The 124,883-nt window shown below is 30.6% G+C and overlaps 8 protein-coding genes, 3 long non-coding RNA genes and 4 pseudogenes across 28 annotated transcripts; 6 read left to right on the top strand and 9 right to left on the bottom strand.

Annotated features, from left to right (window-relative positions):
• Window positions 1–3,604: 3,604 nt before the first annotated feature.
• LOC114424295 lies at window positions 3,605–5,005 on the bottom strand. Of its 2 annotated transcripts, none has more exons than XR_003668966.1 (3): window positions 4,877–5,002; window positions 4,067–4,211; window positions 3,605–3,839 (listed from the first exon to the last, which is right to left on the bottom strand). It is a non-coding gene; the product is annotated as an uncharacterized LOC114424295 (long non-coding RNA). The 2 variants fall into 2 exon arrangements; XR_003668967.1 differs by having other exon boundaries at window positions 3,607–3,839; window positions 4,067–4,208; window positions 4,877–5,005.
• Window positions 5,006–9,758: 4,753 nt separating this feature from the next.
• On the bottom strand, window positions 9,759–13,679 carry LOC114424465 (cysteine-rich and transmembrane domain-containing protein B-like). Of its 3 annotated transcripts, none has more exons than XM_028391320.1 (3): window positions 10,462–10,598; window positions 10,089–10,233; window positions 9,759–9,999 (listed from the first exon to the last, which is right to left on the bottom strand). In XM_028391320.1, the coding sequence occupies exons 1-3, from the start codon at window positions 10,493–10,495 to the stop codon at window positions 9,954–9,956; spliced, it is 225 nt and encodes a 74-aa protein (XP_028247121.1). In that variant the 5' UTR covers window positions 10,496–10,598; the 3' UTR covers window positions 9,759–9,953. The 3 variants fall into 3 exon arrangements, with proteins under 3 accessions (XP_028247121.1, XP_028247120.1, XP_028247122.1); XM_028391319.1 differs by lacking the exon at window positions 10,462–10,598 and adding an exon at window positions 13,604–13,679 and having other exon boundaries at window positions 9,919–9,999; XM_028391321.1 differs by lacking the exon at window positions 10,462–10,598 and adding an exon at window positions 13,604–13,655 and having other exon boundaries at window positions 9,919–9,999; window positions 10,089–10,230.
• Window positions 13,680–15,472: 1,793 nt separating this feature from the next.
• On the bottom strand, window positions 15,473–16,960 carry LOC114423860. The gene is made up of 3 exons (XR_003668943.1): window positions 16,803–16,960; window positions 15,999–16,143; window positions 15,473–15,767 (listed from the first exon to the last, which is right to left on the bottom strand). It is a non-coding gene; the product is annotated as an uncharacterized LOC114423860 (long non-coding RNA).
• A 6,034-nt stretch (window positions 16,961–22,994) lies between these two features.
• On the bottom strand, window positions 22,995–28,650 carry LOC114424322 (kinesin-like protein KIN-1). 2 transcript variants are annotated; one of them, XM_028391163.1, is made up of 16 exons: window positions 28,575–28,650; window positions 27,908–28,067; window positions 27,691–27,793; window positions 27,281–27,327; window positions 26,950–26,979; window positions 26,740–26,862; window positions 26,623–26,648; window positions 26,385–26,466; window positions 25,376–25,417; window positions 25,258–25,291; window positions 24,940–25,018; window positions 24,649–24,868; window positions 24,423–24,514; window positions 24,153–24,273; window positions 23,904–24,080; window positions 22,995–23,511 (listed from the first exon to the last, which is right to left on the bottom strand). In XM_028391163.1, the coding sequence occupies exons 2-16, from the start codon at window positions 28,019–28,021 to the stop codon at window positions 23,347–23,349; spliced, it is 1,455 nt and encodes a 484-aa protein (XP_028246964.1). In that variant the 5' UTR covers window positions 28,022–28,067; window positions 28,575–28,650; the 3' UTR covers window positions 22,995–23,346. The 2 variants fall into 2 exon arrangements, with proteins under 2 accessions (XP_028246964.1, XP_028246965.1); XM_028391164.1 differs by having other exon boundaries at window positions 28,580–28,629.
• Window positions 28,651–39,047: 10,397 nt separating this feature from the next.
• On the top strand, window positions 39,048–40,867 carry LOC114422108 (probable BOI-related E3 ubiquitin-protein ligase 3). Its single transcript, XM_028388312.1, has 3 exons — window positions 39,048–39,343; window positions 39,440–39,818; window positions 40,059–40,867. The coding sequence occupies exons 1-3, from the start codon at window positions 39,288–39,290 to the stop codon at window positions 40,662–40,664; spliced, it is 1,041 nt and encodes a 346-aa protein (XP_028244113.1). The 5' UTR covers window positions 39,048–39,287; the 3' UTR covers window positions 40,665–40,867.
• A 21,911-nt stretch (window positions 40,868–62,778) lies between these two features.
• On the bottom strand, window positions 62,779–69,023 carry LOC114422106. Of its 10 annotated transcripts, XR_003668623.1 has the most exons (6): window positions 68,906–69,007; window positions 68,726–68,807; window positions 68,467–68,530; window positions 67,255–67,317; window positions 67,010–67,181; window positions 65,822–66,144 (listed from the first exon to the last, which is right to left on the bottom strand). It is a non-coding gene; the product is annotated as an uncharacterized LOC114422106 (long non-coding RNA). The 10 variants fall into 10 exon arrangements; XR_003668621.1 differs by lacking the exons at window positions 67,255–67,317; window positions 68,726–68,807 and adding an exon at window positions 62,779–62,960 and having other exon boundaries at window positions 65,903–66,144; window positions 68,467–68,588; window positions 68,906–68,986; XR_003668622.1 differs by lacking the exons at window positions 67,255–67,317; window positions 68,726–68,807 and adding an exon at window positions 64,474–64,858 and having other exon boundaries at window positions 65,903–66,144; window positions 68,467–68,588; window positions 68,906–68,986.
• A 46-nt stretch (window positions 69,024–69,069) lies between these two features.
• Window positions 69,070–74,765, top strand: LOC114422105 (UDP-glycosyltransferase TURAN-like). Of its 5 annotated transcripts, none has more exons than XR_003668614.1 (17): window positions 69,070–69,212; window positions 69,325–69,437; window positions 70,278–70,311; window positions 70,448–70,503; window positions 70,587–70,727; window positions 71,173–71,321; window positions 71,434–71,523; window positions 71,620–71,692; window positions 71,778–71,841; window positions 71,930–72,044; window positions 72,345–72,511; window positions 72,589–72,699; window positions 72,780–72,841; window positions 73,523–73,575; window positions 73,659–73,751; window positions 73,864–73,992; window positions 74,387–74,765. XR_003668614.1 is itself a non-coding variant. In XM_028388308.1 (17 exons), exons 1-17 carry the CDS (start codon window positions 69,206–69,208, stop codon window positions 74,402–74,404), a joined length of 1,458 nt encoding a protein of 485 aa, XP_028244109.1. In that variant the 5' UTR covers window positions 69,070–69,205; the 3' UTR covers window positions 74,405–74,765. The 5 variants fall into 5 exon arrangements, 4 of the variants coding, with proteins under 4 accessions (XP_028244109.1, XP_028244112.1, XP_028244110.1 ...); XM_028388308.1 differs by having other exon boundaries at window positions 73,676–73,751; XM_028388311.1 differs by lacking the exons at window positions 70,448–70,503; window positions 70,587–70,727 and adding an exon at window positions 70,030–70,159 and having other exon boundaries at window positions 69,187–69,212; window positions 73,676–73,751; window positions 74,387–74,712.
• A 53-nt stretch (window positions 74,766–74,818) lies between these two features.
• LOC114423929 lies at window positions 74,819–77,327 on the bottom strand (annotated as a pseudogene).
• On the bottom strand, window positions 77,291–81,444 carry LOC114422104 (elongation factor 2-like). The gene is made up of 4 exons (XM_028388307.1): window positions 81,325–81,444; window positions 80,375–80,412; window positions 80,198–80,285; window positions 77,291–79,887 (listed from the first exon to the last, which is right to left on the bottom strand). The coding sequence occupies exons 2-4, from the start codon at window positions 80,375–80,377 to the stop codon at window positions 77,447–77,449; spliced, it is 2,532 nt and encodes an 843-aa protein (XP_028244108.1). The 5' UTR covers window positions 80,378–80,412; window positions 81,325–81,444; the 3' UTR covers window positions 77,291–77,446.
• Window positions 81,445–85,438: 3,994 nt separating this feature from the next.
• On the top strand, window positions 85,439–88,390 carry LOC114423264 (annotated as a pseudogene).
• Window positions 88,391–91,046: 2,656 nt separating this feature from the next.
• On the top strand, window positions 91,047–93,226 carry LOC114422103 (nitrile-specifier protein 5). Its single transcript, XM_028388306.1, has 2 exons — window positions 91,047–91,285; window positions 91,934–93,226. Exons 1-2 carry the CDS (start codon window positions 91,256–91,258, stop codon window positions 92,888–92,890), a joined length of 987 nt encoding a protein of 328 aa, XP_028244107.1. The 5' UTR covers window positions 91,047–91,255; the 3' UTR covers window positions 92,891–93,226.
• Window positions 93,227–93,836: 610 nt separating this feature from the next.
• On the top strand, window positions 93,837–98,174 carry LOC114424438 (annotated as a pseudogene).
• Window positions 98,175–99,530: 1,356 nt separating this feature from the next.
• LOC114423928 lies at window positions 99,531–101,022 on the top strand (annotated as a pseudogene).
• Window positions 101,023–106,713: 5,691 nt separating this feature from the next.
• On the bottom strand, window positions 106,714–109,555 carry LOC114424421 (transcription factor JUNGBRUNNEN 1-like). Its single transcript, XM_028391264.1, has 3 exons — window positions 109,236–109,555; window positions 107,882–108,201; window positions 106,714–107,388 (listed from the first exon to the last, which is right to left on the bottom strand). Exons 1-3 carry the CDS (start codon window positions 109,447–109,449, stop codon window positions 106,981–106,983), a joined length of 942 nt encoding a protein of 313 aa, XP_028247065.1. The 5' UTR covers window positions 109,450–109,555; the 3' UTR covers window positions 106,714–106,980.
• An 11,310-nt stretch (window positions 109,556–120,865) lies between these two features.
• Window positions 120,866–124,519, bottom strand: LOC114423069 (scopoletin 8-hydroxylase-like). The gene is made up of 3 exons (XM_028389682.1): window positions 123,938–124,519; window positions 122,617–122,959; window positions 120,866–121,295 (listed from the first exon to the last, which is right to left on the bottom strand). Exons 1-3 carry the CDS (start codon window positions 124,438–124,440, stop codon window positions 121,041–121,043), a joined length of 1,101 nt encoding a protein of 366 aa, XP_028245483.1. The 5' UTR covers window positions 124,441–124,519; the 3' UTR covers window positions 120,866–121,040.
• Between the last annotated feature and the right edge of the window lie 364 nt (window positions 124,520–124,883).

Below are 124,883 nucleotides of genomic sequence, written 5' to 3'. Positions count from 1 at the left end.
ATGAGTTTACTATTTCTATTTCTCCTAGTGTTCAACCCTTATTGCAGGAATTTAAAAATGTCTTTCCTAAGGAGATTCCTCATGGACTGCCACCTTCAAGAGGCATAGAACATCAAGTTGATCTCCTCCTCGGAGCTTCATTGCCTAACAGGCCAACTTACAAAAGCAATCCCCAAGAGACTCAACGTAAGGATGCACATGCCAAAGTTCAGTATGTGAAAAGATTGTATGACCAAGTGAAGGTGCAAATTGCAAAGAAGAATGAAAGCTATGCCAAGCAAGTCAACAAGAAAAGGAAGGAAGTGGTACTTGAATCCGGTGATGATCCTAGACATTTGAGGACAAATGTTTTCCAAGAAGGAGGGAATGATGAGAATCATGAAACTAGCCAAATACAGGCTAAAGGCCCAAGTGGAGAAGAACGAAGGCCCAAGTGGAGAAGGACAAAGCCCCCGAGTGGAGAAGGATGAAGGCCCAGAGGCAGAGACACTATCAAGACTATTAATTGTTGCTGAAGGCCCAAGTTAAATATATTTTTTAGTTATAATTTTTATTTATTGTAATTTTGGCCCAAACTATTTAGAAGGCCCATGTCTATTTTTATCTTTTAGTTCAGATACACTATAAGTATTGGTTTTTGTTTTGAATAAAAAAAACTTTTGGCATTTTGATAAAATTGGGTGAGAGTTTCTCTCTGGGTTCCTTGTTGAACCAATATCAGACTTATCAAGGTAATCATTGTGGCGTCTACCCAGACTTATCTTCCTTCACCGGAAGTGGCGTCTACCCAGACTTATCTTCCTTCATTGGAAGTGGCGTCTACCCTGACTTATCTTCCTTCACTGAAAGTGGCGTCATCCAAACCTTCGTAGCCTGTATCAAATGATCCGCCCCGTAAGATTCACATCATCTGGTATCAGAGCTTCGGCTCTTGATACAGGTTCTATCTTATCCTATTATTTTTTTCATGATTCTCATCAATACGTTAAAAAGGTAAAGTTATTTATCAATAAGATCATACTAACACTACTATATCAACCGTTAGAATGTCAACGCAATAATTTTATGATAACTTTTTTCTTACTAATACAAAATGACTAAATATACATTAATAAAAAAGTAAAATTCAAAGTATATATAACGAAAAAAGAACAGCATCCGCCAAAGGATAAAATACACGGTGTCCAAGAGGACATAAATTCTTGTTCTTCCACAAACTACTACAATGAATACACTAGAAAGCTGGCAATGTGAAATGATCGACAAACACAAATCCATGCTATGATTAAATCAGAAGCAACAATCCAGGACACTCGTTAAGCACACGTGTAAAGTACAGCTGATATAAGTGACTATGCGCTATGCCGCAATGTGCAGGCTAAATCGTAGATGCATGCTAAGCCGTCAGATGCGCGCTAAGCCTGACTTCCAAGTTGGCTCCTTGCGCTGAGACGTTGTTGACGCGCTTAGCGAGTTTCTCGAGTTCTTCAACTATCTTCCCGGCCTCCTACAGTGTAATTCTACAAAAAGTACACTCTAAAATATTATAAATTAGATAACTTTAACATCTATTGAACAAAAACTCAAAAGAAACTAAATTTCTAATGTTTTAACACAAAAGAAGCAATAAAAAAGAAAAAAATTAAATAATTGTTATATGATTTAAATATTTAAATTACGTAAACATATCAATTATCGAGAGACTTTTCTAATAAACTGCAGTCTTATCCAAAAGTTGACCAAAATGTCAAAGGTCAAGATAGTTACAACATGCACTACGAGTGTTGAGCTAATCCATCTCCTATGCACCTATTCATTTCCTTGGAACTTTTACGAATTAAAAAACGTATATTCAGCCAATTATTTTAATTTGGACTCCAGCTATGATGGATGTCGATCTCCCAACTAACGAGTTTGCAGCGTGTCTGATTGCTGTTGTTATAAAGAAATTTTGTATATGTGAAAAGCAAACATATTTTTTTTCCGTTAAATAAAGTGGTTTTATCAACACTTTGAATTATACATTCAATTTGCTTGACTTTCTAAGACGATTATTTGTATAATCGTCTTAACATACCAAATAAAAGAACGTCATTTTAAGACGGTTATTTAAATAACTGTCTTAGATTTTGAATACTTTTTAAGACAGTAATAGAATAATTGTCGTAAAAAGTTAGTTTATAACGACGATTTTCCACAACCGACTAATATTTTTTGATATTTTACGATACTCATTTAACCGTTGTAAAAATAATCTTATGCTACAGTATATAAGTAGTTAGAGATATCATTCATCTTATAAACTGAATTTTGTAAGATTAAATTAAATCTAAACTTATATTTTACGGTCTCATACCCTAATTAATTAAATAAAGTGAGATTTTGGGTATAAATGAACTTACCATTCCTTCCAGAAACCATCACCCCTGCTAGTGGGATAACCCACACTGCTGGATATGTAGTCACTGGTGGAAAATAAAATCCAATTAAATTATATATATATATATAAGAGTATTTTCCTATATAAATTAATAATTCTAGTTTTGAATATAAAACATGGACTTTTAATTAAGCATATATATATATATATATATAACGTTTTCCTTAAGGAGGGAGGCCAATTTTGATGAAAGTATAATAATGATAATTTAATCATTCATTATAAAAAAAATTAAATATATAAAAGACTTAGCATGAGATTGTTGTTGGTGATTCATGGTTAGAACTTAGATGAGGAGGTTGCTCTTCATATTTTTTGTACGCAGAGAAAAGAGAGGTTGGGATTAGCTAATTGTGGGAAGGGGAGGAAGATTATGTGTGTATAAATAGATTTGTCAAGGGGCTAGATGATTAAATAAAGTGTGTAAGTTTTTATAAATTTTTTATATTATTTTTTATTTTCACAGAAAAAAAGATTTTTGGGACATCTGTGATGACCTTATGGAATAAAGAAAAGCGCATTTTAGGAGAGAGAGACAAACAGAATAAGGACTTAAGAAGGTGCAAGGAACAATATTTGACCAATCATTGACAATTGTTTCTTTTCAATTTTGTTTAATTTCATCCCTTTAACATGCATGTTCATTTTCTTTCAATTCCGTTTCTTTTTTGACACATTCTTTCAATTCCGTTAACATGCATGTTTCCCATTTTTCTTTCCAATTGCTTAAGTTTTGTCTCTCAATAGCATTTTTTTTTTCAATTGTATTTGTTGCCATCACGTTAATTAATTTCCTTTCGTGACCCTTTTTATTCCTTTAATAATAGAAAAGCACCATCAAGCAAAACTAAATGAAATGAAGAAATATAATTAAGTTGGTTAATCGTTATACGTGAGTTATTATTATTATTATTATTATTTTATTTGGAATGGATATAAAACCCGAATGATATATATATATATATATATATATATATATATATATATATATATATATATATATACACGTGCATAACTTCAACTATTGAATTTACTGTTTTCATAATATATTAAAACGCAGTCTTGTGAAAGATTTGGCAAAAAATGTCAGGGGTTAAAGGTAACGAATGTTGAACTAATCCATCTACTGTACCTAACTTACCGATTCATTTCCTTGGAATTGGAACTGATAACTGATCAAATTCTTAACTGAAAATTGCAATAATGGTCCATGCATGCTATTAGTTCCCTTCCACAAAGTACAAAAAGATCAACAAGATACAAAATTAATCTGGTAAAGAAAATAACAAAAGACAGAGAGAACAAGCTCAAATCCATAAAGTGAAGGGATGTTCAAGAGGAGGAGAAACAACAATCCAGACATTCCATGGCACTGCAACCACAGCGGAGTGCCGTACAACTGCAAGAAAAAGAAAATACATGCTTTTGAGAAATCAAAACATGATGAGATGATGTAAAGTGCTCTTGATTAATGAATTATTTTTTTTTGATCGGTAGGAATAAAAATATTATTAAAATTTATAACAATTGATGCATGCATTCTTCAGTCAATTAAATTAGATCTTTTCACAAAAAATTGACTTAATTATTTAGACGAAGTAAGATTTTGGATATAAATTAACTGACCATCCGCTCCAGAAGCCACCACCCCTGGTAGTGGTTTTGACAGGAACATTTTGTTGGGAAGGAAGATCATCCTTAGTGGGATAACCTACAGGTGGTGGTGGAGCTGCTAGGTTGCTCTGAGCCCCTGCTGGATATGCAGTCACTGCTGGAAAATACAACACCACTTAGATATAATTTTAAGACAAAAAATATGTACAATATTTTCTTATGCTCCTTTTCAATTATAAATTATATTTTTTATCCATAAATATTATTGGTTATGGGAAAAAGAAAAAAAGAAAAAGTCACGAGAGTTTAATTTTTTCTGTTAACAAAAATTAAATATTCTAATGACTAATATTTATCAATTTAAAAAATAATGATCATTAACTTTTTGTTAGTAGGAATTTAAACTCATAATTTCTCTTTTCTTTTTCTTCCTTCACTACTAATAAAATCTTTAATCATAAACTATTATGTATAATAAGTTTCTTAATTTTAATAATAATCATCCTTTAAGTTCCGTCAAAACAGATTTTTAACTGATGAGTTGCATAAAATCTTTTATACTGTGTATATCCATTGAATTCTAATTTAAGTGATAAATATATATCTTTCTATAGAAATTTATAATTCTAGCTTTGAATATAAAACATGGATTTGTAATTAAACACCCAAATATGATCAACCCATCCATTAATTCTATGATATAAAACATGCATATTTGGTATGAAACTGAGAAAGAATTTTTCCAAATGATGGAGATCAATTATGATGAAGGAATATTGATAATTATCCAGTATAAAATATATATATACACGAGAGACTTGCCAGGAGATTGTTGTTGGTGATTCATCGTTAGAACTTAGATGATTTTTTTTTTTTGTAGGTAGAGAAAAGAGAGTGTGGGATTAGCTGATTGTGGGAAGCATCGGAAGATGGCGTCTATATAAATAGATTTTTTGGGATAAGTGAATAAAAATCTATATTGAGAAGGAACAACCCTCAACGGCAACAAGTGGACCGGCCAATGCCAAGTTGCTCTAGATCAAGTTAGTCATTACGGCCAATGCCAACCATGCATAGTTGCATACGGTTAAAATTCCAAAAAATTATAAAATCTATATTGAGTTCTGTTATTAAATGTGATAAGTGAATAAAAAAAAGAATAAGATTATATGGAAATAAATAGGAGAAAGATTAATATGTAATTGAATTGAATAACATTGTGGATGAAAAAACATAACACAGAAGAAAGATTCACAATCTTACACAGTTATATGTCTTCATCATACATTCCTTTTTTCTTGATATTCTTTTATTCTCTCACTTTCTTGTTAATCTCACCATCCTACTTTTTATTATTCTAAAACAAATGTAAAAAAACATATTATACTTTTTTAAAAAAAAAAGAATAACGAGCAAAACAAAACTATAAGAGCGCAAAAAGGACAATTGAAAAATCGCGTTACAGTCCTGGTCATATTGGCATAAATAATTATAATCTTATACTCCCTTTTTTTTATCTTCATATTATTTTAATCAGTCACTTTCTTTTTAAACACGTCATACTACTTTTTATTTCTAAAATAAATATAAAAAATATAATGAATAATGCAATAAAAAATAAAATAAAAAGCGGAAAAAGAGACTTACAAAAGAACAAAGATGTACAAAAAAATTAATAGGTGAATGAATGGAGTCCAAAATTTACAGTGTGAAAAGACAGAGACTAGGTTGCATGTTTTTGTCTAATATAATAGCTTCACGTGACACCCCCGAATACACATTAGAAACGTCCCTGCTAATCGCAATCAACAAGTGGACATGCAGAATCAAATGAGAACGATCGCGAGCACATGCAATCCATTAGCAGAAAGAGACGGAGCAAAAGACTAGCTAGAGAAGGAGCAAGGATTTAATATTTGATTTAAGCGGCAAATGTCTACTTTTAAAATAATTTTTAAGAATAAATAATTATTTTAAAGGTTAATCCCTCAACTTTTTCACATTCAAATTTTTAGCCTTAATTTTTTTAAAAAATAAATCTTGGTTCCTTCGTTAATTTTCTCTCAGTATTTTTAGTCCCTTAATTATTTTTTTCATTTCTAATCCCTTATTTTTTTTTATATATTTTAAATTAATTTTGAACAATAAAAATAAATAAAAGATTAAAAAGAAAACTCTAGAAAGCTGGCAATGTGAAATGACAAACACAAATCCGTGCTATGATTCAATCAGAAGCAACAATCCAGGACACAGCAGCAACATAAAGCAGCACAACTGCAAGAAAAGAGAAAAAGAAAAATGGTCAAAATAAAAAAATATGTGTTTATGAAAAGTTAGAACTAAATAAAATTAAGGTGTAGTGGTCATGATTTTGGCAATCAATACTCACCATTCCTCTCAAAATCCATCACCCCTGGTTTTGGTTTCCTCTGGAAGTCTTTGTGTTGGGTGTACCCTACAGCTGCAGGACCATCCTTGGAAGGATAACCCATGGGTGGTGTTGCAGATGGTGCTAGATATGATACTTCTTCATCGTAATATTATGTCTTTACATTTAGAAAGATATCCACAATTCATATGGAAATTAACAAATAATTTAATAGTCATTTATGATGGTATAAAATACCTTTACATGTCATATTTAATCTTAAATGATTGTTGGTATAACTTTTAAAATAATTATTATAAATAAATTTATCTTATAAAATAAATTTTGTAATTGAATGATACTATAAAATATGTTAATGTATAAATATCTTTACACTTTTTTTTTTCTTTTTTACATTTCTCAAATAACTGGTTACCAAGTGATGAAAGAAGATAGCCTACCACTGTAGTGAAGAAAAAGACACATATGGATCCTGAATGTAGCGTGCTGACAGAGAAAACTGACTCTTTATTTTAAATTTGATTTTTTTATTTAAACTTATTTATTTTATAATTAATATATAGCAGTATAATTAAAACAAAAAAGTCACAAGTGACATTGAAAATTGTTACATGACTTAATGTCTTTCAAATAATATGACTTCAATTTAATAAAACATTTCAAAACAATCATATTATAATAATTTGTTTTTTATTTTTATTCTTTTACTAATAAACAACCCATATCAGTCTCTGTCCATATATTTTTTTATAAATAGTCAAACCCTTCCCGAACGTGTTATTCGGCAATAAATTGTTTCAACATGAAAAATATATATAAATTCGGTCATTGGATTTACAAAAAGTATTAATTCAAATGTTAAATTTGTGAGATTATTTTATTATTAAGTTATAATATTTAAGGATTAATTTGATGATAAATTATATCTTTTGAGAATTGATTTAATATTAAGTTATAAAATTTAGGAATCAAATTATCATTGTAAGACTAATTTATTATATTTTTTACATATTCATAAATTAAATTTAAATTTTTTAATTTATTGTGCAAAACTAATTTTTTTAGAGTCTCACACTTTAAGAAACAAATTTGATTATTTTTTTTGTTCTAAATTCAAAACATCAATTACTGAATTTGCTGTTTTAAATAAAATAAAAACGTGAGTCTGGGAGACTTTTATAATAAAGTGCAGTCTTATGCAAAAGTTGGCCAAAATGTCAAAGGTCAAGATAGTTACAACATGCACTACGAGTGTTGAGCTAATCCATCTACTATGCACCTATTCATTTCCTTGGAACTTTTATGAATTAATAACGTACATTCAACCAGTTTTTTTAATTTGGACTCTAGGTATGGTGGATGTCTCCCAACTAACGACTTCGCAGCGTGTCTGATTGCGGTTGATATAAAGAAACTTTACATATGTGAAAAGCAAACATAGAGTGTGTTTGGGAAACAGAGATAATTTTTCTCAAAACAATATCACCATAATTTTTCTAAAGTAATTATATGTTGTTTTACATCCATCATGATATAATAATTGATTTTAGTTTATCTCACCACCACTCTAAATATTTAATAATTTTTTTCGTTAAATAAAGTAGTTTTATTCATGTGAACATAATAAAATTTTAAACTACTGTATGAATCCTTTGAATTATACATTCAATCGGTTAATAACACATATCAAATTGTTGATTGAAAATATTAAACTATTTTTTTTTAAGGAATTAAACTTTTATGGGGGCGTGACGTGTTTCTTTTTTCTTTTTCTTTTTTATAAATTATGAGCAAGAGCATTATGGCTTCTAATTAGTGATGTTTTAGGTAATTCTAATTAGTGATTGCAATAATGGTTTATGTGATTAATTACCCTTTCCAAAGTACAAAAAATCAACAAGATACAAATTCCGTCACATAAGTAAATTTTTGCTGTCCTAGAGGACACAAATATCCTTATTACAGTAGACAACTACAAAATTAATTAGGTAAGGAGAAAAAAAGGAAATTGCTTGGAATACCCAGCAATTTTCTAAAATGCTGAAAATACTCTTATGATATTTTCAGTTATAAATAGCAGCAGGATTATTTCATTTTTATAGTGTCATTTTTTTTTGTAAAATTTCTGTCATTTAGTGTAATTTGCTTTTGTTAAGGGCAATTTGGGAACATATTTGATTTTTGGTGGTATACATACATTTGTTAAGAGTATACGGTAATTTTTGGGTCAGTTTTCATCGTCAAAGAAGGAAAGGTAAAAAAAAATGATATACACCTACGGATCAGCAATCTGGATTGGCATGATTATACGGATTGCTAATCCATATTTGGCCTACGGATTGTCAATTTGTACGTGACCCATAAGATTTATTTTTATTTTTCAAAAATATAATTTACAATTTAATTTAAAATTAATTTTCCAATAAGGGAACGAACTTATGTCACTTACTTTATTAATAAAATACTTAAATCAACTAAGCTAATAAACACATTATGTTATAAACAAATAATATCATTATATATAACACTAAAATTTTTAATTTATATTTAACATATATGTAAATTTACATAATAAATTTTGTAATAATTATTTTTTATATAATAATTAACTTGTTTTCATATATAAATTATAAATAAAAATGATAGGTTTAATAAGTACTTACAGATGTAAAAAATATCAAATTTATTTAACTATCAATTATTATAAAAAACATCTAAATATAATATTCAATTAAATATCATATTTATTTAATTTTTAGTCATTATAATAAACATCTAAATACATCATTCAATTAAATAATAATTTATTAAATTGAATCTTCCTATCATCAATAAATAAAATAAAAACATAATTAACGTTAATAACTTAACACTCAACTTATTGATTAAGACACCCAAACCAATTTTTTTAATTTTTTAACCTAGAAAGTAAATGCCTCTATTTGAATTAAATGGCTTTATTTTTAATAGAACTACCAAAATTATAAATTAAAAAACTAGAAAAATCAAATTTGTATATTAGTCTTAAATATAACATTTTACATAACTAATATGTATAGAACGAGTTGGATACTAAAATCCTCATACAACCAAATTAATTTAATGATCAATTCCTCTCTCTTTCATAAGTATTTATAATAGTTACTTGTTTTATTTTTTTGAGGCAAGTTCCTTGTTGAATTGGTATTTAATTATCATTCATATATGTAGCAAAGGTGTCTGAAATTGAAACACCAAGTTAGTTAAGCTACTAGAATGTTCTCAAACTCAACAATTAATGATAACTTTTGTCTTATTAATAAAAAAAATCTTATTATAATAACTAAATACATCATAAAAAAATTCAAAGTACAAGGAAAAAGAACAACATCAACCAAATGGATAAAATACAAGCTGTCCAAGAGGACAAAGATCTTTATTCTTCTAAACTACAAAGAATACAAATAGGAAACTAGCAATGTGAAAAGAAAAAAAACATGGTGACAAACACAAATATGTGCTATAATTCAATCAGAAGCAACAATCCAGGACCCAGCAGCAACATAAAGCAGCACAACTACAAGAAAAGAAGGTAATTAAAACAAATATTTGGTGCATGTTTATGAAAATAGAAGGTGCAGTGATTTTTGCTATGTATGAACTTACCATCCTTTCCAAAATCCATCACCCCTGCTTGTGGTTTCCTCTGGAACTCTTTGTTGGGGGTACCCTACAGCTGTAGGATCATCTTTGGAAGGATAACCCATAGGTGGTGGGGCACTAACATATGGAGCTGGAGGATATGATACTGCTGCATCAAAATATCATGTCATTAATCCCACATTTAGAAAGATATTCACAATTCTCAAGGAAAGTAACAAATTAATTTTAGCTTTAGCTTTATGTAAAAGAAAGTACATATTATTGAGTATTGAGCATGCAAATACGGTGTCAATTGATTTGGATCAAATGAAAATTCACATATGAAACCATATTATGCTGTGCCATTTTGCTGAATGATATTATAATCAAAACTCACCAGGGGCTTCTTGCTGATTGTTGAAGCGACTCATGTTGATGATGATCAAGTTATTACTCTTTTCTTGTGCAAACAAAGGGTTTAATTAACAATAAGAGGATGTGAAATTGGAAACTATGGAAGCGAATATGCATTAGAACCTCTGTTGCCAGGTGGATGTACAATTGGCTTGGCACGTATCACATTTCTTATTCTTCGAAATTAATTCACAATTTTTTATTCTAAATGGTTTTCATGTACAATCGGTCTTTGTTGTCTGCGTTGGCGTTGGTCTTTTCTTCATGCACTTCATTTACATTCTTTATATGATTTTGCACTAGATAAACCTATGTGAAACTTATTTTCTTTCTAATTTTCTCCCTATCATTTCCTTGAAGTTTAGTTTATTGTGCCTTTTCCTCCATTCTGAAATAAGTATGATTTATCTTGAAAAAGAAAAGAAAAAGTATGATTTTAATAGTACAACATTTGTTCTGGATCCGTCTCAAAAGATTTGGTCACATAATTAAGGCTAAAATTCACTTTCAGCCCTTTATTTTATTTTTATTTGTTCAATTTAATCTGCATCAATCTCCTAAATTTTTTCTTCAATCCTTTATGTTTTGAAAATGATTCAAATTTATTCTTACCATTATAGTACTAACAAAAAACGTTAATAGACCATTTTGAACATTTGTAAAAACTTCAAATATAATGTCTCTTATTTGAATTATTGGTTTTAGAGTAGCCTCTTAAATTTTTAAAGTTTCACTTTATCATTTTTCAGCACAACCAGAGATATTTTAATAGAATAAATAAGGGAAGATTGACACTAGGCGTGGCAATCACCCTTGGGATTACAATATTTTGTTAGATCAAAATAGTTAATTCATCAGTTTTTTTTTACTAATCGTGTTAATTTTGATTGAGTTGACAAATATTTATAAGACGTGACATCTTTCAGTTTATCACATGTTATCAAATTGATTATTTCTATTTTTTTAAAATTAAATTTCAATATCTTTATTTTAAAAATTAAATAGGTAAAAAAATAATTGTATATCATAATATAAATTACTTATCCTAAGTCTAAAATATAGTTTATATATTAACAAAATTGATTTATTATAAAATAATTTATGTATTAAAAATATTTATTTATTATAAATTTTAGTTATATAAAAATATATGTTCATACTAAAATACTAGTAAAAAACCCAGAAGGGGATTTATACTTTTTTTTTAATCAGCGATAATGATTTCATTAAAAAGCACCAGTAGTGCTGTAAAATAAAAATACAGTAACAAGTTCAACACTGCACCATCTAAGAAAATACAAATCAAGGGTGTTTATGGAGGCCCTTAAGCCATGAACATGCCAAAAACAGTATATTATGCCACAACTTCTCATTATCCAGAGAATGTCCTTAAAACAATTGCATTTCTATGTAACCATAAATTCCAAAATAATGGAACACCAACCCACCATCCATGAGAGTGTAGGCAAAAGTGCTTAATAGGTGTATGAGGAAGTGCCGAACTTAGCCCAATCAAATAATACCATCTTTTCCAAATATTTTGTGAGGTTGTGAAATTGAACAAGAAGTGTGATGTGTCTTCCAGCATGTCATTACAAAATACACAAAGTAACTCTTGAGCTTGAATGTTGATATGCCTTCTAAGTAAGTTCATTTTTGCTGGGATCCTATTAAAAAATATTCTCCACAATTAAAATACACCTTGAGTGGAATTTTAATCCCTCCCTCTCAATTTTTTGAAGACCTCTACCTCGGAACAACCAATCATCCTCATGTTATAGAGTGCTTTATACGTGGATTACTTTACAGAAAAATAAATAAATGACGGGTAAGTAATAAATTAACTATTTTTATATAACATAGATCATAATTTAATTCAATTGAAATAATTTAATTTTAGTATCTATTCCAAACACATCTTAAGTTTTAATATAACTATTTTAAAAAAATAATTTAAATCCATATTATCAAAACTGTTTAAGATGCGACATCAAATTAAGTCCACTATTAGAATTTTTGGGTAGATCAATGTATCTTTTTTTTCATACACAAACTTGAGAATCAAACCCCTAGTATACGTTAAAAAGGTAAAGTTATTTATCAATAAGATCATACTAACACTACTATATCAACCGTTAGAATGTCAACGCAATAATTTTATGATAACTTTTTTCTTACTAATACAAAATGACTAAATATACATAATACAAAGGTAAAATTCAAAGTATAACGAAAAAAGAACAGCATCGGCCAAAGGATATAAAATACACGCTGTCCAAGAGGACATAAATTCTTGTTCTTCCACAAACTACTACAAAGAATACACTAGAAAGCTGGCAATGTGAAATGATCGACAAACACAAATCCGTGCTATGATTCAATCAGAAGCAACAATCCAGGACACAGCAGCAACATAAAGCAGCACAACTGCAAGAAAAGAGAAAAAGAAAAATGGTCAAAATAAAATAAAATAATAAAATATGTGTTTATGAAAAGTTAGAACTAAATAAAATTAAGGTGTAGTGATTTTGGCAATCAATACTCACCATCCCTCCCAAAATCCATCACCCCTGGTTTTGGTTTCCTCTGGAAGTCTTTGTTGGGTGTACCCTACAGCTGCAGGACCATCCTTGGAAGGATAACCCATAGGTGGTGTGGCAGAAGCTGCTGGATATGATACTGCTTCATCGTAATATTATGTCTTTACATTTAGAAAGATATCCACAATTCATATGAAAATTAACAAATAATTTAATAGTTATTTATGATGATATAAAATACCTTTACATGTTATATTTAATCTTAAATTATTGTTCGTATGACTTTTAAAATAATTATTATAAAAATTAATAAATTTATTATAACAAATAAATTGTAATTGAATGATACTATAAAACATGTTAGTGTATAATTTTTTTTTCTCATTAATAAATTATCTAGAGCTTAAGCTTTATGTTAAATCTAACTAGGACATTAATTTAAGGAAGACAAAGTAGACATTACTGAATATTGAGCATGTAAAGATGGCCGATCGATTTGGATAAAGTGAAAATATAACACAGGAAACCATGCATGTTTTATTGTTCCAAAATAGGAACGTTTTGAATGATATAATAAAGACTCACCAGGGGCTTCTTGCTCAATATTGGAGTGACTGCTCATTATGATGATGATGAAGTTTTTCTTATACAACCAAAGGGTTTAAGTTTAACGGTAAGAGGATATGAAATTGGAAACTGTGGAAGCAAATATGCATGTGTAGTATATATAGGTTCATTTGGTTCAATTCCTTAATGTAATCGAAATCCGAATGGCTTCTGCGACAACTACAAACGTGAGTTAAGAAAACAAAGTCTTTTTCATTTGGTCTTTCTAGGCCGCGTCGTCGTTGTTCTTTTCACTTTTGATGCCCTTAACTAATTCGCCATCTTTATATGGTTTTGTACCACATACTACCTCCCTAGATGCCATTTTATAGACATTATTTAATTATTTCACCTTTTTATAGGATTTAATTTTTTAGACGAGAATTTAATTACTTTATAGGAGTAGTTAATAAACAATAAAGGCTACTAATTTCATAATACTTTTCACAATGCAAATTTATAATAATTTTAATATCACTAATTAAATTCACCAATTTTTTTAATTCTTGTAAATTAATTAAAACAATCTTATAGAAAGAAGAAGGTAATAAATATATAGTTGAAGAATTTAAGTAGAATACATGGGTTAAAAGTTTTTTTATGTTGTTATTTAATTATTATAGTCATATATTATAAATTTACAATCTTTTATATTAATTAATTTCATACTTATATTTAAATAATTTCTTTTTGAAGACCGACTTTATTACGCAAGTGTTTATCATGCATACATGATGTATCTCCCTCTTTGATCTTCTTTTCATTGGTAACACTTATCGAAACATGGGAGTGATGTTCAATTGCAATTACTGGAAAATTTAAATTGATTTTTTCTTGAATTTTCACTTTTTTTTTCTTTTTTACATTTCTCAAAGAACTGGTTACCAAGTGATGAAAGAAGATAGCCTACCACTGTAGTGAAGAAAAAGACACATATGGATCCTGAATGTAGTGCAAACAGAGAAAACTGACTCTTTATTTTAAATTTGATTTTTTATTTAAACTTATTTATTTTATAATTAATATATAGCAGTATAATTAAAACAAAAAAGTCACGTGACATTGAAAATTGTTACATGCATATGACTTGATGTCTTTCAAATAATATGACTTCAATTTAATAAAACATTTCAAAATTAAACAATCATATTATAATAATTTGTTTTTTATTTTTATATTATTTTTTTACTAATAAACTACCCATATCAGTCTCTTTCCATATTTTTTTTTATAAATAGTCAAACCCTTCCCGAAAGTGTTATTCGGCAATAAATTATTTCCTCAAACATGAAAAATATAAATTCAGTCATTAAATTTACAAAAAGTATAACAAATTAGTTCTAATGTTAAATTTGTGAGATTATTTTATCATTAAATTATAATGTTCAACGATCAATTTAACGATAAATTATATTTTTTGAGGACTGATTTAACATTAAGTTACAAAGTTTAGGAATCAAATTGTTAGTAAATTATTCGTAAAATTAATTTGTTATACGTTTTATATATTTATGGATTAAATTTAAATTTTTAATTTGTCGCGCAAAATTAATTTTTTAGAGTTTCACTAAGAAACAAATTTGACTATTTTTTTGTTCGAAATTCAAAACATCAATTACTGAATTTGCTGTTTTAAATAAAATAAAAAAATGTGAGTCTGGGAGACTTTTCTAATAAACTGCAGTCTTATTATCCAAAAGTTGGCCAAAATGTCAAAGGTCAAGATAGTTACAACATGCACTACGAGTGTTGAGCTAACGAGTTTGCAGCGTGTCTGATTGCGGTTGTTATAAAGAAATTTTGCATATGTGAAAAGCAAACATAATTTTTTCCGTGGTTTTATTCATGTGAACACAATAAAACTTGGGAGGCGTTATGGTTTCTAATTGCAATAATGGTCCTTGTGATTAGTTACCTTCCACAAAGTACAAAAAGATCAACAAGATACAAAATTCCGTCACATAAATACATTTTGCTGTCCCTTAGGACACAAATATCCTTATTAGCGTAGACAAATACAAAATTAATCTGCTAAAGAAAATAACAAAAGACAGAGAGAACAAGCTCAAATCCATAAAGTACTGCAGGGATGTTCAATCAGAGACAACAATCCAGGGCACAGCAACAGCACAATCCCGCACAACTGCAAGAAAAACAAAGTACATGCTTTTCAGAAATCAAAACATGATGAGATTATGTAAAGTGCTATTGATTAATGAATTAAAATAACATTTTTTTTTATCGGTAAGAATCAAAGATATTATTAAAATTTATAACAATTCATGTATTCTTGGGTCAATTAAATTAGATCTTTTTACAAAAAAATGCCTTAATTATTTAGACGAAGTAAGATTTTGGATATAAATTAACTGACCATCCCTTCCAGAAGCCATCACCCCTGGTAGTGGTTTTGACAGGAACATTTTGTTGGGAAGGAAGATCATCCTTAGTGGGATAACCTACAGGTGGTGGTGGAGCTGCTAGGTTGCTCTGAGCCCCTGCTGGATATGCAGTCACTGCTGGAAAATACAACACCACTTAGATATAATTTATGTACAATATTTTCTTATGCTCCTTTTCATTTGTAAATTATATTTTTTATCCATAAATATTATTCGTTATGGGAGAAAGAAAAAAAGAAAAAGTCACGAGAGTTTAATTTTTTCTGTTAACAAAAATTAAATATTCTAATAAGTAATATTTATCAATTAAAAAAATGATCATCATTAACTTTTTTGTTAGTAGGAATTTAAACTTATAATTTCTCTTTCCTTTTTCTTCCTTCACTACTAATAAAATCTTTAATCATAAACTATTGTGCATAATAAATTTCTTAACTTTAATAATAATCATCCTTTAAGTTCCGTCAAAACTGATTTTTAACTGATGAATTGCATAAAATCTTTTATACTGTGTATATCCATTGAATTCTAATTTAAGTGATAAATATATATCTTCCTATAGAAATTTATAATTCTAGCTTTGAATATAAAACATGGATTTGTAATTAAACACCCAAATATGATCAACCCATCCATTAATTCTATGATATAAAACATGCATATTTGGTATGAAACTGAGAAAGAATTTTTCCAAATGATGGAGATCAATTATGATGAAGGAATATTGATAATTATCCAGTATAAAAAATATATATATATATACACGAGAGACTTACCAGGAGATTGTTGTTGGTGATTCATGGTTAGAACTTAGATGATTTTTTTTTTTTTGTAGGTAGAGAAAAGAGAGTGTGGGATTAGCTGATTGTGGTAAGCATCGGAAGATGATGTGTATATAAATAGATTTTTAGGACAGCTGCCATGACCTTATGGAATAAAATAAAGAAAAACGCGTTTTAGGTGTGACTAAGAAAGAAAGAGACGGAGCAAAAGACTAGAGAAGGTGCAAGGATTTAATATTTGATTTAAGTGGCAAATGTCTACTTTTAAAATAATTTTTAAGAATAAATAATTATTTTAAAGGTTAATCCCTTAACTTTTTCACATTCATATTTTTAGCCTTAAATTTTTTTAAAATAAATCTTGGTTCCTCCGTTAATTTTCTATCAGTATTTTTAGTTCCTTAATTTTTTTTTCATTTCTAATCCCTTGTTTTTTATATTTTGAATTAATTTTGAACAATAAAAATAAATGAAGGACTAAAAATAAGTAAAAAAAATTGAGGAACAAAAATGCTCACCAAAAATTAATGAAAGACTAAAAGTTGTCAAATAAATTTTGAAAGATTAAAAATTAGAATACGAAGAAGTTTAGGAACTAAATTCTTAATTAACTTTACATTGTTATTCAACCACAAATTGTATATTTCTTTTGTCTCTAATTATAAGATCTTTTTTAAAAATTTGTTTGTCATTTTTTATAAGATCATTTTTTCATTTTAAGATGCGTTAACTATTTTTTCCTACATACTTTTACTTAATTATTATTTTTCCAAAAATTATTAAGAAATAATTAAGTATATAAAGAAATAAGAAAATGATAGTATAAATAATTGACAGATTTAATGTGGTTCACTATCAACTATTTTTCTTAAGGAAAGTGAATTAGTTGAAAGTGTTACATAATTAGGAACAAAGAATAGAATATACGATAAATTTATTAACTTTTAAATTCTCTTTGTTTCATAACAATTGATATTTAATGTTTTTTCACACAAGAAAAGTAAGTATTTCAAAAAATAATATTTATTAGGAGACAGTTTTACTAAAATTTCATTTTTTTTTCTTTCTTAATTTTAATATATGTATTATTAAGTCTTTCAAAATAACAATATTTATCCTAGAACAAAATATTTAAATATCTCATTAAAAAGTGACTCCGTCAATCTAATTTTTTTTTCAAAGGTTAAAATTACTTTCATTTTGACAAGACTAACCCAATCCAATGGTAAGTGAAAACCAAAACAAATTTTAAGAAAAAAAATTATTACTTTTAATAAAAACTATAATTTGGGCTTCTTGTGCTAACATATAAATGTGGTTTTTTTACAATGTATGAGATCTTTATTGTTTTTATAGAAACTACAAACAATTAAAAAATTGTGGGCCTAAACTTGAGTTTCAACTATTTTACACATGGGACGGAGAGACTAATAACTAGTTTAAAGGTCATAGTGGTAGTCATTTTTTATTGTTTGAGAATGTAAAACTTTTTATATTGACAATATATTATCATTAAACTTTTTAAATAGTATAAAAAAATTACACTACTCCCATCTAATTAAAGATTATTTTATACGACAAGTGTTAGATTTTATAACAATTATATTAAAAATCATATTTAATATAATTTGTGATTAGTTGAAAGTATACAAAATTTTACACTTAAATTTAGTAATTATGAAAATTAAAATCATAAAAAATTAATGTAAAAATAATTTTTATTTCTATTTTTATACAATCACAAAAGGAAGGTTGACCTTACGTTTTATATAAACCTTTTTTTTAATCAAAATGAATTACTTTGTAAAACTAATTATCAAAGTAGATGTTTTTTAAAAATTATTATCTGTTATGGGTGATTTTTGTCATATAGGATGCAGAAAGTATCACCTTAAGTGACACCTTATATTTTTTGTTAATCATATAGCAAGAGGTGTCATTAACTTCATCTCTGTCAAGTATTTAGTATATGTCAAACCAATACTAAATACATATTTAATGACTAGATTTTATGTCATATTTTGACTCAATTTAACATCGACCAATGTTAAATACTTGATCATGATGGAGCATGTTAGAGTAACGTGACAAACAAAACAAAAATATATAATACGTCACTCAAAAACATATCCTACATCCTACATAACAAAAATCATTTATGACAAGTAAATAATTTTATAAAACACCCACTTTCATAATTAATTTTATAAAATAATTCATTTTTGGTAAAAAGTGCCCTTATATATCTATTCCAATTTCCGCCTCTAATCAACTTTTTTTTATAAAAAAAACTAATAAAAAATATGATCCCATATATGATAGAGTAAAAAAAAAAACGTGAACTTGGGTGGGGCCTAAAATGCGGAGCAGCCTTGGAACGACGCCGTATTTGCTTCACAACCCACAACTGTTCCGTCTGCGCATATGACAAGTGCCAATTTGGCAATTATGTCTTAGGAAATGAAAACAATTAAAATGAAAACTATGATAGTATGATTCACCCACAAAAGAAAAATAAAGTGAAATGAAAAATAAAAAAACAGTTAATATCGTAATAAAAATCAAAGTATTAAACAGATCATTCATACTTTCTTTTTTTAGTTATTAATAATTAATTTAATGAAAACATAATAAATTCTTCTGTTAACAAAACCAGTCTTGTAAAACATGCATCTTTTGAAATATATCTTATATTTTAGTTATTAATAGTTATAACACATTTTTGAAAGAGACTTATGGATAAGGTCTATCCAAATCTTCTTGTTAATTAGGTAGTGTCTTAGGAAAATTGTTAACGGGGACCCCACGTGTTGATAAGTTAATAGAGTAGTAATATTTTTTTATTTCTTAAATATATACACTAAAAGCTTTAACTTTTAAAAACAAGTTATTATCGTTGGGTTAGTGACAAGTTACTTAAATTATTCCAGTAAAAAAATGTAACGTAAATAATTCATGTGAAACCATAAATTAAAACTTGTTTAACCAATATATTGTTGTTTTAAATGAAACTGAACTCAGATTCTTTAATAAAATAAAAAATAATAATTAGCACTAGCTTATCGATATTAATACCATTATAATAAAAAGAAGATGCCTTCGTTTTATTTCTTTTTTCTTTCTGTGGTAATATAACACTTGATAATGTGCGTAAAATATTTTTTGTGTGTAGTTGACGCACGTCATTTTAAATTGTGTTGAACTTTGAATACAATAAGTTCAAAGAGAACCTTCCTTACCCGAGAAGACATTTCTTCCTTCAAAAGGAAGCATCCACCCTTTTGACTTTGTGTGACGTGCCTAGTATTGAAAAAGGAAAATCCTATTTGTAAGCAGCTTTTGTCATAAGCGCACGACAAGTGATTTTTTGAATTTTCCTATTACATATTTTTTAATTGATATTTATTTTAAAAAATTAATGATATGACCGGGCAGAATAATGATAGGATCTTGCTACTAATATTTTTATAAGATTTAGGTCTCTTTGGATACGCAGTTTGGTAAAGATTTTATTAAAGAGTAATTAAATATAACCAATAAGATTTAGGTCTTTTAGTTATTGATTAAATTAGTTTTTTAGTCCTCTAATTTATTATTTAAGTTTAATTTAATTTTTTAATTTAAATCTTAAAAAAAAATCATATTTTATAAAGTTGTTTTAAAATCGTCATTAAGTAAATGTTAAATGATTACAAAATGCATATTTTTTTTTTAAAAAATGTTTTTTAAAATTAGAGGACCAATTGAACCTTAAAAAAAATTAGAGAATCAAATTGATTCAGTTTTAAAAATTAGATAATCTAATTAAACAAAAAAAATTAAAGGACCAAATTGAATTTAAAAAATAAATTAATATTTACCTTAGATATAAAACAATTATATAAGTATTTATGTATAAGTTGTTTTTATAATAAAAAAGGATAGAGTTAAATTATTTTTATATAAGCAATAATACGTTTCATAAGCTATCCTTAAAGAGTTTATTAAAATCAGTTGAAAACAGTTTACCAAATATCATAAGTTCTTTCAAACATGTCCACAAATGCTTATTTCATAAGGTAAGTTGTTTACAAGTTTTTTTAAAATATATACACAAGTGTTTGCGTCATAAGAAAAATTAAAAAAATAGTTAGGTAAAAAATTGTCTCTTATAATTTTGTCCAAACTATGATTTATAGATATTTTAACAAAAAATCAAAGAAACAAACCAAAACCATTAATGGTCAAATGTAATGTTACATTTCAAAGACCAATGGCTGACAAATCAAGTTGCTATGCTGATAAGCCTAGTGGCTGTGGCCCAGATACGCTATTACTAGGGGAGGCTACAATTATTCTGCATGCTATGTATCAAATATATTCAATCTATACTTTGTAAATTAATTGAATCAAACCCTTTTTCTTTTCTTTTTGGTCTAACTTTTTTTTTCTTTTCTTGAAGTGACTTTTTGGTCCAATTTAAACCAAAACATTTCACTAGTTCCTTTTGCTCTATACAGGAAATTCCAATGTTTACCATTTTTTATAATTATAAAGTGGGTCAAATTGTGAGTGCTTAAATAATGTTAAAATGCATTTTTGTTAAGTACTGAAAATAATTGTGAAGGGAATCTAAATAATTGTGACTTCTGAACCTAAGGATTTGTTGTCAAATTAACTGTAAAAAATAATCTAGATAAAATAATTAAATACTGTTCAATTTCATAAACCTAGAGCTTGGTGTTGGTTTTATTGACGCAAATAGTGATCGAAAAACACTAAAGAGATAATTATATATTATATACAATATATTTTGAGTACTGAAAGATCGAGTTTTTTTTTAAGGTTATGATTGCATTATAATTATGTCTATGTCCTTTTATAGTTGATCTCAAGCCCGAATTAAGGAAGAGAGTTGTGTTAAGCCTTCAACAGTCAATGCAAAACTCGTTATACTTATCATGGATTATTCATCACAAATTTCATTGTTATATATAATTGAATTACTTACCTTTTAATAAAAAAAGAATTTCTTGGTTGTATATGCTAATGCTAGGTTGTTATTTGGAAGTAACGCATTGTATCATCTGGATATAGTGTCAAATGAGCAAGAATCGCTACATCGACGTCCAAGGCAGTGTTAAATGAGCAAGGGTCCTCATTTTTTTTGGACAAATATGGGTAAAGAATCTAGTTCAAAAGTGTTCGATCATATCTGCTATGTGGAATATTGGTACTTTTGACAAGTAAGTCTATAGAGGTGGTGGATACCGTGATTTGGAGAAGGATTAACATTATGTGCGTACAAAGGGTTAAATGGATTGGAGAAAAAAGCCAAGGAGATGGATACTACAGGTTTTAAGCTTTGGTACACGAAAAAAGTCAGAGGAAAGAATGGAGAAGGTGTTATGATGGACAAGGTTTGGAAAGAAAGTGTGGTGGATGAAAAAAAATTGGAGACAAAATCTTAGCCTTAAAATTAATGGTGGCACAAGAGACTTTCAATGTCACCAACTTATAAAAGTGGAAGCTCAAGATCGCAGACTGATTTCTTTTTGGTGAGAAGTGCTGACAAAAGGGTCTGTAAGGATTACAAGGTGACCCCAAGATAGAGTCTAACTACACAACATAAGGTTTTGATTCTTGATGTTTAGTTCAAAAAGCATATGCGGAAAAGCAGACAAGTTACAAATCCAAGGATGAATTGAATGGGCATAACCTTTCTATGGCCAATGTTTTGTGTAATTTTGTCAAAATATCGTAATCGAACACATGGCGTAAAATGTGTCATCTTTCTATAGTCCAATTTTTATTTCTAGATATTCAAGAAGCCACATTAATAACAGATGAAGTCAATATTGACTAATTTCAACATGGCCATGCATTTCAGTATCTTCCTCTATTAAAGGGATCCAAAGATATCACTCTTGTTATGTAAAAGGGATGAATCCCTTCTAGATTGCTCACATTCCTTTCCATGACTCGTATGCCAAATCACCAACTTTTATGATCACCTTATTACAGGTGATGTTTAAATGGTATTAAAGCATACAACTTATGTAAAAACTGTAGTGACTTCAGATCAAAAGACTACATACACCATGGTCACTTTGAAAAGCGCTTGTGACATAGTATTTTATGTAGCATTCTTGTGTTCCAGCCACAGCATCAATCCATTTTCAGCAATTTAAGTATTGAACCATAAAAGAAAAATGACTATGTGGGCTCAATTGGGCTCAGCATTTCATGTCATACAATGTGGTTGTAGCCTAGCTATTATTCTTGCACCCTTCAGAAGATAGTCATCTATGCTAAATTATTATTCATACAACACAATTGTCGGGTTACAAGCAGAGGCTAACAAACTGTTATTTTCTTTCTTTTGATTGTGATCAGTGGCCTGAAGTTCAGTAATATATATCTTGTCCGAATATACTATGCTATTAGTCAATCAGCATGAGGCATGTTTATTATGTCTATCCATTGTAACCACAAATGTACCATTACTATTTTGATAAGAGTTTAAGGGCCGGCAAGGCAGGACATATGAATGAATAGTTTACTGCCATCCTCTTGGAGAAGTGTAACCCAGCCAGCGAAAGAAGAAAGTAGGGATACCCGAAATCATATATTGAAAAATCGAACTATTATCTGCTCCCTTGTTGAAAACAGACTCCGTGGAGGCATCAACTTTGGCCCTGAGAATGCTATTCTCCCTTTTGAGCTGTAAAATTACATGTGCAACAAAATATATATTTTATATAATTCATACAACATTTGTTTAGACTTTTTAACAACAAATTTCCTTTTTCCTATCTCTATTAGTATTTACCACATTAATCATGTTTCTCACATCTTTCTCTTATCAAGTTATCATAATCAGATAAATTATCATTTTTTAAAAGTAAATAATTATATGTTTATAAAATTAAACAAAAGATTAAGTAATTAAGTTGATAATTTCTCTATTCTTTTTTTTTTTTGTCATTTCATTCTTTAACCAACACATAGGGATAATCTTGCAAACAAAAAGGCCCTGAAAGTTTGAAAGTGACTGACTGAGACAGTATTATCTACAGTGAGAGAAAGATTGTAGCACATTTTTCTCATTCTTACCTCATCAACAGTAGCCGTGAGCTTCTCCACGGATGTTTGTAATGAGGATATTATCTGCAAGGTAAGGTCTTCTATGTCTGACTCTTCTTCCACTGATGGAGGTTCAAAGAGAATGCCCTCTTGTATTAATAATTCCTCTAGTAACTTGACATCTTCAACGTTCAATTTTTCCCTCAACTGTATTAACACAAGTCTTATTAGTTATTACGAATTCTAATTTACAAAAGGATTCTATAACAATATTCTCACCTTGTTTAAAATTCTAGCACTTGACTCGTCGCCAGATGGAGAAGGAGAAGCAGCACTGGAACTTGTGTCGCATTTTTCTTCACTGTAATTGATACGAGGAGACTCCTTTATATGTTTCGCCCTGCAAACAGCTTTCAACATAATATTCCACAAAGAAGCAAGGATTGCCAGTAGAAGTGTAAAACAAATAAAAAATCTCAATTGCAATTTGCAAATGAAGCTCGATACGATAGAATATGAGGCCGAGGTAATTTTTCATGGATAACATACCTTGCACCGAAACGAAGTGTGGACAGACTCTCGGATGCATTAAAAGCGCTGGGGGAGCAACAACAGAGTAGTGCAGTTCTAGCATTTCCTCCCTGCGAATAAGAAATACCATGCATGCATGTTCAATAGAAAGTGAGGCTAAAGCAAAAGTTGAGAGAATTTTTATTTATTTTAATGGCGATGATTTTAATGATTATATATATAAAGGGGGGAGGGGGGGACTAACAAGTGCATCCTGAAGAATTCGAGTGAGCTTGGAATCACGATAAGGGATATGGCTTGCTTTTCCTTGCAAACCACACGTAAGAGAATTGATTACATTCCCAAGTGCAGATAAGGATTTGTTTATGGTCTTAGCTTCTTCTAGAACTCTTCCCCCAGCACCTGTTTTCTCCACTTTCTCTGACCCAGCCAAGTCCACTAGAATTAGTTTCCCGGACCTCGTCCTGGTCATAGTCTCAAAGTGTTTAACAATGATTCATAAGCAGTACCACAGAGATTTAGGGAGATGCAAGACCTTTTATCTCTGGAAAAAAATTCTTGCTGAATTGTGAATATATAAATGCAGTGACTTCTGCTGCTGGCCACGTTCATTTCTACATGTTTTGTTTAGGAAGGTTGTAGAGGGCAAGTGACCTTCCTACCACTACTTTTCCTCCCTCAAGAAAACAGGGAATTTACTCTAATCTATTACTACATCCTGTCCAAAGTTTTGATGTCTAAGGCTAATATACGGCTATTAAAAAATATTTAATATTATCCATAAGCTATAAAAACATAAAATAAAAACACTGAATTTGATATCATTATAAGATTAAGAGTCAAAGCAGGATACGGGTCTCACCAACTGCCCGATTAGCTATTCCCCTCTACATATTTGAGAACAGAATCAGAAGCCAAAATTTATTGTAAAATAAAACCAAACAATGCTATTCAGCTTGCTTCTTTCTTACAGATAGGCTTTGCAATGCTTCAGCGGGGTCCAGTACAGTGATCTGAAGGAAAAACAGGGGTCCTGTTAGTACTATATGACGTTAATTGAATAAGAATCTCCAACTAGTGTTTTTTTTCTTCTTTTCAGTAAAACAAATATCTTCTAGCATATAAGGAAAGGGAAACTTTTAAAGTTGCATATAAAAATACAAATGATTCATTATACTCTACTTGCTGAATCAGCTCAAGGAGTGCCTCATCCAATGCTCTTATGTTGTTACCTAAAGAAGTTAGGCCTTAGATAATTTGACTTAAAACACACGTGCATGTATGTACATGAGCTTACTGTTGGATTGGCCAAAAGTTATAACTAAAGGAAACAGTGCAACTTTATTTTATTAATGTTTTCCAGGATAACCTCAAGCTTAAAGGGCTATACCAATTACAACTTACAAGCATCATCAATCAAAATGTGAAGTACACAAAATAAGGATACAACCTACTTCCTTGAAGTTTTTCAAATCGGCATCGAGCAAGGGGTTACTTTTTTCACTAGGGTCATGGGTGAAAACTGAAGACATTCAGCCCAAAACCCAAATAAAGGCAACAATACCCCCCTCCTCCCTCTTCCCGCTAGGGTTCAAAAGTAGAAGTAAACTCATGATTCTTTGATACCACTTGTTAAATCAACTTTTATCATTAGACCAAAATTTATAATTAATAGTAAAGCTACAATTTTATTTCCTCAAAACTTCTTATAATCACGTTAAGTTTAAGAGATTACAATCATCATAAGCATAGGCCAGACTATTAAGTTTATGAATCCTAAGAAAAATGCTAACAGGTAAAGCCAACTCCTACGTTTTTGAATGTCAGTCATTGTCAGTACATAAGTCGGATTCAAGTTTCAAAATTGAAATTTTACATCTTAGTACTTGTACATAAGACCATATGCCTAATTGTGAACAACAAAGTAACTTCAGAATGAAAAAGAATAATCGGATTGCATTGAGATAATATGCAGCTAACCTCTGTAACACCAGGTAGAATTATTCCTCGTGATTTAATCTCCTTAATTTGTATATTATCTTTTGATAAATCAAATAGGTCCCTATATAAGAAGATAGAGTTATTTTGAAGATTCATCAAAATTCAAATTCACATCAAAATTAGCTTCTCGAACGAAGAAATTTGTCAATCAGAAACCAATGGAATATGCTCTAAGTACCTATATAGGGACAAACATACTTGCTTTTTCTATGCATACCTTACTTTTTCCATGTAGATTTCAACCTGGAAAAATCATAAACAGAATCAGAAAAATAATTTACTCTAACCTGATGATTTTGCCAGTCATGTGTGGTTTTAATTAGTTACTCTGTACCATTGACAATTTAATTGAATATGTCTTTTCTTTATCCAAAGAATTTATGGAATCAAAAAGTCCTTCTACAACTCTTGGAAGTAGCCCCTTGTTCTGTTCTTCACATTCAAGTATTCCAGGACCCTGCTTCGGAGAAGTAGTTATTTATGTTTCTGTATATCAAGTTTTAAAAGATCATTTTAGAATACTTTTAATATGATAATTTCCAACCTCCATACTATATGTCTTTCCAGCTCCAGTCTGCAATTGATTGTAGAAAAACGAAACATGTAATCAATTAGGATCCAAAGAAATGTAAGTTTAACAGCATTGTAGATGTTGCAAATTCTCTTAGCTAAATATTTAGAAGGGAGATGTCTAGTTCTTTAATCATGCGCTCTTCCCTTAATTACTTCCAGATTAGCTAGTATTGAAGTCAAAACGGATACACCGTGAAATAACAATTCAAAAGGTATGTATGTATGTATGTGTGTATGTGTGTAAGTTCAACTAAAAGAAGCAAAAAACTTATATCAAACGGGGACACGTTATGATATCTTACTTGGCCATAAGTGATTACTGTCCCATTGAATGCATCAACAACAACATCTGTTTCATTCATGGGAATACATATAAAATGTAAAGCGTGATCTCAATAAAAAAACAAATCTATAGTTAAGGCAAGTATCATTTTCCCCATTTTCAAAGTTAAGAAACATTCCAAATTTTTTTCTCAAAAAAAGAAACATTCCAGATTTTTTTTTTCAATGCAATGCAATTAGTGAAAGCTTCCTTAATTTGGAAAAGGCATGTACTAGCATTAAACAAACTATAAGGATAAAAAAATTCAAATAACCGAAGTAGATGCACTACTTCGTAAGGAAGAAAAAGCCATTCAAATTAAGGAAGATTCCAATAATTGATTGTATTGCATTAACATATAAATCTGTAGTGAGAATTCAGTAGTTGTACCTCTTACTATGGGAAGAGCTAGGAATTGATAGACATCAGCTTGCTCAGATTTTTCATAGAACACTCTATCAAAGCTAAACACAAATTCTTCATCCTTCTCATCCTGACCGAAATTAATTCAAAATTATGATTCAATTAAGTGGTGAAGTTCACAGCTCTTAAGTATATAATGAACAAAAACAGAAACTAATAGATGCTTAATCTGACACATGAAAACCTTGCAAATGAAAGTTTCGGTGTCTATGTTCCGAATGCAGCCAGAGTCATTGCCATTTTGCTTCTCTTTTGAGTTCGAAGGTCTAAAGCGCGCGCACACGGTAATGCTCGACATGATATTTCACTGCAAACAGTACTTCGCTGCAATTTTTTATTTAAACCTGCCGATAGAAGAGATGTAAATTTATACAGGAAATGCGAAAGCAGAAAAAGATTTAATTAGAAGCTAGCTGAAAATTTAAAACAGATCTACATTGTTTTCCTGATAACATCGCTCTAATGTTCAACAATATCTTGAAGCTTCCTAGTTCCTAAATAGAAGTTTCAGATCGAATCAGAAATAAATTTGAAAGTACATCTACAAATTCACTTGTTCGGAAGTTGAATTATCGCGGTTAAGCTTAAGCACGAGGCAATCTTCGCTCAAACCATTAACGATAATATCGAAGATTCCTAGTTCCTAGGTAGAATTTTCAGATCGAATCAGAAATAAATTTGAAAATACGTTAACGAGTTCACTTGTTATGAAGTTGAATTGTCGTGATTAAGCATGATGCAATCTTCTCTCAAACTCAAACGCAATGCGTTAATGATAATCTCGCAGTGTAGTTAGAAGCATTTTTCTTCTTACATTTTTTTTCTCGGAAGGGAGAAGGAGAGAGAACCACCTTACCGAAAGAGCTTGCTCGTGGCGAAATGAAGTTCGCGTGATCCTTGTTGGCGGGTAACAAAATAAGGCAAAATATATTTATATCTGTTCGTTCCTTTTGGTGGGTTGAGACTTGAAATTTGAAAGAGAAACAAAAGAATTGATGGAAGTTAAATGGGCCTGTGTTAGAAGCCCAATTATTGGAGTTATCACACTACAGCGAAACCTATCTTGTGGACCAAAAACTACATCACCCTCTCTGTCTATGTTTAATTATTTAGTTTAGAAAATAAAAATTTTGAATTAATAATCTTTGTATTGGTTAATTTATCTAAGTTCTAGGCTGCAAAGTTGAACCCTCTTTTCTTAGGAGTCGCGCAAAGTCCATTCTCATTTCAATTGGTTTTGTCAATGAAAATTATTTTGTGCATGTATATAATATCTACTAAAGATATTAGTTACCTAAGCTAATATTGATTTATTTGCTTATTCCATATTTTGTATGACAATGTAACTTTTGTTAAAGGATCATTGTCTCCTGTTGTACCACAATAGAGGAAATTCTGCACACCCAAAATCCATTCATGTCAAAGGCCTTATCGCCAACACATTTAAGTTTTCAACTTAATACAATTTTATTCAGTTAAAAGATCTCAATATATAATATATCTTATTAAAAATTGAAATATGTAATAGATATTTCGGTCATGACAAATAGTAAATGTGTATCCCATTATATGTGTACCTCAATATATAATAAATATTTCTATAAAATTTGATTTAATATATAAAACATTTTTGTGTGTCAAAACTATATGTCAAACTATTTTAAAAAAATAAAAATGTATAACAGAAATAAGATTCTATTACACGATGCATAATGGACTTTCAATTTCATTTTAAAATTTTGTTTGGAACAATATGTACAACAAATTACAAAAGTGAGATTTTATTATACACTGTCTAATAGAATTATACTTTTGTTATATACAATGTCTCCCAATATAATAAAATCATAATTTTGTTGTGTATTGTAAAAAAAAAAAAAATTTAAACTTTGAATGATGAGAGGGATTAATAGTAAATTACATTAATGCGAATAACAACTCCCAAAACGAAGCCTTCACCTACTTTTTAGTGAAGTTTTTTTTTTCTGGTCTAGTATATCATTATTTCTTAAAATCCAACCCAACATTTTTTTAGCTTTGGGGTGATGGAATTTTTAATCACAAAGGTGGAGTCCAAGAATGATATAGCCGAACCCTTGGAATCTTTTTTGGCATGCAAACCTATTGATTATAAATAATGATTTTAGGAGTTATAAAATTAGCTTCTCGACTAAATAAAAGAAAATATATTGTCATTTGTAATTTTTTTACTATATTTTCTTTTTCTCAACCAAACATTCTATTAATAATATTCTCTGATTCAACCTTAAATAAGGTGTTTTTTTATATATATATATAAAAAAAGAATACATAGCAAATGAAGTGAAAAATATAAGAAAAAAACTGCTAATGTGCATCTACACAAATACAGGATTTGATCAACATTTAGCCTCTTGTAGTGCTTATGCCACAAGATAGTGTATTTGTTTTATGATAAGACTTAAATATAGTATTAAACGTATTTTTATTCTATTTTTTCATTGAAATTGAATTCTAACCAATCTTCACTAACCTTTAGTGTCGGCTTTTGTTTTATAAATTACTAAAATAACTCCATTTTTTCATCAAAATAATAATATAAAAAACATTTATAACACTTCACCTAAATTTGTATTCCACTTATTATAGTTATTTCATCAATTTGCACTCGAACTTGACAAATCCAAATTTAACTCCTTTTTATCCAAGCTCTGATACACTTACCTACCCTACTAACAACAATATGTTGGTTGAAACTTCTATTTCTTCTCACATGGTTGCACTATTGATCCTCTTTACCTATCCAGATAATTTTTTAGTAGCAGTACTATATATAACTTACAAGACTTTTTGCAATGATCAATGTTATTGAAGGGTGGGTTTTCCCAATGGAACCCAAAAAAATATTAGACAATAAATATTGTAGGGAAACTTCACTATCGCAAAAGGGTCAAGAAATTAGTATAGACAACTCCTCTTTCCTCTAATTGCAACTGCAAACTCATAATCCTCACCAGCAAATGTGGTTCCTCTAGAATAAGCATATTTTCTTGAATACAATGTGTGAGAGCTGAAACAATAAATGTGAAATGACCTGTCGTATTGTGGGGGAAGGAGAATCACATTAATGCACATGGAATTATGAAATCTGACAAAAAAAACAGAAAAAATTAGGCCTTGTATTGGGAAATGTATTCTTCAGTTTGAGGTCAGGGATTTGGCCAAGTATTCACGTATAAGTATTCATTCCCATTGACCACGTCTAAGCTTCACTTGCCAAAATCTTTCACTTTCACTTTCATTGACACATCCCCGTTATTCAATTTTGGTAGTTTTTCATTTCACGGGAATTGAATTCTGATAGTGAAGTTACATGCTGCTCTGAATAAGGAAGTGCTAGAGATAGAAGTGGAAGATCATAAGAGTTAAATTATAAAATGTTTACATGTTTGGTTTGGTTTAATTTTTAAAATAAAAAAATTAATATTCCTTGGGTTAAGTTTTTACTCGAATTACTATTATCTAGATCTTACTAGAAATTAATAATGTATTTAGATACACAGCACAAGAATAAATTCTACTGGACTCCATAAAATTATGATAACATCATAAAAAAAACTATTTATTATTATGTCTTTACTATAAAAATAATTGATTTTTTTTTGCCATTAAGCTAATATAAATATTCTATATAAAACAAACATATATGATGTAAGTGACTAATTAAGTATGTGTTTGGATAGGGATATAATCGATTTTGAGACCAAAATTTGTGATGTGATCGTGAATTTTGAAAAACAAGTATGTATTGTTGTTATTTAAGCATAAGAATAGTCACAATTTTTTTCATCCTGTTGTCACTCTAAACATGTAGTAAATGAAAGTTTATAAAAAATATATTTATATTACAAGTAAAGATAGGAAAACAATCAAGTGGTACTTCAACTTTGCTTAAAAGGGGGTCCACACAAAGATCGACCCTACGGATGAGTGCATGCAATTTCTCTGAAATTCACTCCTTCCAACCTAACGGTCAAATTTTTTTATTGGCCATAGATAGATGTAAAGCTACCCTCTTTCAAGAATCCGGAGCACAAGTAAGGTATGTTTCCAATACAAGATATAATGATAGCTCAACACACACACAGACCCATTTCAGAAAGAAAAAAAAAAAACTATGCCTACAGTTTGATATAAAATACAAATTTAATAATTATGTATTAACAGTATAAAGTTACATAACAGTTCGATCATAATTCGTATTAACATAATTTTTAAAATAATTATTATAATAATTATAAAATTTATTATTATAAATAATGAGGTATGATTAAATGATGGTATAATTTTTTTTATATATCAGTGTATAATATTTTTTCTAAAAATAATACTAATAATTAAAGAAAACTTTGTAAAACCAAAACAATAAAACAAAAGAAAAAGAGAAGCGTTCTTTCACCTCCACTTTGTCATGCAGAAGATCCTCCCTCATTAATTATCAACCTTTGTTTTTTTTCTACCTCTCTCTCACACACACTCTGACTGACAGAGAGAAAGTGAGAGATAGAGGCTTGACATGTTCAAAGATTAGTTTTTATATGCTTGTGTTGTGGAGGTGATAAATGAGATTCCCAAATAAAGAAAACAAAGGCCATGGAGAAAGTATAGGAGATTCTCTCAATGCAAGAGTTAGAAACGGGGTGGAGATCACATGTAGAATATCAAAAACTTTAGGTTGAATGGAGAAAAAGAGAAAAATAAAAAGGATCACATATTAAAGAAACTATTTTCACAAGTCAAGATGCAAAAGATTTTCCCTTGAAAGAAGGGCAAGCACAAACACACATAATATATCCCTTATTATTATTATCCATCATCCTCCACTAAAGTAATTACTAGTACTAATCAAAATGTAGTTGTTTTGTGACCCCTCTTTCTTTTTCTCCCCCAACTTTTTTATTACATTTTTTTTCTCTTTGGTGTTTTCTCTCTCCCTTTTCATATTCATTTCGTTGGTAGTTAAAATAAAGTAGGGTCAATAAGGTTGGGAGTATCTATGTGCAATAATGGAGCTACAATATTGAAAGAGAAATGTGAAGAGAGTTGACAAGGTGGAATCAATCTAGCAGCTACTTCTCATCTACTCATCTTCCCAATGGATTCTTTATCTGTCTAATTCGTCTCACTTTTTCAAGAAACTTGACAAGGTTGGCAGTTAGTTATTGTTTAAACCTCAAATTCTTTGGTTAATTAATTGGGTTAAGTTGAATGTTCTCTTACTTTCCGTCTTATTAATGCCGAGGGCCATACCATACTTCAAGGATAAAATAAATAAAGGTTATAAATTTTTATATCATGAAAAAAGATGGCCCTCCATATGCAATAATAATTTCTTTTTCTGCCAAGATCCTGATGTAATAATTCATGTTACTTCATGATCAAGTCCCATTCGTTTCCATTATTCATAATAATATAACCAAGTTAATGTCCCTAGCTTTTTTATATGCACATTTTCTAATCCAACATTAAGCTATCGGGAATATCGAGGACTAGAAAAAAGAAAGGCCAATTTGCCATATATGAACAATGGCATTGTTTCTCTGTCTGTACGGCATGCCTGCTTTATGCAGCTTACTTTTACTTTAAAATAAGGTTAAGGTTTCAATATATATATATTTTTTATTTTTAGAAATTTTACTAGTAAGAATATTTAAATGCATTTTTATTATACACTAATAATAATATGATATTTGTGTAAACATGTCACACTGGAGATTATTTTTAAGTAATGTATGACATTTCATGATTACATGATTAGATGCATGTTTTGTCATTTTTATTTGATAATAGACATCACTTTAAAATTTTAATATATAAACTAAAAAATTATTGGAAGGAAATGATATTAATTATATCATATTTTTAGAAATTAAAATCACATATTTTATCCTAAACTTAATTATCTTTTTATTTAATACAATCATACCCTTGTGAGTCCATGTTAATCATATTTAATTATGTCATATTATTATAAGGCTAAACTCCACAATTCCTCCGCAACGTTCTAACTAAAATTTGCATTTAAAAATTAAATCAACAACTTGGGGAATCCTTGGTTGGCACTGCCATTAATTTCATTTGCCTTTGTAGTTTTAATTTTTTTTTCCATGGATTGATCAGTTAATATTGACCTGGGAATAAAATTCTGGCCATGCTTCCTCGTTGGCACTTGCAGAAGAGATTCAAGTATTTGTTATTTCTTTTTTGTCTCCTAAAAGCAAGCTAGCATGTCCAAGATTTGGATATGTAAACAAATATAAAATGTTTAAAGTAAAAAACATGCTAAAAAAAAGAAGAAGAAAATCTACAATAACATTGTATGCTTTTATTTTGTTTGAGATCATTATGTAGGAAATTGAATATCGTTGCAGCTCCTCCTTGCCCCTTATGTCACTCATAATAAGAAATAATAATCATAATAAAAGCATATATGCAGATAAACTATTTTAGACAAACAACATCTCTATGTCTCGTTGTAATGATATTGCCCAAGTAATGAGAAAAAATGTTTTATATTTTTATTGATTAATAATTATAAAAATATCATTATTTTTATTTTAATAATTTGTATAATAAATTGTGAAATATTAAAATATTATTTTTATTATTCATATGAAACCTTTTGAAATAAGACAACATCAAAATCATATAAAATTTTATAATCGTTAATAAAAATAAAAACATATTTTCAGTTTTTGAGATATTATACGTATTTATTTTATTCAATACTTTATTTTTTTGTGATAACAATGATTTATTATTTAATATTGAGAACATATAAATAAACACGAAATATTTTCTTTAAAGAAATCACATATGTATAGACTTTAAAGTCAAATTTGTGTTAGAATCATAAGTATATTTAAGTTTTATATTGAGATTCTATCACAAGAAAATAATAAATATTATAAATTTATTTATGATCTCAACAATAAATATTTTTTGCTTTTACGTGGGAAGACAAAAAAAATCATATTGATCGACACAGAGAAATAAGTAATCAATTTATATTAGATACATTAATTTCAAATTTTCATCTGAAGTGATACATTGAACTTTTTCTTGGGAGGGGGAATCAAGATATATACGGTAGAGTTTTTATTAATGCATTTATTGTGTATTTGTGTGTCGCATGTGTGAATATGTTAATTAATTACATGAAGTTAAAGGTATTCAATGTTCTAGAAATATAAAATGTATTTAGCATTAAAAAATTAAGAATATTATTAAGCTAATTGATTACTTACAAGTATTCAAATTTTCTTTTCAAGCATCAAAACGCCCCATGCATATATGTTGGTATCTTTTCATGTCGAAGGTAAATCATGAACTTTGACATGATTTTATGCGCACTTGAAAAAGAAAATGGCAGCTTACTCAAACAGTAATGAGATAGATAACTTCCTAAAAATATTGTATACCTTAAATAAAATAGACAAGCATACTTTATATAACATTTCATTAACACTGTATTCAAACTTCAAAGTATATACCGTCTATCCTTCATTTGTTGCCACTAATTCTTCAACAGAAAGATTAATTTTTAGAAGAATGTTCTTCCTTTCCTTTCGGGTTAAACCTTAGCGGCTAAGTTTGTCCAAATTGTGAACTCAACCACTGCATGTGTGTGTCAATTCTAGCTCACCTTACTTTTAAGTTGTTTCCTTAGGGTTTTGGCAAGTCTTGTTGATAAGTAATAAGTAATGAAGAGAATGAACAGCTAAATTGTAACATGTGTAAAGTTTTGAATAAATTCTGACATGAAATTTTATTGAAAAGGAAGGACACATGTCACACGATTTGTATCACATGAGAGTCAAGAAAAACACATGGTTGAGGAGGAAGAACATATTGTTAAAGGATTTCGCATATTAGGGATATGATGAAGGTAATCTTCTCTTTGCTGTCTCTTCCTCTCTGAAATTCTGATTTTATTTTCCTCTTTCCTCTAAAATACTTTTCTGATTTGTTTAAACTTCAGTTGATCATCGTGAGTTATACTGTCATTATTCTGTAAAGATTGTTTGTCAATTCTTTTCTTTAACAGATTCTGCTTTGCTGTTTTTGAATATTATTAATTCAGTTTTATAATCGGAAAACTATATTGTTACGTTTCACAAATAATTATAAGTTCACAATTTTAATTTATCAATTATCATAAATTTTGGATCTTCAAAATGTAATTAATAAGCAATACATATTTTACTATTTATTCTAAATATTAATACCTTAAATAGAGACATAGGTACTGAACATGACTATATATGATAATAGGCAACTTTCATGGAAAAGTGACAACGTAATACACGCAACCACGCATGGAAACTAGCTAAACAATAATGGACTCAACACATTCATGTCTATCCACAACTTCGAAATTCTTGCCATGAATAGGTGGATATGGACAAAGTGTTGGATTCAGAGAAATGCATTATATGAAAGCATGGCAATCTCGAAATAATTAGACCTTACTAGAAGTTAGATTTTGAAGGAAATTTCAATGGAAGAAAGCCTACGCATAAAAAAAAAAAAAAAAAGATAAAGTCACGACCACATGACAAATTTGATATCCTCACAAAAGTTCAACATTAATTACTAGGAATTAATGCATACCCCCTTTTCCCCTTTTCATATTCGAAAAAGATGTGTATTCTCACTTTGATTTTAGAATTTTGTCACATATTTGAAGCCCATCAAAATATATTGTTTATATTCAATGCATTGTTTCTATTTTTAATAAAAAAATACTTTGAAATTTTTTTCCCATTTAAAATTAAGACGTAACGCAAATTTGAACCAAAAAAAATTAAGGAGAAAGAATTAATATAAGAAAAAAATGTCTAAATGTTTATAATTTGTTTGAATGGAATTCTTTTGACAAATTTTACGTTTCTAGAGTCCAAATGCAAGGTTGGTCATAAACAAACAAACAAACAAAAAAGAGTCCAGATACAAGGTTAGGGGAAATATAAGTTCTAGATTCAAATGAAAATGTCTTTGGAGTTATTTTTCTGTTTCTTTTTAATTGTTTATTTCAGGAAGAAAAAAAATGGTTTTCTTATTTATATTAAAAATTGAATATTATCAGATGCATCACCATCATAGTTATACCCTTATTTTTATTCATTTTATGCACACATCGAAGAAGAGACGGAATTAATGATAGAAGAAATATATATAAATGATAAGTAAATTATTAATAAAAGAGACAATAAATAAAGCCGTAATTTTTTTTTCCAATTCACCCAAAAAAAAAAACTTCACAACTATACCATTATTTTTATTTGTTTATGCATATGTCAAAGAAGAGAGAGAAGCCGCGTGTTAGAAGAAATATTAGAGTAATAAATGAGAGATAAATTCATTAATAAGAGAGACACTAGATAAAGCTAAAGATAAATACTACTCCGTATTACGTTAAGAAGTTAGAAAAAAAAAATACTTTTATCATCGTCATAATTATACCCTTATTTTAATTTGTTCTATGCAAGAAGAAAGAGAAAAACAATAGAAGAAACATACTAGTGTTAAATTTTTCCGAATGATAAAAAAATTATATTAGAGTAATAAATGAGAGATAAATTAATTAATAAGATAGACAAAACTACAATGGAAGTATATTAGAGTAATTTTATTTTATATTCTATTTATACTTTTTTTTACAGAAAACTTATTTACACTTCTAAGTACTACAATATGTTATAAGTAATTACTTTTTTTTTTACAAAAATAAATAATTACTTTTAAACATCGATAGTTAGGTAAATCTAACAGTATTTATATAATATTTGAGCCGAAAGAATTCATTATCTTTGAGAATTGGATTAATTGTTTTCTATATTCAAACAGTATTTAATATTTGAGCCTGAACAATTCATTATCTTTGAGAAATACTCTAGATATTAATATCGTCTAAGTTCCTTGCCAATTAAAACACTCTTTCAATGATTTATATAGCTGTATTAAAACTGAGTAGAAATACTCTGTCATAAAAAACTCAAAATTCAACTTATAAAGTACTCTTAAACTCAAATACGTATATGAAAAAAAAAATCATCAATTGCGAATAAAAATAAACAAATTCTATCCACTCTCTATCTTATTTGATGATATTACTAGTATTTTAAAATAACATTTATTTAATTGAGATTTGTTCAATAATATTTTTTATTCTTGATAGTACTAGATTCTAATGAAGGATAATATTTGGAAAAAGATAATTAATAAAATTAAATAATATTAGCCAATGTTCTTAATTAATACATAAATGAATTAATTTTAGTTATTTTGAGTTAACCCTCTTAAGTTGCTTCACATCAGCAACTTAAATTCATTCATTTAATAACAGTGCAAGTTTTTTCCGAAGTTGATTTTCTCATTTCACGCTTCATTAGTGATAATCAATGAAATGGGAGCTAGTAATAATGGAGTATAATAATAAACAAGGCAGGGTGGAATCAAGAGCGTTGAAACATGTAACTTTTGAGGGCTGCGATTTTCCAAATGACATAAGAAGAAGGGGTGTGATTGTGGACCATAACGCACCCCAGAAAAAGGGGACACGTGCTGCAGAACATCGCAAGCAACAACGTTTCCCATGACTCAACAAACCAACCAACACAAACAAAACAAGAACCAATTTTTTTGAAAGAAAAATAAATAAAAAAAAACAAAGGAAACTGCCAAAAAGCCCTTCTTCTTCTCCTTAATCCACCGTACTCTCTCTTCCACGCTGGCATCTCGCACGTGCCCCCTTCTGTTGTTCCCCCACAACCCTGCCACACACGTGTCCATCCCCACTCCCCGGGCCCCACCACCTTCACGTTCTTCTTCCTTCCCCCAACACATCACAGAATAACAAAAATTAAAACAAAAAATATTCAAAATTAATAGTTACCTACGTGGCACCGTCTAGTCGGCAGGTATTACCTGGCACCGTTACTTTTCTGATTCATTTAATTTAATTTTTACTATTGGTTAAAGTAAGATATAAATTAAATTAAATGATAATAAAAGTTTTACGAAAATGCCCTTGGAAAATCTCTATCTGGTCTAGTTGCTCGGGATTATTATTTATATAGACAAAAAGATCTCCTCTCACTGGAGCAATTGAACAAACAAACACTATCTTTACTCTTTTCTCTCTTTTTTTTTTTAAAAAAAAATTAATTAATTATTGGGCTAACGTCTGGTCACATTTAATAATAATAATAATATAATTTAATTTTAATAATAAAAATAATATAATAAATCTAGTAATTAATAATGTGTGTGGAGGGAAACCCCCGAATAAACCCCACCATCCAGCCTTGCCACACCTATTTGCATGCCATTCTCACTTTCGTTTCCTTACACACTTGTTGTATTTTTCCTCCTCCCTTCTTTCTTTCCTCACCCATTGCTCTCTCTTCTCTCGTCCAAAAAAAAAAACACAAACCATTCTTATTAAGAATCACGCAAGAATCGCACAACAGAAAGTTAAACAACAACAACAACAACATCATATATATCTCAGATATATCATCATGGCCGTTGAGGCGCGCCATCTCAATCTCTTTCCCTCTCAATTCATACCCAACCGGTATATATCATTCCCCCTTCTTCTTCTCATCTTTCTTAATATTTCTTTTTTTGTTATTCACTCTTTTGTGGAATTTCTTAAATGATTATTATTCAGGGAAGTGATGAATTCTGTTGAGGCGAATATGAACATGTACAACAACACCACTCCGATGGGTGGTTACTCTTCGTTTCTGCCGTTATCTGGCGCCGTCACGGAGACGGTGCTTCCGTCCTCGGTTTTCAACAACCATTCTCTCGGTAACGCCGTGAAATCCGAAAGCGGCGTTACCTATAACAATAACAACAACCACCACCACCACCACATTAACAACGTTGTTATGACTCCCACGTCGAGAAAGCGTTCCCGAGATAACAGCAACAATTACGGTTACAACAACAACATCAACAACGATTCATTCTCGTTTCTCGGCCAAGACGTTTCTCTCCAGATCCAACAGCAGCAACTCGACATCGAGCACTTAATCATGCAACGCGTAAGTCTCGTTCATTCATTTGTAGTTTCATACATGTTTTTAAATATCGGTGGTGTTGTGGTTTGTCACATTTGTTGATATCACGAACAAATGCGTCCGTAGTCTCAATTGCGGTCGCCGAGAGTTAAAAAATCTTGATTTTGCGACCGTTTTTTGAAACCTTGCATGTAATTTTATTTCATTGTGACTTGGTTTTTTTCATCTTCTGATTCTGATTATTTTTTTCTTTATTTTGTTCAGATGGAGAAGGTGAGAATGGAGATTGATGAAAAGAGGAAGAGGCAAGCGAGGAGGTTCATCGAGGCTATTGAAGTTGGAGTGATGAAGAAGCTGAAGGCGAAGGAAGAGGAAATAGAGAAAATCGGAAAACTGAATTGGGCGTTGGAAGAGAAAGTGAAGCATCTTTGCATGGAGAATCAGGTGTGGCGCAACTTAGCGGAAGCGAACGAAGCCACGGCAAATGCTCTACGCTGCAATTTGGAGCAAGTTTTGGCGCAGTGTGGTGGAATCGCGGCGGAGGAAGACCGCGGCGGCGCAACCGTGTGCGGCGGCGCGGAGATGGACGACGCGGAGTCCTGCTGCGGGAGCACAGAGGAGGACTGCGAAGGAAAGAAAGTGGGGTGGCGCACGTTAGCGGGGTGCGCAGGGGTGAAGGATAAGGACGAGGGGGGTGAGAGTAGTAATGGTAATGGGAGAATGTGCAGGAATTGTGGGAAGGAAGAGTCGTGCGTGCTGATTTTGCCGTGCCGGCATCTGTGTTTGTGTACTGCGTGTGGGTCTTCACTCCACATTTGTCCTATATGTAAATCCTTCAAGACTGCTAGTGTCCATGTTAACATGTCCTAATTTTTGGATAAAATAGGACTATCTAGGACCCTAATCAAAAAATCATCTCTCATCTCAACACAATCTCCAAAAGAAAAATATATCAATTTTTTATAAATTGGCAGATGATAAAAAAAAAAAAAAAAGTTCACTTTGATCCTTCTGAATTCTCTATTCTTCTCTCCACTTTATGTTTTGTTTACTTGATTTAGTTGTTTTGTGCATTGGATGTTGTTACGACCTCAAATCTGAAAAGCATGTCAGGGTCTTGAGAGATTGTCCGATTAAGGTACACTTTATGTTCGGTTCATCATTATGGACTTGTTCTTACTTGAAGGCGTTTTGATGGGTTGTTTAAAATGACTCGTTTAATGCCAATTGCATTTCATCAAATTTGCATGTTGAGCTATTAATTAATTATTAATTAGTTAATCAAACATTAGGTTGATTGGATTGAAATTGATTTCAATTTTCTGAAGAGTTTCACTATTGTAGATGAAAAAAAGCACGTTTAAGAGGAGAGATTTTACTTATAAAAAAAAAAGAATAAATAACAGAAACTTATCACTAGTGCTGTTGAATTAAAATTTCGGTTTTCTAATGTGAATTTTGAGTTTTTAACAAAGTAAAATATAGTGGGACCCGCGGTGGATCTACTAGATAATTTCCCGAATGGAGAAACTGGGAAAGAGGAAGGGGCGCGTGGGGACAGAAAGGGACAGGTCTGCGGCAAAAGCTGACACGTAGGACGCTCGTAAATGTCGCTGTTGTTTGAAGAGTGCCTGCAACGGCCATTTTCTAATTAAGAGCTCAGGCATTGGACCAAAGGCCAATACACATCGCACAACCCGACACGATAACCGGTGGTTCCCAACACCCCGCCAAAAATGTTATTTTTATTTTTTAGATTATAAATAATTAAACTTTTCCTTTTTTTTACTACAAAATAATATTTTTCTATAAATAAAGTAAAAACAGTGCAAAAAGTCTTGGTGAAGTTGTCATAATGGCGTGGAGAAGACGACGTTGTTTTGTTTTTATATGTTTGGAAATCACTTGAAAATCATAACTAAAAGTTATGAAATTAGCTTTTGAAACATACACAGATCATAGAAGTGTATGTTCGAAAATCACTTGAAAATACTTGAGACAAAGTACTTTAAAAAAAAAATCTGAATCCTTAATTTTATTTTCATATTATTTTTATATGTTTGCCTTGTATCATACATCATAATAATTTTAACTATTAATCAAAAGTACACTCAATCATTTCACATATACAATTAGCAAATCAAATTTTGTGAGCATGCTTATAAAATTTAATCATAGTATGTTGGACGTTGTTGGTTTATAGAGATAATCCAAAAAAGGTAAGTGTTAATTTCGGGGACGGTGCAGGAGAATGAAGGTTTTGTGGAGTGAAAAAGAAAGGTGGTGATTGAATGTGGCGTGTCATACGGTTCTTACTGTGCGACACTGCTGGCTTCAATCTCTCTCGTCACTTTTAAATAGGGACTAGAGCTACCAGTGCCTATACCTACCCCAATTATATTCTCTCCCTTTATGTTAATACCACTCCGATTTTGTAGCACAAAAGATTTTCTTACGGCTTTGTTTAGTAAAAAGAAGAAATAGTAAAAATTGTTTAGTAAAAAAAACTGACGTGGGAAAGAGAAAGAGAAAGAGGAAGATTTGAGAATTTCACTCGTTTGTTTTGGTGAAGCGAGCAGAGGGGAAAAAAAGGAAAACAAAATTGCGGGGCTTACACTTAAAAAAAAATATTATTTTTCTTTCACAATCAATAATTGATTAGTTTCTAAAATTAGAAGGTGCTATTATATTGATTTATAAATTAAAAAAACTAATATTTTCAATTTACAATTACAAAAGTCTTAAATTCAAATAAATATACTGAAAATATAAAATAATTTTTTATTATTATTTAATTATAAATAATTAATATAACTTAATTTAGTTTATTATTTTTGCTCAACAAAATAGTTAATATTATAAATTTGTTATTTTTTTTATTAACTATTATATTCAAATAAATATAATAATTTATTATTAAATATACTAATGTAAAATTATTGAAAAAATAGATGATATCCCTGACAACATAAAACAATATTATCTAACTCACATGTTCTCGCACATGATAGATTTATTAACTTTTATAATAATTATTTAAAATTTATATTAATAGTAATTTTTTAATGATTGAGAAATAAATTATTTTATAAAGTAAATGAACAGTAAAATAAATTTTTTTATACCATGAGTATGTTTGGTTTTTCCGTGACTGACCTCAAACTTACATTTGCATAATTTTAGAGGAAAATCTGACGGACCACCATAAATACAACAACAAAAAAAACAAAAAAAAAAAACAAGGGTTAAGATGCTTTGGGTTACCTTCATTTGCAAACGAAAACGGTAACTCAAACAGACCTTAAGGGTGCATTAGTTTATAAAAATTATGTTTCATAAAAATTTATTTAGTTAATAAGTTTTTTTTTAGTATTTTTTTAAGAATGTTACTTGTTTTTATCTTATAACTTTTTATATTTTTTTCAGTTTTATTTTTAATATATTTATTTTTTTCCTTATTATCTTTTTAAATTAATTACAATTTTATTATTTTTCTATTATTTTATATTTTTTTAACTATTTTAATAACTAATTTTATCATACACTTATAATTTAATAAATTAATTTTTTTTTTCAACTATCAACTTTTAGCTTCAAACTTTCAGCTAGATTTTTTATAACTTTTAATTAATTTTAATATTTTTCAAGTACTTCAATGGTTAATTTTATCAAACACTTTTTTAATTTAATAAACTATTTTTTTATCTTCCATCTACCAAATTTTAACTTATAACTTCTACCTAATTTTTCAGTATTTAACTAACTTTTTCAAATAATTTTATCGATCATAACAAAAAAAAATATAATAAAAAAAGAAAGAAATGAATAATAAGATGATATGAGACTGGTTTTTATACTCTATTTTAATTTAAAACTTTTATTTTATTTTATTTTTTCAGTTTTTTCCACTTGACTCTAAGTTAATATATAACTTTTTTTATATTTTGATTATTTTTATTCTCCTCTTTAATGTTATCTAGATGTAAAATACGTATATAGTAGTAACACATAAAATAATTAAAATAAATCTCTAATTTTAGTAATTTAAAATTTTGCAAAGATTATTTTCCGAGGTGGGTACGGTCGTCCTTTGACTAATTATTATTGTGGGTGCAGGAAATAGGATCCGTTGCAGTTAAGATTTGACGGAACGCGGTTAAAAATGGCAAGCCCTGGTTGCACTGCTATCTGCTGCTATTATTACAACTACTGTTTCTGTTTCTGAATGGATTGCTACTACTAGTACTCTATTTTCATTCCCTCGAAAAGGCCAAAAGATAAATATACAATCAAACGTGGCTCGGACCGCATGTCACCTGCACGTGACTCCTCAATTTCTTTTAGTTTTCTTTTGTGGCTAATTCCACTCAATCATGCGTGTATGCCTTTTATTATCAGAATTTGAAAGTTTTCTCTTTTTTAAAAATGAAACATGTTGCTATCTTGCTCATTGCTATAGATAATTGTTGATAATTAAAGTAAAATCTTTTTTTATGATACATAGATTCGCATGAAGTAGTCTACTCAGAAGTGTAGTAACTAATTTATTTTTGTCGAAAATCTTGAATTTATATAATGTAAAAATTATTCTCTCAAGATTTATTTTCTGAGTACCAATATAAATTATTATTATTTATGTCAATCATTTTGTATAAAATTAAAATAGTTATAGCATAAAGATAAATTCTATATTCTCTTACATACGTTGTTTGAAAAAAAAAGTTTATTAATTATAAAATAAACTATATACTAATGTTTTTTATGTTTTTAAGATAATAATATTATGCTTGATAAAACTAATTACTACAAAATTACTTAGAAGTAAAAAATTAGCTGAAAGATAAAAACTTTTAAATTAATTTATTAAATTATAAGTTTGATAAAATTAACTATTGAAATAGATGAAAAATATAAAATAATATAAATGAAATATTTTTAAAAAGATAATAAAAAAATTGAATAAATATTTTAAGAATAAAAGAAAATAAAATATAAAAAATTAGAAGTTAAATATTCAGTTAACAAGATCTAGTAAATATCCTAAAAAAACAAGAAAATAAAATCTTGGAAATATATCGACCATTTGTACGTCGGAAATCGAGTAGCTAAATATTATCTGCATTCAAACAACATATCTAACTCAGATAACTCAGATGAAACATATATTACGTAAGTTGTTACTTTTCCTACAGGTTGTCCCACTAGTTTATTTTAGATCACGGAGTATTAGTTACTTTGTAGTAATATATTTATTTGTTAATATCTTTATTTATCATAAATAATTACTAGTATAATTTATAATTTTCTTTAAAGATGTGCATTAACTTAAAAATAATATTCACAAAAAAACTTAAAAATAAATAATATGAGGGGGATTGGAAAGCATTTGTTTAGCATTATTACTTCTGCTGTCCCATATTGTATTACTTTGGATGATTTGGTTTTGTTTTACAATATTTATCATTTTAAAATATCAATTATTTTTTATAGTATCTATATTTAATAGTACCTCACATAAGTACTTTTTTTTAATTAGGCACCTAACATAAACACTTAAATTTATAATTTAAGTATTTAGTAATACAATATGCTGTTCGATTACATTAGCTAAAAAAAGCATTGAAAAATATTTAGTAATGGGAATGCAAGCTGGGATACTTCACCACTTACATCAACTCGTGTTCTATTACATTAGCTATATAGCATACAATCCAAGCGGTGAGTTCAATTAATTTTATATATTATCACAAAATTGTTGCTAGATGGATAATGTTGTTCATTGAATGTGTAAATGGTAATGGGAACCGATCTTCCATTATGAAAAACGACAAATAATTTTCCAATTGATTTTTATATTATGAAGAACAATTCAAGCATTTGTTGCATGATAAATACGATATGTAGTATATAGATAAAATAGATAAGAATAAGAGGTGATCAAAAGAGGCAAGAGTCGTGCGGGGTTTAAGAATCAAGAATAAGTCAATGGTAGCAATGAGTCACTATTGACAAAAGAATTTCAATTTGACCAATGAGAAAGCCATATATGACTAACTGTATTTACAAAACATGAATGGCATTTGTATATCACCAACATGGACACATGGTTAAGAACTTTTGGTGTTTTTATTCTTTTAAGATGTGCTGAAAACAAATTAAGCATGTCTTAACCAATCACATTAAGATGCGCTGAAAACAAAGCATGTCTTAACTAATCACATTTGTCAAAAACACAACTAGGCTACTGGCTAGCTTTGTTTTACTGTTTTTTTAGTTATACATTAACGAGCAAATGGTCAACAAAGAAGAAGAAAAATGGACGGAAACAACTACTCTTTTTTTTTTTTTTTTATGAATTCTTCACAAGAAAAAGGGAATCATTCATGATTGTAAATACATGCGATGCAATAAATTACCCTTGCACTTAACCTCTAAATTCTATTGCATGCTAAAAGTAAATATTTTCATATTATTTAATAATATTTCTTAACAATTAATTGACCAAATTTGGCCCATGAATTTTGCCTAACCTTCTCGGTGTCAGTGCATGAACGGATAATATGCATTTTGGTGAATGGCAAAACATCGCATGAATAAGCTAACAATGAAATTCATCAACTTACATCACGATAAACACTAAATCAGCAACCTCATATTTGTCATTATTTGTAAATATTTTTGACTTCCAATCAATGTATATATTTACAAATCAAGTTTCAGACTGTACGATTATACATCATTAACAATATGTATTTCAAAAAAATTATAAGAAATATTTGGAATAATGATATTTGCAAGATTTCAAGGCAGCACGAAGAGTGCAAGTTAAATAATGTATTTTATAAGTTTGACTCTTGAATTAATTTTAATAATAATAATAATAATAAAGTTTATCAAATCTTGTACTTAAAAAAATGCAACAAATAAAAAAAAGATAACATTGCAAATTAGATTAAAAAAAAAAAGGAATCTCACTTGTACTCTTCGTATAATTAGCAGAAATTCATTGCAAATTATTAATTACTCTATTTTTTAATTTAGGAGTGAGACCAACCAAAATTTATAATTTTAAATAAATTTTAGCTTACAATAGAGAGTGTTAAAAAAATATTACTAAGCATTCCTCTAAACTATATTTACTATGCTTATTTATTTTTAATCATTCAAAAAAATATTATCTATAAATCTTGTAAATGTATATATCCTACAAGCTCTTAGACTATAATTTGATATACGTAAGTTAAATGAAACGATAGTTTAGGGATATTATTTTCCTTCAAATTTTGAAGTTAGTTAAAGCTTGAAAAGCGTTGTAGAAAGAATTTATTGATTTATATTTGAAGAGGCAAGAAAAAGAATACTTAAATTGATTGTCTAAACAATAAAACTTTTTTAATAGTGTAGATCATGATTCTTGTGAAACTATGTGAGTGAAAACTTTAATCTTGTGTTTGAACTAGAAATTTTAAATTTTAAGGAATTTAAGATGTTTAAAATTTAAATTGTTTTAATTTTAATTTCCTTCATTTTAAATATTTTATTTGGATAAATCAATTCAGATTTCTTCAATTTTAAATTCTTTGTTTGGATAGGGCAATTCAATTTCCTCTATATGTAAAATTTTAATTTTATATTTTAAATAGATGAAATTTTAATACTAAACTTTATAGAAAACAAACACAATCAAATTTTGAAATATTAATTAAAAAATATTTTTCAATTTTTAATAATTTAAAAATATAAAATATTGATAATTTTAACAAATATTGTTTTATTTGACCACAGCCAGTGATGTCTTTAAACCGACATCAACCAAGTTTATTTTTCGATCGATATTAAATATGGTTTTTTTTTGTCAAAGTATGTTGAAAATATTTGTCAACTGATATTAGTCGAGACTATTTTTCGGCTAACATTGGTTGAGTCTATTTTTCAATCAATGTTGGATAGGTTTTTTTTTATCAACAATAGCTAGGGTTTTTTTGGCCGACACCGGCTAGGGTCTTTTCGAACGACATTGACCAAGACTATTTTTAGCCAACGTCAACCTAAAAAATACTAACAGGCGTTGAAAAAAATCTATCAAATATCGGCTAAAAAATAGCTTAGTCGATGCCGACCAATAGAAACTACCCGATGTCGGCTGAAAAATATCATTGGTCAATGTTGATTGAGAAATCCCTATTCGAAGTTGGCTAAAAAATAGTCCTGACCAATGTTGAAAAAAAAACCTACCTAACATCGACTATAAAATAGCCTTGGCTGATGTTGGTTAAAAAATAGCTCTGATCGATGTCGACCGAAAAAATTCTAGTGGATGTCGACTGTAAGAACCTAGTCAATGTCGACTAAAAATAGTCATACCCTATGTCAGTAAAAAATACTTAGCCGGTGTTAGCAGAAAAAACCCTAGCCAACATCAACCAAAAAACCTAGCTAACGTGGTTAAGAAATAGCTCTGACCGTTGTCTGTTAGAAAACCCTAGTCGATGTTGGAAAAAAAATCCTAACTGATGTTGACTAAGAAAATCTAGTTGACATAAGTCAAAACACCCTAGCTAACATCGGCTGAAAAATAACCCTAGCCGATATTGGCTAAAAAATAGCTTGGCTGATGTTGGCTGGAAAAACCTGGTTAACATCGGCTGAAAAATCCTAGCAGGTGTTTACTCAAAAGTTAGTCATGACCGATGTCAGTAGAAAAAATCTAGCCAATGTCGGCCAAACAAATCATTGGTCAACATCAATTGAAAAAACTTGGATGACAACCGCCAAAAAAATTCTTGGCCGACGTTAGCAAAAAATTCCTATGACTAACGTGAGATACAAAATAACCCTAACCAACATCATCTTAAAACAATCTTAGCCGACATCGACAAAAGATAACTTTGGTTAACATCATACAAAAAAATTCTGACCGAAAAAATCTCAGCCAACGTCAGCGAAAAACAACTTATGTCGATGTTGGCCGTAAAAACTTTGGTCACCTGTAGTTGTGAGTGTTGAGTGAGAAAGAGTCAAAAGCAAGAACATGAGTTAAAGTGAACATCTCTAAAAAAAGAATTTCAAATAATATATTTTTTGAGAGAATTTGAAATTTCATTGTTTTAGTCCATCAAAATGATTCATAAAAATACTAAAAATTAAATATCCTTTCAAATATTTTATCTAGACAAACTATTTTATTATGAATCATTTTAAATTATTTGAAAAAATAAATTTCCCTGCTGAATTAATCCATCCAAACACAATATAATACTTATCAAGGACAAAAAATAATTTTGTGTTGTGAGATGTACCAGTATAACATCCAATATTTGTCATGAAATTTAACTTAAAATTACAATATATTTATCTAGTATTTTAGTTTGTGCATCACAAGGGATCAATATTTATTTTACATAATTAAAATTCATAATAAATACATTTTTTAAGCATGATAAATACATATTTTAAATATAAATTATATTATAGTTAAAATTTACAATAAATATATTCATCTCTTTCGTTCATTGGTTTTTGATAATGGTGTGCACTAGCATATATAGCACTACTTAGTAAATTCTAAACATTGGTTTTTGATTATAATAACATCCTTTCATTGTCTTTGTTATTACTTTTTTTAAATTGCAAGGGTAAACAACTTCATTTTTCTAGCATATAGCATTTTTGTGTGTGTATAATAACAAAAATGAAAATTAAACCTAAATTTTCATGAAATTATCTCAATTTTCATCACTAGACTGGCGTTAATGAGTTCTAACACATAGCACTGGTGTGTCTTTAATAGAATAACGTGATTCAGTGTTATATGTCCATCCTATAATTTCTATTGCATTGATTTAACAAAAAAAAATATAGAAATCTAAATGTCATTGTGTTGAAAATGACACGAAAACATTTTTAGATATTATATATGTGTTTTGTGAATTTTGAAGGTGCCGAAATTAATTATCCATTGGGTTAATAAAATATATTAACATGCTATTAAGAGGTGATGTAATAACCATTGTTTTTTTTTATTGTTCGCGAGAATCGTATCATAATAAGAATAACTTTACATTTATTATTATTTTTAATCATATATGCTATATAATGTCAGAATAAACACACTAGTAGCACCCCATCCAAAAGTTATATATTTAGCTGTATTGCACGAATATTTTATTTAAATAAATTTAATTAATTAAGGACGAAGTATTTGTAGGACCTAAGTTTCAATGAACGGGTAATATGCATTTTGGTGACTGGGAAAACATCGCATGAATCAGCAATTAATGGAATTCATCAACTTACATCATGATAAAGACTATATCAACAACCTCATATCTGTCATTATGTGAGTTTCTGAATTCCAATCAATGCATGTTTTCACAAATTAAGTTTCAGACGCTATGATCCTTACATCATTCGCTATTTTTCAACATGTTTATAAAAATATTTAGAATAACGCTATTTGCAACATGATTTTATATAAAAAAACATACATACTCTTGTCTTGACAAATAGTTTATAGAGTGCACTAATAGTCTAATATGCCTATAAAAAAATAATAGAGTAAATTCATATAACACGTCGATCGAGTAGGTGAAAATATATTATCCTTTTTTTGACAAGGAAGATATATTATCCTGTAAAGTGTAGATTATTGTCCCCTTTAAAGTGTGGCTTTAAACTTTCATCTATACATATACATTGTAAATTTAAATATTTAGTTTTAAAAATAAAAATACTTTTAAAATTTACCTTTTTTTATGAAATCACGTAGCATGTTCATTAAACATTTAATATATTTTTATTTTTCATTCTTCACTAACATCACTACATAAATTTAGTTAATCCTAGTTTAAATTTGAATTAAAATTAAATTTTAAATCATAATGCACTATATTAAAAGTTAATAAATATATTTTTTCAAGACACCCAAATTTAGTCTATTAAATTTCAAATACAATCAATAAGATTTAATAATCTTAATTTTACCTTAAAAAATCTTAATTTAAATTTTAAAATGTCAATTTATCATATCATATTAAACTAATAAACAGAAAGTTGATGTCTCTTAGTTCTAATAATTTATTTTCATAATTTATTTATCAATTTCTGTACTTTTATAACTTTATTTTATTTTCATAAAAAATAGATTATTTATTTAACAACGAAGACATCTCTTATTATAATTTTTATGCAAATTTTTAATCATTATTTAATAATAATAAAAATTTAACACACATTTTTAGATTTTACTTATATCAAAAACTCATAATTTACAGAAAACTTATTAATGATCAATAAACAAGTTTTTATTATGCAATTTAACAATGAAGATATCTTTTGTTATAATTTTATTATGCAATTTTTTAATCATTATTTAATAACAAAATTTTTTTTAACACACATTTTTGGATTTTACTTAAATTAAAAACCATAATTTTCAGAAAACTTATTGATGATCAATAAACAAGTTTCTGGAAGTATATTAGTGTACGCGCGTGCGCATATAATATCTTGAACATCAAATCAGATACTACACCAATACAATTATGATTTAATTGGTGAGACTAATTTTTAAATTAGAACCATTACTAATGAACAATCTAATTTGTTTAACTCAAGAGTTGGATCTGATTTATAAAACATTGTGTAAGAACAACAATAAAGAAATCACTAAACAAAGAAATGGGACAAATTCCAAAAGTAGAGCTGGTGTAATCACATTGGAATCAGCTTCAATTATCTATGGTCACATTCATCCAATAGAAAAGTACAGCTAGTAAATAGAAAAATAAAAAAGGTCAAGAGGCCTATAATAATGGCCTCCATTTGAAAAGCTAGCTTGCTTAGCTAGCACTAACAGTATTACTAGTGAGTAGTACCTTTGTTCCTTGTTGGTTGTGCAATGCAAGAGGCAAAGCTTCAAAATTTCAAATCAATTGAGGAGTCACCACCACCCAATTCAATTCATTTCACTGCTTACATGGGCCAAAAGAAATTTAGTGTATGTTTTGTTTGTAATTAAAATTATTGTCACGTGAGTTTTAATATAAATTTAATGGATAAAAATAATAAAAATTATGGTTCATTAATAAAATTATTTTTGTGTCAAGACTATTTTTTGAATTGCTCTATGTAGAGAGAAAAAGAAAAGCTAAAAAATGATGTTTGTTGATTTGATGCAGTTGGGGGACACCCCTTGGGGAGGGCCCCACGTAGTAGGGCAGGAACAAACGCCAAAGGCAGCTAGCATTTAGTGAGGAGTCCCTTACAAGGACAACACTAAAATAATGGGCAGATTTCATTTTTGTAGGGTGGGATCTTTGTGGGCCCCCACTCGATTAGGACCATCTGTCCCTTTGTTACCGGCAGCTTCCCAAAACACGTGAATCTGATTCCCACTCATCCCCCCTTAAATTCTAATCTTAAGATTGATCACCTTTTAAGTGATCAATTAAATAAACCATTTGAGCAAAGTTTTATACCGCGGTATCGGTAGCAACTGACTTGGGTTTAGTAGAAAAGACTAGTCTTGGATAATATAACAAATTAAAGTTTGAATTCTTGTTAAAAGAGATGTTCACGTTTAATATTAGATTATATGTTGAATAAGATTGTTTTAAAAGAAGATAATTGTGAAGACTAAAAAAAAAGTTGGGCTGATTATTGATATTTCTTCATGTTCCTTGATATTGCGAATAAATATGATCACAATTATGATTGTGTTACCGTTGTAAACACTCCTTATAACCTTGGTGTTGCCTCAAAATTGTGGTTATGAATATTTTTTCAAAACTTGCAGTTGAACTTCATCAACAACTTTAATTTCAATTTATCTACTAGTTTGATAATTTAATTTCAATTTTGATTTGGTATGGAAGTTGTTCTTGCCATCGTTTAACTGTTTGTTATCAAGTAATCAAAAGAATAATATGAATGGTTTTTCAATATTTTTTTAATGATGTAATAATATATGATTAAATGATATTATAAAATAACTTTACTGTTTGACCAAAATAAGCTCCTAGTAGTTACTAGAATGAACCAATTGCTTTAATGAGATTTGATTCTACTAAATTATAATGAAATTTGGTTGGAATAAAGTGAATATAATTATTAATATGAGAACTTATGCAATCTTAGTTATTTTTTAAAAAAATTGTTTTATTAACTATTATCATTGTAATGCATTCTGTTGTTGCACATGAATATGAGCATTTTATATCCTTCACAAATGGACACGTTTATTTAAAAAATACTAACATTGATGGACAAATTGTTTAATTATCACAGTTACCTAGTGGAGTAGGACTTATCACCGGAATAATTATAAAAAAAGGAGAGAAAATAAAATAAAGAAGGGTAAATAGTCACTTTTATTCTTAAATGTGTAATTCGTTGATAAATATGTTCTCGAAAGATAAAAATACAAAATTTAGTACCCGAAAGTGTATAAAGTTCGACAAATATATTATGCTGTTAACTTCCGTCCGTTACCATTAATAAAATAGCTTAGGTGACACAAAGGGACAAATTTGTTACTAAAATGATTGTCAACGTGATCATCTCTAATTGTGAGCATAGGGACATATTTGTCATATAATATTTTTTTTTACTTTTAGTTTTCCCTATGCGTTGATGCGTCTCTTAAAGATGAAAATACAAAATTTAGTTCTGAAAAATATAAAAGGTGATACAAATATATTCAAACGTTAATAGTAGATTGCGCCTAATTATTATAATTTAAAAAAATTTATAATAATTGTGACAATTCTTTTTTTAACAAACTCGTAAATTTAACTGAGTCTAAAAGAAGAAAAAAATACTCATTTTATAAACTATAAATAACTTTTTTAGACTATCATGCTTGATGAAAGGTTCAAGAAAAAATGCTTGTTGTAAAGCATTATAATTAAATTAGACCCATGAATAATTTTTAGGGAAAATTGTAATTGTAATGACACTCTTAATTTGTCAAAAATACTCACCTCCTTTGGAATTATTTTTTTTAAGGTTATGATTTTTTAAATGATTAGTCAATAAAAAATAATTGTGTATGATTTTAAAAAAATAATTTTAAAATCAACAAACTTTTATTATTATAATTTGTAATTTGATGTCATTGTATATATTAATAGACATTCATATTTTATTATGAAAAATTTATAAAAAAAATAATTAAATAAATAGTGTTAGATTAAATAAAAATAATGATTTTCTTATTGTTTTACAATAAGTTTTTTCCAGTATTGATAGCATTTATTCAAGAATTAACAACAAAAGAATTGATTTTTTTTAGTTGAAGAAAAGTAAGAAGAATTTGTCAAAGTAATAAAAATTCACTTCCATTGGTAATATTTTATGTATATCTCAACTGTTGATGAAGTTTTAAATTATATAATGGAAACCGACACTTACCAATGTGATATAGTTCTTCCAAAATTTTGTTGCAATCATTATAATTTTTTCAAAACTATAATAAGTAGTCATAATATATTATTAACGTCCTGATATATTTGTCGCATTTTATACACTTCGGGGACAAAATTTTTGTATTTTCATCCTTTAAGGACGCATCTGTCAGCATAGTAGGAATAAGGAAAGTAAAAAAAATATTATATGATAAATATGTCTCTACGCTGACAATTAGAGATAATTACGTTGACAATCATTCCAGTGACAAATTCGTCCCTCTGTACCATGTAAACTATTTTATTAACGGTGACGGACAAAAGTTAACGTCCAGATATATTTGTCGCACTTTTTACACTTTCAGAAACTAAATTTTGTATTTTTATTTTAGAGGGACACATTTGTTAGTGAATTATACATTCACAGACAAAAATAATTATTTACCCGATAAAAAATTAGAAAGAATGCTTCTACCTAGGATTCTAGGCAAAAGTAGTGAGAACATTTTACCTAATCAAGAAATGATTAACTTTGGATATGCTTTTATATATTAATTAATATTTTTTTATCTTAAAAAACATCTATTGTAATGCAGACTTCAGAGTTCAGACACTAGTGAACGTGATCTGTGGTACGAAAATATCGTTCTTATTTCTTCTATGCTTCCTTGGCCTGCATTTGATTGCAATTTAAATCATTGAATAATTTTAGCATTTATTAAAATTATTATTTTTCAATTTATATTATATAATTCATTGACAACCCATATCATCGTTGAGAATGACATTTGTTCTTCTCTCTTTGAAATTGTCTGTGCCACCCACCTATGTATGGATCATACTCCGCTCCATGAAATTGACTATTTTTTGCTTTTTTCAATTATGGATTGTGGAGGTATTCAATTGGGTCACCTCTCAACCCTATGCTTAGACAACTATTTTTTTGACTAATTATTTATTTATTTTGCAATGGATATGGTGACACCCAAAAATGTATGATCTATAAAATTTTCTATTTCCCATCAATTTGCCGTGTTGAATTTGATTGCCCATTAGGAATCTTGTTATGTTAGATATCATATTCTTGGTGGTGATTGTTTCCATCCCCCCTCACATATTTTTATTGTACTTTGAAATCGAGAGGTCATTGTCTTACTATGTCATATGCTTGTCTTCTAATTGCTTACAAAGTGAGTACTAAAATATAACAGTAATAAAAGAATTGCTTTTGGAGCTATTTGTTATTATTGATTTTATTTTAGGGAAAGATTGTAACCAAGGTCACCGGCATCTTGCAACCATGAATATTGGCCTACAAGCTACAATGTACACAGGAGATCCAAATGGTTGAGTCACTAACACAGTCAACGATGATCACCACATCATTTTTTGTTTATTTTATTGACTCTTTTATGTTTAAAGGGGGGTAATGAGTTCAAATTCCATTTTATGATCATATTATTCCTATTAAGATTCATCCACTTTTAAATTCCATTCTTGAATTGTTTTTCAACCATAGACACCACATTAGGCGTCTACTTAAAGCAGTTTTGAGCCATCATATACGGACCGCAAAATTGGTTTCAATGAACTTTTATTTTGATATCATTTTAAAACAGTTTATAGGAGTTACTTATTTGAGAAAATTATAAATGATTTGACTTGAGCATGATGGAAACATTTGGCTCAAGTTTAAAATTATAATAATGAACAGTTTTAGTTGATTGGGAGAATTAAAATGTAACTTGCAATTGAGAAGGACGTTGTTTTTAATCAATTATAAACCTACCAAAAAAATCAATTATAGGCATAATCCTTTTTTAGTGCATCCACATTGATGAATGTGTGTAGGACTCTTTGCATATTATCACAAGGTTTTAATTTGATGGTGATGGTGATGGAGTAATGTAGGAATATATGATTAATTTAAAATACCAATTTATATATAATTGACCTCTTTGTCGATTAAAGAAATGGGTAACCCTGTTTAAAATGATGTCTTTGAAGATAATTGTGATCTGTCAAACTAGCTAGGGGATTTTCAATTTCATGTATTTTTGAGTTTGTCAAACGGCATATCTCATAAAGGGTGTTCTGGTTGAGTGGTGCAATGCACATTGGAAATTTGGAATACCCCCTACTACTTTTTTTCCCAAGCTTTGAAAATGCCTTTACGCAAATCATCAAACATTCAACCAATCAAAGACACACCCCCTTATCAATGTGACTGAGTAATAATATTATTGCCCAAGGGAAAAAGGCAAACCAACAAACACTAAACCACAGTGCCCCATGTCTCCCTTTTGAGACAAAGACGTGTGAATAAACTAACCCACTTTCATTGCTTTGGTCCCTCTTCTTGTGCATAGAATCACACATCCATTTTATGTGGGGTCAAAACCTTTTTTTTCTTCTTTCTTCCCACCTTCTCCATCTCCTCCTCCTCCCAATGATACTCATTTTGATGTAAATTACTCATTAAAACATGTCTTTATCTATCCACTCACAGGAATAGTTAATTATGGATTGGAAAAATCAAGGGCAGGTTCCAATTAATCCATGGGTCACGTACACCCTACGCACCTGTTCTCCAATTAGGACAATGATACTTAACCCAATGGATATAAAAATATTAATATAAATTCTCAAGGGGCTAAGGAGATATAGGCAAGCCTTGTAAGTATCTAGACCCAGGCCATGTTGCTTTCTTTAATTATCTTGCTCAAGAATGTGTATGTAGACGTGTTAGACTTGGTGCAAAAGGGTTAGAAATGTGTGTCACATAAGTTGTCCATATCGGTGATATACATATTCCAAATTTTCAGTTGGGGGTTGGGTGGGCCTGCTCCAAGTATTGGGATAGTACAAAGCATAGAATATGGATCTAAATAAAGAAAGCATGAGGGGGTTCCATGATGCCGAACCTAACTTTCTTCCCTTGTGAAAGGGGGCACTCATGTACTACTTCATCATCATAGAATTGATTTTGTTGCTTCCTTTTGTTCTATCCTAACACATGTTTTCTTCTTTTAAAGAAGAGGGCCCCACTACTAATACTACTACTCTCCCATATCACAAGTCACTTAAAAGAAGAAAAAGATAAAATAAAATGATAACACCTAGGGTAAGATAGAATAAAATTGAAATGAAGCTGGCTCCCAAAGAGGCATGCCCAATTCTCTCTTCATACATGACAATTGTGAATCTCAAAGTCTAAAGGTGCCAGTGAAAGGCATTTAGAAATCCAAAGAATGAAATTCTTGGTTTTCATTTTTCAATCACCAATGACATGTTGCTATTGAGGTCTGCCTAACTTTTAAAAATAATATTTATTTCTGAAATTAATGTGGATGGTCATACTCAACAGCCATTATCTAAGGTTAATTCTCTTTCCTTTTAAGCCAATGTGAGAAAGGTTTCTGTTTCCCTTTTTATTCCTTTTCTTTATAAAATGTTAAGAAAATTAATCCCCTCTCTCTCTCTCTCTCTCTCTCTCTCTCTCTCTATATATATATATATATATATATATATTAGTACCTTTTATCTTTCTTGCATTATTTGATTCTCATTTCACTTTGTAAAGGATAATGGGGTGATATGTATATAATTTTAAAAAAGAACATGTGGGTCAAGATAGGCAATTAAGAATCCATAAAAGAAAGGGGCATAAACCATTCACCTAGAAATCAATAATCATATTTCACATAATGAAAAATTTCTTTACTAGGGAATTTGAATGACCTGCCATGAGGCTACTTTACAAGGATGGATTTGGTGCGATAGGTGGAGTGAGGCTAAAGATAAGGACATTATTTATTGCATTTTTGAATGAAGGAAGCCCGGCCTCTCCCACTATGGATGAAACATGGAAAAGAGAAACTAAAGGAACATGAGAATAAAAAGGAGGAACATTGTTAACTATTGTTTTCCTCTCACCTTTGGACATATTGGTGTGTGCTAGTGTAAATATCACCCCCCCCCCCCCTCCCCCCAAATAAAAATAATATCCATGTGCCAACACCACCTAGGCTTACTCATCCCATTAATCGTTTCTTGGAGTTTGTGGTCACAACCCCAACTCCCCCCATCTTGGGTAAAATCATTATGCCTTTGCCATCCTCCCTTTCTTTTCAGTGGGGACTTTGTCTAAAAGTGTTATTAATAGGTCCTTCTTGTCTACATTAGCCACTCTAAAAAACTTTGGTTGTGATATGTGGGCACTCATTATATCTAGTGTCATATAGATAGGATTTTCTATGTGGATGGATAGTGTGTAGTGGGATGGGATTGGAATAACCATGTCATAAAATATTTGATCTCCAATCAAGAGCAAGGTTGACATAGATATGTACTATGTAACCCTCTTTCCCACTTTTTTTTAAAAAAAATTATATATTGTAAAAGTTTTTTTTTCCCCTCTATCCCTTTTTCTTTTTGAAAGTCGTACATTGAGTCATTAGCTAGAGAATTGAGATTGGCATCACAGAGAATCGACCAGCTATCACTTTTGGACCGAATATATAAGGGGAAAAATATTTGGTATTTATCATCAATATGGGAGTGCATCATATTGTGCTGTCCACAATTCTTCTTGTGAAAGAGGAAGATCAGGCCCACACTCATAATGGACCGTAAATTTTTGTTGTTGGAATTGACACTCCATTTTGATATAACTCTGGCAGATTCCCATTGTGGGTTTTCTACAATCACTCAAGCTTCTGTTTTTCTTTTTCAGGAATAAAAAGAAACAAAACAAAAGATAAAACCAGAACTAAGGCATGAGTTTTTTTTTTTTTTTTACATTATTCTAGTCAAATGGAAGGTATACCATCAGTTTTACCTTTTCCCACTCCCATTCTTTTTAAAGAAGGATTATAGTGTTTTCACACTTAAGAATTGTCCCCTTCAATGTTCTTTCCACTATTAGCATGTCCAATCAATTCATAATTCAGTATTTTAGTGGAGGATCAATGGAAAGATCAAAAGATTGCATCAAATGCAAAATCACCATCTATTCATCCATTCAAATCAGAATTGGATGGAAGGCATATACTATTCTCAGTGGCTGTAGTCTAAAATGGTAACAACATGTTTCATGTTCCAATTCTATCTTAACAACATTATGGAAGTAGACTCTTATCAATTTTGATCTTGGTAATATTTGTTCTTTTTCTTCTTTAGTTGGCACTAGTGGGGGTGGTGCCCTACAACACAGGATAGATAGTATGTCACAATTATGTTATATAGTAACATAGTAACTCAAGGACTAACACACTTCATCTTGGAATTGTCTTCTAAGCTATTCCCATTGTATTTTCATTTTTAAATTGCCATATCACTTCACTTTTTTCACTCACCACCCATAATTGAGGGTCTTATCTACTCATCTACCCACTTTCCTCTTGAAGCTTCTAATGATTAGGGGTGAGTATATGTGTTTAGGTATCTGGGTCAATCCGTTAAGCCCGTGGATTGAACGGGTTACAAACCTTTTTTTTTTTTACAAACTTGTATAATTATAAGTAATACTTGAGTTTGGTTCGTTAAGTCTATAGACTTAAAAGATTTTATACGCGGACTTGCGAATAGCTTGTATAAGACAAAATGATTTTTAAAATAAAAATTATACAGATTGAGTATTTGAGTTGAGAGTTGAGACTTACTTCAAAACCTCCCCTTCCAAACCCTCACTTTGCTGGGTGTCTCCTTCCCCACGACCTTCACTTTGTTGCGAGACCCGCAACATCCCTTTCTCTTCCTCGGCTTGCCCGCGACCTATCTACCCCGACCAACATCGCACGAGAATGTCACTTCCTCCTCCTTAGCTCGCGCGCGCTACCCCTCTCTACGTGTCACACCTCTCTCTTGCATGTTGCACCTCCCTACGTTGCCACACCTCTCTTGCTTGTGGTCGTGTCAAACAACCAAACACATATTTTTATCTTTTTTAATTATTAATTGAATCCATAGATCATTCCGTTTATCCATGAGCTTGACAGATTGGATACGAACCTAAAAAAAGTCCATTTATTTCGTGGAACAAATTTACCCGATCTGCTTAAAACACAGGTTTCACGGGTCGGGTCTTAAACGGACCGGACTGGTCCATACACCCATCCCTACTAATGATACTGTACAACCTAAAATTGTTATTTTATTGTACTTGTGAAAAACACAAATAGGGCCATATTGAACAAAAGGAGGACAGGTGTGGAAATAAATGTGTGTTGGGCCTTAGTGACACTAGGATCCACTTGAATGGCAATAACAATCTGACCTATTTGATGAAGCAATGTGTCTGTTTTAATAATATCTGACTCTTTAAGGCTTATAATGGAATAACAGATACTGACTTCACAGCTTAGACTTGTCCCCACCTTGTCATCACACAACAAAATTTGCAAGATGAGGTTAACACTTCCCATGTGCTTATGATTCATTGATGTTATACGGGTATCATATTCATATCCCTGAAATTAATAATGACCCACATTAAATTAAATGGACACAATAATTTATTATTGTCACATACTGACAAGGAGTATTTTAAAGGCTAGAAAGTAGAAAGCTCTTTCTAATTCTACCGTCCAAAATATAGATTGAAGGAAAAAAAAAGTTCTTAATTGAGAAAATTGTGGATGAGATGGAAATTAATTTCTCCCCACTAACTCTAATTCAAGATGATAATGAATTTGATTGAGTGCTAGCTAATTAACATGATGTTACAAGATATTCTTGAATATATTTTATATTAAAATTTAAAAGATCATCCTAAATAATCAAGTGATTGAGCTCAACTAATTAATGTATTAAAGTTAAGGTTAAATTGTTTGAATATTATTTAAGTTTGATTTTTAGCAAAAGTAATTATTGTTCAGATTTTACTTATCGAATTTTGAATTAATTAAATTTTTTTTCCTAATTAAATTGGAGGATTAAGATAAAAATAAAATAATCCTAAATAATAATGCACCTTAAAATGATGAGTGATGATGAGAAAAAAAACGTAGTAGAATACAAAAGTCGGTGTTCAATTAGTGATGCACAATCACAAATCGTGGTGATGTTGAAATAGACTACCCTTGTTTGAGAGCAGTGTGTTAACTTAAAAACGAAAACATGGATATGCATGTGAAGCAGAAAAGTGTGTGCCACAAACATATATAATGCACACGTCAATACAAACAGACAGGAGATAACGTCGAAATGAGTGTCTTTTAGTTACGGATCCTAGTGGTTTGCATGCTTTGAAACTTGAAAATGACTTGTAGTATATGAATAGGGCCACCAGATAATTAATGCATTAAGTGTAATCCTTGAAAAGTGATTTTTGATACTATTTCATTTTCATTCTTACTGTTTTAATACTATATTTGAGATTATTAGAAGGAAAACCCCCACTGTTTTAGTCAGTCTTTAAATAAGTATCTGAGAATGTAATTTATTAATTATATTAGTCTATAATTCAAAAGAATATGTTACTTAAATGATAATATTGATATATATATATATATATATATTTATGGATTAAAATAACAGTAAATTATTAAGTTGTTAAGCTTATTAAACTTATGAAATAATTGAAAATTTCAAATTTTTATTTATATTTTCAATTTTAAAGACTAATATGATAGTGTGTCAGACATTCACAAATAAACCAAAAACAGTGGTTTCATTACTAAAAAAAATGATTTTTGTAGATAATGACTATGCCTTGTCTATGAATTTTTTGAAATTGAAAAGTTTATAAGATAGTGTACTGAGTGATATCAGTGAAAGCAAAAATTCTATTCCCATTGAAAAATCTGGGGCTAATATTAATCACATTATTTATTTTTGTTTGAGAGGGAGAAAAAGAATTTAAAGGCCCTTAACCGATAACAGTTGATAGGATTTTAATTGAACAACATTAATATTGAGGGGCCAGTGAGGTGCATGCAAGAAAAGTCAGGGAAAGAAAGAAAAGAACCACTTGGATTTGTTATGGGAAAATCAAAGTGTGAAGTGGAAGCTTGTTTTTGTCTTAATAACTATTGTGAAAGCACTCTGCACGTGTAGTACCTGACGTTTTCATCAGAGGAAGAAGTTAGCTGTACCCATTTATCACCATTCAATCAGACATTTTAATATCTAATTTGCACTTGAAGCTTTTAAGAATAAAAATAGTCAATTTATAATTTTTAGCTGGGGTCAGAGATATTATTTATGAGAATTTGGAAATGTAAGAGATAGGACCCTGAAATAGATATTCCAACCTTCAAGTAGTTCACAAGTTATAAATGCTATCAAAATAATTTGATTAGAAAGTCACTGGAATTAGGTACATGAGCATATATATATATATATATATATATAAAAGAAGAATACACTCAATTTTTAGTGACCCATAACCTTTAGTTGTTTTTTTTTTTTTTAAAAATTATATACTTGTTGTCTAGTAAAATGATCTTAAGAGACAAATCATAGTACCCTAGTATAGATTTGCTGTGTAGGATGAGATAGGTATCTATCTATGTGACCATTTGATGAGGTCCACTTTGGAAAGTAAGGATTACTATTACTTGGTGATAGTGTAGAAGCATTCAAAATATATTTATATGTGTGGGGTACAAATTAGACACATCAAAATTCAGAACCTAACTGATAACTTCGGCAAGTATAATATACCTCAATTGATGGCTAAGGATTTAATTTCCAAATACGTTTGCTCCACTGAATCGTAGGTCAATTTATATGTTGAATTGGGTGTGTGAATCATTACCTGAAATGAGAAAAAAGGGTTCAAATAAATAATAAAATTACAACGATGGACATTGATGCAGATCTAAAAATGTATATGATAAGCTTTAAAAAATAAAAATAAAAATAAATAAAATAGGAGGGAATAAAGAAGCTCCTTTATTCTCTGAAGTGTATCATATCGCATCAGGATACAAATTGGAAGAATTTGAATGACCACAAATCCACCAAAGCATAGAGAACATGCAGAAGTCCCTGGTTTAGAAACAATTCATAAAAACTGGATTCGCGTGCAATAATTTCTTGTCAATCAATGTTCCAAATATAATATTCCAAGTGGAACCTCATGCAGTAATATTCTGTGACTCTTTAAGTTGATGTTGCTCCTTTAAGCATTAGTCTCTTTTCCAATTCATGCAAAGCAAAGGAAAAGTAAACCAAAAAGAAAAAAAAAATCATCATTTAATTTGAATACGTCACGTGCTAATGGCCATCTTTCTTAAGTGTGTCACAAAAGTGGCTAATATTAGTCCCAAAGATGCTGTAACAACACTTGTTCATGTTATGTTATAGGATTCTTGTAAATATATATATACTTATGCAACTTGCATAAGCTTAGTAGATGAAGTGGGGTTGATTTCTTGACATATTCATAAGAACCACTTCAACTCTTATGTGCAAAATCATTCAAATGTATCATACGTTAGAAGTTCTTACAAAAATCTTTTATCCGTGAAGTGGTTAGACCAACTTGCCATTAGCCCTTTGCATCTTTTAAAAGCAATTGTTGTCTATCGTTTTGGTTGCATGTTAAGGATGAATATCATTATTGAATCCTTATGTCGAAATCCCAAGTTTGGATTCATTGAATGGACTCGTTTTTTCATCTATTCCATTATTCAGGGAAGAATGCGATTAACAAGGAATTCATTATTTAGAGGGACCATTATTCAGCTCAAACATTCTAAAATGTAGTTATGGTCAAAGATCACAATTCATAACAGAATAATCAAAAGCTTTAATATAATTACTTTTCACAATAACTAAACTTATAGTTAGGCAATAGAGATCTTGAACAGAAGATTTCAATTGTGTAATTCAAAATTTCTAACAATCTGTTTTAAGGCATGTTATAGATGAAAGCCATTACACTTTTACATCATAACATTACATATAGTGTTTTAACACCTGTGATGTAAAGCAGAGATATCAAAAAATTATTAGATAATCCGGATTATTACATATCTATGGTCTCGACTTTACCAATATCTATGTGACACATAATTAAATTTTTTTAATTTACAAGGAATAATTAATAATTTCTATGATATATGAGGTTCAATGTTAGGAAACCATACCAATCTTTTGATTGTGGTAAAGACTAGTACATTGATTAGGGTTGGCCATGGGCATGGATTCCCCACTTGGTTTATAGGGGAAGGAACTAAAGAAGACTACTATACTATGATAAAAATAATTTGATGGTTGAGCAAGTCAGCAGACCAAAAAAAATCCTCGAAAATGAGAGAAAATGGTGCAACAATGTCAACCATTATAAGCAAGAAAAAGTGGCTGAGGTAGCTAGGGCCAATTGGAGGAAGAGATGTGACAATGAAGTCCAAAGTAAGAAAGCTCTACAGCATGTTCAACCCACACCATTTGGACCAATAAAAACACACCATTAATCATGATGCTTTTACATTGTCCATCCATAGAATACAATACTATAATCCTCTCTATCTTCCCCACCTCCAAAATCACATAAAAAAAGTAAGCAATTTTTCATTTGGGAAGAGTTTCATTCCAGGCCACTAGTGCTTGTAAATAGTTCTTTTAATATTCCAGAGACTGAGAACATGCTTTCCAACCACTAACCACAAAACATGTCCATTGCATGTGTATAGAGATAATGCGATATTTCTGTTGGATCAAAAGTAGCTTCAGAATGTGCATAAACAGTAGCATCCATTCATTTTAGATCATAACATAAAGGTGCAGCTTGAAAATCTTGTTTTGTTGATACAGGCTGTTCTGTTACATGCTCCTGTCAAAATGGCCTTAATGGCTGGCCCATGGACCACATTCTGTATTGAGAACTCTACTTAAACAGTACAAATAATCAAATCATATGAAGGGTTGGCATTGGTGATTACAGAAGTGTGCTTTATTTCAATTATTTACTTTTGATGATTTTATTTATTTATTTCTGTTTTCACTATATATTTAGGCTCCAACCTTGAGCCAGCATGAACAGCACCCAAGAAAATTAATTCCCCTAAATGTATCAAATTAATAATTAATAATTGATATTAATTAATATTCATATTAATATTGATACGAGGAATGCATCCTTAAAACTGCTTAAGATCTAGGACATGCTTGTTTTTTAATTTTAAAACTGTTTTCTGTTCTTAAAAACAAAAGAACAAAGAAAAGTAGTTTTTGAAAAATGTTTTAAAAAATAATCTCTCTTCAATTTTTATTTTTTATTTTTTACTTTCAGTTTCTATTACTCATTTTTCCTTGCACTTATATCTTCTTCCCTCACTCCTACTCACTAAAAATTAGTTTTTGTTTAAAATAGTTTTTCAAAACTAAGAAACAAAAACACAATCAGTCACACACCATATCTTAGCTGAAACAAGCCATCGAGATTCTGGACAACAGCAGTACTTTAGAACCGAAAATACATGGCTAGCAATTGTTATATTGAGCGTATTATGTGTTCATGAAGTGTACCTTCATAATCTTTTACTTCCACTTAAAAAAATGTACTTATGGCTTGTTAAATTCTATCACAAGATACCAACCCTTCAAGCTGTAACTATTAATTGGTTAGTGTAAAACATGGCAGCAATTTTCAGTAAAAGTACGCTGATAATCTAATGAACCAAATGCATAATGAAAAAAAAATCACATTGAGATTTCAAAATTTTTGATAAAAAATGGTTCCTACATTCTTACCATACATGTATAATATATGTACTATGGCTTTGAGTTCCCTTCTCAAAGCAATGATTCTAATAAACTTGGATGCTCCAAGTACAATTGCAAATTCAGAGGTTCACTACTCATTGACTTGATAGGGGTTATAAGTGGAGGCTGCTGCCCCGGTTTTGTGTCAGTTGGGATCGACAAGTCTGCTTCCTTGCTTGTACCAGCCTTGGGAAGGGATCAAAAGTAAGCAGTTATCTCCCACCTGCAATCTGTTAGGAGAGGAAAGAAAAAGTTTAAACCTGTTTCAGTCTATATATGCACCAAAGGACAAAAATTCAGCATGAGGGTTACACTTTTCAAATGTATCAAAGAAGTTTACAAACCACCTCCACTTGATTCAAACTAGCAATCTATATGATTATGAACTGAAATTGATGATAAGATATTGGTATGCCAGTGAGCAGATGATTTTATGATCGTGCACACATGCATGACACTTGTTCATACACACAACAAAAAAAGGGATAGTTGCAAATTTACAATAAAAAGAGCACATCATTAAGTAAAAAAAAAAAAAAGGAAAAATTGTATTTCCGGTCTCTCTGTTATGGTTAATGTGCAATTTTGGTTCTCAATAATATATTGCAGCAATTAAATCCCCTTGTTTTTCTAATTAAAAAAAAATTCAAGTCCATCTGTCAATTTGCTATCCATTACTACAAAACTTAGTGACATGGCCAACAATTTACATACGTGAGTGATGCTTTATTGACTTGACATCTTAATGGACATACTGATAACTTCAATCTATTTAAATTACTCAATAAGTCAATATAAATAGGTTAAACATAAAATGATGAATTTAATATGCTTAGTAAAGTGTTTTGCTACATAAGTAAATCATTGGCCATGTGACTAACTTCTGTTATTAATTGGATTAGAGTTAGACTGACACAGAGACCTGCCTTTTCTAATTAGGAAAATTAAGGGATTTGATTGTTTTAAAAATTATTGGGAGACATCACAAAAATCATATGTGACGAGACCAAAAGTGCTACTAAGCCAAAGAAAAACAACGAGAAGATAAAAAAGGAAACAGAAATCTTTGCAGAGCATGATTATACTCGCATTTACCAGGAGGAAGCCCTTTAGAAAGAGATTCTGAGTTTGACAGTTTGATCAGAACTCAAGATCAACCTCTTCCACCTCTGAACTTAGTTTGGTTCATTGTAAGCTTGAATACAAATTTCTCCAATGGAACATTGTCAGCATTGAAGAAGATAACAGCTACTCTCTCCACCATTCCCTAGTAAATGGAAGGTAAGGGATAAAAATTAGCAAACCAAAAGAAAGCAGTTGCAAGGAAAGTTGGATATTACAGGATAGTGTCCGTTTGTACAGGATAGTGGAGCTTCAGTCAACTATTGACTTATTTAAATCTTCTGCAAAAGAATTAGCCTACATCACATATCTTGGAAAAATGACATGTAATTATTTAATGAATCCTCTGCTGAAAACAAATACTGTGAGTTTTTTTTTTTTGGGTACGAAGTGTTTGGATTATATTTTCATTATTGTTTGTATGAGCTGCATATTTGATGTCATATTTATACCTTGAATATATGATCAATCAATGGAGTAAAACTAACTAAGAGGTAACTAGAAGCTAACTTACCACCTAACACTAACTAATTGACACAATTACATTTGACCAAGTGCTAATAATCTAAACATGAACCCCCTGTATGGTACAGAGGAGGAAGAAAAAACTGAGTTATGAATTGAAGAGAAAATAGAAGAAAATGAAAATTGTGAAATTTTGTTTCTAAAAGTCAACTTTTTCTCCCTTTTCTTTTCATTTTATCTTCAACCAAACAAAAGAAAATGCATTGTTATATTTTCTCTCCTCATTCACACATACTAGAATGCTTTATGTTTTAACAAAACATTTCACTCCGCCTAAATTTTAAAGGAAAAGAAAAGCCTGTATATCTCCTATGCAGTCTTATAGAAGATGACATGAAACACAGTTCTCAATAATGATGAAAATGTAATATATCACAACCAGCATTTTTTAATGCAGGTAGTTTCACAGCCTGCATTTGATTCTTTTATAAATAAACATTATAAGTAAAGGCATAGATTCCAAGGTGCTAAATTAGGCATCATAACATATACTTGGTAGTTTGTATAATATTGTTATAAGTTGATACACTGATGATCCAATGGTAAAATAGTCAGTTAGTCAGTAGTCACCAGCTTATACGATAAGCATTTTTTTCCTTCTAAGTAAGGACTTTGTAGATAGGCAAGTGGGGGTGAGAGAAGCTCGAAGTCTGAACCTCCAGATAACTAGAAGCGACTAATTTATAATTTTGAAGTCCTAAATCTCTAACTCTATTAATGGGTATTTTTTACTATAAAGAAAACCTTACATTACTATCTCCAAACAACATGCACAAGATACACTCATTTGGGTTATTTCATGATCATACATGACATTGGTAGTAGCAACCTATATTTGATTTGTTTTATATACCAACTTTTGCATAGAGGGTAGAAGCCCTGAAACAGTAGCATGCATGTAATACCTAAGCTGACGATGGAGAGCCCTTTGAATCACCACATTCATATACCTTCTCCTCTCAAAGGCACCTTTTCCACGCCCACAAAAATGAATTCCAATCAATTTACAATATTTATTTGCCAATAACTACAAAATAGAAAAATAAAATAAAATAAAATAAAATAGAAGTGCAGTCAAAATCATTGTTTTTCATTTTACCACAAACCAAACATCAAAAGACAGGAAGTAAAAAAAAATAAAAATGCATGCAACAACAAACCAACCAGAAGGATAAACCCCTTTGAGAAAAACAACAGCAGTAATAGCCACCTCCAAAAAATTCAACCAAAACCCTAGCTATTTGGCCTGGAAATTTCCACACAGAATCATAGTAACTCCAAACTAACATATCCATATACATAAAATAAAATAAAAATAAAAACTTTAATTGGTTAATTTCAAACCTTGTGGAGTTTGATTCTGTCTTCGCTCCATCATCTTCGTTTCTCCACATTCAAATTCAGTTCCCCACACACTCCAATTGAAGGAAACAAACAAAACAACCCCTTTTCCCCAAAAGACCGTAAAACCTATCAAAAGTACAAATTTGCCACTGTACCGACCCGAAATCAATTCGGGTTCGGGTTGGACCACCGATTGACGGGTCGTTTTATGACCCGATTCTTCGTCTTCTTTCTTTTCTCCTTGAGTCTGTGTTACTGTCACCAACTACGAGATTTTGATTTTCCATTGACGCGCGTGAAATGTTAGGTGAGATTTTGATTTTCTCTCTTCTTGCGTTTTCCGAGGAAATTGGGTTTTCAATTAGGGTTTTTGCTGAATCGTTTCTTTGGGTTTTGATTCTGGAATTTGAAAATTGAAGGGAAAAACGATGGAAAGAAGAGACGAAGAAGAGGGAGAGCGTGTGTAGTGGTTTTGGGTGACATTGGACGAAGCCCTCGAATGCAGTACGACGCTCTTTCACTCGCCAATCAGGTTTTTCTTTCTTTCAATTTCTATAATTTCCTTCAGTAATTTAATTTTAGCTTAATTTTATTTGATTATCCCTTTTTTATGTCGGAATTCACGTGAGCGTTTTGAGTTAGTTGTAAGTTTGCCAGGACATGCATCATGACAAAAGTAGTAGTAGTTAGAGGCTTTTGAATAATTCTTCTGTTTCTAGTTTTGGTTTGAGAAAAGTTGTAAATGGTGATGTTTTTTTTTTTTTTTTTTTTTTTTTTTTTTTTTTTTTTAATGTTTGGGAGTAGGATCATACCGAAATTATGATGTCTGGGATTCTGCACTGGGTGTAATAGATGTTCTATTTTTATGAGCATGATTCTTGAATTTTAATGCAGACTAGATCAGGTTATGTATTTCAAGTTTTTGTGTAATCAATTGAGAGCTCTTGACCTGGTAGTTGTTGCTGTTAGATGTTTCTGAGATCCAGTTGATGCTCATGATTTCATTTTTTTTTCCTTTTCTTTTTCTGGTAATTTAATGTTTGGAAAGTGCATGATGTTGTTACATATGGTCATGACTTGAGTATTAATTTAATCACAGTGGCTAACTGGTTATTTGTTTTCAGGAACCTTGATGGTATTGTCATGCAGTATTGAATTATGTTGTTAAATATATGCGTACAATATTGTTTGGAATTTCGATTTCCTCAACTGGGAATAAATGGCCGTTCTTTCCCGTGTAGGCATGATCATTAGGTATTTTGCACATTTAATCATGATTCATGAGCTCCTTGTAATGTTTAAGCATTTCAATTTGTTTTTTATTTGTGCTACTGTTCATTGATCCTACTGGCTCTTCTATGTGGCATTGCAGGCTTCCTTGGAGGTTGACATTGTTGCATATGGAGGTACCGTTCTGATTTCAAGTTGTTTATAATGAATCATTAGAGTTATATTTTTATTAGTATAGTAATTCATGGAGTTAGGTACTAATTTTTTGTTCAGCTTGAGTAAATTTTCTTGTTTAATGATGATTTCTAACAGGTTCAGAGCCCCATACTGCACTTCTTGCCAACCCATCTATTCATATTTACGTAATGGTATCAATGTTGACTAATACTAATCTTTTCTAGACAAGTTATCCTCATATTTTACTAGAGTTGGAACTTTTTCAAGTTTTCAGAAGCAGTGGTTAACAGCCAGTCAAAGTTTACCAAAGATACTTCGATCAATAATGCTTTTGTTGAAGCCATTGGTTCAATTTTGCATGCTTCTTTGGTTCCTTTGTGTAAAAATACCATCTCCTGATATTTTTATTGTCCAGGTTAGCCTTTTAGGGTTTCTTCCTATTTTTCTCCCTCAACATTTGAGCTTACATTTTTGGTTTACTTGATAGATTCAATGCTCCTTGTTCTTACTAAGTTAGACATAATGTTGGAAAACTTGTACCTGAAAAATTAATTGTTGTTTTGGATCTTAGCCTTTGTTTGAGAAGCATCCCTATAGCTAAATAAATAATAAAACTATCTTTGCCAAGTAGTTTGTGTTAGGTCAGTTTGGGCTACTAGAGAAATTCCGTAGTGCTAGTGCCTCAGTATCTTTTTTTCACAGATGATGTTAAGAACTCTACATTTTGAAGGATATTTAATTAAATATTAACTAATATCTGGTTATGTTAAGTGTGTAATGATTCATTGATAAACGAACCAGAATGACTAGAGACGGTTGATTTCATATGCATAATTTATCTCATTCCTTTGTTTGTGCAGAATCCTCCTTCAGTTCCAACCCTGGTGGCCGTAAAATGGGCCAGCTGGTTGAGAAATTCATCTTTTGTTATAGATTGGCATAATTTTGGGTATACTCTACTTGCACTGTCATTGGGAAGAAATAGTCATTTTGTCTCCTTATATAAATGGTACTAGTTTAGCATATTTTAAATTTTACACGAGGGTTTTATTTTTGGTCTGTAATGGCTTCGGTTTTTCAAGGTTGCTGCTAATGTGATTATTTTTCTTGGCTCCCATTAGGTTTGAGAAGCATTATGGAAAAATGGCAGATGCTTCTCTCTGTGTAACAAAAGCAATGCTGCATGAATTGGCTCAGAACTGGGGAATAAAGTAGGAGAGTCAACTCAAAGTTAAAATATATTGTTTAACATAAAATTGTTGCTGTGAAGAAATTTGATGTTTATTTTTTAATTCTTAATTTTTTAGTGCTACAGTTTTGTATGATCTGCCTCCTGACATGTTTCATCCATCTTCACTGGAGGAGAGGCATAAGCATAAGGTGATCTAGTTGTTTAGTAACAATGGTTATTATTACTTATCAAGCATTCTTAGAGATTTTCATATATAATATAGATAGCTTACAGTTGTTTTGCAGATTAAATGAGGACTTGTTTCAGCCTCTCGGTGTCAGAGATTGTGTTAGTAATGGTAAGATAGGTTTTAAAATCCAGATACATATTGATCTTAGTTGTTAGCACATTTTTTTTTTTTTTGTTAATGAGCTTGCTTCTTACAGGAACCTCATTGATTGCTAGCCATCGCCAAAATGAAACTCTGTTTACAACTGAGTTTGGTTCAAACATATATTTGAAGCCAAATAGACCAGCACTTGTTGTAAGCAGTATGAGCTGGTAAGTATCCTATTATGAATTGCCTCCTTTGGCTTGTATGGATGTTGTGATTTTCAGGAGATTTTGTTTTTTCTTTATTGGAAACCTTGGTACAACACAGGTTATTTTCCTTCTAAAATAGACACTTTCTTTATTCCTGAGAAATTAGTTATAGATGGACCTTCAGTGAGAAAAATGAAGCAAAACAAGAAAAATAAAAAGCCATAGAAAACCTCTGTTGACTGGGATAATCTTGACTTATATTTGTGGGCTACTTAGCTAAACTTGAGTGGTTTATTTTATGACTTGTGCCACTTTCAGGACACCAGACAAAGATTTTGCCATTCTCTTGGAAGCTGCTGTAATGTATGATAGACGTGTTGCTGCCATAATAGGTGAAGATGATTCAGTAGATGAAGAGGTCATGTGGAAAGAAATATCTGATGCAAAACAATGTTTATATCCCAGATTGTTATTCATCATAACTGGTATAGTTTTTCTTTTTTCATTCTGTACTATTGGAAATCGTATGGAATTTTCTAATGAGGGATCTTCATTGATGAAGGCAAAGGTCCAGAAAAAGAAAAGTATGAGGCAACAATAAAGGGAATGAAACTTAAACGTGTGGCATTTCGTACCATGTGGCTGTCAGCTGATGATTATCCATTACTGCTAGGTATTTTGTTTGTTCCTTGTTTTAAAAATGACCTTGCACTGTGGTGAAATTCTTGATTTAACAGTTTTGGGTAATTTCAGGATCAGCTGATCTAGGTGTTTGTCTGCATATGTCATCATCAGGATTAGACCTTCCAATGAAGGTATCCATTTTATATGTCAGTGTACAAAGAAAGATGTGCTGTTAGCAATGTCTTTTCATGGTTATATTAATAATTTGATTAACCTCCCTGTGAATAATATGCTGTTTCATATCATTTAAGCCACATTGCACTCATAAGCTTTTAGGGCATCAAACTGTGATGAATATTATGTTGATCATGTGGGTTCTCCTATAAAATGATTGAAATCATCTAGCTACATTTTCATATAACTCAAATGCTTCATTAGAGTATATATCCATCTGTACAGTCTATTAGCTCTATGTTATATAAATCGTAAGATAATGTTCTGTGCTAGTTCTTGTATGCATATTCTGGCTAATTAGTTCATTTTGAATGGGTTAAGGCTTCTCATATTTCTTGAGGTGTTCGAGCTTGCCATTTTCAGTTAATTCTGCACCATGGGATAGGTTCAAGTTAGACCTTGGTTTGAATCTCTCATGGCTCTTCTTTATGTATGATATTAAATATTAGCTCTTCCTCTTAATTTAATGTCCTGAACTCTGTATTGGATATTTTGATAGCTAAACTTTAGGGTTTTTTTAATGATGATTTCCGGTTTTTGTTAAGTATGTTCCATTTTGAAAGTGTGTTAAAACAACCATTGAATCCTATTTTCACTTTCAATTTATTTTTTAAAAAATTATGCTTTAACTGTTCCAGGTTGTGGATATGTTTGGCTGTGGGCTGCCTGTTCGTGCTGTTTCATACTCTTGGTAAGCTATCTACTTCCTTGGAAAATTGTTTGTGACTTGTTCTGAAGTTCAAAAAAGTTGTTCTTTTCATTTATGGGTCAAAGTTTTCACCCTCTTGAAGCATTAGAGAACTGGTTAGACTTGACAAAAATGGTCTTCTCTTCTCTTCTTCGTCTGAGCTAGCTGATGAACTTCTGGTAAGTCTGTTAATGATTACAAGCTGCAACTCCCTTAATGTGAACTACATTGTTTTGTCTGTTAAAAACTTGAGCAAAGAGCATACTAATTTGGTGCCCTGAATCCACACAGCTTCTCTTCAAGGGATTTCCTGATGACTGTGAAGCTTTGGAGGTCCTCAAATATGGTGCATTAGAAACTGGTTCTTCAGCAAGGTGGGCTACTGAATGGGAAGAACAGGCAAAGCCGCTGATAACTGAGGCAAGTTCATTCTGCAATGCTATGCACTATCTCATTATCAGGTCATCTACTCTTGTGGTAGTGTGTCTCAGTGATCAATTCCCGATTTATCGGAATAGACAAAATCTTCAAGTAGACAGAATCTTCTGATTCTGCTTTTTTCTATGCACAGCTAGCAGTAGATATTCGTTCCATTACTTTAGGGATTTCAATTGTTTAGTTACCTTTTTAAATAGAAGATTATATCCTAGTTTTTAGACCTAGACTAGTGCCAGCTGTTTTCCTAGTTTCCTATTTATAACACTACCTGTAATTGGGAAAAAATACAATATTTTTCTACATCTCTATTTGATACATGCGATCAACAATTTGTCCTACTCTTGTGAACCTAAAATGAGAGCATATGATTTTGCAGGTTATGTCAAGATTTTGACACACTGTTGATTCTTAGAAGACATCTTTAACTTCTCTAACAGTATTATTGGATCAAGCTGTTGGCCTGATCCAGTGGAGAGTTGACTAGTACTATGTGCTGATTGCATGCAAACCTGAAGAAGTTTTGGCAATTTCCAAGTCAGAGTTACCTTGTAGTCTTGTACAAAATAGGTATGCAGCAGGGTTTCCAACATATGCTTGTTGTTGACTTGCTGTGTATGAAGTTGCAAACAAGTGTTCTCTGTAAAATTTGACTTTATGATTTAGGATTTCATTTCCTTTGAATATGACTTGATTCTTGGTCCATATGTTTCGATGAAAATGAGGTTAAAGCTTCTAGATAAGATTTTTCTGGTGAACTTAGAGTTCAATTTTGATACCATGCTAGTTATACAAGCTTAGGACAACTCTCCCAAAATCTAATTAACGAAGGGGAAGCTAAGATGCAAATTTGAAATTTAAAATAATAAAAACAGAGAGAAAGAAAAACCATTTTCAGTGTAACATTAAGATTGAGAAACTACAATTAATATCATGTAACATCAAGATTGAGAAATATAAACAAAAACTAGGAAAAGAAAAAATAAATTATATTCTATTTGTTTCTAGGATAACTAACTTATTGACTTATCAAAGTCTGTCCTCAAACTCAGAGAGAGGCCTCATTTCTACATCAAAGCCTTTCTTCCTTCTTATCTCCGCAACACGAGCAGCAGCAGGAGTGACAGGTTCTAGTGGATCAGATGGCTACATATCCCAATGGTCAAATAGTAACTGGGGGAAGGCATGCCCCCCAGTTTGAGCATTGAATTTAAATGACTCAATAACAGGCAAATATGCCTTGACATTGTGAAGTGGGGTGCCGGGCCTCTGGCATTCCTCAAACACGTGCCCTCTTTTCTGGTTAAGAACACTGTATGCACCATCAAGAGCCTGATCAGGTGCCTGTATTTCCACCAGATACACGGGCTCAAGAAGTCTCGGTTTTGCTGTCAGCATGGCTGCATAGCAGGCTCTTCTAGCACAGTTGAAATGATCTGACCACCTCCTCTGTGAATGGCATCAGCATGAATAACCATATCACAAATCTTGAAGCAGACCCCTCGCATTTTCTCACCAGCCATTGGACCTCCATTTGATGCTCCCTCAAACCCAGCAACAACCGAGCATTTGATTTCATTGAGGTACTGTACGCCCTTGCAAGTATCTACCACCATGTTGGGTCCTTTACCATCGGGGCCAAAACATCATATTTTCTTGTCCATATCCTTTTCCCAACCAAACACTTCTGACAATATTTTAGACCTATCTTTGGGGCAACCCCTGGTCCAATCTTTTCATCATCAATAGCCTCTGCGAGTCCAGCCTCCATGGGCCTTGCTTCCATGTACAGACGGTTGTGTCTGTTAGGTGACTTGCTCATCACTGTACAGCAAGACCTCTCTAAAACAGTCTCACGGAAAGAGAGATATTGAAATCTCTGCTCCATTCATAAAATCCTCCTGCAAGTTCTTGAAACAGATTTCAAGATGAAGCTCACCAGCAGCAGATATTATATGCTCTCCTGTCTCCTGTCAACTCCTTTTGCAACTTGGGCCTCCGCTCATCCCTCTGGTCGCTCATGCAAAGTTCAATAACCTGTTTGATCGGTTCATAGCAGAACATAACAAAGCCGCGCTTGCACGTAGAAGTCCCGGTATGCTTGTAGGTCCACTTTCTGGTAGCAGAGTCGAAGAAATTCTCACCCCAAAGCCTACTCATCATCTTTGCCTCATCAACTCCAAACTTGGAAGCATGCATCTTGGCAAAGTTGGTGAGTGTAAAACCCCATCCATGCAAGCCAGCAGAAAAAGCAACTGTTCCCTTTTCAGGGTATACCTGAATATCACCAAGTGCTGCATCTTCATAGGTTGCCATGATCACATTTGCACTCTCAACAACCCTCTGAAATGTAAGGTATGCCTCCTCTGCATCAAGGTGGAGTTCAAGGAAGCACCTATCCATCTTGTTAACAACCAAAACAGGCTTAACCCTTTCTCCAAGGGCCTGTCTCAGCACAGTTTCTGTCTGGACACAGACACCCTCAACACAGTCCACCACCACAAGTGCTCCATCAGTGACGTGAAGCGCAGCCATGACCTCAGATGAGAACTATGTTTATATACAAAAGCTAATTTTAATATATAGAAAAACTTATTCCATTCTTTTTCTAATTTTCTTCTACTATACATACATAAGTTATTATTGTAATATTATTGGATTAAGTAAAACCACGCCCTTCGAGAATTAAGACTAGAATAAAAGTTTTTACTAAGGAAAACCATGTATAAATAAATAAATAAAAAAATAGATCAAGTAAACCTAAATGTGGTTAAAGGTAGGAAACAATTGAACAATAGAGGTATTTATTTAGAAAGGGATCAAGTAGAAAGATGTACTAAGACCCATAGGATATACTTTAAGTTTAGAAAGGAAAGTCAAGATATGAAATTAGAGGTATTTATTTCTCAAATTTGAAAATTTTGTAGGTATTATATTTACACTCAAATCTAAATATTGGGTTAAATTTTCAAACTATATCATTCTTCCGATTAATCGATGTTAGATAAACATCAAACCTGGGCCAAACTATCAAATAGTTTTACCTCACTCCTTAGGCAATCACTGTAAACTAGTCTCAATTCACTTCACCGACTTTATATCATCAACCACACATGGTCTACACCAGTAATTAAAATATCTTCAGCTGCATTCAATTACCAAGTTCTCATTTGATCATTCGCCACAAAAACAAAAGCGCCACACAATTATTGAAAATACTATCTTTCAAGCAAAATTCGCAAAATAATAATTTGAACCAACACCGATGCAAAATCCTATTAGAGCAAAAATACATCGATGCAAGGACCAAATAACAGCATTACAACATTCACGGGCAAAACCACAAACAAAACTAACAGAAATTAAATCTAAAGTAGCATTGTTCACAAGAGAAAATAAATTCGACTAAGTTCAAAGTAAAATAATTCATGAAACAAATTTAAAGCTTGTCTTCAAACTCGGAGAGAGGAGTCATCTGTTCCTTCAAGCCCTTCCTCTTGCGAATGTCAGTGACAAGCTGTGCAGCTTGTGATCCAGCCTCCAATGGGTCAGAAGACATCATGTCCCAGTGATCAAACACACATTGTGGGAAGGCCTGGCCTGATGTTGCAGCCCTCAATGTGCTCGAGAAACCAAAGGACTCGATGACAGGGAGGTATGCCTTGATGTTGTATAGTGGGGTACCTGGCCTCTGCATTTCCTCGAACACGTGTCCACGCTTCTGGTTAAGAACACTGTAGATTCCACCAAGAGCTTGTTCAGGAGCCTGTATTTCAACCAGGTAGACAGGCTCAAGAAGCCTGGGTTTGGCAGTAATCTGGGAAGCATAGAAGACTCTCCTGGCAGTAGGAATGATTTGACCACCTCCTCTGTGGATAGCATCAGCGTGCAGCACAACATCACATACTTCAAAGCAGATGGCTCTCATGTTTTCTTCAGCCAAAGCACCTTCTTTTGATGCCCACTGGAATCCAGCAACCACAGAATCCTTGATTTCATTCAAATACTGGACTCCCTTGCACATATCAACCACCATGTTGGGTCCAAGGGTCTCAGGGCCAAAGCACCAGATTTTCTTGGCAAGATCCTTGTCCCAACCGAACTCTTCAGACAAGATCTTGGAACGAACCTTGGGGTCATCCCTTGGTCCAATCTTGCCATCATCAATGGCCTCAGCAAGACCTTCCTCCAATGGTCTTGCTTCCATGTACAGACGGTTGTGCTTGTTGGGTGATTTGCTCATCACGGTGCGGCATGATCTCTCCAAAACAGTCTCCCTGAATGACACAACAGGGTCAGATTTGATAATCTCAGCTCCACCCATGAAATCATCCTGCAAGTCCTTCAAACAGATCTCAAGATGAAGCTCTCCTGCACCAGCAACAATGTGTTCACCAGACTCCTCAATGGTACAAACAACCATAGGATCTGACTTAGCCAACCGCTTAAGACCTTCAACAAGCTTGGGAAGATCGGATGCAACCTTACATTGAACAGCAACACGAACAACAGGTGAGACAGAAAACTTCATAGCTCGGATAGGGTGGGCATCGACTTCCTTCTCATTTGTCAATGTTGCATTCTTTGTGATGAACTGGTCAAGACCAACCATAGCCACTGTATTACCACAGGGGACATCCTCTACAGTTTCTTGCCTCTTTCCCATCCAAATGACAGTTCGTTGCACACTTTTAACATACAAATCCTTTTTCTCCCCAGGGACATAATTAGGTCCCATAATCCTCACCTTCAAACCAGTTGAAACCCTGCCAGAGAATACACGGCCAAAGGCAAAAAATCTCCCCTTATCAGATGCTGGAATCATCTTGGAGACATAGAGCATCAGAGGACCTTCAGGATCACAATTTCTGATAGCAGAAGCATATTGATCATCAAGAGGACCCTCATACAAGTTCTCCACACGATACTTCTGGGCTGTTGATGGAGAGGGTAGATGAAATATCATCATTTCCAATAGAGCACTACTTGCTGGAAGCCAGGTTTGCATGACACGCTTCATCAATGCTTTACCCATGAGGTCCTTCTCCTCAGATTTCATGGTGACCCCAAGCTTTTGCAGCATAGGCCACAGCTTATCCTTCTGATCATTCATACAAGTGTTAATAATCTGCTTGATGGGCTCATAACAGAACTGAACAAACCCACGCTTGCAGGTAGCAGAACCACTATTCTTGCTGGTCCATTTCTTTGTGGCTGGATCAAAAAAGTTTTCACCCCAGAGCCTTTCCATCATCTTTCCTTCATCAACTCCAAACTTGGATGCATACATCTTGGCAAAGTTAGTCAGGGTAAAAGCCCAGCCATGCAAACCAGCAGAAAAAGCAACTGTTCCTTTCTCTGGGTAGACCTGAACATCACCAAGTAGTGGATCTTCATATGTAGCCATGATAACATTAGCATTCTCAATAACCCTCTGGAATGTCTGGTAAGCCTCCTCTCCATCAACCTGGAGTTCAAGGAAGCACCTGTCCATCTTATTGACAGTCAGAACAGGCCTAATCCTTTCTCCAAGGGCTTGTCTTAGCACAGTTTCAGTTTGGACACAAACTCCTTCCACACAATCGACCACAACTAGAGCTCCATCAGTAATACGGAGTGCAGCAGTAACCTCGGATGAGAAGTCAACGTGCCCAGGGGAGTCAATGAGATTGATAAGATACTCATTCCCATTGCGCTCTCCCTTAAAACTCTTGAGAGCTTCATCAGTCATTTCATAGTAGAGTGAGATACCTGTAGACTTGATGGTAATACCACGCTCAGCTTCATCTGCACGGGTATCAGTCATACGGACATCACCGGCAACTTCTTGAGCAATAATACCAGCAGCAGCCACAAGAGAATCAGTGAGGGTTGATTTTCCTGTAATTCAAAAGCAAAACAATAAATTATCAGTGAACAAGAAAAGTAAAGCAATTATATAACTTGAAAAAACATCACATGCTAATAAACAGCTACACAGTTTGATTATAAACCATTCTTTAGTAAAATATAAACAGCAGTTTTTGATACAAAAGGAACTTCTTAAAAAGGCCTAACTTTAAAATTTATTGTCAAACAAACACCAAAGATATTTATCTTTGTTCAAAAACAAAAGGTAGGGGAACAAAATCATAACAATCAGGTACATCAAAGAGAAAGTAACCGCTATCTTTTAGTTTTAAATCCATACCGTGATCAACATGAGCAATGACAGACATATTACGGATATTATGCTTATAGTCCATAATACGACGTAGCTCTTCAGCTGTGAACTTCACCTGCAGAAGTAGACAAATCCCAATTCAGATCATAAACAATCAGCCAAAGTAAATAAACACAAATCATGCATCACTCTTCATTGACTTACCATTTTGATTAGGCCTTAGTTTCCAACAAAAGTCAAAGCTGAAAAATTAAAACACCAACGTTAGCTAAATAGCAAGATACTAAATGCAGGCAACAAAAACTAGAAAAAGAAAAAAGAGATATTTAAAGAGAGCAAAAAGGATGCAAAAGATTTGTTGTCATAACTCGGTCATAAACAAATTGAAAAAAACAAATAAGTAAAAAAAAAACCACAAATATGACCATAACAGATAAAAAATCTCATCTTAATATACACCTAAAATTTTCTCTCTTGGAACAGTTATAATTCCTTATTCTCCCTCAGGAAATAAGTTTGGATTGTTTAAAAAAAACAAACTTTAAATTTCAAACAAAAGCAGCAAACGGGCTCATCACATAATGCGATTTGCTTAAAACCCTAAATTATCATTTTAGGGAACGCAAATAATATTCAACAAATTATCAAAAAACAATAGCGCACGTCTAGAGCTAAAACATCTCAACAGTCAAGTGCGTCGGTGTGTGTTGAACCAAGATCCATCACTCACAAACAGAAAGTAAAACAACCGAACAAAGACGAAATAAAAAATTTAAAAAAAGTCTGTTTAGATTTGGATCACCTAATATCATGTTCAATCAATTCATATCAAAGCTTACTAAACAACAACAAAAAAGAAAAGCAGAACAATCGATTATTCTTATTCCGTATAAAAGTAAGCGAAAGCAAAAACCCCATACATAGACAACAAGCAAATCAACAAAACTACACCGATTCACCGAAAAGTATTAAACAAGAAAGAAGCTTATTAAAAAGCACGCAGGAAAACAACAAAACGGAATCTGAACATTTGAGTAAAGCACAGATCTGAAGATAATAAACGGAAGAGAGAAAAACCAAAGGTACCGATCGTTTCGGAAACAAAGAAGCAAAGGAAAAGCGAGTGAAAAATTAGAGGCAGAGAGGAACCGAACCTGAAAGAGCGAGAAGGAGAGAGAGAGCGGCGAAGAGAGTAGCACTCCCTTCTATTGCGTGGGTATATAAAGTGGTGTGTGTGAGAGACACGAAGAGAGAAGTGTAGTGTTTTTTTTAGGGTTGTATCCACCACGCAATGCAAACGAAATTCTAAAGTATATGGGCCTTGGGCCTAGATCTCTCACGCCTGATTGACTTCTTGGCCCGATGTTTTTCTTTCTTTCATATTATCATGATGATAATGATTTATTATTTATTTGGAGTTATTAGGATAAGATAGAAAGATTTTTCAAAAAAATATGATAGAAAGTCTCTTTAAATTAAATGTTAAATTGACGTAAATATATTTTTTTATTGATCTAATTTAATTTTTTTATTTTTCGTTTCGGCAAAAAAATTGTTTTAATTCTTGTAAAATGTAATTATTTTATTTTCATGTTAAAGTGTTTTAAATAGTATTTTTTATGATTTAGACTGTATTTAAAAAAATATTATTTTAAATTTAATTTAATATTATATTTTATATTTTTGCTTTAGTTTTTTTAACAAATACCTAAGAATATATTTACAAATATACGCACTCATATATATTAATAATATAAGAATTTATAAATTATAAACTTAAAACCCGAATAAGACACATGTTATTACAATAGTAGTTTTAAAAATCGAATGCATCATTAATTTGGTTAAGGCAGTAAATCAATACGATTTATTTTACACAAAATATATGATTTTTTAATTACATAAATGATATATATTAATATAAATAACATGAATCCTTATAAAAAAAATATAATTGATAAGAATCGAAAATATTTTTCTTTCTTTTTATCATAATTTTAAACTTTGAAAAAATATAATTGACATGATCTTTTTTCAATGGTGTGCACTTTTGGGCTGAGTCAGGTCTTCTTGCTCTCTTCCTAAACTGCCAAACTGGAGTGTGAAGCCCAACAAAGCCAACCAGAAAGAAAATAGAAATTTAACATAATTGTCAAAGTGTGTAACGAAATCTCATTTTCAACATAATTGTCTATTGAAATTTAAACAAAAAATTCACATATATTTATTAATTAAATTTTTTATAAAAATAAATTTAATTATCTTTTATAATTATTGTCAATCACTTAGTCAAAGACTTAGGAAAAATGATGTTGATACATTATTAAAGAAGATATTACATAAGGTAAACTTTATCATTTTCCCATCTATGAATACAAAACTAGATAGGCATCTAAATTGTTATAAGAATAAAAAGAAATAAGGACTTCTAAATAAAGAAAAGCTACTTAGATTTCTTGGAAGTCTTTAACGATTAGATGTTGGAAATGCAGCATCATCCCTAATGAAACTCCACCAAAGGTAGGTAAGTGGAATAGTAATGACATTCCTAAGAGCTCAAAGCACTGTGGAGCTCAACCCCCTGATAGCCCAAGCATTTGATGACTCAAAAGCTGGTGTTAAAGGCTTTGTTGAGGAAGGGATCACAAAGATCCCAACATTGTTTCATCACCCCTGACGAGTGAAGGCCTCAACTTTAGGTGAACACATTATTCCTGTTGTAGACCTTTCAGAAGTTGGCCAAGAACCGAGTTCACGCCAAGACGGTTCAGGTTGTGAACCGTGGCATCCTTGTGACGGTTCTAGAGGACTTGAAAGATGGGGTGCAAAGGTTTTATGAACAAGATAATAAGGTGAAAAGAGAGTTATATAATCGGGATTAGATGAGACCTTTTGTGTATAATAGCAATTATTATCTCTATGGTTCACCAGCACTCAATTGGCCGAGGGACACTTTTTTGTGTTACCTGGCTCCTAATCCTCCAAAACCTGAAGACTTGCCAGTAGTATGCAGGTAAGCTAATGTATGTATACTACATTGAATTTTATGCCACTTAATTAGGTCAATGTATAGTTAGCAAACTTAATATGTATTGACAGTGTAAAGTTTTTTATACTGTAATCAAAACTTGGATTGCCATATATGATATGATGGTAATCTTTTCTAGTAATTATTTTAAAAGTCATTTCTAAGATAATTTATAGGACAATGCATGGAAATTAAACTCATTTCGCTTTATAAGTTTATACTTGTATGAAATTAGTATGCATAAAGGGTGTGCATCATGATTCCTGAATAAGATTTAACCTACTAGTAGCATAGTAGGCTATAAATTGTCTCTCCACTTGGCATGAAGAGTTATGGCTCTTGATGCTTAATATGTATTTCAGCCCTTACAGGTTCAATAACTGTTAGGAGCATCATATTTTTAAGTTGATATTATTAAACAATATTACAACTTTGCAGAAAGCCTGATACTACTTTGCAACTTTATCGCTTCCTATGATATGTAAAATGAATTTAGTGAATGTGGTTAATTATTTTTTTTCTTTCTTGAACTGCAGCTGATAACAAATGACAGATTCAAGAGCGTAGAACATAGAGTGTTGGCAAATCTCAAAGGTCCAAGAATATTATCTATTGCATGCTTTTTCAGCGCAGGTCTTAAATCATCACCGAAACTCTATGGACCTATAAAAGAGTTATTATCAGAAGACAATCATCCCAAATACAGAGAAACCACAGTTGCGGAATATGTACGCCACTTCAATGCTAAAGGTCTTGGTGGAACCTCTGCACTTCAACACTTCAGGATTTGAGTTGGACTGATGTGCCTTATTTAGCACTACAAATGAATTAATTAGATAAGTTAGAAATTATAACATTTATCAAACTCAATATGGTTAAGGATCTTATTGTTGGACTGGAAATTTGTGCTATCTCGTCTTGTAACTGAGACATTATAATATATCGTGTGAGGTGACACAAGAACACTTTGCTTGTGTTGATTTTATATCTTCATATGAAGCTACAGCTAGTGAATTTATGCTTTGCCAAAAATACTTTCTAACAGTAACCAATTACACGAATTCTTAGAGAGTATGAGCATCAAAACATAAACGAAAGAAACAAGTTATTGGCACTAGCTGTTTACAGGCATAATCGTTCAAATGTGCTGTACCCATTTTATAATGATTGATTTAGTGATCAATTTTATAATGATCAGCTTAGCAACCCATTTTATGGGGACTGACTTAATGACCAATTTTAAAGACTGATGGAATAACTAACTTAGTGACCACGTGTTCTGGATTACAGCACCAATTCTTGCATCTGTGAAATTTTATGTGTGAAAAGTCTGAAAGGAAACCGAATTTACACGGAATTATGTGAAGTCAAAGAGCCATAGGGCACTATAGAAAAGGATATTTCTTTATAAGAGAAATACTAACCATTCACTCTATAACAAACCCTTTTGATCACATTAGTTATTATTGAGTGAAATTTATTAGAAATAATGTAATTTCGTAGGTCCACTTTTTACTTAATGAGTCTTATTCAGTTATTCCTAATTTTTAGTTTCCATTAAATTTTAACTAATAACTGGTAAGTGTTAAAAGGAGCATGTTTGAGAGTAGTGTGGTGTGTTGCTAGCACTCATGCGATTTCCTTTCAGCACAATAGGGCTGAACTGCCCATGAATCAGTAATATATTGACTGGGAAATTTCTTTGTTATGCTTTGTCGGTTTGTCATTCATATTTTTTAAATTTTTTTTAGGAAGTCCTATTCATGCTAAATTTCTTTAGTAGAAATACTAATCCCCACCTAAAGTAAAGTATTGGGAAGGATGGATAAGTTCTGATCAAACATATGACCATCATAAAAAAAAGCATTTTTGTTCGTTTCCATGTGCCCCATATACGATGATTAAGGGCAACCACGTACCATATAAAAGGATTTTAAAAATTGTACCCAATTATCAAACTATATAATCCTTAACTCTTAAGCCACGCATGAACGAGGATAGGGTGGTTTTACTTTTAAATTCAAGCCAATAGCTTCCAGATCAAGACCTAGATTAAAGACATACTTAAATATATTAGTTCACTATTGATTCCACTGACCTATTCTTTAGGTAGATTGTCACGCTTCTACTAAGCAAAATTTGAAAAATTTCGTACTTAGTTACTTTGTTTAATCCAAGTTGTCACAGTATAACAATAATTTATTTGTCTTCTGTGCAGAGAATCCAGATAAAGAAAATAAGAATGCCTTAGTTTATTCAACTCTTATGGAAAACTGAAATTGAAACCAAAGCACTTCCACCTGCTCCTTTCATTACAAAATTGATGCATAGAACAGCCTCAAAATATGGCTGTGACAAGCATAGATGAGTTGGAGGAAGGAACAGTTTAAAGTTATGACAGGAAAAGTGAGCTCAAGGCATTTGATGATTCAAAGGTCGGTGTCCAAGGACTGGTAGAAAATGGCGCGACAAAAGTTCTGCGAATGTTCTACTGTGAACGCACTAATGACAGTGAAGGCTCAACCAGTGAACCAAATTCAAAGTTCAGTATTCCCACCATTGACCTCACAGGCATCCGCGATGATCCTGTTTTGCGAGATGGTGCATGTGAGAAATGGAGATTCTTTCAGGTCATAAAGCGTGAAATTCCAAGTGATGTTCTGGATGAGATGATCAAAGGTAGTGGCAGGTTTCACCAACAAGATGTGAAGGTGAGAAAAGAGTACTACACCTGTGATCCGAACAGAAAAGTTGCTTATGTTTCCAATTATAGTCTATACCATGATCCTGCTGCTAATTGGAGGGACACACTTGGTTGTGTGATGGCACCTCATCCACCAGAAGCAGAAGAATTGCCAGCAATTTGCAGGTTTTTGATCATACAACTTTTAGCATTAGTCTTTGACTCTTTGCACATGCTTGAACTTGAACTTAAATAACAATTTTCTAGTTTCTTAGGATAGTTATGATAGTTTCTATTAAGTAATGACATCTATTCTATACTGCAATTTTGTTTATGCAAATATAGCAAATCTATTACAGTCCTTATTCCTCATGATCTCTATAATATTCTATACGGTAAGTATAATTTTTCTTATTTTTATTGTAGAAGATCTTCATTAGATTTGGATGTGGTGTATGTCATCCATTTTTTTTTCTTTTCAAATTCACTTATAGTTAACTTTCTAAATTGTAACTTCTCTATCCATGTTGGGTTGATAATATACCTGCAGAGATATTGTGGTTGAATACTCAAAAAGAGTAAAGACATTTGCTTCTACAACTTTTAGCATTAGTCCTTGCACATGATGTAACTTCAATAACAATTTTCCAGTTTCTTAGGATAGTTATGGTAGTTTCTAATTGATGATGTTATCTACATGACTACATTCTATATTGCAATTTTGGTTAAGAAAATGAAGCAAATGTGTTACTCGTTAATCCGCATGTCATCGCCTATGTAAGTATAGCTGTTCTGCTCATTTTTATTGTAGAAAGTCTTCAATAGATTTTGATGTGATACCTTTTGTTCCATTTTTTTAAAATTCAATCTGCACATATTTTACACATTCCCATGAATCATGATTTTTAGGAATCAACTTTGATGTGATACCTTGCCTATGTAAGTTACAGTTAACTTTCTAAATTGTCATCTCAAAAGAAAAAATAAAACAAATTCTAATTGTAACTTCTCTATGTTGATGTGTTGATAATATACCTGCAGAGATATTGTGGTTGAATACTCGAAGAGAGTAAAGGCATTTGCTTCTACATTGTTTGAGTTACTATCAGAGGCTCTAGGCCTAAATCGCTTTCACCTTGAAAAAATCGGTTGTGCTGAATGGTTTCTTCTTCTATGTCACTATTACCCTGCATGCCCTGAGCCTGAATTAACTATGGGAAATAGAAAGCACACAGACAATGACTTCATAACAATACTTCTGCAAGATCAGATAGGTGGTCTTCAAGTTCTTCATGACAATCAATGGGTTGATGTAACTTCCATCCATGGAGCCCTTGTAATAAACATTGGGGATCTTTTGCAGGTAAAATTATTATGCGTAAAAATAACATGCTCATACTGCTTAATAAGTAATTTATTGAGGCTAAGCACAATGTCCAGCATCATAGTTAACTATGCCCGATTCTAAAGCAACATTAAAGTGCATGTGTTATAATAAATTTGAAATAGAAAATGCAAGGAATAGTTTGAAGTTGAAATATGGTTGCAGACCATTAGCAAGCCAGAAGATATTGTTTTTGGAATTTGATTTGGCTAGGCAACCCACTTGCCCTTTTTATTTTCCTTTAATTATATAGTTAAATCCTCCTACGTGCTTATTATTTTTAAAAAAAATACTATATAGCTAGAACTTCTTTACTTAAAATTTTACCAATATGAATTCATATTGTTATTGCCAAAATATTCTAGTTAATCCATTCTACACACTAGTTATATTGTTCTATTCATTATAAATTGCAATTTGTGATTTAAACAAAAAATGTCACACATTTGTATGATAAAATCTTGAAATGAAGAGGAATCAAAAGTCCATTGGATTTATTCTTAAATCTTGAGTACTTCGATAAGAACTATAATGTATTCTTTTGTTGTTATTTTATAGGCTCCGCGCTCAAACAAGAATTACTTAGTTCTTATTTTACATTTTTGTGAATATTATCTAAAAATGTAGCTCAGGCTACACACATGAAATAAGAATTGGATAGTGGTGATCCTTTTTGTGCAGCTTCTTACTAATGACAAGTTCATCAGTGTTAAGCACGGACTTTTAGCAAATCATCCAGGTCCAAGAATTTCCGTTGCATCGTTGTTTAGAACAGATGGTGATGACTCACTAGTCTATGGTCCAATCAAGGAGCTGTTATCTAAAGAAAATCTACCACTATACAGAGACGTTTCTTTAAAAGAGTACTTGACATATTACTATGCAAAGGGCATTGGAACTTCCGGACTATAACACTTCAAGTTGTGACTGTGAACAATTGCATGTAATCTTCATACCTTTTTACAGTATCCTATAATCCTAGTGAATTTTAGAAGGTGTCTTCAATAATGGAAAACCAAGACATGTTGCATGCTTCTCGGTAAAATTAATCTTTATGGAGACTTGAGTAGTATTTAAGATATAAATTAAATTGAAGAAAGGTGAGGAGGAATTGCTGCTTTTGGTTACAACATTGTTATCTGTTCCTATCCACTAATTTTCATACCTTAACCAACTGAACCAAAAGACAAAATACTTGCTGGTTTAGCTCAGTTGGTTTAATAGTGTGTGTGATCTTTTGTAAATCTCTTAATTGTTGATACCTAAGTTGATTCCGACGAAACAAAAAAAAGACAATTCTTAATTATATATTTGGAACTTGGAAGCCAAGAAAAGGTCTAATATTGACAGAAAGTAGTTTTGAGTTGGAGCCAAGTAAATACTAAAAGAAGCACATGGAGAGAAAGAAAATGCATGTTAGTGATAAATAAAACACTTAATTGCAATGAAAGTTGAGACCCTCAAGGAAAATTGTAGCAGTGAAGCAGTTGACAAACAAACTTGCTTTATTGATGGGAATATTACGTGCATGTAGAATGCGCAAGATGAGAGCCTATTACAAACAAACTTGTAGTGTGTTTGTTTTGGTGTTAATTTCAAATGTGGTGGCACGAAATCATCCAACATTCTTTTACCACAAAAGTAAGGAAGATGATGCTTCAAGAAATGGAGGTTGGATTCATCGAACCCGCAATCCAAGCAGACACTCTTGATCTGTTGAATGGAGAATATATTACATTCATGAATTAATCCAATCTTAGGATGTGAAATTGAATGAAGTTTAACCCAGTGCAGTAACCAATCGAATTAAATCCCTTTCTTTTGTGTTCTTTGTATTTTTTAAAAATATTTGAAAATTCTAAAAAAATAATTGATTGATTTTCGGATCTTTATATTTGATATTCAAAACTCAAATCTAAATTTCTGTTTGAGTTTTTATTATGGGTGATGATATTTAAAATCTTATAAATTACAAACATCTCATCAACATTTTTAATTTCTTTTCATCTTTTTTTCTTATCATGTTACATCATTAATCAAATCAATTACTTATGTATCTTATCTTTCTATCTCTTTTAAGGTGTAAATACTCAAGGGTATGTAAGAATTTTTTTTTTTATTTTTTGAATAAAAATAATTTTCTTTTATTATAATTATAATATAATAGTTAGTTTTATAAAATAAATATTAGCTATCAGTCTCTAAGAATGATATTCGTCATGTTACCATTTTGTATTATAATAGTTATAACTTTAATTAGTACGTACATACTTAATTAGTACTTGCCGTAGTTTTATAATTTATCCTCTCTCTTTCTGTTCCTTACATAACCTTCAACGGGGCTTATCTTAAATATAAAAAAGTAGAAAATATTAAAAGTATTTATTATATTAAAATATTGAATTAATTTAATGTTTTTCTTTTCTAGAAATTAAAACCATCACCTTAATCAATATCAACGAACACAGGTTGAAAAAAAAAAAAACGACTGAACAAAAACATTTAGTGGATTGTGAGCTTATGGCACTTATTTAAATTAATATTTGAGCCAATTGGGACATTAATTCAACTTGGTATTACATCATCAAGGCATGATCTTGGCCTTCAAGGGAATCAAAATCTTTTTGTTACAAGATAAAATTTAATATGACAACTAACAACCACATTTGAAAATGTTAAAACACCCAAGCCAGTTGGTACCGGCCCCAGGTTAAACATTCATGAAAATATGAAAAGAAAAATATATCTATTTTGGATTACACTTTTTTATTTGTTATAGGTGTGAACTATTTATTAGTTTCATTAATGATTAATCTTCATTATAAAAGTTATCTTAAATATGAGAGATTTGAGTCCATTTTTATATTCTTTTATAAAAAAAAACCCCACTTAATAGTTACCATGTAAAAATAAAATAGGATTAACTGGATCACTTCTTTTCATAATCTAACCAATCTTTATGTGACACATATAGTCTTTTAGTTTAAGAAAAAAATTAATAACACTTAATTAAATGTTGTATATAAATTAGATGAGACTATGGAGTTAATATTATAGAACGGTGATCCAAGATTAGCTAATATTTTTTTTATTAATAGAAGGATTTACAATTTTTTTTTCTATCAAATACTTTTTATAATATAAAAAAAATATAATTATAATTATATATATTAAAAATTATTTTGAAATATTATTTAAAGACTTAAATACGTTTTTTACTTTTGGAATATAGTTGTATTTTATTTTTGGTTTTTTGTTCTTTTACTTTTGGTCATTGTAAAATTTATTTTTTAGGGTTTGATGGTCTTTGCTATTTTGTTTTAGTCCTTTAATACATCTATTTTTTTTTATATTTTAGTCCATGTAATATGTAGATTATTTTCTTTTATATATTTTTCAAAAAAAATTCAAAAAAAATAAAATATTATAGGGATTAAAACAAAAAATATATATTAAAAAGACTCAAACAAAATAACAAAGATCAAAATAAAATAAAATTTCAAAAACAAAAAATAATCAAACATTTTTAAAAAAAATTAGAAACAAAATATAGCTGTATTCCAAAAATAATAAAAAAAATATTTAAGCCTACTTTAAATGTACTTCTCTTTTCATTGATACTGCCGTCTTCAAGCCAAGAGGTAAAGGGACCACCCTGCCATCCGTGCATTTTACAACTCATGAACATTTTGTATATTTTGTCCTTTTTCCTCGACGAACAGGAAAAAAAGAAGTAATTATATTACTATGCATAACCAAAAAAATCTCAAAAAATGACACAGAATCGTCATCCTCAAAATTTATGATTATATTTTCTTTCTCTACTTCGTCACTACCTCTTTCTCATGAGAGAGTATGTTACTGCGCAAAGAACAACAAACTAATTAGGTACTGACCATTTCCGTCTATATATAAGGCCAATAACCCAACACGTTCTATAAACATATAGTGACTAACCTCCCACTGAAGAGTAATTGGTGGATTCCAGCAATGGCCGTGGTTCATGGCAGTTGGGTCAAGGTTAGTTTGTTATCATCTTTATTATTATGTTTCTAAAGATTTGTAGAATTATTCTCACTTTCTTTTTCTCTTTTATTAACTCTATTGCTCAAAGTCATTTTTGGTTAATTAATATGAAATCATATATGAAGAATCCCTATTTGTTGTACCCTTTTTATTCTTCCCCTGCAACTGTTCTTTTCTTTGGTGTTTTCAATTGCAATATTTTTTCTCAAAAGCACATGCGTTTAAAGTTATTTAGATAATATTGATTTTCTTAATACCCACCCATCGTGCATAAAATTCCGGATGAAATTGTTCTCAAGAGATGGAGAAGTTGTTGAAAATGAAAAATTGGTGGTTTAGGACTCCTTTGTGCTTTTTCCTCCGTTGAAAGGTCATTGAGGCTCACAATAGAGCAAAGTTTTGATGTCAAAATCAAGTTTTCAGTGAAAAGCACTTAAATCACACATGGGCTTTCCAACTAAAATTCTCTCTAATAAGTCTCACTCATTTGTTTTTTCTTTGTTCCTTGGTTTTTGTCATCCACTCATTTCTTGTTCAAGTAATGTGCCAAATCCCCCAATAAAATGAAATAAAAAATATTTGTACCAAGCTTCTTATGAACCAATTTTAAGATGTAATTCCCTTTGATATCTTGTGTATCAGCTTGATCAAAGAGGAGAAGGGCAAGGAGCGAGAAGCTCACATGCTATAGCCATAGTAGCACAGAAGGTGTATGCATTTGGTGGCGAATTCGTGCCACGTGTCCCCGTTGATAACAAACTTCACGTGTTCGACCTAGAGACTTTGACTTGGTCCGTGGCTGATGCATCAGGGGATGCCCCACCGCCACGTGTCGGTGTCACAATGGCCGTAGTGGGAGAAACCATATATGTCTTTGGTGGAAGAGATGGTGAACACAAAGAGCTCAATGAGCTCTATTCTTTTGACACAAGGGCCAACAAATGGGCCTTGATTTCAAGTGGCGATATTGGGCCTCCTCACCGGAGCTACCACTCCATGACCGCAGATGACCAACACGTGTATGTTTTCGGTGGTTGTGGGGTCCACGGGAGGCTTAATGACTTGTGGGCTTTTGATGTTGTTGAGAACAAGTGGGTGGAGTTTCCTTCTCCCGGTGAGAATTGCAAGGGGAGAGGTGGGCCGGGCTTGGTTGTGGCTCGAGGGAAAATATGGGTTGTGTATGGCTTCGCTGGAATGGAGATGGATGATGTGCATTGCTTTGATCCAGCCCAGAAAACTTGGGCCCAAGTTGAGACTAGTGGGCAAAAGCCCACCGCCCGCAGTGTGTTTTGCAGTTTCAGTGATGGGAAACATATAATTGTGTATGGTGGGGAAATTGATCCTAGCGACCAAGGTCACATGGGTGCTGGTCAATTTTCTGGTGAGGTTTATGCATTGGACATGGAGACACTAGCATGGAAGAGGTTGGAGGATAAGGTGGATTTCGGTGGCCATCCTGGGCCCCGAGGGTGGTGTGCTTTTGCCAGAGCTTGGCGGGGCGGCCACGAGGGGTTGTTGGTGTATGGTGGCAACTCTCCTAGTAATGATAGGCTTGATGACATCTTCTTCCTTGCTCTTTCTCAAGGGTTGGTGAAATAGTATGATATGGTCGCATAATCTATGATGGATTCTAAATGTGTTTATGATGTCAATGAGTGGACAATGACATGAGAACTTATGAATCGTTGATGGTCAATTTAGTAGCTTGTGAATGTTCTTGCGTAGTGAAACAAATTAGGAAGTGTGTGCTTAATTCTCAATTAGATGATATGATGAATTAAAAATATATTTATCACCCTGTGAGAGGACAATGGCATGGGAATTAGGGAATCTTTTATACTTATTGTATGTAGCTTGTGAATGTACTTGTGCTTTTGTACTGGAATAAATTATTAAGTGTGTGATCAATTCTCAAATAGATGATTTCGTGGCTCAGCTATGTGAAGTTTTAATTGCTAGCAAGTATTAGTCCTATAAATCTTTTTATAAATCATGGACAAACAACATTACATAAAAGGAAAATAATTGAGGAACATCTTAGATCTCTCCCCACCTTATATTTAATGTAATAGAGATTGATATGCACTAATTAAACAAAATGATCATTATAAAAGAATGCATTTTGTCACTTTCCATGTGTCCACTTGTCTACGTTTATTTAGACTTATATCTAATACCTACTACCACATGCCACACAGGTCTTAAATTTAAAGTTCACTCTACAATTAAAACTAAAATTAAAATAAAATCAATTCCACTTATTAAATATGCCTAAACTATGGGTGGATTTTTACCCGTACACAACAAATATAAAAGATTGACACTTTAATAGAAAGGACCACTACTAATACCAAATGGCTCTCCTTCACCTCAAATTTTGTATTGTCAGTCATCTTTTGGCTACGTTCCCCCATAATGGATTTTTAAAATCAAGTTGTATTTTTTATAAAATTTAATTTTCATTTGTACATGAAATCAAATCATTTTCATTTATACTATTCAAACAAAGGTAAAATGCTTTTACCAAGTACACATAAAGAAGCTTATCAAGTTGCCTTATTGAATCGAAGTTGCTTCAATAATAATGATGTCTCTAGTTTATTCACCTTGAATGGAAAATTGAATTCAACTTCTTCATTTCTTCGTCTCCTCTTCATTAATCCCTTTGAACCCTTTATAGTTGCTTTCATTAAGATTTTGATGCATTATTAATAGCCTCAAAACATGGTGGCCACAAGCACGGATGAGTTAGTCTCTAGTTATGACAGGAAAAGTGAAATCAAGGCATTTGATGATTCAAAGGTTGGTGTCCAAGGACTCGTGGAAAATGGTGTGACAAAGGTTCCACTTCTGTTCTATTGTGAACACTCTAATCTCAGTGATGGCTTAACCACAGAATCAAATTCAAAGTTTAGTATCCCTTCCATTGACCCACAGGCATCCATGATGACCCTATTTTGAGAGATGGTGTTTTGGGGAAACTTAGACATGCATGTGAGAAGTGGGGATTTTTTCAGGTTACAAATCATGGAATTCCAACTCATATTTTGGATGAGATGATCAAAGGAACTCGAAGGTTTCATGAACAAGATGCCAAGGTGAGGAAAGAGTACTATACCCGTGATATGAGCAGGAAGGTTATTTATCTTTCCAATTTTAGTCTCTATCAAGATCCATCTACTGATTGGAGGGATACACTTGCATTTTTTTGGGCGCCTAATCCACCCTAAGTTGAAGAGTTGCCTGCAGTTTGTAGGTTTGTGATTATTTGATTATACTATTTTTAAAATGGACAAAACTTGGATACATGCAATATCTTAGGTACTGTTGGTTGGTGTTGTTCGCCAATCAAATTTAAAGTTTCACTTCAATAATATGCGAAACAAAGGAATATCTATTAAATGACATTACGTATTCCTGAGGTGAAACTCCAAATCGGATTGGAGAACAGTGCTAACAGTAAGTAACTCGTAATGTATCTAAGTTTTTTCCTTTTGGCATTGGCCTTAGACATGTTGTGAATTGAACTTAGTTTATGGGGATGAATGACTAATCTCTTAGGATATCTCTTATTGGTGATGATATCTACATAACAATTTTAATTTGGTGATGGGAACATAATAAATAATCTATCACTAGTTTGCATCCTTCTGTCATTAATTGCCTTGGTAAGTGTCTTGCTGTTTTCTCATTTGTTGCAGAAATTCTTGGTTAGATTTTGGTCCTCTTTGCATAAATTCTCTTGTAAACACTTATAGGAAAATGAAATTAAGAACTTCTCGTATGAGCTAAAATCAACTTATATACTTCAAATTTTAGAGAAATTAGATGAGAAAATTTCTATCAAAATTTAAATGCATAAGTTGATTTTAGCTCACGCAATTCATTTTAACTTCTTATTTTCTTTTCCTTTTAAGTGCTTGTTTATCCAAACAGAACCTAATCTTCTGATGTAAAAGTCCTTATTTGCATATTTTAGTTCTGTTCACAATTGTTGACTTGAGCAATTCTTGCACGAGCAAGGTATCTATCTATAGGCACAACAAATCAAAAGCTTTATAGAAAATATAAAAATAACCTTCAACACATTCTTTTTATTATTATTTTCATACATTCTGAGTTTTTGACTGGTCATGCCTATAGGAACTTTGCTTACATATTTAATAAGTGCTCAACCTGATCCTTTAAACTCGGACTTATCTATCTTTAATGAATTTAATAACATAATGCAGAGATATTGTGCCTGAGTACTCAGCAAAAGTAATGGCACTTGCTTCCTATGAAGCACGAACACTCCAGTCCTTTGTCGTGTCCGGTGTCCGACACGCGTCAGTGTCAGTGTCCGACACCGACACGACACTCGTATTGCGTTCTATATTTTGGACATTATAGGTGTCCACGTGTCCATATCCGTGTCGTGTCCGGTGTCCGTGTCGGTGTCGGTGCTTCATAGCTTGCTTCTACTTTATTTGATGTTAACTCCTTGGCAAGTGTAATAAATTTGTCACAGTAAAGTGTACTCGGAAGTTCGAGTGTCGGATTTATAAGAACTTTGTTTGTATTTAGATTAATCTAAATCCAATTTAAAAAGCAATAGATAAATAATTTAAAATAAATATAAGAAAATATAGGAGATAAGATGAAAATTTAAAAGATAAAATAAAAGATTTAAATTAAAAGATGATAAAGATAGAAAATAAAGAAAATAAAAGTAAAAGATAAGAAAAATAAAAGATTAAGATAAAGATAAGTAAAGATAAAAAAATAAAAGATTGAGATAAAGATAAGAAAAGATAAGAAAAATAAAAGATAAAAATAAAATAAAATCAGAATTTGATAAGGTTGGGAGCTGGCCTATCTTGTTTGTATAGTATGTATGAGTTTATGATTTTTCTTTATCAATTTAGATAATTCTATTCTACCCACATCAGGATAACAAGCCTACTTTATTTATCTATCTTTTAAATTTTTTTGCAAGAATGCATGAACATATAAAATTATCATTCTAGTCTTATCAATGATATTCTTATGAAATCGTTTCTTTTTGTTCTATTAGAAGTTATTCTCCCCCGAGCATCTAACTCTTGCCAGAATATATAAAGATAAACAATGAAAGAGAGTAAATGAAACCCCTAGGAGAGGGGATGTAGTGTTGTTCTTGCTTGGTTTGACTCCTTTTTTATGGTTATTGTAGTGGACTTGGGCCTGATGATAGACATCTTCTTTCTTGATATTTTTTTAGATTTATTTTGCTTTTAATCATAGTTCTTAGACTTCTTGATATTTTGGATATTTTCTCTATCTTTTTCTTTTTTAATATCTCATTTTCATATTTGCAACTTAATCTTTAAGTCAAAGATAAATGTTAAATAAATATTTTTAAAGATATTTTCAATATATTTTTATTATCAAAATAACTCATATTTAACAATTATCATTTGAGTTAGTATCTAAAGCTCTTGGCCTTAATCGTTTTTACCGTAAAGAAATGGGTTGTGATGAAGGGCTTCTTCATCTGTGTCACTATTAACCTGGATGCCCTGAGCCCGAATTAACTATGGGCACTAGCAGGCACACAGAGGGTAACTTCATGACAATACTTTTGCAAGACCAAATTGGTGGCCTTCAAGTTCTTCATGAAAATCAATGGATTGATGTTCCTGCAGTACATGGAGCTCTTGATATGAACATTGGGGATCTTCTGCAGGTGGGATGGATCATGCATGAATAAGCATTTTCATTCAACACTTTAAATACTTTTCTTTAGCTATGCATACAGTGCAGCATTTCATTCAACACTGTAAATGCTTATTGAGCAAAAAGAATTTGTGTGTGTTAGTTTGAAATGATAAATCCATAAGATAGAGTTGAAGTGATACTTTATTATATTGATATGATGTATATTTATTTAATGCAAAATACTTACATATCAGTTCTGTTTATATTAATATAATGACAGGTGTTGATATACAAGCTCACTAATATAATACTAGTAACTTTTTTGGTGAGAACAAATTAGAAAATTCATAAATTTGCTGTATTTCAATTAGATGACTATTGATTCAAAATATGTTTTTAAGATAATCTAAAGCTATTCTAACAGCTTGTAATTTAAAACAGAATATGGGTGCAGAAGCCAGAAAGGTCATTATAGAGCCAGAAGATTATTGGTTTTAAAACTTGATTTGCCATTCCTCTCACACTATTCCAGCAAAAATTGTTCTGCTGTATACCTCTTCATTATCTGATAAGAGGTCTAATGAGTCCCCACTGGATTGATTCCTACTTATGGTTTCCCTACTTTTTAGAGAATGTCTAAAAATATAACAAGTATTACACATATCAAATAAGAATTGAATTGTGATTTCAGTTTCATGGTGTTTTTTTTTGTGTGCAGCTAGTGACTAATGACAAATTCATCAGTGTTGAACACAGAGTTTTAGCAAACCATCTGGGGCCAAGAACATCAATTGCATCCTTTTTTAGAATTGGTGATCAGTTACCAGAGAGTCTCTCAAAAGTCTTTGGTCCAATCAAGGAGCTGTTATCTGAACACAATCCACCAGTGTACAGAAAAACTTCTTTAAAAGACTACTTGGCACATCAATACACAAAGAGCATTGGAGCTTCCTCATTGTCATTGTTCAGGTTGTGATTCTGATAAATTGCATGCAACACTTGATGTTTTCAGAATGAGTTGTTGTTTATCTCATTTTGCTAAAATTTGGTACATGGCTATGTGGCTTCAAGAACTGAAAACTATTGTATGCTTTCATTGAAAAATGTATCCGTTTAGACTAGAGAAAAATAATTATGCACCTTGGGTTCTCGAATATCAATATAAAACTTGAGAGAAGCTTTATGCCATGTACTTAAATAGTCTTGAAGATTAAATTAATTAGAAGATTTTATACTATACTAGTACATCAAGATAATATTTTTCTTAACAATTTTTTTTTCTTTGTTTTGCTTTGTTTATTTTAATGCAACACTTTGATTTTTGACATCCCTCTGTCCTGCAAAATTTAAATAAAATCCTGGTCAAACAACATCATATAAAGGGATAACAAGTGGGACTTAACAGATGATGATGGTTGCCCACGGTGTGTTTTTTTCCTTTTCCTATAATCTGGGAGCTTGCACTATAACTCAGGCTGAGCTATGGGCAATTTTGATTGGTATTCAAATTGCATGTTCCAGGCCGGGTTTTAAAGATTTGTGCATTGAATCTGATTCAACAACTGCCATTAACATAATCAAGCAGGGATGTCCTAATTCTAATATTTCATACCCGCTGGTGGCTATGAATATGATTCAGGACTTCACCCTTAGAGTTGCATGTTTCAATTGGTGTCATATTTATCGTGAAGCAAACCAACTGGCTGGCCAAGTTTGGTTTTACTCATGTTCGACCCAAGGATAAAATATCTAAAGCTTAAGTTTAAACCTATCAACATTTATTATTAGTTTTTTAAAGTAAAAAATATCACATGTTAACTAAAAGGTCTTGCATATCACTTCATTTTTTAAAATAATTTTTTTTTCTCAATTTTTACTTTAGACTTCACTTTTGTTAGGTTGGTCCTAATTTTACTATAGATGGGTTGGGTAAAATTTTTATTGGTTACCTAACTTTGTGCACAGCTTTGTCATGGCTGATGTTGCTGGTATTTGTTTTCCTCGTGCCTCTTAATAAAGTTCTCTAGTTGGGGTGGTTAACCCCATGTTTGACACCAAAAAAAAGGGATAACAAGTACAACTGAAGATAAGATACCTCCCCAATTGCCACCTTACCTGTAAGAGCACTGAAGATTGATAAATGCGTTTCGAGCTTCTTTTTTCTTCTTCCTTTTTCTATGGTGCATACATTCAAACTTTGTTTGCCACAGACCAGAACAATTATATGTTTGAAACACCCTAAAAATTAATTAAATTTATTTTGTATTTTTAATTTGCTTTATCCCCCTTACAACCATATTAAATGACTTAACTAAAGAGGGTGTAAATATCAATTTTAATAGTTAAAATTAAATCAAATTAATTCCACTTAACAATAACTCAATCTCAAAATCAAATCAATTCTTATGATATTTGATTCCAAACATTCTCTAGAGTTTTTCTTTAAGGATAAAGTGAGATATGCTTCAACTAAATATAAACAAAAATGATCCTTATCAAGTCGCTTTATTGAATAGTAGTTGTTTCAATAATTTAGTTTCCCTATAATTATATGCAGGGCATCCTGAGAAACAAACAAGGATGTCTCCAATCTATTCACTTTCTAGGAAAACTCCACTGAAAGCATTCTTCATTCTCTGTTCCATATACTCTTCAATCCTTGTGTTATGTTTTGAACACTTCATACGTACTTCCATTACTATGATTTGATGCATAAAAAGCCTCAAAATATGGCAGCCACAAACACAGATAAGTTGGAGGCAGGAATAGTTTCAAGTTATGACAGGAAAAGTGAACTCATGGCACTTGATGATTCAAATGCTGGTGTCCAAGGACTGGTAGAAAATGGTGTAACAAAAGTTCCACTTATGTTCCATTGTGAACAGTCTAATCTCAATGATGGCTTAACCAGTGCATCAAATTCAAAGATCAGCATCCCCATAATAGACTCACAGGCATCCATGATGATCCTATTTTGAAAGATGACGTTGAAGGAAAAGTTAGATATGCATGTGAGAAGTGGGGCTTCTTTCATCTTATAAACCATGGAATTCCAACTCATGTTTTGGATGAGATGATCAGAGGAACTTGCAGGTTTCACCAACAAGATGCTGCAGTGAGGAAAGTGTACTATACTCGCGATTTAAGCAGAAAAGTTGCTTATCTTTTCAATTATACTCTTTATGAAGACCCTTCTGCTGATTGGAGGGATACACTTGCATTTTCCTTGGCACCTCATCCACCAAAAACTGAAGAATTTCCTGCTGTTTGTAGGTTTGTGCTAATAATAATATTACTAGCTACTTTTAACATTATTAGTACTTTGCACACCCTAGGACTTAATAAGGATGGATGACTAATTTCTTGGGACAGTATCTAATTGGTGGTGTCATGATATCATTACATTGCAATTTTTGTTAAGGGAACATAGTAAATTTTTTACTATTTTTCTCCCTAATCTTTTACTACTGAAAATTTTCATTATGTTGAAAAGTCCTACATTATCTATCTCAATTAGAGTTTCTAGCTCATCTCCTGATATGCAACTTTAATTAATGTTAATCGGTTTTAAGATAAAATCTAAGATGATATTAGAGTTTCTAGTTCATCTCCTTGTATTCTTACCTCAATTGTAAGCCAATGGGTTTTATGATGAAACTAACATATTAGATTTAAGTCTTTTAGATGTAATGCCTTTATTTCCAATTTTAGCTGAGTTATCTTGCAGATAATTAAGTCCCTCTAGTCTGATACTTCTTTGTTCTTGATGAGTTGACACACTTGCAGAGATATTGTGAATGAATACAAAGAAAATAATGGCTCTTGCTTATGCTTTGTTCGAGTTACTGTCAGAGGCTCTTGGCCTTGATCGCTTTAACCTTAAAGAAATGGGTTGTGCTGAAGGGCAACTTCTTCTATGTCACTATTACCCAGCATGTCCTGAGCCTGAATTAACTATTGGAAATATCAAGCACTCAGATGGTAACATCATGACAATACTTTTGCAAGACCTGATGGTAAACATTCATAAAAGAGTGCAAGAAATAACTTGAGAATTGCAAGAATCAACAACTTTTTTTTGTGTGTCTAACTCTTGGCCTGGGTTAATGGACTAGTCGGTTGACCCAATAATAGTAAAAAATTTAAAAATGAAAAAAATACTTGAAATGTTGTTTTTTTATTTATTTATAAAAGCTGACAAATATAAGAAAAAATATATATGAATTCATGAAATAGTAAAATTTAAAAGAAAACTTTATCTACATGAAAAATAGTCAAATCATAAATAAAACATAAAAAGTTATACCTCTAACTTTTTTATATCAAGAATTATAGATATAAATATACTAAGAAAATAGTCAAAACATATATACTAAACACTAAGTAGTAATTATTTAAATAGTTAACAATCCTAACCACACATCAAGCAGTTTTGAGTAAATAAAAGTATAATACTATAAAATAATAAATATTTTTTAAAAAGTTTAATTGGTTCACGGGATAACCCATTACGCCACAAACCAAAGAAATGAATTTTATTAAGTAAATATAAGAGAGAGGTATTGATCCCTGCTTCAATATAAAATCACCCTATATATTCAAGAACACCATAAAAAATAAATTAAGAAGCAAACCGACAAATTATACTGACTACACCACCACATAACTTAGAAATTGTTCTTTACCGTGGATTGAGAGCTTCAACAAATGAACAGGCCGTCAATAATACCAACTAGAAAAAGGGTATACTGTTTTTTCTGACTAACGACAATCATGATTATGATCTAATTTTTATGGAATCAATGAACCTAACAATATCTACGTGCACTTTGCGGCATAAAAATCACTTCATTTATGTGTAACCGAATAGATGGATCAAAGATCGAGAAAAAATCAGTATAGCTAGAATCCAAAACCTTTCATTTTTCTACATTTCAACATACCTATAAAAGTTGAAAGTGAGCAGTGAAATCTGAAAAGGAATAATATCAAAAGTCAGCGATGCAAACGCATATATATTTGAGTGTGGATGCATGGGAAAAAGGGGTGGCTCTATCGATTATTAACGATTATTAGTCATTACATAGGGACAAAGCAATAAATGCAGGCCAAACACAACCTTTCTCCTTGCAAAATTCAACTTGTTTGGGACTGCGAAGTTCAAATATAATATAAAATTTGTTGTAAAATTTAGATTATTGTAATTTTGATTTTTTTATAATTTTAAATTTTTTATTTTAGTCTTTTTATTTTTAAATTAAGATATTTAATCTTTTTAATTTTTAAAATAAATAATTTTGATAATTTTGTACCAAAGTCAAATGTTAATATTCATGTGAATGATGCTAACATAAAATTTATGTAGGCGGTTGATGATACTTATGTGAAAAAATTAAATGAAATGAAAAATAAAAAATATCTAAAATAAAAATTAAACTCATGACTCTTTATTCATAAATAAATAATAAATCGTTAAGATATTTACTTTCTTTAGTTAATTACATAATATTATTTTTTATTTATCATTAGACAAGAGTTATTAACCTTTTTAAAAATTATCAAAATTTATAAATTAAAAAATTAATATATAAATATTTTTAATTTTATTTTATATGTTTTTATTTTGAATAGTTTACATTTTTTACCAATTTAAGATTAAATTTCATAAATTAATATATAAATTTGTACATATTTTTTTAAATTGATTTTAATATACATATTATATGTACACTAATTATTTAATATATAAATATTTTTAATTTTATGTTAGTGATTTATTACTTGGTATACAAATAATTAAAGAGTAATAAGTTTAATTCTTATTGAGATATTTTTTATTTTTCAATTCATTTAACTTTTTTTTCCACATAAGCATTATGTTATTAGTCTATATAAGCTCCACGTCAATATTAATATGTCACATCAAAGTTAATATTTGACTTTGGATGATTAATTAACATATGAATCAAAATTATTTATTTTGAAAAATAAGAGATTAAATATCTTAATTTAGAAATAAAATGATCAAAATTGTAATTTAACCTAAAATTTAGGTCTTTCATTCTATGATGTTCGATTTTAATAAAATAACAAAATATATTTTAGGTTCCTGATAAATTAGTATTTTTTTAATTCCTCTAAAATTTATTACTTTATTATATCAATAAAATCTTAAATATTTTTTGTTATATAATTAGTAGTTTATTAAAGAGCTATTAAAAAAAGTATTGATGAGAGAAAATCTAATTAATACGAAAGACAAAACATATATTAAGAATTGCATATTATTTTTTATGAAATCTAAAATATAATTTGCATTTCTTAATTTTTGTACCAAGTATGAAAATAGGGTAAGAACAAAAACAAGATATGAACAATATAATAGGGTAGAACAAATAATAATATTGACTAGATTTTAAATCTGATGCACACGTTTATTTAATATTTTATATATTTGTATTTAATATTTTTAAGAAAAATATATGTACATAAATAAAATTAGTAGCGTATTAATTGTAATTACATTAAAATTGAGAAAGATGATTAGTCATATTTTTAATTGAGCAAATGTTGTCTTCAAAGAAATTAAGCATGTTGAAGTTTATTCTTATTTGTTCTTTCATTAAATAATAATAGTGATGCAGTAATGTGAAATATGTAAACTAAAAAATTATATATAAAAATATAATAAAAATAATGTAAAATTTAAATTTATTATAATATTGGCCTTAATGTTTTATAATTTAACATAATCTTTTTAAAAAATGTCTAAAAGATATACACAATATAAATTATTCATGAACTATATATATTTTATGTTAGCTAAGTTAAATAAATAAATAAATTTGAATATAAGTATTTAATGTTACTATCATAGTATTTACATATCTAATTTTTTCTATCATATGCTTTTGAAATATTATATATATATATATATATATATATATATATATTTATAAAAAAATTTAATTACATAAATATAATTTAATAAATTATTACATCATTTAATAACTTCATATAAAATGTAATTTTTATTAATCTAATTGTGAAATTATAAAATTATATTTACATATTATCAAATTGTCATTATATATATATATGAAAATTATTTTTTAGTCCCTATATTTTTAATCATAGTGAAGGTTCCTATATTATTGTATCGATAAATTTGATCTTCAATATATAGTTATTTTTATCTTATTTCATAATATTCTGATCTATTCTAAAGTTAAACAAAATGGGATGGAAGGAGTGCTTAACAAATTTAATAAAAAGATTGGAATTATTTGATTTAAAAAAAGACTTTTCTTGTCTATTTCACTGTCTTTAAAATATTTAAACACAAAAATAGTAAAAGTAAGATAATAATTTTTATGCGACCAATTTCAATTAATTGGATTGGAATATGTCTCTTCAAGATGCCTTCTCAAAACTTTTTCAGATTACTGAAAATAAGAATGACGCTATATTGCGAGCTTAGGGGAGAATTTAACGGAGGGTCATGGCATTGGGTGTGAAGTTGGAAGAGACCTTTATTCTGTCTCTTATGCTGTATTGGTAAAAGGGGAGAAAGGTATATGAAATTTGCATGAGAATGCTTCTCATTTTTATATTATATTTTTTGTTCAGCTTACAATTTTCTACTCTCTTCCCTTGTGACAGGATCCAATTCTTTATCTGAGAATGTGGTGTTTAACAAAACTTGGAAGTTCCTTGCCCCTTAATTTTTTGGCAATTTCTGAGATTAACGTTGAATATATAGGATATTCCTGACTGGTGGTGTATTAATGTTTTTTGACTGTATTGCACAGATTGTAATTAATAGCCTGATGGCTTATTGGTGTATATGGATTGGAATAATCCTTCTACACTCCCTTTTATGATATCTTTATCTTTGCTTTAATTTTCACAAAAAAAACATGTAATAATTTTGATAATCACTTATAAAATAAATGTTTTCTTGACCCCTTAATTAATTCTTTTATCCGAAAATTAACATTTAAAAATATTTTATTATTCATACAACATTTTTTTATATTAGTTTCTCTCTCTCTAATTCTCTATATCTTGTAATCTATATTAGCACAAATTGTTTCCCTTCTTTTTCCTACATCTCTCATTTTTATATAAAACGTTAATTATATGAATATATTGTACAAGTGAATTTCTCTTTGAAAAAATTTACAAGATATATCTTGTTGGAATTATACAAACATTACTTTTATAAATATAATATTAATTTTCACATGTGCAATATATATAAGTTGATGACTTTCTTTCCTTCTAGAAATCAAGATTTCTAGAGTTGAATATGGAAGAGATACCTTGATCAACAATTCTGATCATAGAATACTTCAAATTAATGAATTAATATTTATCATTTATTTAATAATTATTAATGATTAATGAACACCATACGATGGAGTGCAATTAAAAATATTAGAAAGCAATATACTTAACATGTGTGAGTGTGTGTTATTGATAAACTAATTAATTAACAAACTGAACTAGCTAGAAGAATGACAGAATGATTATGTATATATACTGCAACTGACATTTCAATGGTCTGAACAATGAACTTCCATTAGGGGTGAGAATAGGTCAGGCCAGACTTTGAAAGGTCTGAGCCTAGCTTACGATGAATCTTTGAGGTCTGAGTTTGGCCTATAGTCTATCAAATACTTTTATTTTGGTTCGGTCTTCACAATAAATATTTAATATTTCATGGAGTAGGAATGTAATACGAAAGTTAAAGAAAAAGGAAAGCCAATCAAAATAATAAAGAATATAAAAGGGCACATGACTCACACCTAAATTATAATTAAAGTGCTTGATTATAGGAATAGAAGTTATAGAGCAGTAATGTATAATCAAAGTCTGATAATTTCAAAAAAAATTAATTGTATCCAAAAAATAATATATATATATATATATATATATATATATATATATATATATATATATATATATGTTGGCCTATCAGGCTTATAAGACTTTTTAATAAGCCTAAATCTGGTCTATTTAATTTAATAGACTTTTAAAAAAGCTTGAGTTTAACATTTTAATTAAATAGGTCAGTTCAGACCAGACTTTATGTAGGTCAGGTCGTAGGCCCCTGTAGGTCGATTTGGCCTATTCCCACCTCTACCTTCCATTATAATTATATAGGATAAATATACGCTCACCAAATTATAAAAGGAAAAAAAAAGGATTAACCATTAAAACCCAAATACTAATTAAGTTATGTTGTAAGATTGACCTAGTGATAGGATTTAGGATGTTAAAATATTTGGATTTAACGACCTAAATCCTATATCAAACATAAAATATTTGGATTTAGGATGTTTGATTTTTATTGTAATTATTGTATAAAATGATACTAATAAAGCTTGAATAATTTAAGATTTTTGATAAATAATTAAAATTTATTTTAGATTTTTAATAAATTTTTTATTGTTTTATATTTTTTATATATTAAAATTTTTATTTTAAATTTTTGTCATAAATTAAGTGATAACATAAAATCATTATAACTATCAATAATTTTAAGAAGATAAAAATTAATTTGTAAGATGAGAATTTATCAGTTTATTTCTTCTTTTTAATAATTAAGTTACAAATTAATAGCAACTAAAAGATAATTGATCGTGAATCAATTTTATTTTAAATCAAATTAAATTAATTGAGTAAAATTAAAGTTTTTACAAATAAAATTTAAAAAGATTTTTTTAGTAATATATGGATTAGTAAGAAGCAACAAATTCATACATATCAGGTCAACAAGTCTGCTACTAAAAGTCATGATCACCAACATCAATACTCTCTAATACATGCAAACGCACTCTTATGATATACCTCTGGTTCATTTTATAAGAAACAAATTTCAGTATATATAAGTCTTGTTTCTTATAAAAAAGACGGGAGGGAGTATATTTCATTCTAAGTAACATCTAAGTATCTAACTAGGATCAACTCAACATGAACCACATCTTTTTTATCTACAAGCTAGGCTAATCAACCACAAACTTCACTACAGATCCAAGCTCATCCCAGTTATCAAACGTGAAGAAGTCGTTCCCAGGAGGGCTGTTAAGCCAAAAGTTAGAAGATGGAGAAGTTAGTTGTTGAGGTTGCTGATGATGCTGTGCCACTGGAGCAGCAAACAACTGATGAGTCATCACATGATACTGATTCCTTTGATCACTGTTTGTGTAGTTAATCACGGGTTTCTGCTCATTGTGATAGTGGCCACCAAAGTTTATATATGATTCTTGATTAGTATTGTTGAACTCCACGTTGCTCATTCTTGAGTTCTTGTCATGAATGGACTGGCGCTTAGCAGATAATTGTTTCAAGTCTGGCGTGTGCTTTCTCTGTGAGACATTTCTCTTGAATATTCGACACAATGTCCAAATTTCCTGCACATTATAAGAAAGTTAATTAGTTTGTGCTAAGGTTAAATGACAAATTAATAACGTATGAAAAGAAATTACCATTATCAAAGAAAGTTGTGAACATTAATGGAAATTATTTATAATTTGTTTATATACTAAGTTTAAGTGATCAAGCAATAACGTATTGAAAAAGTTATACCCTTATATTAATTTATATACTATATAGTTTGTTTTCAAATTGAAAAAGATAAAAAAGATATTTAAACATCCTATGGGGGTATGTATACACTTTGAAAAAGATAAAAAAATAAGAGAAATAAATAATTAATATGATTGATAATATGATGTGATAAAAACCAATGAAAGGTGACCATTAAGTGTTTATAAATTATAAATGTCTATATATCATATTTAAATTAGATAAGGCAAAAGAAATTATATATAAGGACATAAAATCAAACTTCTAAGAAGAAATGTATTAGAAAAAAGTTTACTTGTATAGATAAATATTTCTTACAGCTTCTTGGGGAACATCTACGTAATTCTTGGAGCTGGGAAGGTTGGTGGTGTTGTCTTTGTTAGAAGGAAGGCGAAACTCGTGCATCATCCAATCAGTTTTGATGCCTTTGCCTGCACTGCCACGGTAGTACACCAGTGTTTTTTTTAGGCCAATGCAGTCATTTCCTTCTCCTCCATGTGAGTACACTGGCTTGTCTATGCCAGTTGCTTTCCAGAACCCTGAGCCAGTGACTCTGTTAGGCCTTATGCTGTTCCTATACTTCCTCCCTCTTCTGCAAAAGAAGTACCCTTCTTTCTCTTCTCCAGTGGCACTGGTTTCTGCATACACAAAAGGTTGCAATCAGGATGATTAATTATTTAGTTGGCATAATGAAAAAATAATTGAATAAGGGTAGAAGAAGGAAAACAATAAAAAGAAACAAAGTTGCACTAAGATGAGAAGTAGGTTAATTCTTTAGAATATTTGAAGTTTTGAATATAGTATTTTTGCGATTTACAAAATTGTGTGCAAGATGAGAAGTAGGTTAGTTCTTTAGAATTTTTGAAGTTTTGAATAGTATTATTGTGATTCACAAAATTGTGTGCAAGGTGAGTAGTTAATTCTTTTGAATGTTTGAAGTTTTGAGTAGTAGTATACTAGTATTGTGATTCACAAAATTGCAAAAGTTCTGAAATTTGAAGAGTATTTATTTATATGATTTTTCTTACAAAAATAATGATAATAAGAAATGATAATTACTATATCTGGGTTATATATAAGCTTGTTTTGGTTCTTCTTGTAGTTGCTCATGAGAGAGAGGGAGAGAGAGAGTTCAGGAGAAAACTCTTCTGATGTGTATTGGTTTGAAAGGAAAGCCTCACAGTCTGTAAGCTGACCAATATGTTATTGCATATGACCTGATACTAAACAGAATCTAAGAGTGCTAAAAACTAGAGAAAGAAATGTTATATTTCCATAAAATTAAGGACTCATGCAAGTGTGATTTATATTACCCCAAACTAATCAAAGTTGATCCTCTCTATTGTGAGGCCTTAAAGTTTATATGTTTATGCTTACCCATCTTAATCAAACTTTTTGTATGCATGTAAGTGTGATCATACATATATATACTTATATAGTAGTTTTGGAGATCATGATGATAACCAAGCTAGCCAAGGAAGCAAGTAAGGTAATCATGGTTATCATTTTTTTTCTTGCTGCATATGTTAGATGAAAACCCTACTCTTATTTCCTTGATTTGTAAGAAAATCTTATAGAATTTTGAAGTTATGTTTAAGAGAAATAGAAGAAGATCAAGAAATTAATGAAAAGAGTAGCCATAATTAATTTAGAGTGCAAACAACAAACATACTTGGAAGATCCCAAGGATCGTATTTGTAAATATCAATCTGTTTGATGAGCTCGATGCTGATGGGTTTCTTGTGAAGCTTCCTTCGAAGATAGAAACTAACAAGTTCTTCATCTGTAGGGTGGAAACGAAACCCCGGAAGAGGAACATCATCATCATCCACATACTCATGATGATGATCATCAATATCCTTGTTGAAATCTTCGTTCACACCCATCTTATCTTCTCTCTCTCTCTCTAATTTTCTTTGTGTGTGTATGTGTGAATTTTTCTCTTGCTTTTGGCTGAATAAAAGGGGTAAGAAGAAAAATTAGAAAGTGTGGTGAAACAATTTCAATGAAGTGGAGAACCTTCTTTCCATTATTAATATAGTGTGAAGAGAGTCCAAAGATAATACCGATGAGTAGTATTTCATGCAAGGTCAAGTCATGAGCTCTGACCTGTGCTCTCATATGATGTGTTTTGGTGTTTGACTCGTTCTATTGTTTAATTTAAAGTCACCATTTAGGACTTGTAAATATTCTTTAATAACAAAATTATTATTTAATGCATAGAACGGATATCTTCCGTTCAAATACTTTTCTTCCCTGTGTCATAGAAGCTGCCATTAATTGCTCGTAATTCAAGGGTTGAATCATAAATGAGACAGACCTATATTTGTATCATTTGCCATTGTATTGGGACCATTTCACGCTGAACAAAAGGGTTATTATTATCATCGATCACAAATGGACTAATTATTTTCGATCTCACTTTATCTTAATTTTAATTTTTTTTATTTTCCTTAACATTATTTATTATATCTATCACTTTCTTTCTTTTTTTCCCTTTCTTATACACTACAAAAAAGGGGTATACCTGTAATATTTTTCAAAACAAAAACACATTAATTTACTTTTATACTCCATTGTTACAGGACTCGTGCAGATATAAGTGCTTTAGAATATGATTTTGAAATTTCTTTATATAGACAGAAAAACAAAATAAAAGCGAGTACATAAGTTAATAACTTACGAAATAAATTTTTATTTTAGTTACATTATTAATAGCTTCAAATATATTGTCAAGTTTTTTTTTTTTTTTGTTGCCCAAGATGGATTAGCTAGGTCAATTTCAGTGTACTTTCATTCCCATCAATCTATTTTCATCAAAGATTTTTTGTTTCTGCACTTGCACCTGTAATTGCACAGTTGAAGTATTCTTTATATATACGCTCCTATATGAATAATCTCAAGAGATGGGACAAGGGAAATATATACTAGCTAAAAGTATAATTATTCATTTATTCACAAAACTTATAATATCTAGGTGGGGCATACTCTCACTTTTTTATAGTTTAAATTTATTTATTTTACATAAATTAAAAGTTACTTTAAAATAAAAAAGGTTTTAATTTTAAATTTAAAGCTAATTGATAATTTTATGTTTAAAATTTATTTTAACTCCTTTTATTATAATGTGTTATTTTTTTATATTTGAAAAAAGTTATGAAAATGAAAACTAAAAGATAGAAGCTCTTAAAACTAACTTTCTAAAGGTTTATTTTTTTTCGAAAATTTCTTTTTTGAGAACGATACTTTTCTTATGCTTATTTTCTTAAAATGTATTTGGTCCCTAATTAGTTCTCTTTTTATATTTAATTTATTTGGATTAATAGCGAAATAGATTGGAAAAAAAATAAGATAGAAAGTAATTAGAAGATAGAAGTAAAATAGAAATAAACTATACGAAAAATGTTTTGTAAATGGACAAAAATATAAAGGAAAATGGTGAAGAATTTTCATCTACTTATTTAGATAAGTGAAAGTGAGTAAAAATATAAATATATAAATTTTGTAAAAAAAACATTTATTAGTAATGAAAATAAGTTTAAATAAAAAAATTAAACTTTTGACAGAAATTATTTATTTATTTTAATTATGTTATAAATTAACTCCCTTTATTTCCATTTTTTTCTTAAATAGACAGCGAAAAATTCTATATTTCCATTTCATATTTCTTCTCTGCATTTATTTTCTCTTTAATTACACTCGAACAAAAATAAAATTCTGGAGAAGTACTCTAAAATAAACTAAGTCAAACACTATTTAGTTAATATCTCTATAGTTGTTTTCTTTGAATATTAAGCATTTTCTTTAAAAGAAAAAAAATTAGTGATTACTCAATCACAAAATAATATTTTGATACGCATTAGGGTGTATACGCGTCCCAAGTGGAAAAAGAGATATAAGAGAAGAAGAAAAAAAGGGAAATAATAAATAAAATAGATAATGTTAACTATAAGATACTAAGTAAATATAATAATTAGAATAAAAATAAACACATATAAATTATCATCATAAATGTTTTTGCACGGTATTGTTTTTTTAATTAGAAATAAAGTTTTATTAATTTTCATAAAAATGGGTTAATTAACATTGATTGATCATCGAAAAAAACTCTAATTTCAATTAAAGATAGAATAAAATTAATATAAAAACATTTGTAGAACTATTGAAGTTTTTTCCTATTAAGAAAATATCGTTACTCAATCAACAAAGCCACACCTACGACCGTTGACAAACTAAAAGCAGAAATTAATTACAGATGTTGATAAATTCCATGCAAAACTAAATATTTCAATATGTGTGGACTTTCAAAAGTGTGGTAGCACTCCCAAACTAGAAGTTTGAAAATTCCTTTGGTTGTGTCTACCAATTAATTTACGTATTCAATCCATGCATATGCGCACATTTACACAAAACGAACAAATTAAGAGCGTAAAAGGAAGTCCCTGAGGGGAAGAGATAGCGTCTTAATTTCTTTACGGAGAGAGAGAGAGAGATTCATATTTCTGATTCGGGGCAAGAAAAGTAAAATTTATCTTAACATGTTTTAGTAATTTAAAATTGTCGAATTTAATTAAAAGAACTAAAAAAAATTAATGGATGATAATTGGTATCTTTGTTAAATAAACTAACCATAAAACATAAAAATAAGAACAACTACATTATTTTTTAAAAAAAGATTATTTAATTACATAGTTTTTAGTTTTTAATAATCTAAGCTTCGCAAATGATATGCGTTTCGAAGTCAACAAGCGTAAAGCATCTGGTCAAATGGTACTTTCCTTCCGTTTGAAATTCGGCAGTCTAGTCAGACACTCCGGCTAGTATTTTTTTTTAATATAATGGTAAAATTTAAATTTGTTCTCTTAATTTATTTTCAGTTTTGAATTTGGTCGTAATTTAATTCATGAATTTGGGTCTCCTATTTTATAAAATCGTGCACAATATTAGTCCTCTACATTACAATTGGACGTTGACCGTTACAAAAAAAGATTGATTATCACGTGTCATGTTTTTATCGGATGATAACTGTCACGTGTCATGTTCTGTATTTCATTTTTCATGAAGTTGATATTCAATCAGAACATGTTCTGTATTTCATTTTTCATGGAGTTGACATTCAATCAGAACATGACACGTGACAATCATCATCCAATAAGAACGTAACACATGATAGTCAACGTTGCTAATCATGTGTCAACATCCAATTGTGGCATGAGAGACCAATATTACACGATTTTACAAAATAAGAAAACTTAATTCGTGAATTAAAGCATGGAGAACCAAATCTAAAATTAGAGAACCAAAAATATAATTTTGTCTAATATAATATTGTTACCGGGCAATTTTTGTTGGAAATAATTATTAATCTACGTCATCATGAGTGTAATATTCTACTTTCAGTATAGTTTATTTCTTATAACCTAATTTTAACCCTAAATTATTTAATTAAAAGATACAAATTAATGACCGCTACTAATCATATTTCATGTAAAAAATGGTTTTTTTATCATTTAATATATATACCATATATATTATCAGTATATTATCATGATATATACGGTATATATTTTAAGAAAAAAAAATTTTAAAAGCAAAAAATAATAATTTTATTTAAATAAAATAAAATTATAAATGATATTTTTTTTATATTTAACATAATTATATATTCAATATTTAAATTCAATACTACTGAAACAATTCAATTCTACAATAATTGACCATGCACTGCGAGTATTTAAAGAGTACCGTATTATACATTTGTTTTCCTTTAAGATTAGTTAAATTATAACTTAAAATACCTTGATCCATGCACTCCGAGTATTAGAAGAGTGTCATATTATACTTTTTTTTTCTTTACGTGCGATTAATTAAAGTAGAATTTAAAACATTTTCATATGACTTAATTAACGAATTACTTTGAGAACTAAGATTAATTTTTTTTAGAGTTATTTCTGATCTTTATTATTTATTTTTTTGAAATATAATAATTAAGATTAATTATTCATTATTATTTGATCTTAAAAAATTGAATGATGAGAACAAAAAATAACTCTAAGAGTTACTCTTAAAATAAGTAAATTTGTATTTTATATATATTAACTTTGACTTAATTGGCCAACGTTACCCAGTTTTAAATTTGAGTGTAAAAATGAATATTAAATGGCACTTCTTAATTTCAAGCCCTCTCTTTTTTTCTTCTTAATTTCAAAATCTTCATTTGATGTGAGAAATTATACAGCATGTGACAAACTCATTCTCTCGTTTTTTCTTCTTAATTTCAAAATCTTCATTTGATGTGAGAAATTATATAGCATGTGACAAATGCTCATTTATCAGGTTAGCTACATCAAAATCTTCTTGATGAGTAACATAACTCGATTTTGTAGATGAAGACTTGTTATCAATTCAAGTAAAACATATCCTTTAGGAAAATGAAACTTTAAATATAACAAAATTTTGGATCGAAGGTTAATTACATAGTCGTCCAAATGATAGAAAAACTTAAAAGGAATACTTTAAGATTCTTTTTTTGAGAAGAGAAATAAGTTGATGATATAAAAAAATCATACTTACATTTTATTGAAATTAATTTCATTTTTAATCGCAATATAGAAGAAGTAAACTACAATCCCAAGGGGTTGGTTGAGAGGAACAAGAAAGATTTTGCATATGGCAAGGTTGTTCAGGAAAATGAAACTTTAAATATAACAAAGTTTTGGATCGAAGGTTAATTACGTAGTCAATCCAAATGATAGAAAAATTTAAAGAATACTTTAAGATTCTTTTTTTGAGAAGAGAAATAGGTTGATAATACAAAAAAAACATACTTACAGTTTATTGAAATTAATTTCATTTTTTAATCGCAATGTAGAAGAAGTAAACTACAATCGTTGGTTGAGAGGAACAAAGAAAGATTTTGCATATGGCAGGTTTGTAGGTTTGAGCTCCAACTCATTTCCTTGGTTAATATTCTTTGAACCCCAGAAGCTTTTCCTATCTTTGGATTGAGACATCATCTCTTTTAAATTTTATGAAACAAAGAAGAATATTTAGAAGTTGTCTATATAAAATGGTATATTCTTTGTCTTTTATGAGTATGACAAAAATATTAGGCCTTAATAACAAATTTTATCGCCAAAATTTTCTTATTTTTATTTTTGTGAATTTTATCACTTAACTTTCATAATTTCATCGATTTTACTATTCAATTTTTTTACGAATTTTATTATTCAACTTTCAACATTTCACAAATTTTACCATCCAAATTTTTAATTTTTGTGTATTTTACCATCATGTTGGTATCAAAACAATTTTAAAAGTCATTTTTTAGATTTTTGTACATTGATTTTAGTTATAATCAATGTAGAAAAGTGACTTTTTATATCGGTACGATTATAATCGATATAAAAAGTCATTTTTTTACACCACATAACTCGCTTCTTTTTGGGTGTGAAGCAATGTCAATCTAAATTAGCCAACAAGCATTAGCTCTCCCTGAAAAAGAGGTGATCTAGCCGCACCTTCCAGTACGGCTACTTTGTTATGACTTCACTCCAGTCACTAGCCTTGCCTTCGGCATCCCCCTCCTTGCGGTTAAGGTAACGACTTCGGGCATGGCCAGCTCCCATAGTGTGATGGGCGATGTGTACAAGGCTCGGGAATGAATTCACTGCTGTATGGTTGATCGGTGATTACTAATGATACCAGCTTCATGCAGGCGAGTTGTAGCCTACAATCCAAACTGAGGACGGGTTTTTGGAGTTAGCTCACCCTTGCGGGATAGCGATCCTTTGTCCCGTCCATTGTAGCACGTGTGTCGTCCAAGGCATAAGGGACATGATGACTTGACGTCATCCTCACCTTCCTCCGACTTATTACCGGCAATCTACTCAAGGTTTCAAACTAAATATTGGCAATTAAACACGAGGGTTGCGCTCGTTGTGGGACTTAACCACAGTCGATGTCAAAAGTCAAAATCATTCATCTTTCATCAATGGTGGTAAAATGTATAAAAATTAAAAACTTGAGTGGTAAAATTCATAAAATAAAACTTGTGTGATAAAATTTATAAAATGATAAAATTTACAATAAGATATTATTAAGGTGCGTCAATGTCTTGGATAATGTTAAATTAAGAAAATAATTTTATGATATAGTATTTTTTTAAATATTCATTTTACAAATATATGTTTAATTATCTTTTAAAAAAATTCTCATAAGTCTTTTACATATTTTTATTTATTTTTTCTTAAAAATGCAACAAAGGAATTTTTCATATTTGAAGAAATATATATTAATTAATTGCACCGTATGTTACCCATGCAATTTTTAAAAAATGAAAAGAAATATAAAAAAATACTTATAGGAACACCTTTGAATATCATTCGAAAATCAGCAGCTTGGAATGAATCGATGGAACAACCAATCTGCATCTGTTGATCTCATGCGATACATGCAGTACTAATTCTAGCTAGGAATCAATCAAAGTCCTCAATCATCTTAACTTGCAGGTTATAAATATTATTGTTATTATTAGGAAAACTAAAGATCCATATTCGCAGCTAGATTGTGTTCAAGATTTAGCAACTTTGACCATAATTAAGTAGTTCAATAGATAAAGTTAAATATGCATTTTTAGCGACGACTTGGTTGAGAATCGGCCAAAAAAGTTAAGTATGTGTGACGAAGGTGAAAAGATCATGGTTGTCCGTCAAAGGTCATGGTTGAAGAGTAGACTATTCTTGTTCGGTTTTAATATTATTATTATTATTACTTTTTTAAGAAAATCATAATTGTTGTGGGTGGGGGGAGTTAGTGAAGATTCTTGCGTACGAACTGAAATATTCACTAGCAAGATTTTTTTTATAACAAAAATGTGTAACACGCTTTAGGTTCCAATTATAATATAGAACTATTTAAATATTTTTTTAACCTTTTAAATTTTTAGAATAATTAGTTCATGATTTAACGAAGTTTTTATGAACTAATGATATTGAATTTAATGCCTTTGACTCTTCCGTTCCTCTAATAAAAAAAGAGTTAATTTTTCATGTACTATAAGTGAATTTTTGCTTTGTTCATGCTTTGAATTTTAATTTGAATTCAAATAATTTTGGACGCATATATAATAAATAGGAAGGATTATAGATTGGTCAAAATATTTGAAGGAGTTTCTAGAAATTCTTGGAGCAAATAGTTGGACTTTGGATCTCCCGGTGACTGTCGCCATCCTATACGCCTACACAAACAACAAAATAACCCTCTCTTGATAAAAGGAAAAGGTTGGACTTTATGGCCTTATTAATGGTCTTCTCTATCCAAGGATTAACCGTGAGTTCGAAATTCTATTTCTAAGATATATATATATATATATATATATATATATATATATATATATATATATATATATATATATATATATTTAATCTAACAAATAATTATAATTTTTAACTTTAGGAAATTATTTATAAACTTATGATTTTTAAATCTTTATTTTTTTTTCAATCTCCAGAATACACGGCGACGTCACAGTCACAGTCTCTGAAAGGATACTTGATCAAGTATATATATCATGTTTGACTTCATGCTCATTCCTGTTTACAACGTCAGAGAGAGGCATTGCTGTGTATCTGCAGGGGAATTCAGCTACCCTTTCTCTTATTGTACATTAGCATAGCTTTACATAACCTACCTATTATGTCTAATGTTGGAGTAATCTCCATATAATTGTCCTCAAGTCTGGTGTTACTTTGTAGAGATGGATCAATCATCAATGAAGATGGCTGAAAAGGAGGGGTAGTTGGGATTGTATTAAAAAAATTTACATATGGCATATATATTTTGTACTTTAATACATATATCTATTTTTAAATTAAATTTTATGGAGACCCGAATCATGCATTCTGTTTGTTCTTCTAAGTTTATTGTTGGAATTCAGATATATCAATTTCGGACTAATGATTTATAAACTTATAACTAATGATTTTCGATAGTAATGGTAATTGGGATGATATTTCTAATATTTTGATAACAATTCTATAACATTATTATTTATAATTTTGATAATAATAAACAAATAAAAATACACTTTAGAAAAGAAATGGAGATTGAAAAAAAAATAAAGATTTAAAAAGATGTATAAAAGTAAATGAAACAAAAAGTCATTAAAAATAAGATAAATATACACACTATGATAAAAAATTATCATTTTTATAACAATTTTGATCTCATGCACCTGCACTGAGTTATCTAGTCTGATCTTAATTTGTTATTTCTCTTGTTATAAAAAAATAACATGTGGAAATTTGTCCAAATTCCTATTACTTAGAAAATTTCTTATAACAGAGTAACACCTAGTAACTCTTTTTTTTATTACTTTTTTGGAGTTGTTAAATAGGTTTTACTATTATATTATTGATATGTATCTTACTTTTCTAACTCAGTAATTCTAATTTTTTATTAAATGGATCTTAGAATAGAATCTCGAATGCTATTAATTTAGGCTTAATATTCAATTTGATCATCTAATTATATTTAAGTGTACCAATTGAGTCCTGATATTTTTCAAGACTCCAATCAAGTCCTTTAATTTTTAAAATTGTCACAATCAGGTCCTTCCTGGCTAATTGGATCGATGTTGTTACAATTGTGAATACAGAAGGTTTTCATTTACGAATTATGATGGTTTTTAATCGTCACTATACTTTTTAGTATTTTAAAAAATAAAAAAGGCTTAATTATGTTTTTGGTTCCTAATATATACTTGTTTTTAATATTTGGTCTCTAATAAAATTTTTCTTAGAATCGAGTCCCTAATATTTGAAAACTTTTGTTTGAGGTCCCTGTCATGAGTGATAATCCATTATCTATTTACGTGGTTGTTAATTGATGGCATAGGCGTTTGACGTGCGGTGACACATATAATATTTGAGTGAGTGGGATTCCACATTGGATTTTTTTTTTAAAAGTAAAAAAAGACCATTCATATCTCTCCATCCAACGGTCCTCATTCATTCCTTCATCCAATCAAATGTGTTCTCTTCACTCCTTCAGTTCCCTTCATCTTCACCTATTCCTTTTCCTCGCAGCTTCAACAATCTCATTATTCGTCATCGTTGAATCTGCAACATACTAGAGCAACATGCAGGCTCTGAAAGACCTAAAGAACAACCTCGACCCTTCCTCCATGACTCCAGGCTTGTGCCTTTATTCATGGGACTTTTCCCTTAACCAATGCGACAACCTCTTCAACGACAAGTTCACCTATGACTTCAGGTGCAAGGTCGTCGTTTCGGGAGCCACTCATGTCACCGAACTCGTCCTTGACCCAGTGGGTTACACGAGCCCACTCATCATAAACCATCACCACCACCACAACAACAACCTCCCATTCCTCTAAACCCTCAACCTCTCCAAGAACTACTTCTCAAAGATATTTGACTGAATCAAGCATTAAAACCGCATGACCTCGTTCCCGTCGATGATGTATCGTGCGTTCTCCTCGCCATTGTTGCCCTCGACGAGCCCCGCAGTGGCATGTGTCTTCATTGCCACGATGCACGGCACGGTGTGCACCTTGAAAATCAGTTTGACCCGACCTGGGAATGGCTTGGGGCCCCAACTTGTGTGGGAGATGATTTCAACAACGTTGCGTGAAGGGTGGCCTTTGAGAAGTTCAATGATGCCACGCAATGAGGTTGTCGTTGTTGTAGTGATGCTTCGAGAACCAGTCATGGTGGTTTGTGCTTCAAATTCAGGTTTGGTTGTTGATGATGAGTATTTCGAGCTTGGATGTTTGAGGGTGGTGGTGATGACTTTGTTGTGATTGGGGTTGTTGTGGTTTTGGGCATGGTGATTTGTACTTCGAATTCAGGTTTGGAGTGGAATTGTGATTGGGGTTGTTGTGGTTTTGGGGATGGTGGTGATGACTTTGTTGGTGATGGTGAAGAAGAAGAGGTGTGGTGGAAGAAAAAATGAACGATGTCTTTTTTTTTTTTTTTACTTTTTTTTAAAAAATCCAACGTGGAAGTCCATTCACACAAATATTACACATGACATGTGTACGTGATTAGTTAACGACCACGTAAACAAATAACAAATTCTCACTAACGACAAAGACCTCGACCAAAAGTTTTCAAATATTAAGGATTCAAAAACAAATATATATCAGAGACCAAAAACATATTTAAGCCAATAAAAAATATTCATCATTCTAGAACTGATTGGATTAACCCAGAAACTGATCCATGGTTTCACAATCATAGATATTTCACGGGATATCCAAGTACATAGCATTTCATTACTCGTGGGTACTAACAACATCAACCATTAAAGTTTATGAGATATAAGTTGTTCAAAAGAAAAGATTAGAAGTACCTATAACATGACACAAATATATACATCGAGGTAATTAAGGGGATAAGCCTAGGCCATCTTGACTCCCACAGATAAACTATACACAACAAAACATAACAACACAACCCTCAGTAGCTATGTCCAGCCTCCATTTGCTATATCAAAATGACCCTTTTGTGATCCTTCTTGCCTGCGGGCTGCGAGGAGGAGCGTGAGGCGCCGAAAAGGAAAAGCAGGATGGTTCACGTATGGGAAGGAGAGAAGAGGGGATCTCTTTTTTCTTTTGAAAAAATCTAGTGTGGATAGATCTACGGTAGTCCCAAGGAAAACAAATTAATATCTTACTGCTCACAAAACTTTCCCATCGTGGGAGACATTCACACCCTTCTCACATAAGATAGATTCGTAAATCAAACATGCACATAATCATTCATTTTAACTGGCTTTTAAGTCTCTCTTTTGGGCTTGTTGGTGTGTGTAGCTTCAGATGGATCTATATATTGGCCTATTAGCACGTGGATGCCAAAAGATCTATTATAAATGCAAGAACATACACCATAAACCCTTAACCCTACTAGCATGTACACATATCAATAGTCATTATGCATGCAAAAGAACACCATAGTGCACAATTTGTACTTTAATTTAAAATATAAAATTGTTTATGAAACCATCAGTCACTATGACCTAATTTCTTTTGTTTTGGGCCTCAGTCCCATGTTTAATCAATTAATACCTTGATGACTTTTTTTTTCTTCTTTTATGAAGTCTCTTACTTTGGAGTACTTTTACTCATAACAAACATTTTTACGATAAAAGATACAAGTAAAAATAAGAAGACTCACTTAGTAATTAAGTAAAAAAGAAACGAAACTACCATGAGTTATTTTTTGGTTACCCAAGGGCAGGTTTGGATTTTGAAGCGTGTTTTCAATTTCAACCGATGTGTGATGTTAAATGTTATACGTATTTGTGTTTGATCTGCATATACCGTTTGCAGAAAGAGAAAGATAGCAAATGATTATACATAATCTTTTGAACTCATTATTATCAAATATTACTGAATATGTAACATGAAATGAAAAGGAAACAAAAATTTCATAGTTCTTATTCTTTATATTAGTTAGGCAGAGTTGATCCTTGCAAAATCAATAATCTTCTTCTTTCCTTCATGAGCATTTCCAAAGTACTTGTTCATGTAATCCTGCATTAGAACTTCCCTGTATCGAGCAAACCCAACATTCTTCACTGCCTCTGGAAATGGGCCAATCCTCTCTGTAGCTATAGGCAGAATAAATAATGGAACTGATACCCTGGCTCTGGTGCTAGTTGTTGTTGTTCGGTGTTCAGCACTCTTGTACTTCCCATTGCTCAGTATCTAATTATACATGTGAGACATTCAGGTTATAAAAAAGAGTTATTATAGGACATTAATATATGCTCACGATTTTAATTTTGATACAGTTTCTTTTAGAAGAATTTTGATACAGTTAATAAAGGAGTTCTTAGAACTTTGGTTCGGGTTTAACTAATTAAATCCTACTTATATACTTTAATGGAAATTTCTAAACATACTCCCTATCTCCTCTACTAAATGCACAACACTTATGAAATTTTATTTTTTTTTCTTTCACAAAATTACCCAATTTTGAAAACTAAATTCCAAAAAATATAAAAATTTTAACTTTTGGAAACTACTTTCTGAATTTTTATGATGCTTTCTGGGAACTACTTCCTAGAAATGTTATAACGCTTTTCAGAATTAACTTCATCTTGGTGTACTATAGGGAGGGATTCATCCGATATGGTGGTGTATTTGGAGGAATTGATTGCACTGAAAGTGAAAGGGTAAAAGTAGATTTTGGCGCCAAAGTCGATAAAGCGAAAGGGGTTGAGGACTGTGCAACACATGCGACAACAAAGAGGTGCATAGGGGAGGAATGGAATCGAGGGGGAGTGTAGCTAGAGGGGAGACTCTTAGACAATGATGTTTAGGAAGTCCTTCTTGTATTTTTTGACAAATCCATAAAATCCTTATTTTTGTTTTAGGAAAGCAAATTATGAAAAATGTTATAATTTAGTTTAGATTTAATTCAATTTTACAAAAATCGACTGACTTATAAATTGAAAATTATTCTTTATTTGTATATTATAATTTAATTATGTCATTAGTCGATATGAGATTTTTAACAAGAATACTGACAATATTATCAACATATTATTATTAGTTAGGATTTATCAAAATAACTATAAAATTAAAAGGGGAACTCAATTAAGTGAGAAGTGAGATCAACTAATTTTTTATGTTATTAGATTTCTCCTATTGGTATTTATAATTTTACATTATCAACTAGTTAAATAACACCCCCTAAATATATAACTCTTAATTAAGATAATTATCATTAGTGACTTTCGTATAACAATCCAAAATCTGTTGAAAGTATAAAAAATCGTTATAATCATAACATCAGTATATATATTCCAACTAAATTCTATTTTCATTAGTTCTATATCTTGAGAAAATGATATCACCATATATTGAGAACTACTTAGGCGCTACAACATCAAAGGACACTTATATTAATTGAAAGCTTTTGAAATTGATGAGTTATAATTAGTCGCCAATCAAAAAGTGGATTTTAACTTAAAAATTGAGTTATTTACTTGAATATATCTTAGATTTCAAAGTTATATCAAACCTGTAAAATGTCACCAATATTGATGACTAGGGCTCCGGGGATAGGTGGAATTAATAACCACTCTTCTTTTCCAGCATCATTGTCTTCTTCCATTTTGACATATAAACCTCCAATTTCATCTTGGAGCAACACTGTAATAGTTCCCAAGTCTGAGTGGCGCCCTAGTCCTACTGTGAGCTCTGGATTTGGACATGGTGGGTAGTAGTTAAAGTTAACTACCTTATCACCCATAATTTGTTCAGTTTTTGAGTCATCTATTGTTACCCCAAGGTTACGTATCAAGATTTCCACGATGCCTCTAACCATCTTGGATGATAATTTCAAATACTCAAGCACTAGTTCCCTGAAATATACAAAGAGATTGTTTAGACCAAAACATGCATGGTATTGTAGAAACTGTTGTAATTTAGAGTGCGATTATTTAATTTTTCCCCCTTAAGAAAACATTTTTAAAATATGTTTGAAATGTCTCAATAAGTTTTTTTTTTCTTTTAATGAAATAAAAATCCAAAAAAGTCTAATTGTAGATTTTGATTTATTTATTTTTATAAAAAAAAAACTAATTGTTTTTTTAGGAGACTAATTGTTGGTTCGATTGGTTGAAGAAAATATTTTATTATTTTTATTTCTGTTTTCATAAGTAATTATAAAAATGTTACTGTACTTTGTTTTCATTCCTTTTACTATTTTCAAGATTTTAAGCGGAGAAAGGGGAAAACAAAATATTATTATTTGCATGCTTTATTATATAATTTCTTAAAAAATAGTACTATATAAGTATTACTTGAAAATAAGAATGAAAATAGAAAATAATTCATGCCAAATAAACCACTTTTTAATTTTATTAAATGAAAATTCTTTTCTTCAAGGTTAATTAAATAAACAATCTCTTTCTTAACATTCTCAAGCATGACAATAAGTTATTCAAATATTTGATGAGTTGAGAAGTATTTAGAAATTATAGCACACTCTAAGTCTCTAGCACGATTCCTTTATATACTTTTTTATTACCAGTTAAAATATAAAAAATTATAAAATTACAAATGAAACTCAATAAATAAAAAGTGAAATATATTAAATTTTGTGATTTCTAATAAATTGTTTTCTAGAGGATGGCAGTATATTGATAGAGTAGTATGAACCACAAATATTTTTCTCAGATTACTAATGTAATTATATATTAAGACTCAAACTTAAGACTTCTATTTAATTTGGAATAACCTTACATGAACGTTGATCATCGGTTGCTATTATTTTTCTAACGTTTGATATAATAAAAGGGTATAATCTAGATAAAGATGCTACACAAGGTCTTGCGTACCTGCACAGATTAGGCCAATACTGAAGAGCTTCTTCGTCACTTCTATATATCATACTGATATAGTCCTTCCATTCCCATGTCTTCTCTTTCTCAGGTACAAAGCTAGTCGCAAGTCTTGTGACTGGCCCTGCTGGGCTAACTCCGGCGCGGTACAAAGTTTTCTTCTCTAGTGGCAAGCTGAAAAATTTGTGAGCTGTATGTTTAAGTGATTCCAATAACTCCAAAGGCACACCATGGTTCACCACCTGAAAGAAGCCAAGAGTCTCAGCTGCTCTAACAATCTCATCCACCACTTTCTCATGCTCTAACCCATTGAGCTTTGACAAGTCAATGGGTGGAGCATCACATGTCCTTGATTCTTGCTTGTTGATTCGCTCCTCGGGGGGTTGTATGTACCTATCTGGCACCTCTGGTAAACCTAAGTCTGACACACCCTTCACACCATTGCCCTCTCTAACCACAAAGTCATACAGGGAATTTGAAGTGTTGAAACTTAGAGCCATGACTAATTGAAGTTTGCTTATGGCTTATGCTAGTGTGAGATATATTAGGGACATTGCTGTGGTCCAGTGCCAATGGCTTAGTACTTATATATTATATGCTTCTCTGAATAAAGAAAAATCATTATATGTCCCACAATTGTTGCTTCAAGGTTTGCACAAGTTTTTTTATTAAATTAAAAAGCCGGCTACATAATTTAAAAAGGCAATCATATATTAGACGGTAGTATATTTTATGTAACACATAACTAACATGTCTATAGGATTGATGCAGTAGTATAGGGTCTCAATGTGTTCACACATGAAAAAATTATAGTGAAAAAATTATGTTTGATTTCATCTGTATATAAAATTTTGTAAAATCAATAATAATTATGTATCGCAATTAAAATTAATCTCTATCTCGATAAGTTGGATGTCACTGACCCATGTAACTATTAAATGCT

Source organism: Glycine soja, chromosome 8 (assembly GCF_004193775.1).
Source record: "Glycine soja cultivar W05 chromosome 8, ASM419377v2, whole genome shotgun sequence".
NCBI classification, from domain to species: Eukaryota; Viridiplantae; Streptophyta; class Magnoliopsida; order Fabales; family Fabaceae; genus Glycine; species Glycine soja.
The sequence above is the reverse complement of the archived record's forward strand: the minus strand, read 5'-3'. Positions and strand labels throughout refer to the sequence as shown.

Bases quoted from the DNA above. Each gene is read 5' to 3' on its own strand.
- LOC114424465 (XM_028391319.1), bottom strand. From the start codon at position 13,640: ATGAGCAGTCACTCCAATATTGAGCAAGAAGCCCCTG. The intron at 10,234-13,603 runs GTGAGTCTTTAT...ATTTTGATGCAG, and splicing joins TATTGAGCAAGAAGCCCCTG to CAGTATCATATCCTCCAGCT. The intron at 10,000-10,088 runs GTAAGTTCATAC...CTTTTCTTGTAG, and splicing joins GATGGATTTTGGAAAGGATG to TTGTGCTGCTTTATGTTGCT.
- LOC114424421 (XM_028391264.1), bottom strand. From the start codon at position 109,449: ATGGGTGTGAACGAAGATTTCAACAAGGATATTGATGATCATCATCAT. The intron at 108,202-109,235 runs GTATGTTTGTTG...TTGTGTATGCAG, and splicing joins CGATCCTTGGGATCTTCCAA to AAACCAGTGCCACTGGAGAA. The intron at 107,389-107,881 runs GTAAGAAATATT...TATAATGTGCAG, and splicing joins TAGATGTTCCCCAAGAAGCT to GAAATTTGGACATTGTGTCG.
- LOC114423069 (XM_028389682.1), bottom strand. From the start codon at position 124,440: ATGGCTCTAAGTTTCAACACTTCAAATTCCCTGTATGACTTTGTGGTT. The intron at 122,960-123,937 runs GTACGCAAGACC...TGTATATTTCAG, and splicing joins TATTGGCCTAATCTGTGCAG to GGAACTAGTGCTTGAGTATT. The intron at 121,296-122,616 runs GTTTGATATAAC...ATGTATAATTAG, and splicing joins ATATTGGTGACATTTTACAG to ATACTGAGCAATGGGAAGTA.
- LOC114422104 (XM_028388307.1), bottom strand. The intron at 79,888-80,197 runs GTATGGATTTAA...TTTGAATTACAG, and splicing joins CATTGCTCATGTTGATCACG to GAAAATCAACCCTCACTGAT.
- LOC114422105 (XM_028388308.1), top strand. The intron at 70,728-71,172 runs GTTAGCCTTTTA...TTGTTTGTGCAG, and splicing joins CTGATATTTTTATTGTCCAG to AATCCTCCTTCAGTTCCAAC. The intron at 72,512-72,588 runs GTATAGTTTTTC...TCATTGATGAAG, and splicing joins ATTGTTATTCATCATAACTG to GCAAAGGTCCAGAAAAAGAA.
- LOC114424322 (XM_028391163.1), bottom strand. From the start codon at position 28,021: ATGTCGAGCATTACCGTGTGCGCGCGCTTTAGACCTTCGAACTCAAAA. The intron at 26,649-26,739 runs GTACAGAGTAAC...TGATTTTTCCAG, and splicing joins ATTCAATTAAATTGTCAATG to GTTGAAATCTACATGGAAAA. The intron at 25,019-25,257 runs GTATCCTGCTTT...CAAAACATGTAG, and splicing joins TCGGGCAGTTGGTGAGACCC to AAATGAACGTGGCCAGCAGC.
- LOC114422108 (XM_028388312.1), top strand. From the start codon at position 39,288: ATGGCCGTTGAGGCGCGCCATCTCAATCTCTTTCCCTCTCAATTCATA. The intron at 39,344-39,439 runs GTATATATCATT...ATTATTATTCAG, and splicing joins TCTCAATTCATACCCAACCG to GGAAGTGATGAATTCTGTTG. The intron at 39,819-40,058 runs GTAAGTCTCGTT...TATTTTGTTCAG, and splicing joins AGCACTTAATCATGCAACGC to ATGGAGAAGGTGAGAATGGA.
- LOC114422103 (XM_028388306.1), top strand. From the start codon at position 91,256: ATGGCCGTGGTTCATGGCAGTTGGGTCAAG. The intron at 91,286-91,933 runs GTTAGTTTGTTA...CTTGTGTATCAG, and splicing joins TTCATGGCAGTTGGGTCAAG to CTTGATCAAAGAGGAGAAGG.